Source organism: Mustela putorius, unplaced genomic scaffold, assembly GCF_011764305.1.
Source record: "Mustela putorius furo isolate JIRA1106 unplaced genomic scaffold, ASM1176430v1.1 tig00000831_pilon_pilon_pilon, whole genome shotgun sequence".
In the NCBI taxonomy this organism is placed as follows: Eukaryota; Metazoa; Chordata; class Mammalia; order Carnivora; family Mustelidae; genus Mustela; species Mustela putorius.
Window position 1 is genome coordinate 2,907,783 of NW_025421490.1, and position 144,179 is coordinate 3,051,961.

Genomic DNA, 144,179 nt, shown 5'->3' on the forward strand with positions numbered 1-144,179 from the left:
TATATTATATAATTATAATATTAACTATATATAATTAATAAATTATTATATTATATAATATTATATAATACTATCATGAGGATTAAATGATAATGCATGAAATGTGCTTTTCTTAGTAATTGGTAGAGAATAGAATCTCAATAAAAACTACTCTATTTTGATAATGCTTAAGAGGAAGTGTCCCTGGCTAACTCCACATTCCAAAACTACTGTATTGGATTCTGGATTAGAAAACTATTGGCAATTTTTGTCCATATTTTTCTACAGAATACTTCCTGGTTTGAATAAGGGCCATGGAAATTGTGAACTGAAATCAAAATGGATAAATGTGAAAGAAAAGTATCTATTGAGTAATCAAGTTATCATTAATTTTCTTCATTTTGTGACAATGATAGAATATAAACAGCATAATTTAAATTGCACTTCAAACTATAATAATTTTCAGTGTTTTAGAGAACAAATTTGCTACCCAAAGATGTTTGAGCACTTTGCTGAAATAACTCCCAGGGCTGAGTTCAAATTATGAACCTCCCATTTTCCACCTCTTGGCTGTGGACTCCTGGCAAGTCCTTAGGCTCCCCATGCCCCTTCTGCTTTGTCAAACAAAACAATATTAGGCTCAAATGAATGAAGAACATAAAGCATGTAGCACAGTTCGCCTTCAGTAACAACCTCCTCTTCCCCATCAGCTCAAAAATAATACAAAACTCATGAACAAAAAATTTTCTTTATTCTTTCCACAAAGCAAAAGAATGTCCTAGAAGCTTCAGTATCTGGGTGCTTTACTGATCATATTGGTCTTGAAAACAAAACCCTCAAACTACAGCCCAAATCCTTTTTAAGAGACTGATGTTTCCAACACATGGGTTAGGAATTTTGCTTGCAGGTTTTGTGAAATTTTTTTAAAATATTTTATTTTTTATAAACATATATATATATATTTTAAAGATTTTATTTATTTATTTATTTGACAGAGAGAAATCACAAGCAGATGGAGAGGAGGGCAGAGAGAGACAGAGGGAAGCAGGCTCCCCGCCGATCAGAGAGCCCGACGCGGGACTCCATCCCAGCACCCCGAGACCACGACCCGAGCCGAACGCAGCGGCTCAACCCACTGAGCCACCCAGGCGCCCCATATATTTTTATCCCCAGGGGTACAGGTCTGTGAATCGCCAGGTTTACACACTTCATAGCACTCATCAAAGCACATACCCTCCCCAATGTCCATAACCCCACCCTCCTTGAAATTTTTTTTCTAAAGAAACATTTCACAGGTGAGACATGTGTCTTGTGGTTGCTCTGCTGTGCTGGGTGATGTGGAAAGGCAGTGCTCTCTAGCCCAAAGCAAGCTTCTAGGGCCATCTTGGTGAGTCAGAGAGCCAATAGGCCGCCAGGAAAGCTGGGGCTGGAGGGGCTACCTTTAGCTTCTTCCAGGCCTGGAAAACTGGTCGACCCAGCCCAAGCATATTGTTGGTGTTTATTAAAAAGGTTGATTTGGGGAATGTGGTGTTTGCCATGCAGTGTCATGCCTCAAAGCCTTGGTTTCCAGCCTTTATTTATAAGCCTAATTGTTGCTATGGAAATTCAATATTTAAAGAGGTAATTATTGCTGATCTTGTTGCATGTGTCCATTTCTGATGTCCAGCTGTGAGCTCTTTAGCTCCAGTCTAGCAGATTAATTACTGCTATTGATTACTTTGAGCTTCTCTCTTCACACCTGCAGTCTGTGTAATTAGCTGGTGGCCTCCTCTGAAAATTAGGAGCAGTTTCATTCTGGCACTTTGCCATTTCCCAGCCATGTGCACTGCACTGATGAACAAAAGCAAATCTATTTTAAATAGAGATATCTGGGTAATGAACTCTTTGTGTTTTTGAACTATCCGTGGATAATTCAAATTACCCTCTGTTAGCAAATATTGTACCTCATTTGATGACTATCTGCAAAGAAAAAATTCCAAAACACTGGTTTTTATTCCCATTTCCACCTTGCAGAAATTTGCTCCTGTGTGTATATGTGTTTTTTTGTTGTTGTTATTTTTTTTAAATCAAAACAACTTTCTAATTCTGCCGAGGGTATTGGGGCACTGGAGTAGGTTCCCTAATGGAACCCAGTGGAAGCAGTTGAGTTTGCACGGAGTCTTCCGGGCACGCATTGTACCAGTGTTCATCCTTTTGTTAGATTCACACTCCTAGTCTGAGAGGCACATCACCATTCGTGGGAACCACTGACATACATGGGGAATAAAAAAAAAGGTTCCCATTTAAAAAATGATTTAGGAAGAGCTACGAGAGAGGAATTATGGGAATCTTCACCATTTTCTTCTCTACTTTATTTCTGCTACTAAGATTTTTTTTTTCTTGTCTCTGCTTATTGGGAATCCAATCTGGCACTGCCAACCATCAAAGTCTAGAGCTCTGCCTCTAGTGTCCTGTTATGACACTTTCTCATCTGTCGTGTGTTACTGCCTGAACACTCAGGAAAAACCAGTTGGTAGTGGCACTGGGAGTGGACTTCCCAAGTAATGACATGCGATGATTACTAACGGGGCCAGCTGTTCCCTTCTCTGCCGACAGGGTCCCACTAATGCTCCCTTTTGCTATTTAACTTGTGTTGAGTTATTATACTAAGGGTTATTGCTTATTGTAGGAAAAAATGAAGCGCTTTCCTCCTGCCCGTGGCATACATCTGCCAGCTTTCATTTCAAGCTTAGAGTGGATAAGTATGTCCCAAAGCCCACCCCACACATGGAAGGAAAAAAGTTCAGAAAGTTCCCACTTGTCAGAACAATGGAAGCACCATTCCATTGATGTCAAGCACAGATGTGTTCGGTTGGATCCCAGCGACGTGGGAATGCTTCATCAGCTCTAAGATCGCCTCTGTGGAAGCAAAGCCACGCCACCTCCTGCCATCCAGGGAATCAGGTGGGAGACGGGCACGGAGTGAGAACGAGTGAAAAGAGTAGGGCATTCACTCATCAACTCAACGAAGCTTTGGGGCATCTAATGGGGAGGCTGAATGCCGGCCCTCCGACCAGAAGGTCCCCAGCTGGAATCTCATCATTTCCACTGTTTCCAGATTAAAATTTAAATTGTGCACTGCCATTTGGAGGCCTTCTGGGCAGGGTCTTGCAGTGTCACCAGTTATTAGGAATGCCTCCCATTATCACAACCCTAAAAGCTATTTGAACAGCAGCCTAATGCGATTGTGATTTCCAAGGATCATTTACTGTTACTGCAGCTCTGCTCAGATGTGAGTGGGAGCAGCTAACCGAAGTTTCTTTCTCATAGTACCAGAGAGGAGCGTCGGAGGCACCAGAGACATATTTTGATGGCCATAAAGATAAATTCTCCCCAAGTAAACAATCTTTTGTTTCCCCCACTTGGGCAAGGTCATCTCTAATTCTGGCAAACGGCAACACTTTCTCCATTATAGGAGAATAAACTTTAGAAACTCGCACTGATGATAATCTCCACTCAACTGGAAATACAAAAACACGGTTGTAAGAGGGTACAGCAACAGTGAGACACAAAGTGTAGTTGTGTATAACTTTCTGTACCGAGGGGTTACATTGCGCTGTTCAAGTGAAAGGAATTTATGCATATGCGCACATATATACACAAATACTTTACTTTTTGGCATTGCAGAATTCAACATGCTTTACCTTGTAAATATCCGTGGCTGTGCACAGCGTGTGTGTCGTGAAGTGACACGTCACAGATCTTTCTGGTGGATGAAGGTGCTTTAACTACTGGTTTTTCAGCACTGCCTGAGAAATGAAAATCTGCCTTGTTCAGTTTTTAAACCTGATTTATAAAACCATTAAATTTTTTAAACCACAGTAAAGGCTAGATTTGTTGTTGTTGTTGTTAAATGCTCCTGGTACCTTTGAAGACAGCATCTACACTAGTCGCTCTTAGGGTATACTGATAAGCTAAATGAAACGAGAGATGAGAATTTGTCTAGTGAATAACAAAAATAACGTAGCTGACATGTGTCAAGTGCTGATTAGGTGCTAAGTATCACGCTAAGGGCTTCGAATACATCCTCTGTTTTAATCCTCACAGCAAATCTATGTCATGGACCTAGGTTTTACAGATGAGGGTGTTGAAGCTGAGAAGTCGCATAGCTTGATGGTGGTCAAGTCTAGTAAATGACTTTGTCTTCCAAACCAGACTTTTAACTATTTCTGGTTATTTTATCCTAGCTATGCAGTCTTGATGACATTTTGCTTCATTTATATGGATTCTTTAATGTTTGGATTAACTAAGTGAAATATCTACCCATAAGCCTTGTGTTTTGGGGCCCACCTAATATTAGTCCAACATTTTGTTTTTGTTTTTCTTTTTTTTTTAAGATTTTATTTATTTATTTGACAGAGAGATCACAAGTAGGCAGAGAGGCAGGCAGAGAGAGGAAGAAGCAGGCTCCCTGCTGAGCAGAGAGCCTGATGCGGGACTCGATCCCAGGACCCTGAGATCATGACCTGAGCCGAAGGCAGCTGCTTAACCCACTGAGCCACCCAGGTGCCCTGTTTTTCTTAAATTGTTGTCACAATTACAAAAAGTTGTACTAAGAGTTCCAAGATCTCGTTATCTTGTCCATAAAGAAAGAAACTCACCTTAATGAAATGTAGGACTAGAACAGAACTGGGCATCAGGACGCTCCGTGACTGTTGAAAGTTCCCCTGTGGGGAAGCCTTTTTACTGGAAGAATCACAGATTATTATTGATCCAGTTACTGGAAATGCTGGGAAAAGCTTTCTCCCCCACAACTTTGCTGTTTCCTTCTTGCTGTGTACAATTATTCTTTTTTCATTTAGAAGCCCAAAAAACTTATTTTCCAAGGAAACAATGAGAATAATGTCTCTCTATATTTATGTGTAACACACATGTGTAGAATATATTTTGCTTTTTCATAAATATATTTTGTTATATGTGTGTGTGCGCTTGTTTCTGTTACACACACACACACACACACACACATTGCTGTTCCATGCTGTGTTTCTAAAATGTTTTCTGGCAAGAGAGTGAAGGGCAGAGCCTTCTCAGTGTCAGTGTGTGTAAATATCTTCAGTTTCTATGAAATCATATTTATTTTTCAATCATAGATTATTGTTTGAAGGGGAGTTGTTTATGCTCTGTCTCATACATCAGATAACCTTCAAGAAGTTCTCTTGCAAAAGCAGAGTCAGGTTTTCTTGATCTTATATTTTCCCTTTTTTTTTATTTTTTAATCTAGTAATGTCCCATCCTAGCATCAGTTCTTGCCCTAATGAGCTGAAACTACATTAGTGAAATCTTAGATAAATTGACTCAAACCTTGGTTTGATGATCCTACTTAAGACATTCAATTAATTCTGTTTTGCTACAAGCTAATTTATGACTTTGTCTTGATTCAAAAAAAAATGTTGAAGATACAAAACAGTGGGAGAGAAAATAATGAATTATTCTGCCGTCTTTCGTGTGCTCATCATGTGCTGACTACAGTAAGGGAGGAGGGAAAGAGGAAAGAAATGCTTTTGATGTTAGGGATGTGGGTATTTTCTTGTCATATCAGATAGTCTTTAATTGATATAAGCACATTTGTATCCCTCTAGGAGATACTAATTAGTGTAGTAAATGTTGGTTTCTCAATTGTTGTTAAAATTTTCTTTATTTACCCAGTGAATAGTTTTTAATTTTCTCTTTTCCCGCTTTTTGTTTCCCTCCTCCTACCACCCCCTTCCTCTCTTCTTTCCTTCCAAGATAACACTTGGTTTAGTGTGGCCATAAAACTTGCTTTCTTTGCGGTGGAGAATGGCTGGCTGCTTGCTAAAGCCGTGGTATGGTAACAGATATTATGATCCCCTTTTCTGTGGCAAAGCTTAATAACTGATCTGTGCGATTTAAGAGAAAAGAGAAAAATCCGAGACTTTTAAAGTAATTTACAGCCCATGCCACACTCGGTGTGTTTTTAATGAGCTTCTCTGGATCTACAGGTAGTGAAAGTTTTCTCTGCTGAGGTTCAGGGCAACTTGTCAAGACGTCCTGCAGGGAAGTGTGTTGAGGGAAGGTCAGCCAGAGAATGGAATTGTGTTCGGTGATGCTGGGTGCATAATTGACTTCCTCGGGCTCTGGAAAGTGATAGAAGCCAAGGCCGAGGAGAAGATGCCCCTTCTCAATTCTCTCTCCCTCCTTCTCGCTTGATTAAAATTGCTTTTCTTACGGCTCCTTCTATTATTTCTCTTCCCTTTTTGCATTCTTGCAAGCTGAAACTCTAATTGCCACCCATATTGCTTTTGTGGCTGAATTAAAAAATATGAAATATTTCTTATAATAATCAGACTCAAATTTCCAGATTGCTCTGTTTTATAAGCCTTATATTTTTTTCATGTATTTTTCTAAAGGCAAGCAACAATGGCGTTCCTCTCCCCAGCATGACAGCCAGTGTTATTATGTGAGACAAGTTAATCATGTTATGCTACAAAAGAGAGTCGTATGCCTTAGGATTCTTTGTTGTGATTTTTTTATTTTTGCTGTCTGGACTTCTGTACTTTGGGGGACTAAATACAGCCGCCAATCTCAATAGACATTCCACTCTCCTGGTCATCAGTAGCTGTAACGAAAATACGCATTTGCCAAAGTCACAGATTTTCTAATATTTCTTCTTATTTATTTATTTATTTATTTATTATTTTTACAAGATTTTATTTATTTATTTCACAGACAGAGATCACAAGCAAGCAGAGGGGCAGGCAGAGAGAGAGGAGGAAGCAGGCTCCCTGCTGAGCAGGACCCTGGGATCATGACCTGAGCTGAAGGCAGAGGCTTTAATCCACTGAACCACCCAGGCTCCCCTCTTCATTTTTTTTTTTTTATATATATAGTTCTACGTACCTACTATATTAGACAGTATTTCATGAAACACCTGGTTCATTCCATGCAGAGAGGTTCAGAAAGAAAGTAAACTTGCATAGAGCCAGTCATGAAATCAGTAGCCAATAGGTAACGTAAGTCCTTTGACAATGTTGGGAAGAAGTAGAAGCTAGTGAAGATAGTAAATACAGAAAGATACACAAGAAGTTGACTCTGTGTGTGTGTGTGTGTGTGCGCATATGCGCGCGCACAGCTGAGAAGTCTTCCAAGGCTGTTTTGTGGGTCTGAATTTATAGACCGTCTGTGCAGTGTTCTTGCTGGGCTAGATTTATCTTGCATTTTCTTAGTAGGACTCTTCTGGAAAGAGCGCTGCTCTCTGTTGTTCGGAGGAGGACGGAGCCTGAACACTCTCTGAGTTGTCTGTTCTGTCTGCAGTGAAAGGGGATACGGGAGAATAAGAGCCCAAGGGCTCCATGTGACTTTGTCCTGTGTCGTAATGGAGCTTGCCATGGAAACATCTCCTATTCTATCCTGGTTTTAGAGTCTGAAGAAATAGGGAATGAAAGAGCAGTGCCTCCGATGAGCACTTGGAAGTCAACCATATGTCTGAGGTTATAGCAAAACTCCCCTGATTATCTGAATGCTTAAATGGTTTGATTTTTGAAAGATCACTTTATGGAGAAAATGGTGACAGAGGAAAACAAGATAATATGTTTTTCCCAGAGGTCTCCCAAGAAATGTGCACGTTCCTCTATTTCCCCAGGCTGAATTGTTCTCTGGCTGGTGGGGATGGCGGGAGACAGATTGGCAGACACGGGGGGTCCACGCACCACATCCCTGTGGACCCGGGACGTGGTGATCATTTCTCTCTGCAGTGACTCTTCCAAATTTTACTCCTCCATAATCACGCTGAATTAGGTACTAACATTTAAGTGTCTTCTTGGGGCTTGGCAAAATTAAAAAATAAATTAGCCACCAAGGAACCAAGAAATTAAATATCTATTACTAGACATGGCACACGTTCATGAACTTCTGAATGGGATAAGTCCTCATGTCTTTGGCTAGCACGATTCAGCACAGTTACACCGAATGTGGCCCAGGCTGTGATACCCTTGTGCTGATTGCCCAGGGCCTTAAAACTGCTCCCTTTGGGGTGGCTTCCTCCGCCCCCTCCAGGGTAGGCCTCCTCCTAACCTGTGCCTTCCAGACGATGTTTTGCCTGTTGAGTTAATGACCAAGACTGACTGTTTGGACTTTCCAGATTCAGCCTACGTGTTGTTTAATTCTCCTTATCACTTGCAGAGGAAACTGTTACTCATCTTGACATTTAAAATATAGACCTAGAGATATATCATTTAAATCCTGATGTCATTTAAATTTCTCTTAAAAGTAACATCTTTTGGCCTTGGCAACTCCTGCAAATTTTCATGGGTACATTTTAATGCACAATTAGAAAGGAAGATTTTGAGCTAATGGTCATTCCAATGATTTTTTCATAAGGAAATAATGAATGCAGTTATCCAAGTTACAAGTTTAAGAAAAAGGTTAGTTTAAAGTAAAACTTTATGTCAATTACCAGAGTTCCGAAGTGACATATTTAAAGACTGAGTCTTCAAAATAACGTGTCTCCAAATTTAGTAATAAGTTAACCTATTATTTTAAGGCATGGTCAGAGTATGGAGTTTTTGGGAACACACTTGGCTCTGGAAAGAATCATGTAGCATGGATGGTACCATTTGATGTCGGAGGAAATGATACAAATTTCCAAATCAATTGGAAGAGAACTTTATCTTTTATTTAGAAAGCTTTTTGGAATGTTGCAATGCTTTCGAGTTATTATTAGGCATAATATTTATTCTGTTGACTTTTATGCAATGCATACTGAATGTATATGGAGTATATATTGAAAAGCTCAGGCATTGTTCTATTGAATAGTTGGGTATTTGCAAAAGACTGTGATTCTCTTGTGGATGAGGATATAGTCAGGGAAGTTCTCCTACCAACTGCCACTCTCCACCGCTCCTGTCTCTTCCCTTCACAAGGATCAGCTGAGTGCCTTTTCTTAGCCAGACAAGGGACTAGGGAGATACAGGACTGAGTAAGACCTATACTATCCACCACTCTCTGCGTAGTCTCTTAAACCTAGAACCTAAAAAGTCATTCTTGATTCCTTTTCTTCCTTACCCCTCCAGCCATCAGAAAACTGGATATGTTATATCAAATCAACGGCCATACCCATCTGCTCTAACCTAAGTCATAGTCGGCCATACCCATCTGCTCTAACCTAAGTCATAGTCGTTGTTCCCCTCAGCTATTACAACTGCCGCCCTACTGGTCTTTCAGTATCACCTGTTGCCTTCCTTGTCACTCATCCTCTACTAGCTCACGTGATCTTAAAGAATATAAATCAGATCATATCATTTTCCCCATTTCTTTCACCCTCCATTGCTTCTGTACTGGGCTGTGAATTCCTAGTTCCTTCCTTTGGCCTTACATAATGGTGGCCCTGCACACTCTCTTGCACACCATTCCTCAGGGACGTTTCCATTTCCTAGAGACATTCGTGCTCTTTCCAGTCCTCAGGCAAATCACATTTGTGCCCCCCTCAGAATCTTGGCCCTTGATTTTCCTTCTACCCAGAATGATCTTTCCTCTCACCTTTATGGCTGGCTTCATCACTTCTTTGTTTGTCTTAGCTCAGATGCCACCTTTCTGGAAATGTTGTTCCCTCCCCCGTCCTTCTCTCCCTCCCTTTGATCTCGGTCTTACATGGTATTGGTTTATTTTTCTCATGGCACCATTAGTCAAAATTATTTTATTAACTTCTTTGCTTATGCATTTAGTATCTGTCTCTGTCACCAGAATGCAGTCTCTTTGATAGCTCTGTTCTGTTCATTGTTATATCATTAATGCTGGGAACAGTGTATGGCATATTCTAAGCACTTGGTAAATTTTAATTTTTTTTGTATTAATAAGGTTTGTGCCCCTATAGACCTTTCGCTTTGGCAGCCAGTTTCCCTGTTCCTTTTGTAAAGCTTTTTAAGGTGGGTGGCTTCAATTTAAGGAACTTGTTTTAGTAATTTTACAAATTTCAAGTCTAATAGAATAAGAATATATTAGTTTGCTTGGGCTACCGTGAAAAATACCACAGACTGGCTGGCCTACATAGTAGAAATTTTTTTCCTAACAGATCTGGAGCCTGGAAGACCAGGTTCAGGATGCTGTCAGGATTGGCCTCGGCAATGATTTCTTGAGTATGACACCAAAAGAAAAAATCGACAAGTGGGACACCATCGAACTAAAAAGCTCCTACACAGCAAAGGAAACAATCAACAAGATGAAAAGGCAATTTATGGGATGGGAGAAAATACCTCCAAACCATATATCTGATAATGGGTTAATATCCAAAATATATAAGGAACTCTATAATAAAACAAGACAAAACATAGCAAAACAAGACAAAAAACAATAACAAAAGCCAAATAACCCAATTAGAAAATGGGCAAAAGAACCGAATAGGCATTTTTCAGAGAAAACATGCAAAAAACTAACAGATATTTCATACCTATATGAAAAACTGTTTGACATCACTAATTATCAGGGAAATGCAAATCAGACCTACAATAATCACCTCACACCTGTCAGGATGGCTTTTATAAAAAAGTGTCAAAAGATGATAAATGTTGGTGAGGACGTGGAAAAGAGGGAATCTTTACATAATGGTGGCAGGAGTGTTAATTGTTAAAGCCGCAGTGAAAAACAGTATGGAGGTGCCCCCCCCAAATTAAGAATAGAATGACTATATGGCCCAGCAGTTTCACTTCTGGGTGTATATTAAAAGAAATTGAGATAAAGATCTCAGAGATCTGCATTCCCATATTCCTTGCGACATTATTCTCAATAGCCAAGATATGGACACAACCTAAGTGTCCATCCGTGGATGACTGGAGGAAGATGTAGTGTGTATAAACAATGGAGTATTACGCAGCCACGAGAAGGAAAGAACTCCTGCTGTCTGTGACCATTTGCGTGAATCTTAAGGGCATTATACGAAGTGAAATATGCCAGATGCAGAAGGACAAATGCTACATGAAACCACTTATATGACGAGTTTAAAATAACCAGGTTCACAAAAGTAGCAGAATGATGGTTACCAGGGGCTGGGGGTGGTGGGGGAGAGGAAATGAGAGGGTGTTAGTTAAAGGGTACAAACTTTCAGTTGTGGAAGATAAATGAGCCCTACAGATCTGTGTGGCATAATACTTAGCGTTTACATTAGGTTGTGTTGCCTACTTAAGTGGTTGCTAAGAAGGTAGATTTTATGTTAAATGTTCTTACACATACCAAATAAGAGGGTAGGAGGAAACTTTTGGAGTCAGTGGAGGGGTTTACAGCATAGATCATGGTGATGGTTTCACGGGTGTTTACTTATTTCTCAACTTAGCAAGTTGTATACGTTAATTATGTACAGCTTTCTGTATGTTAAAAAAAAAAGGGCCATCAGGATTGGTTTCTAGTTTCTGGTGATACCTCTTTTCCTGGCTTGTGGATGGCTACTTCTTATGCTGTCCTCCTGTGGCCCCTTCTCAGTGTACATAGAGGTCTCTGATCGTTTCCTCTTACCAGGACACCAGTCCTAGTGGATTAATTACCTCCTTAAAGGCCATAGTCACATTGAGGATTAGGGCTGCAACATAATTTAGGGAGGCACAATTCTGTCTGTAGCAGAGTGTGAAGAGAAAAGCACTTTTATTTGCTTAGACTATTAGGGACTTGGGTCATACTACACAGGAACAACACGACAGGAGCAGTCTGACGTTTTGGCGTGTCTTATTTGGCCAAGGTATTGCTTGACTTGCAGTGTATTTTCAATACATGTCATGACCCAAATTACGTATTTTAACAGGATATTTTGTGAAATTCCTCTTGCTGATTTGCACAATGGGGCCCAAACATGGTGATAATTTAAATTGGGATGAGGCTTTTTGTTTTTAGAAGAGTGACTTGGCTGGGTAACATGTAATGCTAATTACATGTAGCTCTTTTCCTCTGGGGTCTGCTTTTTAACATTTCCAGAAGCTTTGTGCTTTCCGTGAGCTTGACACTGTGACGCTCACAATCTGACCACGAGACAAGGTTAATTCCAAGATGCCCAAGTAAAAAACTTAAAAAAAAAAGTAGGAAAAATTTCCTTTTTCTTTCCTCTCACTGTGTTTTTCTTTTTCTCTACTCTCTCTTCACCCTTTCTTAGGAGAGAATCTTTGGTGAGAGATGGTCTCCTTAATTCATATTGTGGCCTATTTCCATAGCATGAATATTTAGGAGACACTTAAGGATGGTTTCTAGGGAGTGACAGGAATGGAAATTATTTACCCCAGGAACCCGGCATGTATTCTTGTTAACTAATTTGCATGCTGTTAAATAAATAACATATTGGTGGGACCAGAAGACTTGGATCCTGTCCACCACCCACACTCCACTTTTATACTCTATTTTTAGGGTGGAGATTGTGTTTGTTTACCTAAGTTACGAGGCTTCCTTTATGTTATACAAATAGGAAAATTAGTTGGGCAGAATCATGTATAAATTAAGTTATTGCCTTGTTTTGTGTCTTTTCAGGAATCTGGAGAAATAAATGGGCCTATGTGGATCATGAGTTTTCAGTGACTGAACAATCTGATGAAAAAAAATTATATAAATGTGGCCACGACTCTGTGTGTGCTGGATGAAGCCCAGTAAATATTTAGGAGAAGCTACACTGATCTAAAGTGAGAGGGATTGCTTAAACATTGAGAAGCTTCTAGAGCACGTGATGGTAGATGGGAATTTTTGAAAACCTTCACATGGGCTCTGGCCGCTTGACTGTAAATAGGACGACGGGAGACAAACACAAAAACATGGTGACATGTTGATCGTCAAGTCTTACTTAAGGACTGCACTGGAATGGGAGTGTTGTTCACTAGGTTTGAGATTTTTTAGAAACTCTAAGGAAGTAAAACTGTATGCCTTAAGAGATTAAATCCTTCTATCCATCTGAATAAATGAGCATTTATTTTTTAATCCCCCCCCCCCCCTTTAACCTGGGCAGTACAGTGTTTTCCAGTGGCAGACTAAATGAATGCTTCATTTCAAGCCTCCCGACTGCCATGGAACCATCTGGCATGTGCTTGTGTGTAGGAGTAGGGGAGACCCCAGCTAAGGTCTCTGGCTGGTCGAGGTTGTCTCTTATTTCCCACCTCTTCTTATACCTGGGAACAGAGGCAGAATTAAAACCAAAGTCTGACTCTCTTCCATCTGTCTTTAAACTTATTCTTTTTTACTTTTTGGCTTACAGAAAGTTGTAGATTTTTAGAGAAATTGTTAGAATGGAAAAAAAAAAAGGCAGTGATAGCTGAGAAAATATAAATCCTAAAGTTGGAAAGGTTTTACTTCCTTTACACGTAGAGATTTTTTTTCCCCCCAATTATTGCTTTGGGTGAAGGGGAAAAAGGTTTGTCTATGTTTTTCCCACATGTGCTGCTTTGAGCAATGTTCATATGTTATGTGAAATGCTCATGTTTAATGTCTATGAGGGCTGGAGTCTGGGTGTGGGGATATAGTGAGTCTAGGGGACCCAAAAGAGGAAAACAGGAGGAGGATAAGGAAAGGCAAGGTTTTTTTTTTGTTTGTTTTTATTTTTTTTAAAACTGAAGAGCTAGTGTGAGATGTGCAAGTAGGGGATTAAATGAGGAATTGGGTGGTTTGAACAGATTGTGTGTATTTCCCTCTCTGAGACCCCTAAGATTTCTTCTTACACATTGCATGGGGAAAATAATCTTTTTACCTTCTTAACTAGGTACGTTCATCTTTGCTGTACATTCTTTGAAGTTTGGCTCAAAAGGGAAGGGGTCATATAATACAGAAGCTCAATGTGGTGACCGAAAAAACTGGTTTTGGATGTGGTACTGGCCAAGAGAGACCCAAATTAGATCATTATTAATTCATGCTATTAGTCCTAAATGACACATATTACTACAGCTAAAAAGATTAGTATAATGCATAGCACATCATCTTTCCTCTTTTTTATAAATCACGCTACAAACAGAAACAGCATCTTTTAGAACTGAAGGATGTCTGGGCATGTGCCTGTGGTATAAAATACAGACTAGCATGAACTAGAGGCTTCCTAGGTCTGGTTGGTCTTCATTGGCGTCCTGGTAGTGTCTGATTCAATTAGTAATCAGAGATGCAGTCATTGCTATTTTGTGACTTTGAGAGCCTTGATTGTGAATTATATTTACAGATGGCAGTTTCTCTCTAAATAGGGTCCTTTGTATTCAAAGACCTGAAGAGTCTTGCAGTCTGTGATGAAATTGAGTTTTCTCCACATAATAATACATCAGACATCATTGTATTTGTCAAGATTTTGGTCAATAGAGCCAGGCAAATCCATGTGTATGAGTAATGAATTTAGCCACATTTTGTTTGTGAGAATAATTTTGTTAGGCACCCTCTCCCTGCCCTGCCCCAACTGAGATATCTAACAGCTAACATAAATAATTTCAAAATGGACAAAACCTGGGTTTTAAAGTCTGAAGCTGTTAGTCCCTAAACATTGAGTCTCTCTTACTGATTTTTACTATGTTCTATCTGATAGGGCATGATCTCAGCCCTAAAGGAATCTACAGTCTTTGGGAAGTCGAGCTCTATATGAATTTGAGAAATAACAAATTTTTAAGATATTTTGGGGTAAAATGCCAAGTGTATGCTATCTGATAAGTAGCTCTGCTGTGAAGGCATGTCTTGACCATAGAGTTGAGAATGAACTTGATCTAAGGAAGAATGAAGTCAGGGCTTTTTTTTTTTTTTTTTTTTTTCTTTCAGGTTTGAGAGCCATTCTGCCTACAAATGTGTATGCAGTGTTCTGTTTATGAGCTAGACAAGTATGAAAGGTTGTTAAAAGCAAAAGGAAAATGTACTCAAAGTTCAAGAATTAATAAAGGTGCCATGAGAAGGGTGGGCACGAGAGGCTTCCTCTTGAGGACGAAGTAACAAGTACTTCAGTAACTCCACACTCGTGGAGTCATGGGTATGTGGTCTCATTGGGTGACTCATCAACAGGTCAGATGCTGAAGAAAAGCCGAGAAGTTAACTCTTTGTGGCGTTCACTGATTTTACTCTACCCTGTAAGAGAATTCTGCCCATCAGAAAACCAGTGAAGGCAGGTTTTGCCTACAGCTCTGCCCCCTGAAAATACAGTATATAATTCCCATGCAAAAAGATGCATCAGAAAGAGAAACACCAGCTTGCTGACACCCTCATAATGGAGTTCAGCCAAGGCAATTGTTGATCTCTTACAGCTTTTTGAAGAGTTAGCTCAGCAGTGAAGCTCTGAATAGGTCCACCCTTCTGTTATTTAGCCAGCAATCTGCTCCCTTCCAATGAATGGGATAAAAGCTGAGAGGCAGCATTTCGTCTCTGTTCAAATTAGAAACCTGTCTCCCATAAGCTGGGTCCCTTCTCCATTATAATCTTCTACTCCCAAGGAGAGAAAAAAGATCTTGGGTATATAGCCTAACAATCATTCCATCAGCAGTAAGCCTCACTTGGTGATTTTTTTTTCCTTTGAGTACTAAGAAAACCTAAATGTGAATGCTAGATGCAAATCCATTATTCTTAGTACAGCTACCTATAATTAACACTGCCCAATGGGATCTTAAAAATATTTATAAAAGAGGCAACCTAGTTAACAATTACCATTATCCCCAGCTAAACTCCTCCTCCGTGTTTTCATGAAGAGAGCGCTGTTGTTACTTCAACAGGCACAGTGTTGTGGTGACTTTTGTGATACAAATGAAGCAAGACTAAAATTCTAATTGTGAAATTTAAAAGGAAAGTAATTGCTTGGTGTTGGTTAATTCCATCTTTGTGTGATGACAGCAGCTGCGTTTCCCTGCCTTGTGTGTTTTAACAGATGGCATTATTTCTTATGGAGTGTTACAGTAGCGACCGAGGTGACACTCAAGGAAAATTCTGTGACAGTATGTTAAGTAAGATATTACTGACAGCCCTGCTGAGCGGCGGTGCAGAGCTGCGCCTCTGAGATCTCTTCTCACCCCGAGAGCCCCCACCAAATGGTTTCCATTTGTGGCATGTGGAACTAGAACGGAAAGATGAATGGAAAATTATGTTCTTTTTCAAATTCACTTGTTTGCATACCATTAATAGGCCTGGGATGAAGACTCAAAACTTGTAAAAAGGTGCACTTAACAGTCTAGTATGACACTGTTCTACCTTTCTACGGAAGGAAAGAGAATGAAGGGGCCACTGGTAGACCTGAATCCTAGACCAGGATTTGTCCCGAGTCACTTGTCTTTGGATTGGTTACCTTTGTGGAAAAGGCTGGAGTTGGGCTATGACAAAACAGTCCCTTGGGCCCTTTCTACTCCAGCTCTCTTTCTGAAAGTCCCGAGCTTTCTGCTTTCACGACACAGAAGACAAAGTGAATAATAAGGAGATGGCTCTGTAGGCTACTGATACTGACGCACAGCCTAGAGAGAAGGCCAGTGGGACGCAAGTCAGGATGAGCAAGTCACAGAGTTCATCTGTCTGCTTCTTCACCTCCTTCCCAAAACTGTAGTCAAGCTCTCATGGAGTCATGCCACAGAGAGTTGGTTAATCTGGCCAACATTGCATAACTGCCCTGTGCTAGACACTGTGCCAAGTGCTGGGGTTTTAATGGTGGGCACCACGGTCTCTCTTTCAGAGGAAGACATCTGCTGGGGGAGACTATATATATATATATATATATATATATATATATATATGTGTGTGTGTGTGTGTGTATATATATATATGACCTATATAAGAGACATATGTAAGACCTATAAAGGGAGACATATATAAGACATATATATGTATAGATACACACACACACACACATATATATAAGACATATATAAGCATTGTAGTAGAGCGTATCAGGGACTTTGAAAGACACAAGTGCAGAGTGATGTACTCACCCCCTGAAAGCCGACAGCAATCTCCGCTCTGCTACATGGAGAAGAACAACCACCTAGCTGAGCCTAGTTTAAAATATTAATGATTGAACAGTGGTGGGGGGAAGGAGTTGCTGTTTAAGCCCCTAAGTTGTAGGGTACTTTTTAATGCAACAATAGATAGCTGAAATGATGACATTTGGGGACAGCAGGGCCAGACCATGTGGTTCTAGAAGAATGGTAATAGTTCTGTGAAGATTTCACTATCGAAGGTATGTGAAAGTGGAAATAATAATAAAGGTTAATGTCATTTTTATGGTTTATTTAGCACAAGTATGACAGTTCTCTGAGGTAGGCTTTCTCTCAGTTTCACAGATGGGGAAACTGAGTCTCAAATGCCATATTGAAGTAAGTTGTATTCAAATCCAGGTATTTTAGTTCTGTATAATTCCTTTCCTGGAATCAAAGCAAGATTTCAAATAGCTTCCCATTAGTAATTTTTCTGAAAAGATTTTATTTATTTATTTGAGAGAGACTGTGAGCTGGGGCAGGGGTAGCAGAAGCAGACTCCCCACTGAGCAGGGAACCTGATGTGGAGCTTGATCCCGGGATCCTGGGGTCATGACCCAAGCTGAAGGCAGATGCTTAACCCACTGAGCCACCCAGGCACCCCTTCCCATTGGTAATTTAACAGTTGTTGGACATGCAGTGACCGAGGAACTAGGATGGTTTCTCCCAGTACTTCACTAAAGCATATCCCTTGGTTTGTGCTACTCTTATAATTGGACCACTCGTTTGAACATGAAGTGGCAAGGGTAAAATTGAATCCTTGAACCAAGCTAAGTTAGATGCAAAACTCCTTCCAGAATCTAGATTGCCTGGAAATTTATTTTCCAAATAATTGGCTCAATAGTCTTCAGCAGAGGTTCATGATGGAATGAATTCTTTAAAAAGAAGTCAGTCATAATCAACAGGATCATCCTCTGACTTTGGAAAGTAATTATAAATTCCTAACGAAGGCTTCTTAGTTACTTTTCATGATGGTGAAAAATATATCTTTTTTGGATCTTGACCAATAATGTGGCATGTGCAATTCTACTTTTTTTTTTAATTATGATCAATTTCAGATCAAAATATCTTCTATATCCAAAACCTCGGTGGGAACAATTTCTAAGTACGTGACTTGTCGTGTGACCTAGATAATGTGATGACAGTCCTTTGGAACAGCATCAAGACCACTCCACACATGTACCCTTCATAAGCAGGCATCTCCGTGTGACAGCTTGACTTACAGCTTGAATTTTCTGTATTAATACATATATCCAAACATTTCCCAACCCACTTTAAAGCATGGACCATCTAAGATCCTTTTATGGTTAGTTACACAATTTGACCAACCTGGAAAGGTGGGCCAAGGAAGGAATCTTAGATCAAAACTCAACATGAAGGAGGTACACGGCAATAGGACTTGTGAGCTAGAGACGGCTTGAGGTCTCACATACCTCACGTGATGAGAAGTAGGTTGAGGGTTGCACTGATGGTTGTTATAAATATCAGCCACACAGTTGAGCCTTCCCAGTGTGCAACAGAGAACAGTGTCAGCTTGTGGTGATCAGACATTTGAAAGGCATAGCCATAATGGCAGTTGTGTAAATTCTTTACCTTAGTAATGACAACTATTGCTATATAGATTGGTTTTGGTAATTGACATTTTATTTTTTTATTATTATTTTTTAAATATTTTATTTATTTACCTGACAGACAGAGATCACAAGTAGGCAGAGAGGCAGGGAGAGAGAGAGGAGGGAGCAGACTCCCCGTCAAGCAGAGAGCCTGACGCAGGGCTCCATCCCAGGACCCTGGAATCATGACCCAAGCCGAAGGCAGAGGCTTTAAACCACTGAGCCACCCAGGCGCCCCAGTAATTGACATTTTAAAGAAGGATAACTCAAATGGATTTTAATGACTGCTTGGAATGTCTGTACCCCAGTTTCTTTATCTGGCTTCTTGTTATTTGGACATGTAATGTTCTTTCATATCTTTTATTTTTCCCTGTCAGAACAATCTTGTACTAGAATTTGTAAATAGGTCTTTGTACACCTACATAAGGATTTCTTTAGTGGAAATGTCTAGAACTAGGGTACAGGTGTTAAGCATGTAGAATATCTGTTTTTGAAGTGTGTAATAATCTTGGAGAGTTAACTATCTGCTTCACTGGTTAAATTGACCTTAAAGTGAAAGCATTCTAGATTAACCTCAGTATTTGAAAGAGTGTGGGATAGCCAGGATCTCAAATGAGAGCCAGCATTCTAAAACAGACATTAGAAATGAAAATAAAATCTTCTGGATGGCATTTTCAAATTTTTTTTTTATTTTAGGGAGATCCGAATTAAGCCTCATACAGCACTTCCTAATGGAAACAAACCTGGGTCATAGTTGGAACAAGACTCTGATAGTATTAAGGTGCCAATAAATATTTAGTTTTAATGTTCATTTCAGTGCCAAATATTGCACCCACAGTAGTATCTGATTGGATCTGAATCAAAAGGATGAATGAATGAACAATGGCTATGAACACTGATTCATAAATGTTTTAGTTTTTTTAAACTGTTCTTTTGGACTTCTCCAAATCTATTCTATACTATAGTTCTTGATTTTGAATGTTCAGTGGTTTTCTTTGTTTGTTTGTTTGTTTATTTAACATCTACTCCTAGAGTCTCTCATGGTCTTACATTCCATCTACTCATGAAAAATGTCAACTTTTTGCTTCTTTCTTTTCTTAGCCTGCCATAACTAATGTTTTGCTTGGACCTGGTATACACTTGAGACAAGTTGATGACGTACTAATATTGTCTTCTGTTTGCCTCTTTCTAAATATCAGAAATGAACCTAATATGAAATTCAGTTGCTAAAACCATTCAATAGAAAATTTAATAAAGGTTTCCTAATTGGGAGTATTATCAAATGCTTCCTGAGTATGTTTCTTCTCTGTTGTCTCTGAAGTGAAGAGGGGGAGGATTGTAGAAAATATAACAGAAGGCTTGTTCAAAGCAGATGTGTTTTTAAATACCTCTGTATATGTGATCTTAAGCTGAACCAATTACTATGTTACTGTTAAGCAATTTTCTCATTTTATTGGACAGGTCACATCTAAAAAATAGCTTTATTGCTTTAAAACTGAAACGTGCTTATTTTAAAAACTCAAGCTATTAGAAAATATAAATCCAATATAAACAAACACATGGGATTCCTTCACCAAGGTATAACTACTTTTAATATAAATAACATTATTTAAGAGAAAAAGAAAATTATTATTTTTCTTTCTTTTCTCCCATCACTCATCCCTCACTTCCTTCTGTCTTTTCTTCCTGTGTTGGTGTCTGCTAAAATGATCTCTAGAAAGGGCGTATGAGTGGAAATTCTCATCAACAAATCCTAAGTGCCTGATTTTCCTTTTCAATAGAGAGTTTGGTATTTTTCAGCATTGCCAGTCTAGTAGCATGATTTATGTTTGGTTTAATTTGTATCTCTTTGATTATAAATAGGAACATCTTTTTGTATCAGCCATTTCTAAGTTTTTCCTTTCAATAATTGCCTATTCTTGTTGTATTACATTTTGTAATCCTAAAAAATTTCTTTGAAGTCTTTGCATATTAAGGATAATGATCTCTTGTCACATGCTTTGTGAATGTTACTTCCCAGTTTAGTTTTAAAAAATAGGTTCTATATACTTAGTTTTATTTTTATAATGAAGCTTTTAGTTTTATATGGTCAGTTTATCAGTGTTTTGTTTTATGCTTCTGACTTTTTATTATACACTAAAAGATTTTCCCAACTATATGATTATTTAAAACAAAGAAAAAACCACCCTCCTTCTAAATTTCAGTTAGTGGTTTATTTCACAGTTTCCTGATGTTCTAATCACCTTTTTGGGGTCTTTTTCTTCTTTTGTTTTATCTTGGGTAGTTTCTATTGCTCTGTCTTCAAGTTCCCTCATGTTTTCTTCTGTGGTGTCAAATTTGCTTGTATATTCCATCCAATGTAGTTTTCATCTCAGACATTGTACTTTTTTCATCTAAGTTTTTTTCACATTTTTTTTATTTTTCACATTTTCCACATTTTTCCTTAAAGCACTAATACTTTTGTCTATCTTCTTGAACATATGGAATGTACCTATAGTTGCAGTTTTACTACTTTTTCTACTCATTCTCTTATCTGTGCCATTTCTTTGTCTTTTTCTGTTGATTTTTTTTTTCTTCATGTGTTGCATTTTCCTGCTTCTTTGTGTACCATATATGGCTACCTGTGCTTCTCCATTTGACTTTAAATTGGGGGATTCCCAAGTTCAACCTCTCATTTGATAATTCCCTAGAACAACTCTTAGCACCTAGAAAAGTGGTATAGTTGCTATTATAAAGGCTATAACTCAAACTGCTAAATGGAAGAGACACATAGAACGAGATGGGGAGGCTGGGGGGATGCAGAGCTTCCATGCCCTCTCCTCACGGAATTGGGGTAAGTCACCCTCCCAGCATATCAGTGTGTCAAAAGAAAGTTCCCTTGTGCCTTAATGTCCAAGGATTTTTATGGCAGTTTCATTCTTTAGGAATGATTAAGTTGTTAGTGATGTGACTGAACTCAATCTCCAGTTTCCCTGCCCTTTTGAGAGGTTAGACAACTTGAAATTTCTACCCTCTCTTTATGTTTTTTTTTTTTTTTCCTGGTGACCAGTCCCCATCTGGTAGCCATCTAGGGCCCACCCAACTCATGACTTACCTCATTAGCATGAGACCATCACTCAAGCAATTCCAAGGGTTCTCGAAGCTCTGTGCCAAGAATCCAGGGCCAAGACCAGATATGTACTTTTTATTGTACCGCAACACCAAAACAAACAGTAGTTAAGGGAAAATTTAGACCTTCTGCTAAGGCAGTACAGTTTGAGCACTCAACTTCATGTTCTATGCATTACAGAGTTTGTCTATATTGTCGTGGGAAACAAATATCTGTGACCTTGCAGAAATATTGAGAATGGCTTCCTCTGATTTTTTTTTTCTTGTTGGTTCTCTCCCAGGCTCAGATAATTTCCTCTCTTATACCTTGTTTAATACTCATGTGAAAATTCACCCTTTATATATCTGCAGGGCTTGCCTTCTGTGTCTTCTCTTCTCTGGTACCTTGTCTTGCAAATTCTAACTTTTTCAATGTCCCTGTATTGTCAGCTCCATCTCCTGACCTTAGATTGCCAAATCTTTTTGGGTCCTTCCTCCCTGTGTTGTCCCCTGGGAACTCTTTCTGACAGTAAGTTGGAACAATGATTGGTCAAACTGTGTGTGTTTCCCTGTCTTAGGAATCATTGTCCTTCAGTACCTGTTCTCCAATGTCTGAAGACTGTTTCATGTATGTTGGTTTTTAGTTGTTTAAGATAAGAGGGTAAATGTGGTTCCTTTTAACTCCATCAAGGCTGGAAGCAGAAGTCTGTGGGCCTTTTCAATTTCAATCTGAATTCTTTCCAGAAAATTTATCTTTCTTATTACTGCTGTAAGGTGTCCTCTCCATTTCATCTCCATCTGTTTCTGGCACTCTGATGATCTCAGTATTACCGTTTCTGCCTTAATCCTCCATAGATTTTACTTTCTTCATATTTTTCTATCTTCTTTCCTTTAGGAATTTGTCTGAAATCACTAATTTCTGCCTCAGTTATTTCCATTTTGCTATTTATCTTATCAATTGTGTTTATTTTAGCCATTATATTTTATATGACTAGGGTCTATCTGTAGTTCTTTTTTATATTTTCCTGTTCTTGTATCTTATTGCTAATATTTTCTCTTATCTAATTTAATTAATCGGCTAATTTTAGGTTCTTGGTCTCTGTTGTAATATTTTTTGCTTCTGATGAAATTTATTATCCAGTATACCTTGTTTTTTTTGGCATAATTAAGATCATCAAATGCCTTGTTACTTTTTTTAAAAGATTTTATTTATTTATTTGACAGACAGAGATCATAAGTAGGCAGAGAGAGAGGAGGAAGCAGGCTCCCTGCTGAGCAGAGAGCCCGACTCGGGGCTCGATCCCAGGACCCGGAGATCAGGACCCGAGCAGAAGGCAGAGGCTTAACCCACTGAGCCACCCAGGTGCCCCTGCCTTGTTACTTTTGCCTGTGCACTCATGTTTCTCTTAGGGTATTTACTCTGTCAAAGGAAGACACAATCTGTGTCATTCCTAGTGAACACAAGGGTAGGATGTAGATGAGCCAAATAATAGAGAACCTCAAGTACTTGGAAACTATGGGTAATAACTCTTCACACCATGAAGTAAAACCTCAGAATTTTACCTTTTGTACTCCCCCCTTATCTCACCCCTGACTCCCCACCCCCAAAAAGTAATACTAGGAGGACAATGGTTCTCAAACTTTAGTATTCATGAGAAACATGGGGAATACATTTTGGAAAGCGTAGATTACTGGGCCTCACTCCCAGAACTTCTTTTCTGGGGGGGGGGGGGGATGTAATAAAAAGTATTATTTTTCTTTTCCCGCTCTCCATTCAGAATAGGTACTAGAAGGCAAATATTTCTCCAGCTGCTGGATGAAAAACCTGGGGATCTCATGACTTTGTAGTCATTTTTAGGTAATGATAAGTTCTATACTCCTTTAACTCACTGAACAGTCTCAATTTGGGATTAGAACAGCTTATTCCAAACATGATTGAGAATTAAATCTTTTCCATTCTCTCAATTGAGGATTTTAGATAGGATATTAACACCTGGTAAGGGGGTACAGTCAATATCTTCTCTCATTTTCTACTTCTCCTCCTTCAGTTTGCAAAGTGGTTTCTGACTCTTCCAAAGACAATGTGCAGACAGGGAGAAAACGAAAGAAGGTACAGAAAGTATACTCAAATTATTAAGATTGCATCACATTCTAAGTCTTGATACTACTATCTATTTACATTTGAGTATTTTATGTATTTTTTTAAATTTAAATTTTAAGTAATTAACATACAGTGCAATATTGGTTTTGGGGTAGAATTTGTTGACTCATCACTTACAACACCCAATGCTCATCATCACAAGTGCCCTTCTTCACACCCGTCACCCATCTGTTCCATCCCTGCCCCCACCTCCTTCCATCAATCCCCAGTTCTCTATTGTTAAGAGTTTTTATGGCTTGTTTCCCTCTCTCCTTTTCTTCTTTCCCATATGTTCATCTTTTTTCTTTCTTAAGTTCTATGTAGTTCACTCCCAGAATTTTTAAGTTAACAGTGCAGGGTTGGGGCGCAAGTATGTTTATGTATATAGATATGTATGTATGTATGTATATGTATTATTTAGGATTTTTTCTTTAATTTGTCAGAGAGAGAGAGAGAGAGAGCACAAGCAGGGGGGAGTGTACAAGTAAGAGGGAGAAGCAGGCTCCCCACTGAGCAAGGACCCAGATATGGGACTCCATCCCAGCACCTTGGGATCATGACCTGAGCTGAAGGTAGATGCTTAACCAACTGAACCACCCAGGCATCCCCACAAGTATTTATTTTCATCAAGTACCAAGTGATGCTGATGGTCCTGGGATAGCCCTTTCAGAACCACTGGCATGGGAGAATGAAGGGCAGGATACCCAGTTCTCCTTTCTATTCTACTTCCTGCAGCCAGGATGAGTAGCTTCCTACCTCAAGTCCAATCTACTTGCTTCCTCCCCATCCCACCCTGGCCAACGCAACACCATTTCAAAATTACACTCCTTCTGCCTGGATATTCATTTCTCTCCTTCCTCCTCCTTTCTCTTTATACTTAAGGGTTGTTTGGGGGAGAGGGGAAGGGAGCCTGTAGCCAATGTAGTTAAGTTTCTTGGAAGAAATAGGACAACATACTAGATTTCTTTCTGACCATTTCACTGAATTCCTAATTTTCTATTTTTTTTTTTTTCAGTTCGATCTTTTGATTCTTTTAGGTACAAATAATGTCACTTTATTTAATTTTATTTTTTAGATTTTATTTATTTGAGAGAGAGGACAAGTGAGCTTGAGTGAGAGGAGGGGCACAGTGGGAGGGAGAGGGAGAGAAAGAGAACCCCAAGCCAGTGAGAGTGAAGCCAGAAGCCCGACTTGATGTCAGCACCCTGAAATCATGACCTGAGCCAAAACCAAAAGATGGAATTTGGACGCTTAGCCCAGTGAGACAACAGGTGCCCCTACAAATATATCATTTTAAAACAGTGGTAATTTTGTCCTCCTTCTTTCCCATGATTGTGTTTTCAAAAATGTTTAGTTATATCTGTATATGAGAATGCTAAATAATGGAATTAATAGCAGAAATTACTCTTATTGCTCTTGACTTTTATATGAATGATTCCAGAGATTCATCCTTAATCCTGAAGTTGGTATTTACTTCAGTGTAAGTTTTATTATTATGGGAGTATCTTTCTATCAAATACCTTCTGAGATAATGACAATGCATTTTTCTATTGACTTTTAATATGGTGAGTTTCCTTGATACGTTTTCTAACAATGAACCATTGTATTCCTGACATGATCACCACTTAGTAATGATTTATTAGTTATTCCTTTAGTGTATTGCTAGAGTCAACTTGCTAATATTTTAGATTTCTTTCACTTTACAAATGAGATTAAGCTTTGTCCAATGCTTGATATATACCAACATATAATTTGAATACCCAATACTTTGTTGCTGGCTAATATTAACACTCTTTCTTCCAATTTTTTGTCTCCCCCGCCACCGCCACTTTGTATTAGGCAGTGTGTTGAGCAAGAGAAATTCAAAGACAAATACGTTCTGGTTTCTGTCTTGGAGGAACACACTGTCTAGTAGGGGAGACACACAAGGAAACAGATATTTACAGAATGGTGTGAAAGTGTGGTAGCAGAAGTATATCCCAGATAGTCTGGGAGTACAAAGGAGAATGTTTTTGGCTTTCATATGGCCAAAACATTTGGTTGGTCAAAAAATATTTGTTGAATTGAACTCACCTTGTTTAGAAGAGGATTTTTAGTAGAAGCCTCACAGGGCCATAGACTTTTTCTATTATTGGTAAATAAAAGGGGAGAAGCCAAGTTCTTTTTTTCTGAGAACGAATTACTTAGAGAACCTGAAGATAGAATGGATTTTACTGTATCTTTTTTTTCCATCATCAATATCTGCAATTTCAAATACAATCCTTTTGCCTTCATGAATTTGTTGAGTCATAGTTTCTGAACTGTTTCCAAACACTTTATCCAAATCAACTAAACATGGTAATGCAATAAGTTCAGCAAAATATCTCAGAAAACCATTTAATCTGTAGGTAGTTTGAATCCCAGAAAAAGTTAGCATTGATTCTTATTACCCTTTAATTACTAGAAGTTATTTAGATTTAAAGGAAATGATTAACAAGTTCTTAATATCCTATGTTTATTTTTTTTCTCATTTTGTCAGCCATACTTTATATGTTATGTGCTTCTATTGTTCTTTTTTCCACTGGTCATGTCACAAAGAAGAGGAGGGAGGGAAGAAAGGACCAGGCATGTATCGGTCATCTGTGTGGTGCTCTGTGCTGTCGGAGAGTTCATAGCAACTCTTGAGGGACATACCCTTATTCTCAGCTGCACAAAGGCTTTAGGTCACTTACTCATGGGTGCTTATCTTATTGAGGGGAAGCTAGAATTCTAATGCAGATGTGTTGGAGTCTAAAGACTACTGCCTTTCTTCCACACCACAGAAAGGATTTGGGTTCAGAATGACGTGTTTCTATGTGTTTATGACATACTCATGAATTTATGGGGGTCTAATAATTATTAACAAGCCAAACATGTAAGAATCCCTTGGGCAGTTTGATAATGTGTAGCAAGGCTTTACCTCTGGAGACTCTGGATTCAGTTCCAGAGTCTTCACTAAGAGGTTTGCTTCTCTAAGAAGTTTCTCAGGTGACTCTGATGCCCAGCCAGCTCTGGAAGAGAGAAATTTGTGCCGTTGTCTTCCAATGGTAGAAATTATATGGAGGATCTGAACTCATTTGTGCCCCAGCATTCTTGTGGTCTTGGGTGTGACCTGTGGAGTTCATGTCGTAAGCACTGAAATAAAGGAGGTGAATGTCCCTTATGAAAGAAGGTGCTGACTTCCCACAGCATCTGAAGGTCTTTATGGATGAAATCTAATGCAAATATGTTCTTTCTTAATTGACACTCCCCATCTTTTTCTAGAACAGCTCTTCATAACCCTGACTAGACATAAGAATGGCAGTGCCTCAGCCCCAAACCAGACCAATTAAACTAGAATCTCTGGGCTGGGGTTTGAGCAGCAATATTTCTAAAGGATTACAAATGATCTTAATGTAGAGTCAGGGCTGAGAACACTCTTTTCAAGTAGGGGAAAGTGAGTTCAAGTACAAATCTTTTTTTCTTCTAGAAATTGGGAAAAATCCCAATTTAAAATGTTGAATATTTGCTTTTTAAAAAATTGCTCATAATTAGGGTGTATAACATGAGAACTAATGAGCATGTTCATATAATGATTGCTATTATCATGTTAACATATCTTCTCACATAGTTACCATCCTTTTTTTTTTTAATGAGGACACCTGAAATGCACTGTCTTAGAAAATTTCCAGTATTCGATACAGCATTATTAATTGCAGTCATCACACTGTATGTTAGTTCTCTAGACCTACTTATCCTACATAACTGCCATTTTGTATTCTTTGACCAACATCTGCCCATTTCCCCCACCTCCCCATTCCTTGTAATCAGTGTTCTAGTCTCAGTTTCTGTCAGTGTTCTAGTCTGCGTCTGTGTATTTGACTTTTTTTTTTTAGATTCCACATAGAAAAGAGAATGTAATTTTTTTTTCTGTGTCTGGTTTATTTCATTAAATAGAATATTCTCCAGGTTCAGCCATGTTGTTGCAAATTCAGGATCTCCTTTTTTAAGGTTGACTCTATATTAAATATTAATATTAAAATATATAAAATATAAACATAAATATATTTTCTTTATCCATTCATCTGTCAGGGGATACTTAGCTTTTTTCCAGATCATGGCTATTGTGAATAATGCTACAATGAACATGGAAGCACATATTTATTTGTTTATTTGTTTGCATTACTGACATTTTAAATATTAAAAGGAGTCAAGGGTAAAAAGTAGCCAGTAATGTCTCTGACATGGGCATGTATTCTTCCCATCAACTTTATTCATCTGAACTCTACCATGAAAACAACCTCATACTTTTATACGTTCTACGGTGTGTCTTAGGATTTTCGGTAACATGAAGGTAATTGTGAATGGCTCTATAAGGAAAATAAAGTTTATCACTGCTGACTGAAGCTTAAATTAATCAACTCAGTTTTCTCCCACCTGTGTATTCTACAAGTTGTTCATGCCAACTATGGGTCAGACACTGTACTGGGTTCTTAGGGTACAACTGAAAACACAACACAATTCTTGTCCTCATGGCTTTGTAGTGGGGCATAGAGAGAAGGAGCCAAATAAGATAAATGGTATGTAAGGTAAGTAGAGGATGTTATAAGAACACTTAGGAGGACAACCTACCAGAAAGACATTTCAGAAATTTCCAGAAGTATATTATCTTGTATCACCTGGATAAAGGCAAGAGAAAGAAGATACGGGATAAATGAGTGTTTATCTGTGGCAAAGGATAGATAAACACAACTAGAACTCTCAATGTGTGTGTGTGTCTGTGTTTCTGTGTGTATGTGTGTAAATTTTTGAATGAGGTCTTGGAAATTTTTCTTTGTGGTAGGAAACTTGTAGTGATTTTTATATACTATTTTTAATTTACCTATAATATGGTTTTGTGTTATTATTTTTTGTATTATGATAAGGCAAACAAATTGGTAAAATTTGTACTTCCCACCTCTACCCCTTGGTTACCCATGATCATTCTGGGGTGTTGGAAGGTTGGAAGGGTGCGACTAGAATTTTTATTTTTTGAGTTTCAGATTTGGGACAAAGATCATTGCATTAAATTGACTCTTCAAATGAAATGTTTGAAGCCACTTTGTTATGAGAATAAAATTTATTATTTTTAGGATATATTTTATTTCACACCTGTTGACTACACATCAAAGAGAAATTGGTCAGCTTATGTTTTCAATGATATTTGAAGATAGCTATGCTAATTGTGGTATTTTCCAAGCAATGCAAATATTCTTCCTTTCATTTCTAAGTATTGCAAATACCCTTTTGTAACACAAAACTCCCATTAATAACCATTGAAATGTCATTTTTTTCTAACCTTTTTTTCTTGAAAGTTTGAGTTCTTCTATTGACTTAATTTTTTTTTAATGCCCTGAGGATTTTCCTTCATTAAAAATAAAAAGGCCACTGAACAAGAATGGTATTGTTTCTATGAATAGATGTGGCAAAAGAATAAAGTCAATGTTAAGATTATCATTCTTGTCAATATCCTTTCAGTTATATTTTGTAGACCAAATTGAGGGTGAAGGACAAGGAAAGGCTGGAAGGCATAATAAATAGAGACATTCTTTTTTGGCTCAAGATAATTCAAGCCCAACTAGGGCAGGATTTTCACCTAAAAAAGACATTTTTCTGGGAATAATCTCCTTAGGCAGAGATAAACCAACAAATGATACTGAAAAGCTTTTTATGTTACATGGAGGTGGAAGTGTAGCTGAAGAAAAATGGAAGGAAGTCTTTTCCCTGAAATGGTCCTGGTATTTTTACTCCTCAGAAGCCATTTGAGCACCCAGATCGGTGTTAGTTTTGTTTTTTTTTTTATCTTTTTATTGATAACAATATCATTAAAAATTAAACTCAGAACTTCTATAGAGGATGTTTCTGTTGAGTTATGAAAGGTAAAACCTCTCCTAGTCTTCTGACCGCTCCTAGATAGATGCTTCGAAAATAAAATATATATTTTTTGAAGATTTTATTTGTTTATTTGACAGAGGGAGAGAGAGATCATAAGTAGGCTCCCTGCTGAGCAGAGAGCCCGATGCGGGGCTCGATCCCAGGACCCTGAGATCATGACCTGAGCCGAAGGCAGAGACTTAACCCTCTGAGCCATCCAGGCACCCCTAAAATAAATTATTTTGAATACATACAAAATGTTTAATTGGTTTTGTGTTAGTGTTGACTTCTATAATGGAAGAATACTATTTCTTGACTCTTGTTCAAAGAGGAAGCAACTAGTTGAAGTTTTTGCCCTCCTTCTATTGAAAATGAATTTCAAAAATTACTCAACATCTCTTCCCGTTTGTTGAGACTGATCAAACTAGCTTGTCTCTGGCTCAATCTTCCATATATCTTTTACTTCCACAGTGTAGCTTTTAAAAACACTGAAGCATATTTTCACTGTGAACTGTTTTGCAGGAAGGAATTATCAATTGCAGCAAGTCCTACAGGGAGCACTACGGTATGACTCCTCCAGAATTCTCAGACTTCCTTTTATCCATCTTCATTTAATACCGTGACACTTTCTCAGCATGGACCTTGCAGACAGAGGTGGCTACATTTTCAACCTCTCTTCCAGATTCACACCCTGAAGGGAAAAGAAATTCTGTACAAATAGGTTGAACCTCGGGGTTTGCTCTGGGAGAGTGAAAGTTTACATTCGTCAGAGCAAAATGAAGAAGCATGATAGAAGGCGAACGCTGGGTGCTGGGAGTTAAGCGCCACCGCCCCCAGTCTAATGCGTAATAGAGTCATTAATTCTGCTGATTAACTTGGCCTTGGGGTTCATGGAAATGACATCCACCACCTTTTTTTTTTTTTTTTTTAAACTCAAACTGTGGAACGAGGGAACATAAAAAAACAAGCCAATTAGAGAGAAATCGGGAGAAAAGCAGCAGAGAGAAAAGAAAGACAGTTTGAGCATTAATGAGACTTGTTTGGGGAGAGAATGTGACAAGCTCTTCAAAAGCATTATTGTCAAATGTGTCACCATTTCATAGATGGCGAGAGCTACATTTGAGCTTCATGCTGATCGTTAATGATTTGAAACTATAAAAAGATTGAAAAGGTAAAAGGGAAAATGTCAGACTCAACTGGATTTTAATGAGCTTTTTTCCCCCCCTCTTTTTTCTTTTCCCGAGGAAAACAGCCTGGAAAGTAGAGAAAGTTTGTGTGTTCTTTCTATCCCTCACTCTCTGGATTCCCATTTCTTTCTTGGATAGAGCTGGCTAAGGGACAGTGGGAGAGGGATTATCCAAGGTCTTCGTCCAAAGATCGGGGGTGTTTTACTTTTCAGAGAAGATGGCTGGCGGGGAGGGCAGTGCAGGGGTTTGAATGACAGCGATAAGGAGAGATTGATGGAGGAGATGGCAATGGTGCTTGTTTGTTTTGGGGGGACTTGCTGAGCAGAAGCGATCTTCACACTGTGAAATGTGACAAAGAAATCCAAAGTGATTATGCAGGTTCATTTGTCAGTAACATGGCTCCAGCTATTGCTGTGCGCAACAATGAGATGACAAGGCACTTATTGCTGCTGGTTGGTTATTAGTGGCATTATAGGAAACATTAGAGCAGAGTAGGATACATAGACCAGCGAGACAATAGCTTTCTGGGCTCTGAACTCAGCAGGGTAGCCTTGTCATTAAATTTCGTAGTGCCAATTAAATTTTTTTTTTTTAAATAAACTGGAAAGAAACTTTGAAAATGAATTCTGTAACCCCATTTTTACCTTAATAGTAACTGTCAGGATTTCACTCCCTTGGCTCTCAGTTATGTGTTAGTAGGCTGAGCACATAGAGAAGGCTCACATATTTTCAAAAGACTTGAATGCTAGCGGGAAAATCAGAACCAAATTTCAGTTCTTTTTGGGTGATTTTCTTGTGGTCCTTGAAACATTAAATTTTGATTATGGTACAGTACTCAGGAACAAATTACTAAGCAGGTATCAGGGTCAAACCAATTGCCTTCCTAATGAGTTTCTGATGAATTCCTTTCTGAAATGAGACACCTAAGTTGCTGATTTGAAAGTGGTAGGCCAGCTCATTGCAGAGCAAAGAGACTGCATGTAGAAGAAAGACCTGTTCATCATCCAACACACCCTGATAAAAATAGCTGTAAACTCACTGTGTGTGTGTATCTGTACTTGCTATGTCCACATCTGTATTTTTTTGGTCCACTTACCTGTAGAAAGATTATAAACAGATAAAAAAAAAAACAGATAAAAACAACTAACTTCTGATCTTAAGGGCCCAGGGGATTAAAAAGATTAAAAAGCTCTGCACAATAAGGGAAAACCATCAATAGAAGTAAGGGACAACCTACTGAATGGGATAATTTGTTGGGATAACCCAACAAAGGGTTAGTATGCAAAAAATATAAAGAGCTTACGAAGCTCAACACCAAATACCCAAATAATCCAATTAAAAAATGGGCAGAAGACATGAACAGGCATTTCTCCAAAGAAGACAGCCAGATGGCCAATAGACATGAAAAGATGCTCAACATCACTCATCATCAGGGAAATACACATAAAAACCACAATGAGCTATCACCTCACACCTGTTAGAATGGCCAGAATAAACAACAACAAAAAAAAAACCCCAGTGTTGGTGAGGATGTGGAGAAAAAGGAAGCCTTTTGTACTCTTGGTGGGAATGCAAACTTTCTAGCTGCTCTGGAAAACAGAATGGAGATATCTCATAAAATTTAGAAATAGAAGTACACTATAATCCTATAATCCCATTACTGGGTATTTACCCAAAGAATGCAAACACACTAATTCAAAATATATAGGCACCCCTCTGTTTATCACAACATTATTTACAATAGGCAAATTATGGAAGCGGCCCAAGTAGCATCTATAGATGAATGGATAAAGACAACGTGGTGTATATACACAATGGAACATTACTCAGTCCTAAAGAAGAATGAAATCTTGTCATTTGCAGTAACATGGATGGATCTAGAGGGTTATAATGCTAAGCGAAATAAGAGAAAGACAAACACCATATGATCTTGCTCTAATGTGGAATTTAAGAGGCAAAACAGAGGCACAAAGCAAAAGAGACAAACCAAGAAAGAGACTCTTAACTATAGAGAAGAAGCTGCTGGTTATCAGAGGGGATGGGTGAAACAGGTAATGGGGATTAAGAATGCACTTACGATGAGCCCTGAGTAATGTAGAGAATTGTGGACTCACTCTATTGTACACCTGAATCTAATATAACACTCTAGGTTCACTATACTGGAATTAAAATAAAAAAATAATTCTGAGACCAATCCAAATAGTAAAAACTACTAAAAGAATTCTGGCCTCAGGTAATTGGAGGCCAAGAGGTTTAAATAAACCTGACCACAGTTGCAGTCATTATCTGACTTAAGACTTGAAAACTAGATCTACATTTCAGAACCTCTCTGATTTCTGCTGAAGGCAACTAAGTATATACTCGTTAGTTTACGTGGTTTTCCTCCACGCTATTGTGGATCGTTTAAATAAATATTCTGCCACGGCCAGCTCAATGGAGGCCCCTCAGGCCTCTCCTTTGGTGCTGGACATAAAGTTCTTCATGAGGCATGGATGATATCGTTACAAAGTTTATTGGAGAAGATATGGGTTGGTTCCAGCTGGAAACGGTGTTGTTTCTTCAGGATTGCCATTTCTCTGAGGGCTCAGTTAGGAATTTCCTTTTAAAGAAGCCTTTCCCGATCCCTAAGAGCCACGTTAAGTATCTCTCCTTTGTGCTTTTCTGTCATTGCGCTGAGCACATTTTATTAAAATGAGTCATTCGCATGGCTGCTCTTTTCTATTTGAGGATAAAATATTAAAAGATCTAAGTGCAAAACTTAAATGATTGATTTTTTTCAGGGAAATTTGATTTAGAGAAATCCAAATAAAATAGAAAATAGAAATCCATCTTTCTATTATATATATACATATATATAATTTTGCTTAGCTTTTTTTAAAAAAAAGGTTTATTTAGAGAGAGAAAGCATGATCCGGGCAAGGGGTAGAGGAAAGGCAAGAGAGAGAACCATGAAGCAAACTCCCTGCTGAGCACAGAGCCTGATGGGGGGCTCCATCCCAGGCCCCTGAAATCATCATCTGAGCTGAAATCGAGAGTCGGACGCTTAGCCAACTGAGCCACACAGGTGCTCCTGTTCTTGATATTTTTAAGCTTCCTCCTCTCTTCTCTGGTCTTACTCAGAGAGTCTTAGAGACTGTATCCATATTCCCTGCACCCACTCCCCTGCCAGTCATTCACTTTTTTTCCCCTGTTAAATTAACTTTTTAAAAAAAAAATTATTTTTTCAGCGTAACAGTATTCATTGTTTTTGCACCACACTCAGTGCTCCATGCAATCCGTGCCCTCTCTAATACCCACCCCCTGTACCCCAACCTCCCACCCCCCGCCCCTTCAAAACCCTCAGATTATTTTTCAGAATCCACAGTCTCTCATGGTTCACCTCCCCTTCCAATTTACCCCAACTCCCTTCTCCTCTCCATCTCCCCATGTCCTCCATGCTATTTGTTATGCTCCACAAATAAGTGAAACCATAAGATAATTGACTCTCTCCGCTTGACTTATTTCACTCAGCATAATCTCTTCCAGTCCCATCCATGTTGCTACAAAAGTTGGGTATTCATCCTTTCTGATGGAGGCATCATACTCAGTCATTCACTTTTAAGAGAGCTCTAAGTTACCAAACAATGTGTTTGTAAGGACAAAATTCAGTCCTTCATCAGTATCTTGTCCTTCATCACCATGTTATCATATATTTTGAGAATATGTGTTGGGAAGAGAAAATTCTTGATTTTAGAAGCAATCAAGATTGGTTCCTCCAGGGAAGGAAAGATGGAGGCCAACCGATGGCTTCTGTTTTGAATTCTTTCATGGGGTTTTAAATACATTCTTGTTTGTTTACAGCAGACAATCCTGGTGAACTAGGCAGGACAAGGTCCTTAGTTCTTTTCCTACAGATGAGCAAACTGAGGTCCACAGAGTATCTTGTCCAAGGACAGGTGAGCAGGCAGGTAGCTGCTGAGCTGTGGGGCTGGTACTCAACACCTAGTCTTCCGTATCTAGGACTAGTTCCTATTGTAATCCAGACATCAAAATGAGCCCTCTAATTTGCCACAACTTTAATAAACGTGGTGGTAATATTATTGTACCAGGAACTCCTCAGATAACCATACTGCATAAAAGAACGTCACGCCATTTTTTAATGGCTCTTCCTAAAGGTAGACAGGCTCCTTCCTCCAGAGCTATACAGATGTTAAAGGCACATGCATAATAGAAATGACACTTGATGTGGGGGCGAGCGCCGAATGGCTGGATGTAAAGCTGTGTAGGATTTCAGTTCAAAGAATCACAGAGAAACACTTTTTCTGACAGTAGTTAGAAAAGAGTACCATCTTGACCATCCTAAACGGAGTGTCTTAACGACACAAGGGCTAAGCACATTACCAGTGTACGTGTGAGTATGAGTGTGTACGTGTGTTTTTGTGGGCAGATAGGGTTTGCCAGATTTTTGCCAGTGGTGTTAAATATGAGAGTTATTGAGCAATCGCAGTGAGAGTTCCAGGGTTCTACAGCTGGAATCGGTGCAGGTGCAGCTTTCTGGTCGCTGGCCCACATTATTTTGCAATACTGCTGGCAGTAACCACTTTTAAATAGAAACATGATTGCACTTTATTTTAATATTTCTCCTTTCTATTTTTTACCCGTACTGTAAATCAATCCTACTCTGAGCACGAATTCCTTGCCAAGGTTTTGGGTAACAGATTAAGCCCACCGGGCTGAGCCTGTTTTCAGTGCTTGGAAACACACTGAGATGTTCCCTGCCATTGTTGGTAGAGCACACATGATTGAGTGAGAACATATTAGGCATAGGAAACAAACTTTTCTTAGGCTTTTGTGTCACTTGGAGATGAACTGTTTCACTATTCCCAAAACTGTGAGAGGGAGCAGGCATATGTCTACTATGACCAAATTAAGAACAGCCCCTTCTTCTGGTTTACTTTCTTACCCTGTAGGTTCTGGGAGGATTGTATGCTACATGAAATCCTTGGGAATCAAATAGGTCAGTCTTCAGAATAATAATAGAAGTAGCTTACACTTAGGTAAATCTTACTCTGTGACAGACCATTCTTCTAAAGGATTTATGTATCTCGATTCATTTATTCTTCAACTGTATAGGGAAGGTACTATTCTTGTGTGTGTGTGTGTACACAGTTTTATTGTAACAAAGCAAACTTGTATACTTTTTAACATTTAAAACTGAGCATCATCTTTCCAGGGAAATAAAAAAGAAAATTTAAAAATGGGAATAAAATTACAGTAGAGGATGTCCATTCCCAGTAAAATCACACAGGTTCTACAGATTGTCCTACAGAGTAGCAGGGCTCAAGTCATCATTCAGAGAGAGTTTTATTTTAAAAGTGTCATCTTAAACTCTAAGGATGTCTGTTCACAACTTCACAAATATGCCAAAGGAGAAGCCATGTTGTCAAAACGCCCATGTAACCCACCCAAATGTCCCAAACCCACCCTGTGCTGACCTTCTATAACCCCGTTTTTTAAAGTCTTTTTTTTTTTTTTTAATTAAACAAGAGAAAATAGGCAGGTACATATTGGTAAGTGCTAACTGTCCATATTCACATAGAGACACAGTGTAATCGCTGGACCCAGCATATAGAGAAAGGAAAACTAGAATTCTATGTGCTACGACACAGGGACTTCATGCCCTACGCTTCTAGTGGAGCTAAGGGAACAGAAGGTTTTCCTTTTTTCCCACAGAGATGCTGGTGTTGATGCCATCAAGTTTTTGTCGAGACAGGAAGGGATAGAAATGATTGGAAAAGAAAGGGCAGAACTCTTCTCCTGCCGTATTCTGCTCAAGGTATTTCCTCTGAAATAAGCTGAGAACCACGGATAAAGGGAGAGAAAAGACACTTCAAAAAACAGGGCGGGCATCTGGGTGGCTCAGTGGGTTAAAGCCTTTGGCTTCAGCTTGGGTCATGATCTCAGGGTTCTGGGATCGAGCCCCGCGTCCGGCTCTCTGTTCAGCAGGGAGCCTGCTTCCTCCTCTCTCTCTGCCTGCTTGTGATCTCGGTCTGCCAAATAACGAAATAAAATCTTAAAAACAAAACAAAACAAACAAACAAACAAACAAACAAAAAAAAAACAGGGCAAGTGAGCATAAGAGGAAGGAAAAAAAAACCGCCAACTAGAACTTGCTCCGAGATTGGAGAAAATTAAGAAAGGAAGGTTGGAATCCATCAGCGTTCCATGACTCCTCTCCTGCTTTCTTGTCCCTCTCCTTGTTCCCCTCATCATTAGCAGCGTCTCCTTCCTTTCTCATCTCCCCTTTCAGCAGTATCTGCCCATCCTTCCTCTTTTTTTTTTTTTTTTTAAGATTTTATTTATTTATTTGACAGAGAGAAATTACAAGTACACTGAGAGGCAGGCAGAGAGAGACAGGAGGAAGCAGGCTCCCTGCTGAGCGGAGAGCCCGATGCGGGACTCGATCCCAGGACCCTGAGATCATGACCTGAGCCGAAGGCAGCGGCTTAACCCACGGAGCCCCCCAGGCGCCGCCCCCCCCCATCCTTCTTCTTAACAGGATTTTACAGATGGGAAAACTGAGGTGTAAAGAAATGACATAATTTGTCCAAGGACACATAGGAAGTGGAACAGCGGGGATTCGAACCCAGAGAGTCTGTCAGGTCTGTGTTCTCACCACTCGGCTATACACATTCCATTTTGAAAGCTGGAGGCTACCTCTTACCAAGCCAAGATCAGCTGCCTGCCCCCTCCCCTCACTTTGGGTGCACATCTGTCTCCCCACCTGGACCTTGAGCTGCTTAAGGGTAAGGAAGAGGTTCTTTAAAAATCTTTCCATCTCTCCTTGCTCTTTAAAGCTGGATTTTTCTATAGCGACTATTTCACAAGATACACAAAGTAGACATTTCGAGGGTTTGAGAAGATCACGCACCAGAATGTTTGATAATACTGCGGAAGACCAAAACAATTAAGAGATTTCTTTGAAAGCCTTAAAATGCAGAAAATTTAGCATAAAGAGAATTATCCAGTGTGTCAATTTGTAACATTTTCCCATAGGACCAGGGCTCGTGTCAATTTTCTTGCCAGGTCTGAGACCGGATTGAAGTCTCTATTCTTTTTAAGACAAATATAAGAACCTTGTTTCTATGCAGGAGGAAGTACCCTTAGCAGTTTTCCCTGGTGTTGGACAACACAGTCCTTGTATTTGTTTTTTTAACTTTAACTTTTTAATTTAAATTCAGCTGATTAACATATATTACTACTTTCAGAGGTAGAGGACAGTGATTCATTAGTTGCATATAATACCCAGCGCTCATTGTATCACATGCCCTCCTTTTTTTTTAAAATTTAAAATTTTTTCAGTGTTCCAAAATTCATTGTTTACGCACCACACCCAGTGCTCCATGCAATACATGCCCTCCTTAATACCCACCACCAGGACCTCCCAATTTCCCACCTCCCTCCCCTCCAAAACCCTCCATTTGTTTCTGAGAGTCCACAGTCTCTCATGGTTTGTCTCCCCTCCGATTTCCCCCAACTCACTTCTCCTCTCCTCCCAATGTCCTCCGTGTTATCCCTTATGCTCCGCAACATCACGTAACTTTCTTAATGTTCATCACCCAGTTACCCCCTCCCCTCCCCCTCCCCACCAACAACCCTCATTTTGTTTCCTATACTTAAGAGTCTCTTACAGTTCATCTTCCTCTCTGATTTCGTCTTTATTTTTTCTTTTCTTCCCCTATGATCCTCTGTGTTGTTTCTTAAATTCCACACTTGGGTGAGATCATAGGATCATTGTCTTTCTCTGATTGACTTATTTTTCTTAGCATAATGCCCTTTAGTTCCATCCACATTGTTGGAAATGGCAAAATTTCATTTTTTGATGGCTGAGTAATATTCCCTTGTATATATAGATCACATTTTCTTTATCCATTCATCTGTCAATCAGTCTTTGTTTTTGAAATAATCCCTCTTCTCAGCTAGTTCTTTAGATGGTTGGCTTTGCCCTATAACTACATCTTTACTCAGTTCTCCAGAACACTTAAGTAGTAGCCCACATCCCATCACTGACAGTATATTTTACATAGCATGTCTTGCTCCCAGCTCTGTTACTTTAAACATAAAGTGACACATTTTTCCTATTGATTGTAGCTCAGTGGTCCTATCAGGAAGTCATCAGGCTTGCCTTTTGGTTGTAAGCCATTTGAGATGTCCAACTTTTGCTAAAACCCGTTTCTCTCATCTGTGCATAAAGTTTTATAATAGTAAAGTACTCCTCTAAAAAGCAAAGTTTTCCTTAAGAATGTAGAAGCAAAGTAATGAATCAAGAGTTAAGTATTAGTGATTTTAGTCCCTTGTTTTCTGGTGATTAGCTATGTGACTAGCTGGGTGACTCCAAAGAGATCAAAATGATAACGTTTCCTCAATAAAAGAAGAGAGTAGAATTAGAGCGTATCGTCTCAATTTTCTTTTAATCTAGTCTCCAGATGACAAGGAGATCTCTTCCTGCACCTGCATCACCACAACTTTCCACCTAAGATCTTGAATGAAACTAGATCAGAACATGTAAACTCTGATCTCCTTTTGTATGCGAAGAATGGGATTCTTGCCTCTGAATACTCTGTTGAAACTTTCGTACTTTCCTTTCAAAATCTCAGGGTTCTGTTTAATGTGGCACTACCTGAAGCAAAATGTATCGGCATCCGGTTGACCCTTGAACAACAGTGGACATAACATATACTACCCACCCCTACACACAGTCAGAAATCCGTATGTAACTTCTGAGTCTCCCGAATGGCGGACAGCCTATATTTGACCAGAAGCCACAGAATAACATAAACGGTTGATTATCACATATTCTGCACGTTATATGTATTAAATACTATATTCTTACAGTGAAGTAAGCTAGAGAAAAATGCTATGAAGATCATAAGGAAAATACACCTACAGTATTGTACTGTATTGAAAATAAGTCTGCATGTAAGTGGACCAGCAGAGTTCTAACCTGCATTACTCAAGGACCAAATGTACTAGAAACTCAGATCCTGGGGTTAATTTCACCGTTTAAACAGAATATGCGTGATAGGGGAGAGAGGGTGTAGCATTATTTTCAACACATATTAGGGTGCCGATTTCTCAAGTCAGCACGGGCTCTGACCCATTAGGAATTAATTGACTCAAGTGGCATGTAGAGGCCCCCAAGAAGGCGGAACTACGGAGGCCAGCTGCATGCATGAGGCCAGTAATACAATCCGGTGCTTTGCAGAGGAGGTTAGAGCTGAAGAACCATTTAAAATTTATGTGGCAATTAAGAGCCATTATCACCCCTCCCCCCCCATGTCGTAAAACATTTGATTGTTTATCAACTAACCTTGTAGGACATTATTACATTCCCTCTCTGGTGAACCAGAGGGTGTGTTTTGCTGCTCTGCTAAATGAGGGAAGAGCAATAGAAAGCTGTCTTTAGCAGACGGGGTCTTTTCTTTGGTGTCCTCCTGCTTCCAGTTCTAGATTTATCTTTCTTTTCCTTTCCTGTCTTCACTGTGTCACATGTACAGTCTCTCTCAGTGCTCCGGAGCCCCGAAGCTAGCTGTCCAGTGCCTGGTGTGTATTTTTTTTTCTCCTGCCCCTTATCTCCCTCCGCTCCTAAGACGTGTCCTCTGTGTTCTCTCAAATTGTGTCATGATAAATGATTCACAAGGCTTGAGGACCTCTTTACTCTGGAATGACTAAATTTTTAGCAATAGGAGCAACAAAATCCTGTCTTTCTCCAAGTAACCTTCTTTGCTGAGGTCCTTCAGACACCAGTGTGGGTGAATGGAAGAGATAACACCATGTTGTTTCAAATGCTTCTGATTCCCTTTGCCTGGATGTTACCCCCTTGTACTCAGCCTGTGGGTCTGATCTAGCCACACGGAGGATGGGAAGCTCGCTTCATAAGAGGTACACTGGAAGGCTTTGGAAGTAAAAGAAACATTATGTTTACATTGAAGGTAGTCACTAGAGGACAATGGACTTGGGTCTTTGGACCACACTTAGAACACTAAGGGCATTAGGCAGAGTCAGCAGATAGACCTCAGTGGGGAAGTTGGCCTACCAGAAAGCTGGTGAATGAGGCTGAGAAGCAGAATCTGTTCATAGGAACAGACTCTGCTGCTCTTCTGATCACTGCTGAGCTTGGCTGGAGGAGCAGGAATGAGGTGAATGTTTATTGTCTCCATTAATGATCTAGAGATGGTTGGGATTTGCTTTTTTCTGTTTTTCTCTTTTAGCCACAGCTTGAAAGGGGCTCTTGGATCTGGCCAAACTCTTGCTTGATAGGTCTCACACCCTTATAGGGACTTGGGGGGTCCTGGAGACAGGAGGCACCTGCCTCTACTCCTTGTGGCCACATTGCTTCCAGTAAGTTTGGAACCTTGGGTAGATTGATTGGGATTTTAATCTAATCCTACAGTGGAGCTGTGTTTGTTGCTTCTGCCTGCCATCCTGTGGTCCATCTGATGGGCTGAAACCCTCAGTCTTGGAAGAAGACAACTCTTTAGCCATGTGTGTGACAAATTTCCCAGATGCCCATGGAGTTAAAAGATAGCTGATGTTTATGGAACATTTCTACTATGTTGAATAATGTCTGAATTACTTGACCATAGGCACCGTATGGTACGTGCCACCTTCCCCATTTGACAATTCAAGAAGCAGATAGACAACCTTGCCTGGAACCAATGGGCATGGTCAGGTTGCTTTCCTCAGCTAGCTGGTTTCTCCCCTCAGTCCATGCCCTAAACCTCTATGTCATTTGAATAAGTGCATGATTTAATATACCTTCTCTCCGTTGGTATAGAATGTTTCCTTCCAATTTTGCTGGTTACATTAACATATGACAATAAAAATTCTCAGTCCATGTATTTCAACTCTCTTCAGAAGCTGTCCTCCTTTGGGTCCTCACCGGCCCATCTCTGGACACTTGTACAAGTCTGAAAGGGGTTGAGAAAGTGGCCTTGTGTTATCATAAACCCTCTCCTTGCTCATTTTTATAAGCAGTTATACCCTTCATTCAAGGCTAATAAAGCAAATATAGTTTCTTTTAAATGGTTCATTTATTTAATGGTTCATTTATTTATTTAAATGGTTCATGGGCTTGAGGACTACTCGAATATTTTTACTGGATAGATTTCTTAGTTAACAAATTTGGAGAAAATAAAGACTGCATTCCCCAGTCAACAAATATTTGAGTTTCTACTTAATTTTTTTTTTTTTTTTGTAAGACCCCGTGTTGGAAGCTGTGAGGCATGTGATACCTGGTCCAAAGTTCTGTGACCAGGTGCAATGGTTAATTTTATGTGTCAACTTGACTGGGCCACAGGTGTGTTTGAGGGTGTTTCTGCATGAAATTAACATTTGAATTGGTAGGCTGAATGAAGTCAGTTGCACGTTCCCTAATGTGGTTGGGCATCACCCAATCAGTTGAAGATCTGCCTGCTTTGAGCTGGGACATCAGTCTTTTCCTGTCTTTGGGTTTGAATTGAAAACTGAAACACTGGCTCTTCATCGGTCTCAAGCCTGATGGCTTTTGGACTGGAACTCTGCTCTCAGCTTTTGGGGTCTCTAGCTTGCCAACTGCAGATCTTGGGACTTCTCAGCCTCCATAATCATGAGCCAATAAATTGGCTGTGCAATAAATTTCTTTATATAGCTCTCTGGAGAACCCTTGCTAATATACCAGATGATTCCAAACACACCTTTCCCATTCCCAGTTTTATTGGAAAATAATCAAACATCAGTATATAAATTAAGGTGTGCAGCATGGTGGTTAGATTTACATATATTGTGCAGTGACTACTGCCCTGGGTTTAGTTCACATCAGTTGTCTTTTATAGATACAACAAAAAGAAAAGAAAAATTTTTCTTGTGATGAGAACTCTTAGGATTTCCTCCCTTAACAACTTTGCTATATACCATGTGACAGTGTTGAGATGGTATGATATCCGTAGTGCTTATTTATCTTATAACTGGAAGTTTGTACCTCTTTTTTTCTTAAATATTTATTTGAGAGTGAGAGAGAGCATGCACGTGAACAGGAGAAGGAGCACAGAGAGAGGGACAAGCAAACTCTGCACTGAGCCCTAACATGGGGCTTGATCCCCGGACCCTGAGGTCATGACCTGAGCTGAAATCATGAGTCAGATGCTTAACCAGCTGAGCTACCCAAATGCCCCTGGAAATTTAGACCTTTTGACCACCTTCCTCCAACCCCCCCTTCCCCACCTACCACTTCCGGTAACCACAAGTCTGATCTCTTCGTTGTTTTTTTTTTGTTTTGTTTTTTAAACACATCCCTTTCTGTGGGAAATACCTATGCTTCAATGCTATTCTCCAAGAGGGATAAGTTCCAAATAGGTTTTGTTTAAGGAATCCTACAGAGATGAGTCATTAAATAAGTCAGTTTGAGGAAAAGTACAATATCAATAATAATTGGACATCAACCAGTACATTGGACAAGAACCTCTTCATGGCAGTCTTTTTGTGAGAGTTGTAACATGTCTGAAAAGGGAAGACAGTATTCCCATTGTTTCCTGAGCCCAAAGGGAAGGAAGATATTAAATGCCGTGTGCCAGGCTCCAGAGGAACAATGGCTTTTGACTAACTCATCGTAGGGCCAAAATGTCTCTGGGTTGAGAAAAATGATTTCATGTGCTTCTGCGTGTGACCATGGCAGAGTTTCTCCGTAAGAAATAGAGAAGGAAATGGCGTGTTTTCTTACAGGTCGGAAGGTTGATTTTTCCAATCAACACAAGCCCCTTCACTCTCTGAATCTTCAGTCCCATTCTAATATCTTTTTTAGTTGAGTGACATTCACATAACATAATACTCACCATTTTAAAGTGGACAACTGAGTGGCATTTAGTGCATTCATAGTATTGTGCAAACACTTCTATCTAGTTCCAAACATTTTCATCGCTCCAAAAGGAAAGCCAAAGCCCCTTAAGCAAATCCTTCTGGTGCCTCCCTCCCTCCCAACACCTTAGAAACTCTTTGGATTTACCTATTCTAATATGGTTTTAAATAAAACTCTTTTACAAGGAAAACTAAGAGGATGGAACTCAAGTAACATAATTGAAGGAGTAAATTCACTTCATGGGTGGTTTGGATATTTGTTGTGCTTGCTTGCAGAATTCTTGGGTAAAGGGCAACCTGTTTCCAGCTCTGGATGTGAGCTTGTGAGAATGTCTCAACACTGGCGAGCCAGGAAGGCTTTTAGGGGAAGCAATTTGGGCAGGTCCTCCTAAGGTGCTCCACGGGGAGCAGTGCCCTTTGGGCGCCTTCCGGGCCACACCAGGTGTCGGTCAGGTCAGCACTCTGCACACAAGGTTCAATGTGGAATCCCAGCACTTCCCAGCTGCTTGGCTTTTGGTTAGTACAGACCAAGATAGCTGGTAATGGGTTCTATATGAGGACTGTTTTCTATCTCTGACAGTCTTCTCATTGGTCTTTTTTCTCCTTAGCCATCAGATATCATAGCTGAGTTTTTGGTCAGCTGTTGGTCTCTCTTTTCTCAGTTTTAAATATTCTATTCAAAATAATCAGGGGGACGCCTGGGTGGCTCAGTGGGTTAAGCCTCTGCCTTCGGCTCGGGTCATGATCTCAGGGTCCTGGGATTGAGCCCCGCATCGGGCTCTCTGCTCGGCGGGGAGCCTGCTTCTCCCTCTCTCTCTGTCTGCCTTTCTGCCTACTTGTGATCTCTCTCTCTGTCAAATAGATAAATAAAATCTTTAAAAAAATCAGGAATTTTCAGGAAGTCATAGATCTTTGAATATATAGGGATGCTTGAATGTTTTGTGCAAATACTTCTCTCTAGTTCCAGACATTTTCATCGCTCCAAAATGAAAGCCCGAGCCCAACGTGAATAAAGTTGTTGCTTTGTTTTCCAAGCTGAGGCAGTTGGGAATAGATGGGGTGCCTTCTACCTGCCCTATTTCACACCCCAAACGTTAGGGGAATTTATGGTGAGGGGCGATTTTCGAAGAACAAAAAAGAAGAGGTTTCTTGGGAAACGGGAAGTGCTCACTCTAGACAACTGTTCCTTGAAGATGAGGGAAGAAAGGTAGACTTCTTCAGGGGCCTGTGGGACGGGCATTGAAGGGCTGTGCTTTGCAACTCTTGACTCTTTTCACAGATTTTCTATTTTTTTCAAAGTTTTATTTATTTTAGAGAGAGCATTGGGGGGGGGGTGTTGCGGGGAGAGGGAGAAACAGACTCCCCACTGAGCAGGGAGCTCAACACCGGGCTTAATCCCAGGACCCTGGGATCATGACCTGAGCCAAAAGCAGACACTTAACTGACTGAGCCACCCAGGTGCCCCTTCTTCACAGATTTATACATGTGAAAACACATTCACCTCTCGGTGGGGAGAAGGGATTCCTGCCTGTTGGGCTGGACACATGATATCCTCTGCGTCTCAAGAATATGCTTTTCACACAGATTTGTCAGGGGGAGTCTTCTCTGAATTACCAACTCCTATATTTTCTCATACCTAAAACTGTAAGAATTGGATTTGAAAATGATAATAGGTATTTATAGTCAATTTCTGGGGTTTTTTTTTTTTAAGATTTTATTTATTCATTTGACAGAGATCACAAATAGGCAGAGAGGCAGGCAGAGAGAGAGGGGGAAGCAGGCTCCCCGCTGAGCAGAGAGCCCGACTCGGGGCTCAATCCCAGGACCCTGAGATCATGACCTGAGACGAAGGCAGAGGCTTTAACCCACTGAGCCACCCAGGCACCCCTATAGTCAATTTCTTCTAACCAAATGAAATCTCCTTGTAATTTCTGCTGGGCTCTTTTGGTTCTGTTTTCAACAAAGAGTGAGGCAGGTGGTCCTTCTTTCTTACCAGCCATTTAGACATAGGAAGACGGAAAACCTTTCCTCTCGGGTCTTTTAGCAACGTAGCCTAACCAGTGAGGATGAAAACAGGATCACTTCACCTGCGCCTCTTCTGTTAAAGCCAATCAGGCATTGGCTCACTCTTAGTGGATTGTCAACTGTGACTTAAAAAAAATCTTCTTTCATGAATATTGATAATAATAGCCCTGGTTTTTCCATGGTATTTTACAGTTTACAGCGTATTGTCATAGATTTCACTGGATACGCACGGTAACCCTGAGGCAGGATGTGTGCATGTTACTAAATGCCTCTTACCAACAAGGAAACGAAGATTCAGACTCCGTTGGCATCACCAGCACATCCAGGGCTAAAAGGACCCAAGCTTTCAGAGCCTGTATATAAGTCTGTTTTGGGAAACTATAGTTCAAGTTAGATTCCCCCCAACTTGCGCATTTAGTTTTCTGGAACTAAATGACATCTTACTAGGTTTTAATGACAATCGTTTTATAAGCAGTTAACATCAAGTTAAAACCAGGTCCCTGTTCTCCAGAATCCATCGTAAAATTTACCGGAGGAAGAACAGTGTTTGTCTGTCTCTACTCTTCTTTCTCATGCTATTTCCCAAGATTCTAAGATTGCAGCAAAGATCGTTCTAGGAGGCCTTTCCTCCCCACCCCACCCCCCCTTTTTAAAAAAAAAAATCTGGGCGCCTGAATTTATTCAAATTCCTGTTTGGACTCATTTTCATTTTCTTCCTTCTTTCATGCTTTGACTTCTGACCATCCAGATTTGTTCCTGATTTTATTTTTGATTTTTATTTTTTGTTCCCGAGTTTGAAGGTATAATCTGTGCTCGAAGGAACCAGCTGCGATGCACGTCTTTCCAAATGCTTGTGTACCTGCAGAGTTTCACTTTTCTCTCTCCCTCCCCTTCATTTCCGTCCTGGACATGCTTCCATCATCACACTCGTGGCTTTTCTTCCCCTTCAGCATCCAGTTATAATAACTACCTGCATTTGAATGCGACAACATACAAAGTGTGTTAAAGACACAGCTTTAAGGATTTCAGGGTCATTAGAGGACCGCACATTTCTGTTATTAGATGAAACACAAGAGGGAGCATTTTAAGGCTTATTTTAAAAAATTACTGAAGTCCTCTAACATGTTTGGAAGGTCATTTGTGGGAGAAATGTTCACTGGATTTGGACGCTGAAGTTAGTTCTAAGAGAACAAAAAGATAGAGTTTCAGGCATTTGGATTTAAACTTTGGATTCTAAATTTGGGGTAAAACTGAAGGCTTTCAGGTTTGTTTTGGCTCTAGAAAGGCTCAGTTTTGCCGAGTCTGTGCTTTTATTATTAGCGGCCCCTCACTTCTACATCCCTTACAAGGAGAGGAGAGGAGAATTTTGGTAAGTTCTTACGTGGGCTGCCAAATATTGTGCACGTGTCCCTACCAGAAATTGAGCACACTAAACTTTGCATAGATAAATGTCTATGTACCAGGAGTTGAGACTTCTGGTTCTAGGAAGCACCTCGACTAGGTTCAGACATGGAGTATTGTATTCCTTTTGGATTAGCCTGTGTAGTCTCTTATTGTTTTGCTTAATGTGGCTGGCAAAGGGTAGAGGGATACTAAAATCAAACTATATACCATTTGAAAATTATTCTCTATCATAAATCTGCTTTCTGACACACATTCTTTACTAGGTAGGTGGGGTTTTTTTGCCCAGCTTCAACGCTTCGGAAGTTCCCTAGAGTAATCAGAGCAAATGCTGAGACAGGACTCCCATCTGTGTCTTTTTTCAGAGGCAAGGAAGGGACTGCATGCTAACAGGGGAACGGATCTACTTCTCTGAAGTTCTTGTCCCAGCCTCTCTACCCGGAGCTTGCAGCGGACTTGACCTCTCTGTTAGGGAAAGGAAGTCAAAATGCAACAAACTGAAAACCAATGATAATGATAGAGAATGCTACTGGTGAAGAAAACGAAGCTCTATTTTGATTTCTTGTGAAAAACTGTTCTCCTGGAACAAATTTGGAGAACACGGGTGAGCAGTCCTTGACGGTTTGGTGGCCCTGCATCCCTTGCCCCAGGTGAGGAGCTCAGGCTCTGGGAAGACGGGGAGGAAAAGAGGATGGTGCAGACAGCCCGGCGGCCACCAGACAGCCTTGATATTAGGGGATCTAGCGTGTTCTCCGACTTTTGCTTAATATGTATTTTTTGTCTCCAGCCTCTTCCCGCCCACCCCCGCCAGGAGAAAAGCCAAAATGCCACAACCATGTAAAGATAGGAAAAAAGCACAGACTATATAAAACCCTTCATTCTGGGGAAGTCCGTTTCCATTTACTTAGTTTCCGCCGTCTTGACCCGCTCCCAGGCTGCTGCTTCTCCATAATTCTGTGCATGGTTCAAGTGTTGTGCAGCCTTCTCTGTCCGTGCCTCCCCCTCTGCCGGCACCCCACGCCCTGCTCCATAACGCGGCCTGGCAGGGTCCCGCAGGCATGTTTCGTGTCCTCCTCTCTCTGCTCCCCCTGTCCCACTCTCGCCCCAGGTTTGTGCTCACGGGAGCTCACGGGCGGTTTGTTCTGCGAGCTGTCTGCTCCCTCGCCTTTTGTCACAGAGACGGCGGCACGGGTCCTTCCAAACGAGGCCTGGAAGCCAGTTCGCTGGAGTGTGCAGCAAGTTGAATCGCCGCAGTTTCCTGCTGTTCGTGTGATAGATAGCACCGTCAAATGGATGTGATGTGGTTATTAGACTGGGATTCGGTTCATGCCGAGCTGTATTGATTGGTGTTGGTTCAGTGCTTGCTACACATTTTATCAATTGACCTTCCAGATTATATCCTGCCTTTGCTTCTTTTACCTCTAATTCTACTTTATCTCCAGTTTTGCGGCTCCTAATTTTCTTTGGCTTGATTTCTCCTAGTATTTCTTTAGTTTTCTATTACCCAGAAAGGCGTTTTCTAATGAAACCATATTCTCCCTCCTCGCCGTGCCTATTTACTTATTTATTTATTAAGCCTTTCTTGTTCGGACGTACTGCTTTTGTCCTTTGAGTGTCCAACTTCGAGAGTACCTCTGACCGCGCACAGAAGCACTTTTCCAGAACTTTCCAGGCTGACCGTCGGAGCGGTGGCTGAAGAGGAATTGCTTGCTTCGATCTGTAACTGAGAACAACAGGGCACAAGAGGAAGGAAGGGTTGTGGGTTCCAGTTTTCGTTATTCTCCATAATAAGCATTTGGAGTTCTTCTCGAAGTAATGCTGTCTTTCCACTTTTGAAGTTCATTCTCCACCCCTCCCCCCCCCCTTTTTTTTTTTGGCCTAGTGAATGTTCTGGCATGTTCTTTTCCTTCAATGTTTACATAAAAACACGAGATAATTGAACAAAGATGAATGTGGAAAGTAGGAACTTTGGCCACAGAGGAGGGGACTGGGGGTGAACAGGGGGGTGGGGAAGAATAAGAGGATGGAATGAGGAAACATGTAAAAAAGAGGAAAAAGGCAAAGCTATTTGTGAAGGTGGGGAGCAGAGACGCCCATACTTCCTCTGTAGGACGTTGACGGGTTTGTCTGAGGAATGGTGACATAGAGACAGAGAGAAGGTAACAGGCCAGAGTGCAGGGGATTGAGGGAGAGGATAGCAACGTTGGAAAAGTTCGATGAACCTATTTGTATAGATTGCAAACCTGTCAGGAAACATGAATGTTTAATATACCGACGAGCACCTTGTCAACTACCCTATTATTAGTTATTATAGGTATTATTGTTAAAAAACCCAAACAAACCAGAAGAATCTGTATACGTTGAGCAGCACTGTTGTGACATTGAAATACCTTTGACCAGCAATTTCCCAGGGGTTTGGTTCTTATAGGCAGAACCACAGAAGCAGGAGTGAAATAAAATTTATAAGTGTTTTTTTCCTTAAGGTGAAGTAGACTATTGTTTGGCCATTTCATTTGAAAAGACCTGATATCTTTTTATTTAATATAATTTTTTATTTTTTAATTAACATATAATGTATTATTAGCCCCAGGGGTACAGGTCTGTGAATCACCAGGTTTACGCACTTCACAGCACTCACAATGGCACAAACCTTCCCCAATGTCCATAACCCCACCACCTGCTTCTTCCCCCTCCCCTCAGCAACCCTTACTTTGTTTTGTGAGATTAAGAGTCTCTTATGGTTTGTTTCCCTCCCGATCCCATCTTGTTTCATTTATTCTTTTCCTACCCCTCAAGCCCCCCACTTCTTATATCAGGGAGATCATGTGATCACATGATCATGTGATCATGTGTCTTTCTCTGATTGACTTATTTCACTCAGCTTAATACCCTCTAGTTCCATCCATGTCGTTGCAAATGGCAAGATTTCATTCCTTTTGATGGCTGCATAGTATTCCATTGTATATATGTACCACATCGTCTTTATCCATTCATCTGTTGATGGACATCTAGGTTCTTTCCATAGTTTGGCTATTGTGGTCACTGCTGCTATAAACATTTGGGTGTATGTGCCCCTTCAGATCACTACATTTGTATCTTTAGGGTAAATACCCAGTAGTGCGATTGCTGGGTCATAGGGTAGCTCTATTTTCAACTTTTTGAGAAACCTCCATGCTGTTTTCCAGAGTAGGACCTGATATCTTTAATGGCTGTTTTTGTGTCCTGAGAATCACTTTGGTTGTGCAAAGTAATAACCATCTGAATGCTTTTTATTGGTGCAACTGTATCTTTGGAAGCCCCATATCTGCTTATCTGAAGTTAATTTCTGAGTCAAAATTGCTGAGTACCAACCTCAACAGAATGCGTGAGGAGTCCATGTCATGCAGGTAAAGAGTGTTTTCTTCCTAAGGAAGCACCTCTTTTTTAAGACAGAAAGTCATTTAGAAACAAGGCTGTGTGTCCTGTGTCTCTAGCACAATCCCATACATGCACAAAGCTTCATTATTTTTTCCAATGACCATTCCAACTCCATGTATAAAAACACATATAACTTTATATTCTTTCGTAGTTTCCTGTGAAGTGCTTACAAGAGTGTCCCTATCTTATTGAGAGACCTTTAACTTCCTGGTTTGCTGAGGATTTCATGTCAAGGCATGCAGATGGGGAGCTGGGACACCATTGGATGGAGCTAATTTCTAGGGTTTTTTTTGGAGGGGGGCGGCTAGAGGAATCATTGGGCTCTGAAGGTCCACAACACCTTCTCAGTGTTCTCCTGTTGGGGATAGCTGTGGTTCGACGTCTGCAGCAAGAGACTTTCTTAACCTGGGCCCTTGACCAGCCACTTATTTGGTACTTTACTTTCATTCCATGGGCATGGAGGTCATGATTCATTCTCTCTACCTCTTTCTTCCAGTTAACAGCTCATGAAAGGGATGGGGTGGGACCAACTTTCTTCCTGTTGGCTTACAACTGCATTCAGTTATTGTGTACTTTAGTCGATCTGAAGAACTTTTCATGCCTTTTAAATCATTGCCCTTTAGTATTGGCCTTAATGACAATAATAACCTCTCGCCCTTGGAATTGCAAGTAAACAATCTTTGCTAATATGTGGGGACAGACACCAGATTGTTTTTTTTTTTCCCAGTTCACTGAGATAGAAATGAATGTAACATGAGTCCAATGTGTACAATATAATCATTTACTTATGTATTTATTGCAAATTTCATATTGTTAAACTTGACAGCTTGTCATTAGATCTGGTTTGTGGAGAGCTGAGACTTAGTAAAAAAAAGTCTGGAGGCATGCAGGCTGTGCCCCCTCATGCACAATTCCCCTGAGAGGACCAGATCATAGAACAGCTGCAACTTGAGAAGGTGCCTATGGATTTACCAAAACACTCAACGAGGAGCTTCAGACTTAGAGAAAGGATTATTTTCACTCAATCCGGGAGGAGGGGTTTGGGGAGTAGGCCATTGGGTTAGAGAATATTCATTAATGAGGACCTCCAGGTTTTCTCTTTCTTAGACTATTACTCCACATTCAACAATGAGACCCAGCTCTGCTCAGTTGCACACGGGCAGTAACTCAATAGTTACCTCCTTCCTTCATACTTCTCTGAGGACGTGCAGGCAAACTGAACGTCAGAATCCTTCCAACAGCCACACTCCACTCAGTTTAATCCCAAGAAAGTTGATCTTGCTGGGAATTCTGGAACCAGACCACCACATGGGTTCTTTCTTGCCTTTATAACCAAAGTCCTCAGGTGAATATGTAAACAGAAGACTTAAGAAATGTTGTAAAGACCAGGGAGGGCTATGTTCTCAAACTGTGGCTTCTTTCACTTACATTTTCTTGTTGGGTACTGAGGTGATTAGAATTAAATTTGCTCATAGTTATTTTGCAATAATGAGAGAATACTAGCGGAAGCCTGACTGTTGCTTGCTTTAGAGTTGGTCCCACATCTTAAGATACTAGAATCCTTGGAAGAGTAATAGTCAAGAAGTAAATAAAAGAGATTTATATTTTCTTTTGGTAGTATTGGTACAACATTGCTGTTTTTCTTTTCCTTCAAAACTGTGTATTTTTAAATAAGTGATAACATGATTGCTAGTTAATATATTTTTATTGCTGAGATAAATATTCCTTATAATGTGATGGGAGGACTGTTACATTATTCCAAATACAGTATCACAACACCAAAATGATGAGCCAGAATCCACACTAAGAAAACTGGTGCATAGAATTCTAGAAAGAAAAGACGTGGATAATAGGCCTCTGAATTCTGTTCAAACCTACATTCTGAGACTTCTGGCCAGAACCATCTTTAGTAGCTATGAGGTGGATTCATTGGTAGGATTCAGTATCCTTTCTTGAAGTCACTGTATTTTGGCATTGCATGTGAAGTCCTTCCCATTGGTAGCTGAAAATGCTGTTTGCAAGCTAATTTCACTGCATGCCATGGATCCAACACATTGATAAAGAGTATCATAGTTATTCAAGAACTACAGTGTTTTCCAAGGCCTTGTGGTAGAGTTTCTTAGGGTTCTCTGTAAGAAAAATCTGACCATGTTTCTCTTACTACATTTGACGTTTAAACTTTTAAAGTGATTATAACATGAAGTATTACGATAGTCAATTTTATATGTAACTTGGATGAGCCATAGTTTTGGCAAACATTATTTTCGATGTTTCTCTGAAGATGTTTTTGCAGGAGATCAACATTTATTTTTTTCCTTTTATTTCTTTTTCATTTTTTAAAATTATTATTAACATATGATGTATTATTTGTTTCAGAAAGTACAGGTCTGTGATTCATCAGTCTTACACAATACACAACACTCACCATAGCACACACCCTCCCCAGTGTCCATCCCGTAGCCACCCCATCCCTCCCATCCCTCTCCACTGCAGCAATCCTCAGTTTCCTAAGATTGAGTCTCTTATGGTTTGTCTTCCTCTCTAGTTTCATCTTGTTTCGTTTTTTCCTCTCTTCTCCTATGATCCTCTGCCTTGTTTCTCAAATTCCACATATCACTGAGATCATTTGATAATTGTCTTTCTCTGATTGATTTATTTTGCTTAGAATGATATCCTCTAGATTCATCCACATGGTTGCAAATGGCAAGATTTCATTTTTTTGATGGCTGCATAATATTCCATCGTATATATATATACCTCACATCTTTTTAGCCATTCATCTGTTAATGGACATGAGATCAACATATATATATTTATTTATTTAAATATTTTATTTATTTCTTTGACAGAGATCACAGGTAGGCAGAGAGGCAGGCAGAGAGAGAGGAGGAAGCAGACTCCCCGCTGAGCAGAGAGCCCGAAGCGAGGCTCAATCCCAGGATCCTGGGATCATGACCTGAGCCGAAGGCAGAGGCTTAACCCACTGAGCCACCCAGATGCCCCAAGATCAACATTTAAATTGGACTTTGAGTGAGGTAGATTACCCTCTGTAATGTGGGTGGGCCTCATACAATCAGTTGAAGACATTAATACAAGCAAGACTGAGGGTTGCCTGGATGTTTCAGTTGGTAGATCATGTACCTCTTGATCACAGGGTTATGAGTTTAAGCTCCATGTTGGGCATGGAGTCTATTTAAAAAAAAGAAAAAAATATAACCCAAGTAAGATTGAACTTCTCCCACCAAGGAGAGATCCTGCCAGCAGATGCCTTTGGATTCAGACTACAACTCTTCCTTGAGTCTCCAGCTTGCCTACTGACCACAGATTTTAGAATTCACTTCCATGATCAAATGAGCCAATTTCTTAAAATCAATCAAAATCTCACTTCTTCTTTCTCATTCTTTCTTCCTGCCCATACCCTATCCTATTAGTTCTGTTTCTGTAGAGAACCCTAATACAAATATTCCTTGAGCTGAAAAGGAACTTGAAGTCATGTAGTCCAATGCTCTTCTTTCTAATGATAAGGAAAAGTGACACCCACTGAAACAAATTGACTTCCCTAAATTACCCAGCTTAGTAATTGGGCTTGCCATGCATCATATTTATTATGTAAATAAGGCAGAGGCAGGTTGTAATGGAATATATGCTTAAAGGTGACTGAACATCTCAATATAAAGACTTTAGCCTTTATTATTATGTTATTATTATAAATTATATTATTTTATAAGTTATATTTTAGTGGGTAGATTTGTGGGGCAGTTAAACAGAGCTTACCATCCAGTACTATTTTCTTGTTCCCTATTAAATTTAGCCCTAGTATTCAGTGGCTAACCTTGAAGGAAAGTGAAATATTAGAAAATATTAACCCACACAAAACTCTGACTTGGTTCAGAAATGCCTTCAATAAAGTTTAAAAAACAATTACTCCAAATATGTATCTGGAGGAACTGGCTCCATTTCAATTTATTCAGGGTTTTGAAGCACCTAAAAAAAAAAGCATGCCTTAAAATTCCATTTCAATTATCTTTAATAAGATCAACTTGTCTGATACAGATGCAATACGAGAAGCAGGGCAAAAAATATTTTCCTTTCCAAATAATTCTTTCTAAAAACAATTATGGTGCATTTTCTTGAAACCACTTCAGAGTGGTGAGTCTTATTTGTCATTTTAACTTCCTTCTGTCTTGAGAAGAGCACAAACACAACATCTCTTGGCTCCTAAATGATTTCTGTAATGAGTATCTGATGGTGGGAACTTCCTAATAACACAATGACAAAAAGAGTATTTTTGTGTCCCTCTCAAGGATATATTACTGAGAGTAACGTAAGAGTCTGTTTGTACATGGTTAAATTTTTTTCTACTTCTTGTTTTGAAATGACTTTAGATGTACAAAAACATAGCAAAAATAGTACAAAGAATTCTCTTAAATTCATCCAGATTCTCTCAGATGCTACATTTGCTTTATTTTTCTTTCTGTATTGATTTGTGTGTGAACACACACACACACACACACACACACATCTGAATTGATTGAACATTGCAGACATAAAGCTCTTTTTACTCCAAAATATTTCTTAAATCAAGAACATCTCTCAGAGGACGATGGTATAATGATCAAAATCAGGAAATTAACCTTCATGTTGCACTTGAATCTACTCAGTTTATTCAAATTTCACCAGTTGTTCCACTAATGTCCTTTACAGTGAAAGAAAAAAAAAAAACCACTTATCTAGTTTAGGATCCGAATGATTGAATTTTTAATTTTCACATTTGTAACAAGTTAAAGTTTTGCATGGGAATTAATGATCTCTCCTCCCCCACTGCCAACTCTACTGCTCCGCTAATAAATCAGATTCAATGTGTATATATATATTTTCAGTATTGTTTATGCTCTTTCGTTTGCACACATATAAAGTGTGTTTCTTTCTGATTCTGTGAAATTAAGAAATTTACCACATACATTCAGATACATCTTGGCTTTTTCATTTAATTGTGGATTAGGAACATCCTTTGAGAGAAACAGATTTGTGTAATTCTTTTGTTTTTAAAGCTCTTTTAAATTAAGGTAATATATGTATATTGTTAAAGACAAATGGAAGGACTTACATTGAAGTGTACTTTTTCCACCTCTTTCATATCTCCTAGAAAACCATTTCGGTTATTGTGTACCCTGTGGACTATGCCATTCCATTCTGTAAATAACATTCCTCTACCACCATTTCTTGGTTCATCATTTTTAGTGGTATAATATTCGGTTCTTTTTATGGTATGTGAGGATTTCTCTTACACCTCTGCTCCTCACTGTATCGCCTATCCTTTCTACTATAATTACATTTCACATGTTTGATTTAAATTTTCAGAGTATACATCGTGTGGTTATGAAACAGCATATTTCATGAAATAGTCACTTGCTGAATCTCATCATATTCTACAGTTAAGGTGTTTTCTTCTAAAACTTTTTGCTGCCATGTGGTTAAAAATTGTCTCAAACTTTCAATTTGCTTAACAAGTACTTGAAACTGATGCTAATCCTCCTCATACATCTGACAAGCTTTTCTCCTATATCCAATGCCCTTAGGTGAATGTTTAGATGGTAGTTTTTCTCTTTTGGGGCTTAGTCCACTTGTTTTAGTGTAGGCAGCATCTTTTCCGGACTTGCTGTACAAGTCTTATCTTGGCACTACTTTTTGCCTTCCTTCTAGAGATTAACTTAACCTTTTCCCCATATTCAGTTTCTTCATACCTAGATCATTTTCTTTCTATTGATTTATTACCCCATGTGTACCATGAAAAAAAAAGTTTTTCTCATCAAGTATAGTTGGTACACAATATTGCATTCATTTTAGGTGTACAACATAGTGATTCAACAGCTCTGGGTTATGCTGTGCGCACCATGGGTGTAGCTTCCATTTGTCCCCATGCTGTGCTGTTTACTCCCATGACCTCTTCATTCCATAACTGGAAGACCGCGTCTCTCACTACCCTTCATCCACTTTACCCAACTCCCACCCTGCTCCCCTCTGGTAACCACCAGTTCTCTGTATTTATGGGTCTGTTTCTGTTTTTTGTTTGTTTTGTTTGCCACTCGGTAACTTCCTGCATAAAGATACTTTGTATAAAACTTTTTTAGAACTTGCACTTCAGTTTCTTTTGTTTTCCTAGTCAAAGCTAGGTATTGACTTTTTGTTTAAAAATTAGTTTTCCCCCAGGGGCATCTGGGTGGTTCAGTCCGTTAAGCATCTGCATCTTGATTTTTTGGCTCAGGTCATGATCTCAGGGTTGTGAGAGGCAGTCTTACAGTGGGGAGTCCGCTTGAGATTCTCTCTCTCTTCCCTCACCCCTATCCCCTCTGCTTCCTCCCACCCCCCCCCCGCTCCAAAGTAAATTAAAAAAAAATCATTACAAAAATTAGTTTCCCCCAAACTTTTGAAGTCCTTATTCTCTTGCCTTTGGTTTCTGAAACCAAAGGTTTTGGTTTTTGAAAATTCCAGTACTGTTCATATTCCAGATTGTTTGCAAATGATCTATATCTACTCTCCCAGGAAACTGTTAGGCTCTTGTTTTTTCTCTGATGATCTGAAATTTCATGATTATATATCTTACTGTGGTTAATTATTATTTTTTATGAGATTTCTGTGGGTCTCTTTCTATCTAGAGAAATGTATTTCTAGTCTGGGAAAGTTTAATTTAGCATTTTTAAAATTAATCCCTCCTTTTGTATTTCTTTTTGGTACTCCTGTTAGTCAGATACTAAACTTCCTGAATGGATTGTTGTTGTTTTTTTAACCTTCTGTATCACATCAACCTTAGAATCTGAGATGTGTCCTCAATTATATTTTCAGTCCTATTGAATTTTCCATTTCAGCAATTATTTTTATTTCCCAAGAACCAGTTTTAAAAAAGATTTTATATATATTTTTGGACAGAGACACAGCAAGAGAGAGAACACAAGCAGGAAGTGGGAGAGGGAGAAGCAGGCTTCCTGGAGAGCAGGGAACCCGATCCTGGAGTTGATCCCAGGACCCTGGGATCATGACCTGACCTGAAGGCAGACACCTAACGACTGAGCCACCCAGACACCCCTCTAAGAACCATTTTAATGTATTTTCTTCCTCTCCCTTCCCACCTCGCTGTCTTCCTCTTTCTCCTCCTGCTCTTCCCCCTCCTCCCCTTCAACCTTCTCCTTGTTTTCTTCTTCTAGAATTCTGCTTCATAGATGTGCTATCTTTATCTTTCTGAGGTTAGTAATTTTAATTTGTAGCTTAACTTGCTGTGTGTGTGTGTGTTGGGGGGGCAGTGTTGGTGAATTGCTTCCATTTCCTTAAAGTTTCTTTTGTAAGTTTGTTTTAGCCTGCCTTCCATGTTGGAACTTTCAGTCAACTTCTGGTGACCCTTGGTTGCCGGTTCATATTAAAGAACCATTTGGTAGATCTGGATTGCTCTGTAGAATGTCTTGGCTTGTGGACTTTGCTATAGGGTGGTCAGGCTTCTATTGTTTAGATTACACAAGACATCAATTTCTGTAGGTCTTTCATCTTGATCACTCAGGTTTTGATAGAGGGATGTTTCAAATGCCTTTATCAGCTATCTATTTCTGCATAAAAAACTATCCCAAAATGTAGTGGCTTGAAACAGCATTTATCTTACAGTTTCTTCATGTCAGGATCTGAGCGTGGTTTGTTGCCTCCTCTGTCTCAGGAGAGGCTGCAGCCAAGGGAGGCAGCGAGGGCTCCAGTCATCTCAAGACTCGACTGGGGAAGGATCTGCTTCCGAGCTCACTTATGAGGTTATTGGCAAGATTCGGTCCCTTGTGGGCTGTTGGACTGAGCACCTCAGTTCCCTTCTGTATGTTAGCTGCCTTGTTTTTTTGCCACTTGAGTCTCTCCAACATGATGAGTTGTTTCATTAAAGTAAGCAGTCCAAGAAGCCAAGAGAGAGTGTCAGCGAGCTGAGACAGTCTTAAGTTACCTAATCTTTCCATCACTTTTTCCACATTTTATTTGTTAGAACTGAGTCATTGGGTCCAGCCCACATACAAGGGAAGGCTATTACCTATGCCAACAGAAAGGTATTATGTGGAACCATTTGGAAAGCCGTCAACCACAATGCCCAGGAAGTTAGGATCCAGTCCGTAGGCATTTTGGCAGCTGGGTGAGGAGGAGATGGTAAGGCTTGTGGCACATTTCAGTAAACAGATTTAATCTTTCTCTCCCCCCCTGCCTCTCTCTCTCTCTTTTCCATCTAGTCCTTATCCATGTGTTCAGCTGGGCCTGATGTCTTGAATGTGGAGCATTTCTGTTTCAGTTTCTTTAGGAAAGAGACCCTTATTGTCCTACGAGAATGGGAAATATGTAGTTACCTTGATGTAGAAGGCAGGAGAGAAACTGATAATTTAACTGCATCTTATGCATATTTTAAGTTGATTTCTTTCCTTATGCATATTTAAGTCAATTTCTTTCCCTTTCTTACCTCCAAACTTGACCTCCAGGTTGTGTAATACCTTATTTTGCAACTCCTGAACCTTTTAAATGTTCTTCAGGGTTGAACCAATTTGCTTCTCATTGATATTACCCTCTGGGGGCCCATAGGTTTGTGCTTCCTTTGCTCTGGTTTAAGTCAACATCAATCCTTTATTCTCTTTCCTTCTACAAAATTAGTTGACATTTCTTTTTTTTTTTTTTTTAAAGATTTTATTTATTTATTTGACAGAGAGAAATCACAAGTAGATGGAGAGGCAGGCAGAGAGAGAGAGAGAGAGGGAAGCAGGCTCCCCGCTGAGCAGAGAGCCCGATGCGGGACTCGATCTCAGGACCCTGAGATCATGACCTGAGCTGAAGGCAGCGGCTTAACCCACTGAGCCACCCAGGCGCCCTAGTTGACATTTCTTGTTTGCTGTTGTCTTCTTCCCATTCTTTGTCCAGGAGGGTTTCAAAGATTTTTAAAAAGTCTTACTTTTGTCATTTTAGTGAGGTGTGGGAGAAGGTGGTAACAAATGCACATATCCCTCCACAATTCAGTGTTAAAGGAGGTTCTTGCTTCCTTCCTTTCTTTTTTTTCATTTTCTCTCTCTTCCTCCTTCCTTCCCTCCCCTTTTCTCCCCTCCCCTCCCCTCCCGTCTCCTCCCCTCCCGTCTCCTCCCCTCCAACTCTCCTCCCCTCCCCTCTCCTCTCTCCTCTCCTCACCTCTCTCTGTTTTTCCTTTCTTCCTCCATCATAAACTGATAGATAAATATTAAGGGAAAATCTCAGGCAGTAATCAATGACCAAAGATGCTGCTACCGTACCAATATTGGTTTTTGTCTAAATCGGGGGTGGTTTCCCCCTGTCTCTGTACTACCAGTATGATTTTATTACTCTTATTCCCAGAAATTCATGGACTTCTACCCACGACCTCTGATATTCTCTTTATTTGGTCTACTCTCTTACAAAGCTCCCATTCTTTACTTTTTTCCCTATCTCAAATCAAATATCCAGTTATTTCAGTAGCTTTTAGAAAGAGAAAAATCTGTTGGCTTATTAGCATAATTCACTTTAAGATCTCAATGTGAGCAGTGAAGAACTTTAAATTGTAGCCCAGCCATCTGCTAGTAATATGACAGTTTAAAAACCCTTCCACCTCTTTATAATCTTTACTTTCCTCATCTTTGAAATAGGAAAAAGAAAAATATCATCTTCCTGGGCAAGATTGATAGACTTCTTGGCATAGTATCTGGAAGATAGCATATAAACACTAGTAGTAGTTGTTGTAGTTACTATTGTGATCATTACGTTTATTAACAAGGGGTGAGGAACCGTTCCAGGGTTATCTAGTGTGTGTGTGTGTGTGTGTGTGTGTGTGCACGCGTGTGTAAATTTGCTGGACAGAAAAGCTCCTACATTGGATATTCTGTATTTCCTAACAGTAAATGAGGTGTTAGAAAGTGTCTGGTCTGCAGTATTTTGAAGTTATTGTGTTAGGTGCATTCCTACCATGCTTGGATTGTTAGGTCCTCCTGACTTTGACTTTTGATAATATTTCATGTTCTTGAAGTCTCCTTGGCCTGATAATAATATAGCCATACTTTCTGATTATTGATTGCATGGTTATAGCGTTTTCTGTTCTTTTACTGTCAACCTATGGGTTTCATATCTGTGATACATATTTAATAATGTGTCTCTTGTAAAGAGAATGTAGTTGAGTCCTTTTTTATAATTCAGCCTGATAATCTCTGTCTTTACTTGGGCTGTTTAGTTCATTTATATTTAATACAAATATTGTTGAGTAATTTAAGTCAATCATTTTGTTATTTCTTCCATCTGTTTTTTAGTACTTTGTTTCTTCTTCTTGCCTTCTCTCTAGTTTTGATGGCAGGGGAAATTTTTTGTGCTGATTTTCTATGTGATCATAACTAGATTCTTGGTGCTCTTTGTATTTTAATTCTTTAAAACTTAAATTTTTTATCATGATATTATACTTGCCTTTAACATTATTCAATGAAGCCCTTGTTTCAGGCACTATTTATATTTTAAGAAGAAAGTTATTATTGATTTTCTATTGACCAGATTTTTCACAGTTGTGGACTAGAGAGAAATTTTCTTATTCTTCCTGGCATCTGCTTAAAGACAATTGTTTTACTTTGAGATCCCAACTTCAAACTATTCACTAAGGTTTATGCTGAAGCTATATTTTCCTTGTCTTGCCCTGCCTTGCTCTGCCCGCCCCTTCCCTTCTTTCTGCCTACCTGCCTTTCCTACCCCCTTCCTCAATCCTTACTTTCTCTCTCTCCCCTTCCTTTCTTGCTTCTTTTCTTTCTTCTCCCCTTCCTTCCTTCTTTCTTCCCTTCCGTCCTTTTCCTTCCTCCTCTCCTTTCCTTTGTTCCTTCCCTTCTCCTCTCTCACTCCTTCTTTCCTTCTTTTCTCCATAAGAAAGTCCCGTGAAGAGGCCGTGTCTTAGTTAATGAGCATCCATCAAATTCTACCAAATTAAAAAAAAAAAAAAAGCAAAAAAAACACAATGTAAGCAAAATATTTTAGAATATTCTTGTGGACCAGAGGGAGAAATGTGCAATGGAGAGTTATAAAGAAAGACAGTTTCTTATACAACTCAGCAACTGAATAATAATTTTGTTATAGATATTGATGTCTGGAGGAGAGGTTTCTCTTGCTGAATGCCACTGAGCTTATATCCAGACATACTCTTTTTAAAGCCAAGAGATTAAATAAATACTTCAAAAATGTTTTTCTAACTTATGGGAAACCTATTTGCATTGTAGAGACAATCTCTAACGCTCGTTTAAAGATTTTTTTTTTAAGTATCTTGGGTAGTCTTAGGTCTTATACTCAAAAAAAAAAAAATGGAAATACTTTTCCACCTAACCACCCTTATCTCTATCCCCATCTGCACCCCTGGTTTTTAGATTCAAGATTTAAAATGATCTCAATAGTTAGACAAAGGAATTAAAATTGACAAAGTAAAATGTAAGTGAACAAATATGAAATCGAATATTGTAACTAATTAAAAATTGTGTATTTTTAGGTATGTATGTAATATCTATATAAAATATGTAGATACACTGATTTATGTACACATTTACACACAGAACAATACATCTCAGAAATACCTGGGAGTTCCAAATGCCATAAGATCCAAACATGGAATTCAAGAGTTAAAAAAACAGTCCTAATTAAATGTCAGACTGCACATATAAAAGAATACATGGGGCACCTGGGTGGCTCAGTGGGTTAAACCTCTGCCTTTGGCTCAGGTCATGATCTCAGGGTCCTGGGATCGAGTCCCACATTGGGCTCTCTGCTCGACCCCTGTCGAGCCTGCTTCCCCTTCTCTCTCTATCTGCCTCTCTGCCCACTCTCTCTCTGTCAAGGAAATAAATAAAATCTTAAAAAAAAAAGAATACATAAAGTTTAGATCATGTAATTATCTGGTGATACCTAGAGTGTTGTAACTGCTCTAGGAATTTTATTTTACTGCCAATAGAAAGTAAATACAAAAATAAGACCGGGGTAGTTGAGCTTGTGAAAACCGTTTCACATGGAGAACAATATGCAAAAAATAAGAATGCTGATTATAACAGAAAATTTACATGACATGAGAGCCCTGCAGGCTATATGTACACTCTCTCTATACAAGACACATGATTTTCTTCTGTTACTCTAGATGAGAAGTGCTTCTCAGATTTTCTACTAAAGTATCCTTAATGATACTTACTAAATTTCTTTGAGAATCCATATTTCATTTAAAAATATTATTCAAATATTGCATTCTACTTAATAAGTTTGTGTTGGTATAATGCAAAATAAGGGTTTTTCTTCCTTCCCTTCCTATATTTGGGGAAGAGCATTTATTCTGTTACCCCATGTTCTCTGGGGTACACATGTATGCTTGGGTATTCACACCACAGTTTGAGAAGAGACCAATAGGCAGAAATTCCTAGGACTATATTTTTCACTCAAAAAACCCTCTAAAACAAAAATCAAAATATGTATAACTTTCTAAATTTTGCATATGTTGTTTTGAAAATTTGAAAAGAAGACACCAGAGCCTGAAGAGCCATCTCCCTCCTGTCCTTTTTTGGATCAGTTTTTGATTGGAGCAGATAATTCATGGGTTTCTTTGACCTATGATAGCTTTAAGATTGAACATTACATTATGTACCCAGGGAAAGGAGAAAGATAGGAGAAACAAGAAACTTTAAAGACATCCAGATCAATTAAATGTTAAATATTAAAATTTTGGGTCAAAGGAATGAAATGTTTAGGTTGAAAGCAATGGTGGAGACCTCCAGGTAGCCTAGGAAAATGGCTGTTAATAGATTTGAATCTCTCAGAGCACCTGGGTGGCTCAGTGGGTTAAGCCTCTGCCTTCGGCCCAGGTCATGATCTCAGGGTCCTGGGATGGAGCCCCACATCGGGCTCTCTGTTCTGCTTCTACCTCTCTCATGCCTACTTCTGATCTCTTTCTCTTGTGTCAAATAAATAAAATCTTTTTAAAAAAAAGATTTGAATCTCTCTAAAAAAATCTATACAGATCAATAAGAGACACAAACATAGTCCACATAACGCACAGTGTCAGCCTAACCAGAAGAAAAATAACACTGCCAACTTTAAATTACTTTTGAGGAGAAAAATATACAGTAGTTGCCCTTGTCTGTGGTTTTGCTTTCTCAGGTTTCGGTTGTCGGTGGTCAGCGGCAGTTGCGAGGCAGATGCTCTTCCTTTTGCCATGTGGTGAGAGGGTCAGTCCCGGCGGTCAGCTGTGTCATGGCATCTCTGTCATTCACTGTGTTCTGTCTCCTCACAAAGGCATCTTACTGTCTTGTATCATCACCAGAAGGGTGAGTACAGTCCAATAAGACATTCTGAGAGCCAGACACATTTGCATAACTTTGATTACAGTATACAGTCATAATTGTTCTAATTTATTATTAACTACTCTTCGTCTCTTGCTGTGCCTACTTTATATATTAAACTTTATCATAGGGACGTATATGTAGGAAAAAAAAAAACATAGAGTTTGGTACTCTCATGGTTTCAGGCACCCACTGGGGTCTTGGTTCACATCACCCATGGATAAGGGGGGGACCACAATACCCCAACTCTCAACAATATGATCAACTTAAGACCCTGCCATAAGCCTTTTGGAGAGTGAACAGTAACGCAATATTTGCCTCCTCCCCCTACCCCCCAAGCCAAGTACATAGAAGAGACTGAAGCCCCAAGGTTAAACCTGAAAAGTACAAAACCTTCTATTACAGTCTTGGGTGAAATGAAAAAATACAAATAAGAATTGTGGAATGCATAAGAAGTATTACTCATTAGAATGTTATATATTAAAATTTATGGAGGGGTGCCTGGGTGCCTCAGTTGCTTAAGTGATGGACTCTTGGTTCCACCTCAGGTTATGATTTCCTGGTCATGGGATCGAGCCCTGTGTTGGTCTGTGCACTGAGCATGGAACCTGCCTGAGATTCTCTTTCTGCCTCTCCCTCTTCCTCTGCTTATGCTCTCTCTCTCTCTCTCTCGAATAGAATAGAATAAAATAAAATAAAATAAAATAAAATAAAATAAAATTTATGGGATACATTTGAAGCAGGTAGAGAAAACTTCATAGAGGTAAATACTTTTGTCAGTAAAAGTGAATTAGTGAAAATAAATGAAATTCATAGCTGATAAACTTATGAAAACAAAATTTTTAAAGTCAAAACAATAACAAGGATAAAAGCAAAAATTAATGAGGCATTGAAAAACAGAAGGTCTAAGTTCTAATTAGTTTACCAAATTTTTCTTTAAAATTAATAAAAAATAAGCTAACTTAATTAAGGGAAAATATGAGAAAGACTATATACACAGATAAAGAGATAATAAGGGGAAAATACTGAATCAGAAGAAATAAAAAAAAGATTTTATTTATGTATTTGATGAAGAGAGATAGTGAGAGAGAGGGAACACAAGTAAGGGGAAAGGGAGAGGGAGAAGCAGGCTTCCTGCTGAACAGGGAGCCAGATGTGGGGCTTTATCCCAGAACCCAGGGATCATGACTTGAGGTGAAGGCAGATGCTTGATGGCTGAGCAACCCAGGTACCCCAAAATAGAAGAAATTTTAAAAAAATACTAAAGGACTGCTTTTCATACTTTTTTGTTTTTTATACTTTTATGATAACCTAGGTGCTTAAGTTTCAAGGAAACTTAACATAATTTATCAAAATTGGACTCAGAAACCAACTTAGAAATACAAGTTTTTTTTATAATAAAGTTATCAAGATACTAAGTTAGTTTCACAATAGAATTTTACCAAACTCAGTCTCAATGCTGTTTTTGTTCAAATTCATAGAAACTGATGGGAAACTTCCAAATTCTTCTTATAAAACATTGATATCTAAATCTAAGATAGTACATACACACATATAAAGAAATTTATTGATCAAGATCACTAATGAATAGTGCAAAACATTAAATATTAGCAAGCATAATCTAATACATTAAGAAGATAAAACTAAGAAAATAATGATATACTTAATTCATTCAGTATTAGGAAATCCATTAACATCGTATACTATATTAATAGATCATTAATAGAAAAAAATCCCTTATCCTGCTCCATTATGTAATAACTATTTGAAATTTGCTATTTATTTTTCCTTGATCCAAAATAGATTTACTGTTTGCATGTATATGTGGTTCATTTTTGCTTTTTAAAAATTTTTGAGTGTGCCATACTCTACTTTTTCTGCAGCTTGCTTTTTATTATTTACTTTAAAAAGATTTATTTATTTTAGAGATAGAGAGTGCAGGAGGGAAGGGCAGAGGAGGAAGGAGTAGGAGAGAGAATCTCAAGCAGACTCCACACTGAGCACAGAGCCCGATGCAGGGCTTGATCTCACAACCTTGAGATCATGACCTGAGCCAAAATCAAGAGTCCAATACTTAGCTGACTCTGCCTCTTAGGCCCCCCTGCAACTTGCTTTTTAATTCAATGTTTTATTTATGATAATCATCTCTATTCTTTTGTATAGGTCTCATTCATTCATTTTCATTGTTGAATAATGGTGTTCTATTAATATCTCACAATTTATGTGTTTTCTCTTGATTTGTATTTAAATGGTTTCTATTTTCTTATTAATATATTTCTACTTGTTTTAATGTATATAAGAGGAGTTTTTATAAGGTATTTACAAGGAGTGAGTTATTGGAATTTAGGGAAAATGCCTTAATTTTTACTAGATGTTGTCCAAATCCTCTCTAAAGTGAGAATAACAATTTTCTCTTCCCCTACAAGTGTTTCAAGGCTCAAGTTGCTAGTATCTTTTTTAACACTTGACTGTTATCAAACTTGCAATATTTCCAATGCAATCTGTGTAAAATGGCAACCTGCTGTGGTTTAAATTTGCATTATTTGCCGTTGAAGTTTACCACAGTTTCAAATGTTTACTGTTCATTCCTGCTTGTTGTTGTTCATTGCTTGCTCCTTTATTTTGGCAATATTTTTCTTGAGTTGTCTTTTTTTTTTTAAATTTGAAAAATTCTTTATATATACTAGATACTAATCCTTTGTTAGTTATATACAGATCACTTTCTTAGTTGATAGCATGTCCTTTTTTTAATGACTTTGATGAGGGGGCATTGCTAATTTTGTTATAGTTTAATTTTCATTATTTGTGATTATTATTTTGAATAAATTTAATAAATTACTCTCTACTCCAAGGTAAAAAAAAAAATGTTCTCCCATATTTCCTTCTAAATGATTTCAGTTTCAACAAGTATCTGTGTCTTTAATGTAATTAAAATTGATTGCAACATATACTTGAAGTAAAGATTCAGTGTTATTTATTTTTTGACATAGATAATCAAATTTCTCTGCACTGTTTATACCTCATTAGTTTAAGAACCCTCTTATGTCATACATGCATGTTCTTCCAGTTTCTGTGTTCTGTTCCATAGGTCTCCGTGTCTTAATAAAAAGTCTTGATATTGAAAGGGCAAGGCTCTCTACCTTATTACTATTTCTCAAAATTTTCCTGGCTGTTCGTGGTTTTTTGCATGAAATGACTTTCTGATTTTTTGCAGTTATTCTGAATTTCCTTTAACTTTGCCTCTACTGGGGCACCTGAGTGGCTCAGTGGGTTAAAGCCTCGGACTTCGGCTCAGGTCATGATCTCAGGGTCCTGGGATCCGGCCCCACATTGGGCTCTCTGATCGTCATGGAGCTTGCTTCCCTTCCTCTCTCTTTCTGCCTGCCTCTCTGCCTACTTGTGATCTCTATCAAATAAATAAATAAAATCTTTAAAAAAAAAAAAAAACAACCCAAAACTCTTCACCTCTACTTTGTGTCACTTTTTTTCCATGGTTCAGAGTCTTAAACTTAGGCTCCTGCTTGACTAACTTAGGTCATACACTTGCACTTTGGTCACCAAGAATGTGAAAAAGTATTTTCTACTTGGACTTTTCTGGGTTGGTAAGTGGAGCCCTGCTTTTCATCTGTAGTTGGACTTTCTTCATAGGGTGACAAGTATTTCAGTGATTTCCCGTTGCATGACCACTTATCTCAGTGATCACTGGTTTAAAATAACAATTGTTCTATTGCTAGATGATGATTTTGGAGACAGGGTTTGGCTAGGAGATTTTTATATTCCATGTGGTGTCACCTGAGGTCAGTCGGTGGTAGTGGGCTGGTGCCTTGTCTGGTCTGAAGAATCATGTGTTTGGCCTGTGGTGGAAATGGCTTGAAAACTGGGTTCAGCTGGGACTGTGGGTCAGCGTGTCTATATGTGGCCTCTCCAGCTTGGTGGTTTCATGGTATTCATACTTAATGCCTAGAAAGAGGGGTCCAAAAGACCAGAAGTGGAAGCTACCAGTTTAAGGTTTTGACAGGGCCATTTCTGCCATTTCTGTTGGTCAAAGCACAGAGACTACCCAGATTCAAAGAGAAGAGGCTTGGGCCCCCCATTTTGGTGGGAGGAGAATTTAAGAACTTGCCGCCATCTTTAATCTGCCATAGTGTTTGGTTCCTGGGCGGCCAGTATTCTAATGTCCTCTAAAAAAAAAATAAGGTCAGTTTTCTCTTTCAAAAAGGAAAAGACTGTGTTGTATTTTCTTTCAGTGCTCTATCTTATGTGCCTTGTAAGCCTTATCTTGTAGGGCCAACATATCAAGAATCAAACCCATCTATAAGGAATCTGATCTAGGAATGGGTTGACTGAATGGTTGCAACCAAGTTTGGAGTGAGAGGAATTTATTTATGTTATTTGAAATCATTAGAAATTAAGTAAATATCCTGAGTCTTATCGTACTTAATTAAATGACTCATTTCTGTCCTTGCTTTGCCACTGCTTGACAGAATTCTTACATAAGTTATCTCTGGATCATAGGCTTCTCATCTGAAAATGTGCTTTTTATTATGTATCCTATCTACCAAATGATGTTGTAATGCTGTTGTGAAAATCAAATGTGATAAAAGATGGAAAAGCCCTTTGAAAATTAAAAGAACACTAATTTAATTCATTATATCCTATCAGTAATTTTTCCGTCGTGTAGAAAGAGTTTAACTTTGTAGACGTGAACTACAGTTGACCCCTTGAACAACACAGTTTTGAACTGTGTGGTCCACTTATATGTGGGTTCTTACAGTACAGCACTGTAAATATATTTTTTCTTCCTTATGATTTTCTTAATATTTTTTCTCCAGCTTTATTGTAAGAATATAGTGTATAAAAGATGTAACATACAAAATAGGTGTTAATTGAATATGTTATTGGTTAAGTTTGCTGGTCACCAGTGGGCTATTAGCAGTTAAATTTGAGGTGGGGTAATCAAAATTATATATAGAATTTAACTATGCAGGGATGAGGAGAATTGGTGTGCCCCATTGTTCAAGGACAGCTGTACAGTTTCTTAAACATTTTGGCAAATCATATTGTCACATTTTGCTATGAGATTGTGATCTCCTCAAGGGAGGCCGTTTGGAGATTGAATGAATTGTTTTCTTATAGTTGCACATGTTCCTAATGAAGTTTCCCATACACAAAAGATAAAATGATCGGTAGACTCAAAAAAATGTTATTTTGGTGAGGTCGAACTCTAAATCAAATTCCTGTCTTCAGTTTTCAATAGAATTGACCAAAAAAGTATAAAAGCAGGTAAAAATTCCTACCTCCGCATGGAAACTAGAAAGAGTTTAATGCACATTCCAATCATTTTAAGAATTCTCATTCTTCCTGCCTGGGCCCTGGGCTTCTACAAGCATGTTGAATGAGATGACGGTTTAATCAAAGTCCACCACCACACTGTGGAGGTGTGAGGACAGAGCACTGGCCATGAGTACACAGGAAGGCAACTTGCTAACACTTGTTCAAACATGGGTGCCCAGATGGGGGCAGATACCAGAAAGCTTCTGCAGTGGGCATCATACCAGGTCACGAGCTGTTTTTTTCTCAATTGAATAAAGGCAGAAGACCACAAAAGAGAAACTGCAGTTAAAAAAAAAAAGAAAAAAAGAAAAAAAGAAAAAAAAATCATAGGAGAGCCTCTTGCTGAAATAGTTTTACCACAAGAAATTGGAGACTGTAGATAGAACATTTTATGTTTTCACATGGGAGTGATATCCACTTGAATTTAGAAGACAGACATAAAGGAGGGAAAATGTGAGATTAGGATATCTTACTGAAACCCATAAAGCATGATTGATATTTCGAAAACAGAAGTGCAAGTGGCAAATGCATTATACACTGCATAAAATTGAATTAAGGAAGTAGGATAAAAGTCTGAGATATTCACCCGATATTTAAGGGAAAAGGATAAATATATGAAAGTGCATTGGGCCAACACCATATCAAGATTTCCCATCTGGGTATAACAGCATCCCCAAGAACTGAACAGGAAAATAATAGAAGATCACTTTTTTGAACTGAAGAAAGCTTTGTATTTGCCAATTCAAGGGCCCATCGGTGGATAAGATTTATAATACAAGGCGAAGACCTCATCCTTCTAAGATTTTTTAAACATAAATGAAAAAATCTTACAAGTTTTCAGATGATGGCAGTGAAATTGCCCACACCTGCATCTCTCTGGGGCCGGGAACAAGAGTATGAATGAAGGCTCTCACACCCCATGTCCAAATAGTAGTAACATAATTAGAATTAGGTTATTAGTGATAAATTAGAATCAAATGTCAGAAATAATTCTTGAAAGAGAAGATACTTAATATAAAAAAGTAATACATCGTGAGCAAAAATCAACCATCTGTGCTTATGGAAATCATTGTTGGCTGGGGAGTAAATGTATGCGGAACTCATCTTGTCTGGTAGGATGGCAATACACGGTTTCCTTCTTGATCACTCAAGAGCAGAGTTTTAGATATGATTTTAACATCCTGGTTTAGCCAGTAGGAAAATTAAGATAGATTGGATGGTCAGGGCATAAAAGAACAAAAAAAATGTAAGAAATATTATAACAAGACAGCTGACATCAAAAGAAAACAAACTTTAAAAATGAAAAATAACTATAAACCAGGATGTCCACCAATAATACTAAATGCCCCAGGAATGGCAATATGTGTTTGTTATATGAAGATGCTTAGATTAGATTTTAAACTGAGCCCATTTATAAGAAGTACCTAAAACCAAATAATCATGTTTTAAGTAGAAAAAAATGGGAAAAGATATATCAGGCATACAAAAACACACCAAAAATAGGCATAATACTATCATCTCTACTAAAATTGGGATTAGCTGTGTTTAAAGAATGCAAGAATCACTTAGTGTTTTTAAACTCTTAATACATCAAGTTGATCAAAAAGGGGAAACAAAAACCTTAATGAGGTTCTAAAAAGGCTAAGACCAATATATGTTCCTTATTTTTAAAAAGTCCTTGCAAACTAGTTAAAAAATATCCATTTTAAACTAGAAGTCAATGTGACACATAGTAATGATAATCTTCCACAGAATCCAGTAACTAAGGCAAAAATACCTGCCATTATCAGTATTATTTTACAGTATTTGTGGAATTTCTTATTAATGCACCAAGGCAGAAAGCCATAATGATCAAAATATTCAAGGGAAAGGAAAATACAGAATTCTTAACAATTAGCTGTGGTAGAACCAGGAACTTCAAGAAAGCAAAACTGTTGATCAAGTTAAAAGATAACTCAGAGATGTGACCAGATTAAAAACACACATGGGTTAGTAACCTTCCCATAAACTTGAACTACCCATTTAGAAAATCTAATGAAAAAATCATATTCCTAAGAATAGCAAATGTATACATAAAAAGAGCTACAAAAGGTAACTAACACCAAAAGACAAAGAATTTTAATAAATGGAGGAAAATATTGTGGTGATGGTTAATAAAGAAGTGAATTCAAATTCATTTATCAAGTGAATACTATTCCAATAAAAAATTAGCAAGAATGTTTTACAAACTTCTGGGCAAAGGGATAGTAATTTTCCCCTTCAGATATTAACGTTTTAATATATATTGAAAAGATGAGCTTCTATACTATTGTAATGTAATAAGCTTCAAATTTACTGAAAATCAAAAGAATTTTGGGTTATTTTCTTAGACTTTGGAAGGAGAAAAATGCTTTTTCAGTTGTTATTGTGGCTATAAATTTGCTTTGAAAGTCACCTTTAGGAATGAGTCTGTGTATAGTAAGCAACAGCAAAACCCAGGGAGCTGACCACTAGGAGGGTCTCCTACATTTTGCATATGAAAGCATCAAGAGTAAGGTGAAAATCCAACTGAGAAAAAGGGAAGAGTATTCGCAACATATGGCAAATGGTTAACATCATTTAATTTAATTTATTTATTTTTACTTGGAAAATATAATTTAATCTTTCTTTGATATCAGAAGATTTTTAAAACCTTATACATGTTCAGGGTCACCATAATAAACATCAATTAATTCAGCTTAACTTGTTATATCATTTTATATATTGTCATATTAATATACAGTGATCATATACAAATCCATAAAACTAACTTCCTTTTGAAAAGGAAATATTCATTTTATCACTGCATCTTCATTACTGATAATAAATGGTTAAAGAGTTCAGTTTTATCAGTAATCAGCTCGAATCAAAACAAATCACATGTTTACAGTTTCTTTTTAGAATTTGAAAATGTTAATGTCCAGAGTTGGCATTATAAAGAAATACACCTTTTAGGACACCTGGGTGGCTCTCTGCCTCTCTGCCTTCAGCTCAGGTCATGATCCCAGGGTCCTGGGATGGAGCCCCACATCGGGCTCTCCGCTCAGCAGGGAGCCTGCTTCCCTTCCTCTCTCTCAGCCTGCTTCTCTGCCTACTTGTGATCTCTGTCTGCCAAATAAATAAATAAAATCTTTTTTTAAAAAAGAGAGAAATACACCTTTCTTTTACATTGCTGATAGTAGCACGTATGACAACATTCTCTCTCTCTCTCCATGTGTATATAATATGTATCTGTATGTATCTCCTTAATATATTTATACTTCTTTTTTTTTTTACTTTATAAATACTTTCTAGGACTTTATAGAAAGGAAAAATAAGAAATGAACACAAAATCGTTTTCTTTTAAAAATGTCTTTATTGGATATTTTGAAATTATAATAATATCTTCTTGTTGTAACGTAAAATGATGTAATACAAAAGTATAGAAGCAAAGTTAATTGTTTTCCCTTGCCTGCCTTCTGCCTAAATCGGTCATTCCTCTCTGGAAACCAGTTTTAGTGGTCTGGTATATATCTTTGGTATATCATCTCTTGTTCAAATGAATATATATAGAATATTACACAAAGAGATTTTGGTTGATCTGCTGAAATGGGGATTTTATTACATGCATTATTCTGCAATGTCCTTTCACTAGTCAGTATGTTGTAGACATTTCTATGTCAGTAAAAACAGACCTAACTTGCTTTTCCAATTTCCTTATATGGACAACAGCATACAAATTTTATAATGACAACATAATGATATCACATGAATAGTTGTATTATACACATATATTATATAATGTATAATTAAGATATATATTTACATATTTTTTTTCCTTCTCTGTTCATTGTGGAATTGTTTCAAATACCAAATAACTATAGGTAACTATCTAGTAATAGAGAATTATGATATAAATTGCAGGATATTTCTGTGGTGGATTGCTAGGCAGTCATGAAGAAACTATTCCTTTTGTTCTGTCTTTTCATAAATTCTGTATTTGTCTCTTTGGCATCCATCCGTCACTGGACCACTTATATTAACTGTATTTTCTTATTTTCTGTATTCTTTGACGCTTTGGCATTTGTGGCCTTGCTGCTGGGGTAGAGATGCCATCCCAGAGCCATCTAAGAGCCAATGCTTAGCGATAAAATAAAGGGCTCGGCCAGGAGTGTGCTTTTTGTGTACAATCCAACCAATCCCAAGCTCGTGTCCCCCAACTACAGCCTTTTTTTTTTTTCTAATTTTTAAAAATTTTATTCTCCAAACTACATCCTTATCAAACTCTCAAAAGAATAGTCAATATTTCCCCCTTCTTAATCAACCCAGGGCTGGGTGCCAGGTGACTACAGATCATTTTTGTGCCCAGAGACCACCAGAATTACTCAAATGACTCAATCCTAAATGGTTTGCCCTGTGCTTTTCCTGCAGAAACCCCAATGGAGGTTCTGGCCTAGCTCTCCCTCCACGCCTGTCTCCTGTCACCTGACCACCTTATCACGTCCCCTGAGGCTCTGCATAGCGCATAGTGATCACCTCTTTAGAAATGATACAAAACTCTATAGAAATCGACACTCCAGTTTCCAATACGTATTTATGTGCTTGCATTCTTAGAAAAAAAAAATTAAAAGGAATTTCACCAAAATGTTAAGTGGAGATTATCATGGATGTTATGGTACTGAATAATATCAGGGTTTTTCTTTACATTTTTTTTGTATTTCCCAAAGGTTCAGCAAGTTTTATAACGAACATGAGTGTGGTCATGTTTATCTCTATCTCTATCTACCTATTATTTTATATTCACAAAACTGAATTAAAACTCGTTTCCTAAGTTCCAGGATCTAATTCATATAATGAATTTTCAAACCTAAACTTTTTAGACTGGCTTGTATATTGTGCCATTTGCTATTCTTAGCCCTTTTAAATTTGATTTTTTTTTTTTTTTTTGTGGGAGTATCATGATTCCCGATTTTCAAAACAAATGAAAAGGCAAAGGATGAACCATATCTCCTTACCTCCATGATCTAGAAAAGATACCATTATGGAATATGATTGGTGTCTGATGGGGTCAGTTGGTTTCCAAAAGAAAAACTGAGTAACAGGATGAAATGAAAAGCTCTAATCTAAGAGATTATGACTCAGTCCTTGCTCTCCCTGGAAAATGAACTCATTGTAAACTCTGACCCTTGCAGTTCATGCATGCAGGAGGTATTTTCATTTGACTTCTGATTTAGCTTTAAAACAGGCTTAGTGATTTTCAGTTTTTTCAGTGGTGAGTGGATACCTGCTGTGGAAAGGGGTTTATCATTTTAATTTGGACCAACTGCAGTAGAAACTAATTGGCTCTCAAACTGGCTGATATCCCATACCCAAACTGAACATAATCAAAGATTTAATGTTACATTGATAACTGAAATGAAAAAGTTTAAAAACGTAATGAGCTAACAAATTTTGTCATACTAAAGAATCTGGGGCATGGTAGATAAAGGATGTCCTTGTGGTCTCATGAATTCTAGAAACTGACTCATTTAAAATCAGAGGCCAGGACATTTCCTGTAGCATTTAAAACCTTAATGTGATGCTAGATAATGAGAAATAATTATATGCAAGAAATATTAAAGGCATGTCAATATCAGTCTAGATGTGAGATTACATTTTAATGAATTTCCAAAAGACATCTGTGCTTCTTAATAAATTTGCTTTTCTATACAGGAATCTAGGGGTCAGTGCCCACATGCACACATTGCGTGTGTGAGTGTGGGTGTGTTTACTTCAATATTCAGTAGAAGAACCAATGAATAAAAGTCGGGGGAAAAGTTTGGTACTGAATCAGACTTTTACAAGAATTTCTTTCATTTTCTTTGGGAAAAAAAAAGTTTTGACCTATGGAAAAATAAGGTCTACCTTAAGTAATCTATAAATTCTTCTCAAAGTGGAATGGTTTTTGATATGCATAAAGTTTCATATTTCCTTAAAAGTGTGATCTGTGATAACAAGTGTTCTGCATTTGTGAGAAAAACTGGAAATAATTTGAATTGCAATATTTATAGGATTATAAGCCAAATATATGTAGGGATTAAAGAAAAATCTGTTTAAATATTTTTATACATATACAGATATATATATATATGCACATATATATATATATAAAATATGATCTGTATTAATAGTACCAAAGGAGAGAAAAATGAACACACATTGAAAAAATTCATGTGAGAGGCATAGGTTTTTTCCTCCTTAGTGACCAAAATCAGACCATCTAAATCACTCAAATTGTCTATCAATCTAGATATTTTTAAGTACATCTTTCCAGATATTTATCCTGTAAAGGGAGAGATATGTACGTATAATTCTTTACAAATAAATAGAATCAGCTTTTTTCTTTGAGTACAGATTTTCTCTTCACTGTCCATTCCTTATATTCTGTCTTTCAAAGCATTGAATATTGTCAAGAACTATGAAAAGTCTAAGATTTTACTCTCCTTCCAAGCTAATATGTTAGCTTGCCATGATTTTATGACTGTTGGCAAAAGACACAAGACTTCTGGGTCAGAGACAAATGACTGCTTATTACTCATAGCAGTCAGTCGCCAGTTTGGTCAGTTTCCTTTTGCCTCCATGTTCCAATGGGGATGAAGCAGATGGACCCAGATGGATGTCTCTTATACAGTGACCTGTGTCCCAGGGGAGGAATCCTGACGTGGGAAATTTGAATCTTTTATAGTGGGTGGTAGGCATATCTGTCCTTTGCTTTGGAAGGAGATATTATCATACAAGCTTTTAAGCAAACATGGCCTTTGCTCTAGAGGGAGACACAGTCTCTAAATTCCAAGGTTGTTTGTGCTATAAATATTCTTTAAAAGATAGTCTAGGACAAAGGGCAGTATGGACCTCTGTTTGCAAGATGTGCAGAAAAGCAGGGACATGGAGGATTGTCTCATAACAGATATGTGAAGGTTTCCCTTAGGAATGGAACGGTTTCCAAAGGAAAGAAGCCATTTGTTCTAGGATCCTGTGCAGGTTGGCGCTAAGGATTGTATGTTATATACCCTAGATGCCTCCCATACTCTGTCTCCACGAATTACTGCAATTAGAGACCTTGACTGTGCTCAGTATGTACAAATTGTAAAGGGATGTGCTAGGCAGAATTCCGAGATGATTGCCAATGACCTTCACCTTTGTGTAGTCTTCTGGGTGGAGCCTCTGAGTATGCTGTGATGTTCCGTTGCAAAGGAGAGTTTATCGGGGGTGAGCATGAGATACTTGGGTGACTCTTTTAAGAGCATAGAGTTTTCTCTGCTCACAGAGGAAGAAGTCAGGGAGAAGTGTTTTCACTGGCCTGAAAGAAAGTAAGCATCCATGCTGTGAATTGCCTTTAGGGGCTACGTGGCATGGAACAGTGGCTGCGGAGTTGAGAGCAGCTCCTGACCCACAGCCAGCAAGCAACAGGGATCTCCATCTGATAGCAGGAAGACACTGAATTCTGTAATAACCACAGAAGATTGGAGGAAGACCCTGAGCTCCACATGGGCGTGTAACTTGAGCAACACTGTGGTTCAGTTTGGTGAGAAACCGATCAGAGGACCCAGCTGAACCCAGCCTGGACTTCTGACCTCCAAAACTATGAGCCAACACATGGGAACCGCTTGAAGTCACTAAGATTGTGGTAATTTATTCAGCAATAAAAAAACTAAAACAAGAGAAAAACAAAGTAGAAATCCCTTGTTTATGGCATGCAAACTCTAATTTCCTGCGGCCTCACTGAATATTACGTAAACTGAGGTAACCACTGTAATCTATTATATTAGTGTCCTTTTTGTAAATCTGCTCTTCACTTCTCCTAAGTTGCAGATTTTGCCCAATGCAAAATAAATCCACCATTTATTGGGCTTCTAGGTCCTAAGCACTTACATTGTACATGATCTCCTTTAAACCCTTTATTATTTTTTTTTTTAGATTTTATTTATTTATTTGACAGAGAGAAATCACAAGTAGTCGGAGAGGCAGGCAGAGAGAAAGAGGGAAGCAGGCTCCCTGCTGAGCAGAGAGCCCTATGCGGGACTTGATCCCAGGACCCTGAGATCATGACCTGGGCCGAAGGCAGTGGCTTAACCCACTGAGCCACCCAGGCGCCCTCTTTTAAACCCTTAAAACCCTGCAACAATCTTTCCTATAATTAGGAAAAAGAAAATGTGATTTTGAGGGTTAAGTACCTTAAGCGGAGTAAAACAAACTGATGAGTTGGGATGTTGGGATTCCAACCTGGTTATGTCTGCCTTCACATTCTGCTGGTACGTGCTACATGCTATTACCTCTCAATACTGAGAAAACCAAAAATACGGAATGTATTACTCATAATTACCAATATCCACTACTGGTCAACTTCAAAGTACAAGGGAAATTGAACTTCCTGCACTCTCGAAGTTAAGTATGGTCATGGAACTCGTGTTCAACAATGACATGTGAACGGAAGTGACAGACATCCCTTCTGGGCCAAAGCATTTAATTGCCTGGGCTGGACCTTACAGTCTTCTCTTTTCCTACCAGAACAATCGTGGAGGTCTAGAGTTAAGGTGGAGCCCACATTAGCCTTGTTGTGGCTAGACATGTCATGTGAGCAAGACACAAACATCTGTTTTATGCCACTGAGATATGGAGCTGTATTGTCACCCCAGTACAACCTAGTTTTTTCTGACTAGTATGGTGATCTGAATCAAGGTTATAACCCAGAGTGCCTACAATTCTCAAGGATAAACTTAGATTGATTTTAGGCACTAATACTGATCTTGGGCACTGTGCTTTAACTTTACTGATCTGCTTGCTGGTCTCCAATGTTTGGTGCTTTCCCAGACCTCAGGATCTTTGAGCCTGCTTTTCCCTCTGCTAGAAACTGGAAAAAGTTCATGGTGGGTGGTTAAGAATGGGCTGTGGATTCAGGCTAGTTTAGATTGGTATCTGGAAACCTCTGCTTTCTCTCTATACTGACTTGGGCAAGTAAATGAACCTCTTTTTCCCCCCATCTCCTTATCTGTAATCTGGGATGATAATAATGCATCTGTCACGGTCCAGGTGTGAACAGTAAATGAAAAGTAAAGGTGAAACATTTAGAATAGCACTGATGTTATTACTATTATTATTATTTTTTTAGGATTTTATTTATTTGACAGAGGTCTAAAGATTTTATTTATTTAGTTGACAGAGAGAGTATTGTTATTAAAAATACCATTCATATATCATCTGTTCTAGGAAGCCTTCCTGATTCTTCCAGATTTCATTAGGTAGCCCTTCACTGTACTACTGTAACAGATGGCCAAGACATCTATGAATCTATGTCAGTTACTTGTCTGTCTCCTTTTCTCTAGTGTTAGCACCGGAAGAATATCAATTCAAAATAAAACAATGTATTCCTAACACCTAGTAGTAAATGAATGTTTTCTGAATGACAAAGGAGCTTTAGAGTCAATAGCTGTGGGCCCAAGTTAGCAATTACTAGGAAAATAATTATAAGTCCCACGTAAAATTAATCTGGTAAAGATAATCACATGAATTAATCCAGTTACAGAAATGTTCTTTTAACTAATGTGATTGAAACTTCATTTTCCTAGAATTATGTTAAATGGGATATAGTTTTCAAAAATTGAGCACATTTTTGATTTTCTCAAATTGCCGAAAGCACAAAGTTTATTTTATAAATAGTTAGAAATATAGCTGGTCATTCAGGTATTAGCAACCTGCCTTATGTTCAGGGATGTAACCTCCCCATCCCACTTAATAACAAATGTCAACAGTTGGTGTAAATATTTGTGAACACCCCCAAATTCCTGCAAAGCAGAAATAAGGCTTAAATCCATCATCTGTATTATCTAAAGTGATTCTTATTTTTCCTTATATCAAATTTGTTATCATTGATCAATGTAGACATTAGCAAAACTGACCCCTTTAGCTTAATGAGCAAGAAAACTCCCTCATCTTTGGTTTTGATAAGTTTGTAATTTCGCAAAAGAAATCATCTGAAATTTGTACTTTTCTGACTGCTTCTAAAGCCTGTGACTTACCTTCTGGTGTAAACATATTTGTAATCAACTCTGCCTCCCTCAGCAAAGCTAACTTTTCCAACAATAATCTTCCAAGCTCAAACTTTTTTAGAATGGGAAGTGAATTACACCTAGGATAGTAAACCTTAATCATGTTAAATTTGGGAGACTTTTTTCATTAATGGTATTCAGAATTTCTGTTCCACCATCATGGAACTGTCTTGCCTATTGTCTGATCCCTGCATGTAATGTATCCTGCTCTCCGAGAGGGAGAGATCTTTTTTAAAAATTTTTGATCAGGAACGGCTGCTAGCAGAATGTGAAGCTCATTTTTTTCATGCTTGAGCAAAATGAAGGGACTTAGTGAAGATAATTAGGTTTTACTTTTCAGTATGGAAAGACATGGTAGAAGTGAATAAATCAAGAGAGAGAAGGAAAGACATTCATATCGTGAGGTTCCTTGTGCAGGCCAAGAGACGATGATAGCACTCCCTGGAAATCTCAGCATTGAGGAAGTAAAATGCATGTTTGTGATCAGTACCTTTAGGCAAGTGCCTGATGGGAATATGGTAAACTAGGCAGGGTGCTTTGTGTTTCAAAGTAACCTAATGTCTGAGCATTAAAGCCAAAGGTAGACCAAAGGTCAATCTGCAGGACTGTCCACTAGAATCTGAATGCCCTTGGATTTCCCCTCAGTCCCAGGAACAAGAGCTTGGCCAAGAAGGAGCCCAAGAGATGCAGCCCTGCCCCAGTGCAGTTGTGCGGAGGCCCGTGAGGTCCCATCCCCAAAGAGATGCCCAGTGCATCCTCTTTGGCTGCCCTTTCTGGAGTAGAAAGAAGAAATCTGTTGGTGAAAAATACCTCTGATGGTTGCTTTTTCTTTTCCTTCTGTTACCTCTTTGCCTGTGATTTCTGACACCAGAATCAGATGCAATGGGCTGTGCTTTGGCTTGGTTCTATGCCTCAAGATGTCTATGTCTTAAAGGCTAATGAACGTAATTAATTTTGCCCCTTTTCCAAATGTCCCCTTGGTTAACTAGCTAAGGGGGGTTCCGGTCTTGCAGCAGAAAGTGATCCTTTGGTAATTCAAGATGGAGGCCACTGTGTGTGTTTCAGTAGCAAGAAGTGGGTGGCAATCAGTGCCTGAACGGGACTGAGCTCTACACTGGTACAGCTGATGGTGATAAGTTAGGGGCTGGGCACTTGAGTTGCTCTCCTGGACCCCTGAATCCCTTGTACAGGGGAGGACAGTGAAGGTCTCATGCCTACCCTAGGTCAGAGTTACCATGGCTTTGGGTGGCGATATTTTGGGGAAATGTAGGGTCAAAAGCACAAGAATGGTGGTTCTAGATTTCTCTGAATTTCTCTTTTGTCATCCCTGACATTAGTGATACACAAGCCAAAATTTGATGTTGGCAGTTGTCAGTAAGACTTCAGGTCCTAATATAGTTTTTATGTAATAAACACATTTTAAATTGCCAATTCATCTTAAATTTTATAATATTTTAGCCTGCATTGTTTTCCCTCCAAAACATTTAAACAGCTAGAAAATCTGTGAGCAAATCATTCAATCTGTCAACCATACAAAACCATAGTCACTTTCCCCTCCTGTTTGTAATGTGCAGTGGACCCAGCAATGTATATTTATGATTTGTATGTTCCTATCAGGATTTCTGTTCCACTTACAAAAGTGCAAGGAAAAGCAATTTTCCATTTGTAACTTTTTTTTAAAATTAGGAAAGTTCCACAATACGTTATTATAATTTTTATGTCTTAGCGCTGCTATGAGACAGTTTAAATGAACAAAACAGATCTATTGAAAAAAATATTAATGTGCCATATTTATTTAGAATTTTTAATTTTTTCTGTAAACAGTTCTGGGCTTAATCAAATGGTGAGGGAGACTAGTTATTGTTTGATCTTTGTTTTTGCTTATAATCCTGTTCATTTTCTTAACCCAAGTATTCTTCTAGATGTCCCTGATTTCTGCTCCCCAGTATTTTTAGTTTGCTTTTTTCTTTGGACTTTCTTGACTGTATTCTTTCCTTTCTCTCCCCCTTTCCCTTCTCTTTCATGCTCTAATTTCTCCTTTCTCTGTTTTTGTTCCTTGCTGCCTTTCTTTCTTTGTTAGATCTTCAAAGAAGAAAGAAAGAAATACATTGTGTCCACCAGAGGGCAGTCTGATCTCACACACACACACACACACACACACACACACACACACACACTCTCTCTCTCTCTCTCTCTCTCTCTCTCTCTCTCTCCCCCCCTTTTTCTCTTTTTTCTTCCTTCACAGTTCCCTTCCTCGATTCCTGGAGGAATGTGATGCTTCATACAGTCGGTAGTTCCAAAAATCAACACCCTTTCATTTATAAACTCTTTTCATTCTTGCTTGTGTGTGGGCGTGTGGTCTCCGTGATTTGATCCATGAAGACTGGAACTGTCTCTCTTAGGTCTGTATAAAAACATATAGGCCTTACTCAGTCTGACGGAAACAATAAACTTGGGTTTGTCTCAGAAGCTACCAAAATACTGGGTGAAAATGAAAACTTGGGCTGTGAGGTCTTGGGTATACGAGGCATGAAAAGTAAGTAGACTCCTTTGCAGAATCAAATATGGGTCACTCTAGCATATTTTTATATGCTAGAATTCTTTTACACTCTTAAAATTTACATCTTTATGGGGCGCCTGGGTGGCTCAGTGGGTTAAGCCTCTGCCTTCGGCTCAGGTCAGGATCTCAAGGTCCTGGGATCGGGAGCCTGCCTTCTTCCTCTCTGCTTGCCTCTCTGCCTACTTGTGATCCCTGTCTGTCACATAAATAAATAAATAAATCTTTAAAAAAAATTACATCTTTATTTTTCTGTATCTAAGTTGAAAATATATAGGACTTTTTTTTTTTTTTTTTTAAGATCAGGATTTCTTTTTATTCCTTGTTGGTTTAAAATGGCTAATCAGAATAAAAAATAAAAGGGCCTCTGTCTAGAGGCTGGGGTCTCCCCTATTTAGAGGTTAGAACCCAGGTACCCCCACTACCCAGCACCATACTGAGGTGGGCTGAGGGGTAACCCCCAAGGGACAATTGGAGGGGCCTAGGCCTGCCACTCCTTCCCTCTATCCCGTTTTTGGCATGTGATGAAGAATATTGCTTTTTGGATTCATCTCTCCCAGCCTTGGATTTAAAAATAACGTTAACCATGGGAATTGGGGGAAGGCTCTGAGGGGACTAAAGAAGCCCCACACTAATCCCTCTCCCCCAAGAAGGGGTGGGGGGATTATCCAATATTGTTCCAGGAACAATTATCCAATATTGGATAATTGTTCCTGGAACAATATTGGATAATATTGGATAATTGTTCCTGGAACAATATTGGATAATATTGGTTGTTCCTGAGCAACCAATCTGTGATCATCTTTACACAGAAAGCGTAGAGGGAGTTGGATTCTGCTTCATAGAGCTCCTTCTGAAGGACGGATCCTCAAGCAGCTGCAGAAGCCCAATAGTGATTTACCACATTGTGCTGGGCTGGCTCTGCACTCACATTAGTTCCGGCAATCCTCAGGGCCTCAGTTTACTCCTCTACAAAGGAAAATACTTGTGACGATCGTCCTGCAAGCTTTCTGTGTGTTCACTCTGTAGGTGGAAAGTCAGTATCTGAAAAGATAGGGCTGGACTTTTTCTTCTTCCCCGTCTCCCCTTCTCGATCTACATGCACGTCTGAAAGTGCCACTTTGGCCCCCTCAGGGGCTGGGGTGAAGAAAAGGAATTTTCTACGGAGAAGCTTGGTGATTTTTGATCTGAGGTGTGCCAGGGTGTGGGAGAAAGTCTGTTTTAACTCTGTTATCTAAGGTGATGAGAGATAAAATGAGGGGCTCCATGAATGCTCCAAAAAAAGAGAGGCAATCCACTCAAATTCTGAGATGCTGGGAATAGCAAGAAGAAAGACTCATGGTCAGACTTCTAGTTTCTGAAGTCTCGAGCTCTTCCTTATGCATACGAGGACGCAGACAAAGGTGTCTAGGTCAGCAGGTTTCAATATTTATTGGCTCTGTGGTGTTAGAAGAAGCCTGAAACTCTGATGAAAACTTTGAATGAAACTTCAATTTTTTTCTCACATTTCTACTCCCCATTGTCTGGTTTCTTAAAGGCTAGTTGAGTCCAAAGGGGAAGAAATGAGGTTGGAGAAAACCTTATTATCTCCAAACAAGCATTTCTAAAAATTATGTTAGACCTAACCAAGTAGGTAGAACCGTATTCTTTTTTTTTTTTTTTTAAGATTTTATTTATTTGTCAGAGAGAGGGAGAGAGAGCGAGCACAGCAGACAGCATGGCAGGCAGAGGCAGAGGGAGAAGCAGGCTCCCCGCGGAGCAAGGAGCCTGATATGGGACCCGATCCCAGGATGCTGGGATCATGATCTGAGCCGAAGGCAGCTGCTTAACCAACTGAGCCACCCAGGCGTCCCGGTAGAACCGTATTCTTAGACACACTGGTTTGCCTCTCCTGTTTCAAGATATCCCCTGTATGTGCTGTGCCCCCCATGGACTCAGGCTTTGACCAACAGTCTGCTGCAGAATCCGTCTGAGGCTCCCAACAAATGTGGTATTACAGGAGGGATTCAGAGCTCACTTGTTTCAGAAACCAGGCTACTGAGTCATTAGCATTGAACCTTCCAATTTAGGTCATATAAAGTGGATGGAGAAAGTGTGAATTTCAAGGGATTTTTCAGTTGAATTCAAATGTAATGATCTCTCCATGCTCTTTCTGAGGATTTCAATTTCTGCCATAGAAAGAATTTCTCAAAAGGCTTGATCTTTCTGTGGTTCAGAATGTGACCTTTTTAATGCAGTACTCATCCTGGAAGTATCGGGGTGGTGTTTTAGAATGAGCTGCGTGCCTGAACTTCTGTCCGCACGAGCATGGAGGAGAGGCAAAGGAACAGGTCATTTCGATTTGGTGCCAATCCAGAAGAAAAAGAAAAACTTGCCAAAGTTATTTAAAAAGTTCATGTGTAATCTGGATGTCATACCAGGCAATAAACATGCTGACTCAAGCAGAAAATAGAAAATTAGAAAATAGAAATAGAACAGAAAATTAGAATAGAAAGAATAGAAAAATAGGAAGTTCCATGTCATGATTTTTTTTTAAAAAGATTTTATTTATTTATTTGACAGAGAGAGGGATCACAAGTAGGCAGAGAGGCAGGCAGAGAGAGAGGGGGAAGCAGACTCGCTGCTGAGCAGAGAGCCCGATGTGGGACCCTGAGACCTGAGCCGAAGGCAGCGGCTTAACCCACTGAGCCACCCAGGCGCCCCATAAATAAATCTTTTAAAAAATTCTTGCACTAAAGGATTTCACTAAAAAGTATTTCACTTGGGCTCCTGGGTGGCTCAGTGGGTTAAGCCGCTGCCTTCGGCTCAGGTCATGATCTCAGGGTCCTGGGATCGAGTCCCGCATTGGGCTCTCTGCTCAGCAGGGAGCCTGCTTCCTCCTCTCTCTCTCTGCCTGCCTCTCTGCCTACTTGTGATCCCTCTCTTTGTCAAATAAATAAGTAAAATCTTTTAAAAAAAGGTATTTCACTTTATGCAATTAAGATAGTGATATCAATGCATATAAAATTTCATGGTAACATTTTAAGAACTAAGATCATTTAAGATCATGTGTAAAACTGTCTTTGTTTTACAGGGCGGGGATTGACTTTTAGATGTTACCGCTGCTTTGTGTAGTTGTTTTCTGGAAAGTGGTTCTGAAAATACGGTGCCCTTCCCTGACTAGCAGTAACAGCATCACCTGGGAACTTCTGAGAACTACAAATTCCCTAGCCCACCCCGGCCTCCTGGGTCAGAAACCTGAAGGAAGGGAGGCAGGAGCCCGTGTGCTTTCCCTGCGCTCCAGGTCGTTGAGATGTCCACTCAAGTCTGTTGGTTGATGAGAACAAGCCTCAGCTGCCTTTAGTGTTTTAAACTCTTCTCCTAAATACGTCTGCATAGAATGGTTTTGCAAAGGATCAGGCCATTTTCTCTTTAGAAGAGAGAAGTCTGAACGGTATGAAGACATTTTCCTCTTCAGATTTTTTTTCAGTTCCTTCCTTTTATTCCTCTCTTTGCTCACACGGCTTGTTCATGGCTTTTTGTCTTTGTAAGAGTACAAGCAGGCTCCGCCGTGGACACGCCAGTCTCAGTGGCAACCGTGCCACGTTTATTTTTGTCTCTTTCCTAGCCGCCTTCCCACGGCTTCTCTACCAGAAAACCGTTCGTCTCTCCCCGTGGTTCTCTGACTGGTCCTGCTCCGCGCAGCGCTGAGCAAGTCACGACTGGATTGTTCTGAGAAGCCCCGCAAAGCCTTTGCCCAGAGTCCAGTGTCCTCCAACTCCATTACTGGAGTGTTCCATGCTTCTTCCAATTAGTGATGTGAAATGTACAAAGCCTTCCTTGAGTTTCTTGAGGACGGCAATAATGAAGCACTGAAGAAATAGTCAGGGGACCGGGGCTAATTAAAATGCAGCAGGTTACAGAAGTAAAGGTAACTGCGGCTCACTATGCCACGTCTGCGGTAATCAGCAGTCCCCAGTTTCCCCGCGCTAATTGACAGGAGATGCAGTGCTCCTGAGTGTGCACACGGCGCACGTTAATGGAGTCGGGCGCACGCTGCTCTTCCTGCCTGACTCGTCTCATTATCGACCTTGAACCAGCAAAGGTCAGAGGACGGTGCTGCTTTCATCAACATGACAGGTGTCTGAGGAGCTTCTCTCTGTAGTCTAATAATTTGGCAGTTGTCTTATCCTGTACATGAATTAGTGTTCTGATGCTCGAGGTAGGACGGATAAAAAGAATGTCAGCTCTGGGTAGGGGGTGTAGCTCTGGGCATCTGTATTAGCCCCGTCACTAACCAGGTCTGGGAGGTGTGTGTCGTAGGGGTGCTTTTCCTTCCCCAGAGAACCAATGAGTCGTTACATCAAAAGAGCGTTTTCCTAGAAAATTGTGAACTATAGAAAAATATTTCACCGAGGTATTAACATTCACGAGTCAATGTCTGTCTACCAAGTAGACATTGACATCTGACACTTTTCCAGTGTGGGCATAATGATAATGATAATGAATGTTCTTTGAGAAAACTTCAAATCAATTAGTAATATCTCCTGAGCATCCCTCACGGGCGGAAGATGATTAGAGATGGTATGTGGGGGTGCGAAAGAGACAGGAAGTGGTACACCACAGCACAGAGATGATATGTACCAAGATATGCCAAGCCTGGGAACACACTACAAAAAAAAAATCTTCAAAGACGCATAGTTTTCCATAAGCATCTGTTTATGTGAAGGGAACAGTGGAAGAAGCATTCGCACTTTGCAGAGTTCTGACAACATTTATGAGTACCACGGAAATGGGACACTTTCTTGTGGGTGAGCTGTAGACCAGAATGAATGAGAAAGGGTGTCTTCCTTAGAGAAAGAATTGTGCACTGCTGAGGGTTTTTTGGACCCCCAAACCATTGCTTTTATTTATTTTTTATGTTTTAATTTAAAAATTTTTATTAAAGTATAGTGGACTTACAATGTTACACTAGTTCAGTGTATACAGCCTAGGGATTCAACAGTTAGATACGTTATACAGGGCTCGGTGTGTCACCACGCAGAGCTATGACAACATTATTGACTGTGTTCCCCATGCTTTACTTCGCGTCCCTGGGACTGACTTATTGCATCACTGGACGCTTGAGCTTCATAATCCCCTTCCCCTCTTTTGCCCATGTCCCAGTCTCCCGGCCACCATCAGTGTATTCTCTGTATTTGAATCCATTTCTGGTTTTTTTTTTTTTTTGATTCCAAATATAAGTAAAGTCCTATAGCATTTGTCATTCTCTCTCTGACTTGTTTCACTTCGTGTAATACCTTCTAGGTCCATCCTTGCCGTTCCAAATGGCAATATCTTCTTCTCTCTTCTGTCTGTAATGTTCCATTGTATTTATACATCACCCCTTCTTTATTCATTTATCGACGGACACTTGGGCTGTTCCCATATCTTGGCCGTTGTAAATAATGCTCCTATGAGCAGAGGGGCACATAGATCTTTTCGAATCAGTGTTTTCACTGCACTGCTGAGTTTTGATCCAGTTTTTCAAGGAGAGGAAAGAGACAGATAGGAAGAGGAATAAGGAGGATTATGTCTACCAGAGGCAAAATCCTGATACTGAGGATAAAAGAAAATATTTTTAGTTTCCCATCGCCAGTGAATATTCTTTCTTCCCTCGTCACTTAGAAAATTCCTGCCTAATCTCAAATTCCACGTCGTGGTAGCAGTTTTTAGCCTAACCCAAGGAGCTAAGTGCTTTTAGTATCATCTGTGTTGTAGTGAGCTGTAATTATTTATTCCTATGTCTCTACTGTGTGATCCAGCTTGGCATCATGTAACAGATCATGCTAAAGCTGGAGAGAGAGTATGGATTTTGGAATCGGATGGAATCAGATGGATTCTGATCCATCTGGTAGATTGGCACAGAAATTAGACCTATCTGTCACTGATAGCTACCCTGGAGTCATTTATGTAATGTATCTCAGCCTCAATTTGCTCATCTGAAAAATGGGAACAATAATATTTTAAGTCATTGGGAGGTGGCGAGGATTACGTAAGATAATACATTCAGAGTTTCCGTAGTTACCAGTTCTGCTCTTACCTTCTGTCTTCTCTCACCTAGAATCTTTAAAATCCAAGGGGGTAGAAATTAGGTCGTGCTTATCTCTACAGCTTCATTACTCAATTCTGTATTTGACATAAGTAACATCCAGTGAAAGCTGGCTGAATTAATCAGGTTGCCTAAAACCTTCAGGTGGATTGATTGCTTCATTCCGATGGACTCCAATATAGAATTTATTCTCAGCACTCTCTGTTGTTTCTCTTGACATTTCTTTTATTATACATATGCTTGAGGGAATTTTAGGACATTTTAGCTGTGTTTAGCTGAAAGTATCCTGAAAATACCTGTTTTTTTTTTTAAATGGATAAATTGAATTCATATTAACTTATCCAAGACCTAAACAGAATACTTGCTCCAAGATTTTCTCTTCCTAAGTTTACAGATGGCTAACCGCTAGGAGTACTATAAATCATATGTGTTTCTGTGTGGTAATAGGGAAACAGGGGGCTCTATCAGCATAGACCTTGTGCAGTAACTGTATGCTGCATACTGTTTGCATGCCTGGGGCAATTCAAAAACATCTTATCTGAAAGGATATTCAAAGCTTGTGTAATTAAAATTTTTTTTTATTGTGGTAAGATATGCATGACAAAGTCTGAATATCTGGGGCTCCTGTCATCCCTCAAATTCATATGTTCAAGCCTAATCCTCGGTGTGATGGTATTTGGGGGTGGGCCCTTTGGGGGGTGATAGGTCATGCAGTGGAGTTCTCACGAATGGGGATTAGTGCACTTTGAGACCCCGGTGTGCTCCCTCACCCCTCCCTGAGAACACGGAAGGCCCTATCTACCTTGATTTTGGACTTCCCAGTTTCCAGAATTGTGAAAGTAAATTTATGTTGTTTATAAGCCACTTAGTCCATGGCCTTCTAGAGGAACCACAACTGACACAAAAAAATGACATAAAATTTGCCATCTTCACCATTTTTAAGCATACGGTTCAGTGCCATTAAGTCCATTTACATCGTCTTGCAACCATCGTGACTCATCGACCCCCAAAACTTTTTCCATCTTGCAAAACTGAAGCTCTATACCATTCAACAATAACTTCCCACCCTCTGTCCCCTCAACATCCGTTAACCTTTAATTTGTTTTTAGTCTCTATGCATTTTGTTACTCTAGGTATTTCGTAGAAATAGAATCATATAGTATTTGTCTTTTTGTGATTGGTTTGTTTCACTTAGCATAATGTCCTTGAGTTTCACTCATGTTAGAATATATGTCAGAATTCCCTTCCTTTTTCAACCAGAATAATATTCCATTGTACGTATACATCCCATTTTGTTTATCCATTTCTCCAGCAGTGGACACTTGGGTTACATGTACCTTTTGGTTAATGCTGCTAGGAACATGAGTTTACAAATAGCTGTAAGTCTCTGCTGTCACTCTTTTTGGGTATATGTCTAGGAGTGGAATTGCTGGATCATTTGGTAATTGTATTTTTAATTTGTTGAGGAACGTGCATGTTGTTTTCTGTAATGGCTAGCCATTTTACATTCCTACCAGCAATATACAAGTGTTCTGAGTTGTCCATATCCTTGCCAACTCTTGTTACTGTCTGGTTTTTCTATAGTAGTCATCCTAATAAGTGTGGCAGAGATGATACACTAATCTTTAGATTATCTTTAGTGATCTTTATCCTTTGAAGGTAAATCTGATGATTGTAGCAAGTGGTTGATAATTTGTAGCTGATTTTCTAAAGACGATCATGGCAGCATATGATTATGAAGGAATGAGACCCTTAAAAAATACAACTCATATATTCTTTAGCAAGAGTCCAAATTACTTCAAATCAAACTACTTCCGGCCTATCCTAGCTCCATTCCTGTTCTTCTTCCTGATTAATTCCTGATAAAAGCCATTAGGTAGGACTGAACAAGGCAGACATCCATGTCTGGGGACACTGGGGTGTGACACCCTGGTCTGAGTGTCAGCCTAAGTGTGGTGAGGAGTGTGCCATGTAAGGAGGGTGACATAGGTGGCAGCCCAGGTCAGGACATTGTCATCCAAGCAGGGTGGCAGCCGAGAGCAAGTAAGGCAGGTGGTTGTGTGAGCTGGCAGTGGTGGTGGTGATGGGAGATTGGCCACATTTAAAGGGGGTTGATCCAGTAAGTGAATATATTGAAGATAATGGGAGTATGGTGCTCATTGTCAGCGCAAGGAGTTACAAATTTGGAAAGGGAGAAAATGAAAACCCAGAAGGTTGGATATTCATGAGTGGTGTTATTATGGACTTACAGTTTTCAATGTATACAATTAGTGATGGAAAAAATACAGATGTGTGTGTGTGTGTGTGTGTGTGTGTGTGTCTTTGTATACTGAGAGGGCCTAGGGATAGCAACACCCTAGCCATGAACACACCATGTTGTGTGTTCATGACTTGTAAATTCCTTTTTTTCACTTGGAGGGACCAGAACTTTCTGGAGAAATGGCTGATTTCAGGTTTAGGCAAGGAATGTATAAGATGATTCTGGAATATTTTGTTGTGCCATATGGTAGTGTTTAAAGAATCATAGAGATACATCAATAAGTAATGGAAACCAGCTTAAAAAGGCACAGCCAATTATCAAAACTGGGACAAATTGAGCAAAAAAATAAAAAAAAAAGATTGTGATGGATATTAAGGAGGGATTAAGGATGGTTATTAAGGAGGATTCCACAGAGCACTGGGTGATATATGCAAACAACGAATCATGGAACACTACATCAAAAACTAACGATGTATTGTATGATGACTAACATAACATAATAAAAAGATTATAAAAAAATAAAACCCTATTTTTAGGAAAAAAATTATTGTGTTGGATTATAACCAATTGGATAAATTAAAAATCTCAAAGCCCATACCTACTGAATAAGTAAATTAGAGAATAATAAATGGGAAGAAGAAAAAGCCTTTAACAGTAGAATGTCAATTAATAAGTGGAGAAAAATATGATGGCATTAGAAAATCACCACTTGGCAGCTATCATAGTGATAATTGAATCAACCAAGAATGTCAATGAATGCTAAAACTAATGGCTAGAAGTCTGTTGAACAACTAGATATTCACAGACTCAAAGTGCCTCTCCACCATACTTTATACTTACAGGGAGTAAAATAGAATTTTACTAGCAGATAAAATCTGAATCAAGCGATCTGAATTAACGGTCACCAGTAATAAACGGTCACCAGCAGCATCATGGACCACATGTTAAAATGCAACCAGGAAAACCCAGCATCACTTCCATGTTCATCTTACTCCAAATCTAATCAAAAGGAAACTTTTTAAAAATTTTTATTTATTTGAAAGGAAGAGAGCAGGAGCAGATGGGAAGGGAGAGAGGGAGAAGCAGACTCCCTGCTGAGCAGAGAGCCTGAAGCGGGGCTCGATTCCAGGGCCCTGAGATCATGACCTGAGCCGATGGCAGATGCTTAACTGACTGAGCCACCCAGATGCCCCTAATCATAAGGAAACTTCTGGTAACTTAAAGACTTTCCACAAATGAACAGGCCTATAATTTTCCAATGTCAAGGATTTAAAAGTCAAAAAAGTTAGAAGAGAAGAGTGAGAGATTATTTTGAACTGAAGTCTCTTAGGGAGATATGGCAGCTAAATGAACTTTCAGTATCTGGATGGATTCTTCTTTTTAAAGGGCTTTATTGGGACAGTGGGCTACCTGATTGGAGACTGTGGGTCAGCAGGTATAACGTAGCAAGGTTGACTTCTATTTGATGGTCGTATTATAGTGATGTAGGAAAATATCCTTATTTGGAATCAAAGGTAGGGAAGCATTATGTCATCAACTTACTTTTACATAGTTCTGTGGAAAAAAAGTGTTTTGTACTATTCTTGCAAAAATTATTTTAAAAATTAATAAATACACAAAGTGGAAAAGTAGCTTCATTGGAAAATGAAGTCTCTCATGGTGACAAGTTAGAAGGAAATATTTAGAATGTAACTGTCCTTAAAAATCATTATTTACATTGAAATGTCGCTCTTCTTTCTTTTATGATTTTGGAGAAAATTGGAGAAAAACATGGATAAAATAAACTAAAGACAGAATAATGAAAATACAACCAAGGCCATCCGTGGTAGGTTGTGTAGGTCATATCCCTGATATGATGCATTCAGAATGGCGTTCACTCTATCTTATTCTTCCCCCAAAACCCATAACCCTCATGTAATTAGGAGAAAACATCAGAAAACACAAATTGAAGGAAATTCTGCCAAGTGCCTGACTAGAATGCTCTTTGGAAGTGTTGAGGCGATGAAAGGTGAGAAAAAACAAATGTTATGGACTGCAGAAGACCCAGGAGACCTGATCATTGCATGTGATGTGGAATCCTGCAACACAGAATGGGCACTAGGGGAAGAACAGGTGAAATCCAATAGTTCCAGTTATGGTATTGTGTTGATGTTAAATCTGTAGTTTGCATGACTTTACCATGGTTATGTGAAATGTGAGCATCAGGGAAGCTGGGTCAAGTGTATATGGGAATCCCTTGCCTTCCTTTTGCAACTGTTCTTTAAGTTTTAAATTATTCCCAAAGAAAAAGGAAAAAAGAATGTGTAGACACAAGCCAGAAACAAAGTTATGGAAAATATTTAGCCTTTGGTCTCTTAGAAATGCAAATAAAACACCAGTGGAATATATTTCTATTATTTAACTAGCTGAAAATGCTAGTGGTCCTACTGTTTTGACCCACAATGACAAGAAAGGTTTACAGACCCAGTCTATCACCAGAAATAACACAAACTTGGGCTTCTCTTATTTCTTAAAACCTAGACGATGTTATAAATATTTCTTTTGCTTGACCTCAGCTGGCCTTTCTTTTAGGGCTGAATCTCCACTTACTTTGAACGTAGGGATTTTTTCCTCCTCATGTATTTTCTCTCCTTCCTTTGGATGCTGGCTTCTTAACTGTTGTTACCTTTTGTATTCTGATGGACAGACCCAATTACCCTGGGTTCTCATATTGTTTACACTCCTAAAACAAATACGCCATTTAAATAGATCTCTTGCCAAATAATTTTTAGCCTAACTTTGAGTCATACTCGCATTCCAGAAGATCTTCTTCCAGGAGTGGGAACAGGAGAAAGAATGGAGATGATCAAAAAATCCCACCCTGCTCAGAGTCTGCATTTCCTTGCTGGGTAGAGGTTGGCCCAATAAGTAAGGAGAAATTCTGTGAGCGGCAGTGTGGAATTTGAACTGGAATTATTTTCTAACATAAAAACAACAACACTAAAACCAATGTACATCCTACATCAAGGAAAGCGAGCAAAACCAAAGAAACCAGATTAACAAACACAAACAGAATAACAACAACAACAAAAACAAAAAGACAGCTCTGGAAAGGGAATGCTCAAGAAGGATGTGGAATTGCAAGACCAGCATCAGGGTGGGCTGAGGGAAACTGGCTTGTACACATTGCTAGAGGCAGGGTGAAATCACTCAGTGTTTTGGAAGGCAACTTGAAAATATGCACCAGAAGCCATTACCATGTTTGAACCTTTTACCTCAATCATTCCACATCTGTGAGAGCAGTCTAATTAAATACTAATTCGAAATATGGAAAAATAAATCCAGGGCTGTCTGATTTATAACTGCAGATAAAAATGGAGCTAACTTAAAGGTTCAAAAAAACCAACAATGATCACATAAACCCAATGGCATGTCATGAAGACTTGAAAGATGATAATTCTGAAGATAAAAACGTAGAAACCTGGAAAAGTGACCTTTTGAGCCACAACTGCCCTGTCCAGCTTGGTGGTTATGAGCCTTGCATGGTCTTTGAACACTGGAAATGGGGTTGATCCAAATTGAAATGTGCGGCAAGAGGGAAAGAGACACCAGATTTTGAAGGTTTGTTATGGAAAAAAAAGTAGAATATTTCATTAACAATTTTGTACCTTTTTTTTTTGTTTATTTAAGTAATCTCTGTACCCCATGTGGGACTTGAACCTTTGAGCCCAAGATCAAGCATCCCCTTCTCTTCCAACTGAGCTAGCCAGGCACTCCAACAGTGGGTACATAAGTGGGTACATAAGTGCCCTTAGAGATCCAACAATTTTATACTGATTACAGTTGAAATGATAATATTTTAGATACATTGGGTTCAATAAAATATGTCAGTAATGTTCATTTTACCCATTTTTTTGAAAATTTGGACTTACATATGTGGTTTGTGTTCTGTTGCTGTCGGGTAGTGCTGGTCTACCGCCCCCTTGAGGACAGGGTTTAATCCTTGATTATATAAGCCACATGTCTAGAACACATGGTTCACAGTTGGTGCTAATTAATTTTTGTTAACTACTTGATAATGATTATAATACTTGTTTTCAAAAAGACATGCAACTGAATGTACATTAAGCCTACAATTTATTGGAGAAGGTCAAATGAAATCTTGTCTCCCACCCCTGCCTTTGGAATGTATGTTCTGCCTACCCTTCCCACATAGAAGGTTTTCAAAGATACAGCATGGGGATAGTAAAGTGCTGTGGAGATTGTCTGGAAGGTATATGTGGCTGAACCCAGTTAAGGCCTCTGAAATAATTTTCAAGATTCTGGTGGGCAGGTATGGGGATTTCTGGTCTGCGACTGCCCAAGACAAGCCTCATAAATAAGTTCCCTTGCTTATTAAAACCACCACCTACCAATCTGGAGCAGTCCACCTCTTTCTTCAGCTTCTCCTGTGAGGGACTGGTTTGTGAAACAACACAACTGTAAAATATTCATAGAGAAAAAGACAGGTGATACACAAAATTGAAGAAGTTGGTTGTCTTAGGATGTTGTGATTATGGATGACTTGTTCTATTTTTGAAACTTTACATAGAATATTCTTCCCATAATTTAAAGGACTTTTTGACCTTTAAAAAAAGAAAAAGGTAAGAACTGTATTTTCATTTGCTTGTTGCTTATTATTTTTTATATGTTGGTAGGGTATAAGCACACACACATAAATAAAATCTTCAGAGATGCCTGGATATAGTGGGTTCCATGGTCTTCCTAATGGGAGAAAGTGTGTATCTTTCATGGGCCTTGGGGGTGATTCTTGAGACTTGTTGCAGAGCTCCACGACTAACAGAAGCCCATTCTTGGTGCTGGGCAGAAATCCCCTTGGCCCCCAGAGCAAGTAAAGATTTTATTATCTCCAGCTTCTGCAAGGAGCTGCCGTTATTTTTCAAGGTCAGGTCAGGGAGCATCCTGAGGATGAGTAATAACTGTCCTCTGAGGGGTTTCCATCCTGGCAGCGGTGTATAACTGTGTAAAGCTGATAATAAAATAATTCCAAAATAAATAAACAGTGGGTACATCAGTGCCCTTAGAGATCAGTAAATTTGAGTGTGTGAGCTGCCAGCATGAGGAAGAGATAAAACTTCTTCTTTCTAATGTCCTGTTGGGTTAAGGTGGATGGCAGCACCATTTCAGGGTTTTGGGTGGGAGGGAAGTTAAGAGGCTCTTACAAGAAGGCTGAATGAAGTTCCCAAGCATTTAAAAAAGTCATAGTCTGTGATAAATTTCATGGACCCAACAGATAATCTTTTTTCCAGCCCTTACTATGTGCTAGGTAAGGCATTGGAGGCTGAAGGTACAGCAAACAACACTTACAAAATTCCACACCTTTAAGGCCTTCACATCCTTGTAGGACACATCAAGGCAGTTGACAAATGTAGAATTGAATATAGAGCATGTGAGGTGGTTGTCAGGACTGAGGAGAAGAAGAAGTAGGGAAGGAGGAGAGAGGGGTTGCGGGGAGGTGGGGGTAAGGGCTCTGGGGGTGGTGACTGAGGAAAGAGGTGAGGGAATAAAGCATGCAGATTTTGGTAGGAATGCGTTTCAAGAAAGGGGACAAGAAAAGAAACATTTGCAGGGGCCCTGAAGTGGGGGCTGCCTGGCATATTTGAGGAGCAACATAAAAGTCAGGGCAACCTCTTGGGCAGAGAGGGGAGCAGAAGGGAAGTGGCAGAATGTGGAGTCACACCTGGATTGTGGGTCAGTCTTCCAGGTCACTGCGAGGACTTCGGCTTTTACTCTGGAATGGGAAGGCATGTGGGATTTTGAGCTCATCAACAGGATTTCTACTTCTCCTTTACCAGGGCCTGACTTCAGAAGAATTGAGCAGGGAGAACAGCTTGGAGGCTTTTGCAGAAAGAGGGAAATGATGGTGGCTTAAATCAGGTGGTTATCCTGGCCAATGTAAGTGGTCATCTTCTGCATGGATCTTGAAGGCAGATCTGATGGGTTTTCTTGACTTCCTGGATATGGAGTATGAATGAAGTAGAGGAATTGAGAATGATTCAAACAGGTTTGGCCCAAGCAGCTATGAGGATGGATTTTTCCAGTTGTTGAGATGGGGAAAATTACTGGAAGAACAGTGTTATGGGGGGAGATCAGGTGTTCAGTTTGGGATACGTTCCTTTTAAAATGGCTTTGAGACATCCCAAGTAATGGAAATACTGAGTGGGAAGTTACACAGGTAAGTCTGGAGTTGAGAAGTGTAGAATTATAAGCATGGAGATGTAAATCTGGGGTCATCAGTTTGTGGATGATATCTAAAGCCTTGAGACTGATGAGGTCAAAGGAGCGAATGCAGGTAGAGGAAAGAAGCCCTGGGATTCATTCCATTAGAACCTTTGCGGATGGAAGTAAGGAAGCTCCTTCACAAGGAAAACTGTGTAGGGGTAGCCATTGAGGGAGGGCATGAGCCCAGGGAGTGTGACACCTTGGAGGCAAGTAAGAAACTATCTCAAGGGGATGGGAGAGGTGGCCTGTGTCTAGAATTGTTGACATGTCAAGTACAATGAGGGCTGAATACCAGCTCTGGGATTTGCCATACGTAGATCATTGACCATCTTGCAGTTTACGCATGTTCATATGTGGTAGGGTCCAAAACATAGAAAGGGGAGAGAGAACTTGTGAAGACAATGAGAACAGACAATTCCTTTGTGGGGTTTTGCTGTAAAAAGGAGAGAAATTCAGTGATAACTAAAAGGGAAGTGAGAACTTTTCTGGCTTCCATTTAGGATGGAGAAAGCTAGAAAGGGGCTATTCCCACCCTTGCCACAATAAGCTCAAAAAGTCAGGTAAAAGGCAAATTCACAACTTTTCTGGAACCATCAGAAAGCTGAGGTCTCAGGACAAATAACATAAAATATAAGAAAAGACTCGTGCCTTCAAAGAGAGATGGGGCATGGGCACTTGATCTCATGGTGGGGGCTGGTGTTGGACTTCATACAGTTGTAGAAAAGGGCTTCACTAAAATGTTTGCTGCATCCTAAAGGTGAGTGTTGGCTACATGAGAGTAGAGAAACTCTGAGAGCCGCAGACATAAGGTTGTTCAGAAACACTTGCAACCTCTTTCCCCAGGGAGCCTACTTGGTACTCCTGAGGAAGACTTGGTTGGGGGGCAGGGAGGAATGGCAGTATCACTGGAAGGTATAATGTCCTTCCTTGGTCATTCTTTCCTATCTCCTCTATGGATCAAAAGCCTCAAGCTTCTAGGAGAACAGTACCAAACCCTGTGGCCTGAACACCACAGATCAAACACAAAACAAAACAAAACACCATTGTAATGGGGAAAAGGAAACAATACAAAATATTTCATCCTTTGGGAGGTAGGAAAATGCCTTGGGTCTCAACCTTTAGAAATGTCCTACTGGAGGAGGGGCAGGAACTCTAAGAAGTCCCCACCTCCAAGAGCCTGTGACACAGTGTCCCCAAAGACCGAAGCTGAACCGCAGCAATGACGATGGTTCCCTCTGTCCCCACCACCTGGCTAGCAAGAGTGAGTAACAAGTCATAGTGATCTACTGAAGGAAAGAAATGTGTGCATGTGGGGTGACCCTCTGTGAGGGGCAAATGCAAAGAAAGCCCTAAAGCTGCAGATAGAACAAACACTGAGAAAACTCCGATGAACCAGCCCGGACCCTGAGCACAAGATAACATTAACTGAGTTGGAAGTCTGTCACATACTAAGCGGATTCACTGCAGCAACAACAAGTCCTCAAATCAGCTCAATTCTTGGCAAAATTGACTCACAAACTATGTGAAAGTCTTAGCAAAGGAAAGCACGTGCCCATTACCAGGCATAAGTATTATTTTAGTTTATATGTTTGGCTTAGTCTACACACAGTGTTGGACTTCAAACAAAACAACACAATGCACAAAAGCAAAGTATACACATACACAATCAAGAGTTGAAGAAGTCAACAAAGCCAGAGTCAATTTATGCGCAGCTGTTGAAACTATCCAACTGAGAATTTAAAGTATTTCTGATGACTATTATGAAGGCAGTAGTAGGAAAGGTGAACAACATGTATGAACAGATGGAGAATTACAGCAGAGGGACAGAAGCCATAAGAAAAATCAAATGGAAATATTGGGAAATTTTCCAACCACAGGATAACAGAGATGAACAATGATTCTGATGGTAGATTTGATAAAACTAAGAATCAGCAAACCTGAAAACGGGTTAATAGAAATCACCCAATCAAAGCACAAAAGAAAAGCAGTAAAACAAAAAAGTGGCTTTCCGAGCTGTGGGACAATGTCAAAAACTCTCATATGCCCTGAGTTAGAGCCCAGGAAAGAGAATGTACACAGGGAAGAAGAAACATTTAAAGATATAATGGCCAACAGTTTTCCAAGATTAATGAAGGATATAAAAATTACAGATCCAGGGGGCTCAGAAAACATCAAGCTAGATAAATACTCTCTCCTCAGAGCATTCCTAAATAAATTTCATCCAAACTGCTGAAAAATCTAAGTTAATGAGAAAGCACTCCGAAAGGAAAATGTTTTCTATACAGAGGAGGGAAGGGAGGAATTACTGTAATTCTTTAAAAAACTATGGAATCTAGATGGCAATTGGGTCACATCTTTAACATGCTAAAAGAAAAACAAACAGACAAGCAAGTAGTCAACCCAGAATTTGAAACCCTGGGAAAATGTATTTCAAAAAATAAAGAAAAATAAACATTGTATTTCTTCCATTGTGCAAAAAAATGAGACCATTCGTTACAGTGGTCTGTCAGAAGTGTTCAAGGAAAGGCTTCAGGGAGAGGAATAGATCATGGAGAAACTGGGCTTTATGCAGTGAAATGACTAGCACAAGAAATGGCATATATGAAGGCAAATGTAAGTGTATTTTTTCTTATTTTTAATTGCTGTCTGAACAAAAAGAGGAGTATCAGTGTGTTGTGTGTTTATGTGCCAACAGTAGCACAAAAGATGAGTGGAAGAATTTGGGAGTTTCACGTTGTAAGTTCCTTACACTGCCTGTAAAACAGTGCAATATTCAAAGATAAAGTTTTAAATTAAAGAAGTGTATGGTAGACCCCAGGACAACCAACACAAAAAGTATAAATCATAAGCCAATGGTGGACATAAATAGAATAATAAAAATGCCTAATCTAAAAGAGGATGGAAAATCCATTTTCCTATTATTCCTTCATGCCCTTTTTTGTGATCTATTCCAAATAGCAGAGAGAGTATATTTTAATAAGCATGCAAGTTTTGCATGTTCTCTACTTGTTAACTGGGCTTACTGCATTCCCAGCTCACCCTTTGTGACTGTCCAGCCACATCTCAAGCTACTGTCTTCTCTGCCCATGCTTCAGCTGGGTTGACCACCTTTGTTTCCACCTAGTGCCCAGGCTCCTGCATGAATCAGAACCTTCACAGCTGACCTTCCCTCTAGAGTACTAGTAGAGTACTCTCTACTCACCTTTTTTTTTCAATGTAGTTTTTAAAATTTTTTATTTTCAGCATAACTGTATTCATTGCTTTTGCACCACACCCAGTGCTCCATGCAATCTGTGCCCTCTCTAATATCCACCACCTGGTTCCCCCAATCTCCCACTCTCTGCCCCTTCAAACCCCTCAGATTGTTTTTCAGAGTCCATAGTCTCTCGTGGTTCACCTCAATGTAGTTTTGATTTGTATGTCCCTGATGATGACTGATGAAGGTCTTTTCATGTGCCTGTGAGCCATCTTTATGTCTTCTTTGGAAAATATCTGTTCATGTCTCATGCCCATTTCTTAACAGGATTACTCATTTTTTTGGTTTTTTGAGTTTGATAAATTCTTTATAGATTTTGGTTTTAATAGGCCATGTTCTCCTCACCCTTCAAGTTTAAATTTACATGTTAATTTCCTCAGGAAAGTTTGCCTTGACCCCAGAGACTTAAGTTAAACTGTGAAATAGTTTATCAGGACTCTGTAATCATCCTTCAAAATAGTCATTAAAATTGTAATTGTTTATTAGTTTAGGGTCTCTTGACAGTGGCAGCTGCCTTTATGTTTCTGTCCATTTTAATTATTCTTTTTTTGTTCTGTAATCTTAAAAAAATGTAAGGACCTTGTCTCTTTATCACTTAGATCTCTGTGCCTTACATAGTGCCTGACACAGAGGAGATCAGCTAATTGAATAAATGAGTGAAGTGTAAAGACAAAGAGAAGAAGCATTTGAGTTAAGATGTGGGAGGAAACACTACACTGGTTGAAAGAATTAATAGAATTATATAGTAGGCTCTGAATGTTTGCTGATAGGAAAGTAGAAGTCACGAGTCAGGATTGCTTGTGACTTAATTCTGCTCTGAAGCGGAGTCAGGGAAGGTTGTCCTGAAATGAACCCTTGTCAATTCAGCCAGGTTTTCTAGAAGCTCCAGCAGTTAATGAAGTCGGTTTCAAAGGTGACTGCTACATGAATCTTCTTCCATTAATGGCTGTCTTACTCAGAAATTTGTACCTCAGTTTTGTATCACTTTATGATTTGCTATCTGTCTGCTCTTTGGATCAATGGATTATTTAAATAGGTGTCATCTACTTAGTGAATATGTGCTTCCTTCAATTATTTCCAACTCACACAGCTCAGGGAATAAAAGTCTAGAGTAATGGTCTAGGTTTAGAGAGTGTGGAATGAGCACAGGTCTTGGATCTTGAGTTTGAATGCTGACTCTACTCTCTAAACTTCATTCTCCTATTTCTGAGATGGAGGGGCATTAATCCTGACCTCCTAACATAATTGCTGTAAGGTAAATTGAATTAATATCTGTATAGGGCCTGATACATAGGGAAGTTATCAATTAATATTTGTTTCATTCCCAGCCTGGTCTTTGTAGATTTTGGGAACTAACATTTTTTCATTAATGTGTCTCTTACGAGTCTAGATTTTGATCATGAGTCTTTTCCACTCAGTATTTTTTTTCATTTTATTTTATTTCTTTTCAGTGTTCCAGAATTCATTGTTTATGCACCACACCCAGTGCTCCATGCAATCAGTGCCCTCCATAATAACCACCACCAGGCTCACCCAATCCTTCAACCCCTCCCCTCCAAAGCCCTCAGTTTGTTTCTCAGAGTCCACAGTCTCTCTCTCTGAGTTGTCTTGTCAACTCAGTATTTTCAAATGGCAAATGGAAGAGTCCCACCCAGTCTCCAGTCTTATCTTCATAATGGCATCTGCCTTTGTATTTCTGACCATTATAATTGTTCCTTTTCAGATCTTGTCTACTTGTGGTATACCCTTAGAGTATTTTACTCAGTATTGCAGGTATGAGCCACCAGAATTTAATAGAAGGTAGGTTGGAACTTTTCAGAGTCTCTGTTAATGACTGATCGTTATAGATTCTAAGAAGGAAAATTTCATAAAGTTGATACACTAGGGATTCACACACATTTCCTCGGTATTTACTGATCACCTATTTTATATATAAATTAGGGTTGTCTTATTTAGTAAATAAAAATACAGGGTGTCCAGGTAACTGGGTGTCTTTTATTTGGCAATCCTAACATAGATAAGGAAAGATCTATGTATAAGAAAAAACAAAACAAAACAAAAAAACTAAGATGTGGTTTCTCCCCTAAGGGAAGTAATTTATTTATTTATAAATACATACATACAAGTTAAGGAGATATAGCCATGGGGTTGGAGATAGATAGCCAGTGTATTGAAAGGAAGGGTAATGAATGAATGGTGTATACATTTCTACAGCTGCCATAATAAGGTATCAGAAAGTGGGTGGCTTGACATGACAGGATTTTGTTCTCTCCTAGACCTGGAGGCTGGAAACCCGAGATCAGGCTGTTAGCAGTGTCACCAGGGAGGAACAGTGTGTTCCATGACTCTCCTACTTTCTGGCAATGGCCAGGAATTCCTCGGCATTCTTTGGCTTATAAATGCACCACCCTAATTTCTGCCCTTGTCTTCTCATGGCATATTCTTTTAAGTCTTTTTTCCCCTTATACAGATACCAATCCTACTGAATTATAACCCACTCTGATGACCTACAGCTGCAAAACCCCTATTTTGAAATAAAGTCACATTCAAAGGTATGAGGATTAGGATCTCAGGGAACTTTTTGGAGGACGGTATGAGGATTGCACGCCACAGAGTTCAGAGACGGGGCGGTTTGTTGTGGGATGGAATGATGAAAAGGTCCCTGTCAGTGTCAGGAATTAATGGAGCTTGACTCTGAAGGGTGGGTAGACCTTGTTGGAGGGGAAGAAAAGGACTGACAAGAGGAGGATGAACAAATAGGGAAGGAACTGGTCTTCCAGGGATGTAAGCTTGCTGGAATTTACGAAGGATGACTGCCGATCAGGCTGTGAACTCTGAGAAAAGAAACACGAGTTAAATTTGCTCAGCTCAGGAAAGCAACAGTATCATTAGGAGGCAGGTTTTATTGGTGTCCAAGTTTCCTTTCAACTCTAATGTTCAAATTGTTCAGTGTTAATTTAGACTTGGCACCAACCCTAGGGATACTAGAGGGAAAAGCGGGGGAAGCTACTACAGGCAAACTCTCCATCCTTCAAGAAGGTACTAAGCCAGTTATATTGCAACCTGACTTGGACGTGATGTTTAAAATCTAACTTTTATGTAAAACAAGTTGTCCACGATTAGCAGTGGGTACAGCTAGAATGTTTACTTACTCAATAGAGGTGATTACTTTCCACCTTTTTAGGAAGCATCCCTGCGACAAAGTTGTAGGGCCAGGAGAAAAAAAAAAAAAAAAAAAAGGATCAGCTTTGTTTATTTTATGAGATGCTCATGTAGAAGGTGTGTTAAATTGGGTCTGTAATTTTGTGAGTGTGTACCGTACTGCGATATGCCATAGAATGTATTCTATTTGCATATGGACTGAAGGTTTTAGACCTGGTTTCCAAATTCTTCAAGGAAATGAATGAGATTTCATACGAAGAGCAATTGTAGATTACAGGAACAAGCCACAGGAAACGCAGGCGGGGTGCTATTCGGTTTCTTTTAGTTTCTTTGATGGGGCCTCCTCCGGATACATGTATATTTCCTCACGTTTCTCTCCCTGTAATTAGCCAATTAAATCTAAGTGTATGTGAAGCTTACTTAATGTCTGTTCACCTTAGAATTTAGTAAACTATCAAAGCGCTGCAAGACTTGGGTTTTCTTTTGGTTGATGTTCCAAAAAAAATCATTTGAAAAGAAAAGGAAAATCTAACACTTGGAAGGAGCTCTTGCTTATTTGCTTTCAAGTTCCCCTTGCCCCCGTTGCTGCTTCTTCTTGTTGCCAAAGAAGGGAGTGCAGACCCAGGGCATGATGGTGGAGAGAACCTCCTATTTCCTTTCTGCCAGTTCTGTGACATCTGTTGCCCCCAGGGATTTGGATTTATAAAGCTAATATCCACAGACCTATTTATTTCCTCCTGGTTGTCTTGTTATTGTTCAGATAAACTACCACAAGGTTGGGGTCTTCAAGACTGAAAAGGTCAGATGTAGTCAGTGAGAAAATAAGGACTTGCCCACTTCCCATTCAGTGTCTCATTCATTAGAAAATGATTTTTTAATCATTTAATAATCAGTAATCAATAAAGCAGTGAACATGTATATTTTAATTAGTTATCAAATTGCTGAGATCTCTATATATGAAATCTATATATGCATATGTTGTATATCTATAGGTATGTCAAAATCTATGTGTGTATTCTTGCTTAGTGTAAGAATTAATCAATCAAACATGATTGGCAAGAAACCTAGTTCCAGCTGCATTTCTCATCTATAATCTGCAACTAAAACCAGAATAGCTTCTGCCACCTTGGTTCTTTCTGGGCATTGAAAGGTCCAACTCCATGGAACCTTAGGGAACTCTGTGATTCTCACTGTACTTTGACCATGACCATTGACAAGGCTCATGTTAGACCTTCCTTCTGTCAGAAGCCTTTAGTTAAACCATCCTCATTGTGCAAAGAATGTTTTCCCTGCTGCCACTTACCAAGTGAAAGTTGGCATTTGTTTTTCTAACTTTCCAGGACCTCTCCAGATTCCTTTCTTAATTCCAACTTTACACATTTCTGTTAAAATTCTACACCCTCAGGTTATTTGTGAAAGATATGCATGTAGCTGGGCTCCTTATCTGCACAGAAAGGAATAGTGGGTCTGGATTAAAAAAAAAAAAAATCCTCCTTTCCCCTAAAGGGACTAAAAAGCCTATTTTTTATTCTAGAACATCTTTACAACATATAAAGGAGAAGAGAAACAATCCAGAGTATCACTTAAAGGCAACTGTTACCAGTATTTTAGTTTATATCCTTCTGATCTTGCTGTTTCTTGAATATTTTTTTTGTAAACTAGTTGCATTTATATTCTCTTTAAAATAGTGTGTGTGTGTGTGTGTGTGTGTGTGTGTGTGTGTGCATGTTGACTTTATTTAATGTTATCATCAGAAGGTTGCATAAGCAACATGGTTATGAATGCAGAAATGTAAAGGCAGACTGTGTTGGTTCAAATCCTGATTTCCCTATGTTTTTGCAAACTTGGGGAAGTGATTCTGCTTCTTTAAATCTTAGTTCCTTTTAGCATAAAATGAATACAATAATTGTATGTCCTTTAGGGAGCTAGTGGGAGAATCAAATAGCATAATACATATTAAGCATTCCCATACTATATGTACCGGTGTCCAGCAAGGGCTCGAAAAATGTCAGCTACTATTCCTATCATTATAACATATTCAGGAACATAATTTTATTTGACTGCATAAAAATATATCCTTGGTATATACTATAGTTTGGTTATTTGTTCTCCTATGTTTAGAAATTTAGGAGGCTTCTAGTTTTTTACCTTTGTAAATAATCTTATGATAAGTGTCTTCGTGTGAAAAGATTTTTCTGTTGTTCAGCCTATTTTCTGAGTGATCTCAATTCCAAAATTGGAATGACTGGGTCAAGCAAGATGAACCTATTATCAATCTCTTTTGAAAGGGGCTTGGCAAGTTCTGTTTCCATCAGCATGCTACGACTCTGTTTCACTGTACTTTGGCCAGCAGATACCTTGTGTGTGTGTGCGTGTGTGCGTGTACATATGCGTGCACACATAATGCATGTGTTTTAAGTACTATTTGATGGACAAATTGGTGTCTCTTTCTTTGTCACTAAAAAATTTAAATAGTTGGCATGACTATTTTTAAGGATCTTGAACTCCTCTGGAATTTGAGTACTGTGGAGTAAGAGTCTCCATGGATTTTCTCCAAGACTAGAGTCTCTTGCAAAGTAAAAGCTGTTCAGACGAAATAACAATTTTTATAACTCTCCTGGCAACTTCCGGGATGTTTTCACTATCTAACGCCCTGCTTTATTGTATTCTCTATATTGTATATCCTGTGCTGTCATATATGTGATGAGTGAGGCAACATACTCGGTAAGTGTGCATCATCCGTTTATCGAATATAATTCCCCAAGGAGCCACATCTCCCAGTACTTGTACTATTTTGTAGTCTCTACCTGTGGAACTTAGAGACTAGGACAGGAGTGGTGCTGTATTGATGCCTTCCGAGGATTGGTCTTAAGACACTGGCAGCTTACACTGTGGTCTCTTGCACTCTGGCAAGAAGCCACCTATCACTCTGAACCTGCCATGCTGGGAGGAACCCAAACTAGTGATGTAGGGAAGTCATGTGCACAGAGACATCCAGTTCCTCCTTTTTCCAGCTCCTTCTGCTGAAGCTCTAGAAATGTGAGTATGCAAGCCAGGCTGAAAATTTAAGTCTAGTCAGATTTTCAGATAATTTTGGCTCTGGCCACTGACCATGAAGACTTAGACCATGACCACATGAATGGTTAGAGGAGCTCACAACCCAGGTGGGCCCAGTCAATGCACAGGGCCATGACAGATAGTCATAAATCATTGTTTTCAACCACTAAGCTTTAGAAGGTTCTGTTGTGTAGTGATAGAAAACCAGTTCAATGAAGAAGAGACACAGGCTCTTTGGTTTGAAATGGTCCTTCTCTGTGAATGAGCAGCAAGTAAACATTGGAATTGTCACTGATAGCTTTTGTCAAAACAGAAATAGAGTCATAGAAAATAGTATTCCGAATTCATTGATGATGAGAACGAGGAAGTGAGAAGTGATTAAGAAATGAGCTGAACGGAAGGTTTCCCATGGGGTTGGTGGCAGGGAGAGCTGAAAGATGCAAAATTGTCACTGAGAACCAGTGGAAGTTAGTGTGTAAGAGCTGAGGTGACTGGAGATTTGTGGAGTCTAGGAGATAAGATGTTTTGAAAGGACAATTAATGACTTTTTTTTTTTTTTTTTTGCCTTGAACGTCTGTCCTGCTGTAGACTGATCTCTGTTTCTGTCTCATACAGTGTCAGAAGGGCCAGTCTCAAAGGGTAGTGTTCATATATTTCACATATATTGATTTTCTCTCAGGTAATTTAGGACCCTAATGTCCATGTATTTGAGTGTCAATGGTGCTTGAAAGTATTATTTGGGTGAGGTTTGGGGTGATTACTAACTCCAAATTTTATTTTATTATTTGATTTGCATTACTTCTCCTTTGAAAATGCATATATGTAACTGGCAGTTTAGGTCATATGCTAGGGCTATGTAGAATGTGACAATTTATTTTTAGTTGAGTTGTAGTTGAAATATATTATCTTAGTTTCAGGTGTACAATGTAGCACTATAACATTCATGTACATTGCAGAGTGATCACCATGGTGAATCTAGCTTCTGCTGTCATCACACAAAGCTGTTACAAATCATGAGCTGTATTTCCTATGTTGTAGTTTGCACCCCCAACTCTTATTTTATAACTGGAAATTTGTATCTTTTTTTTTTAAAATTTGTACCTTTTAATGCCCTTCTTCTACTTCACTCACTACCCCACTTCCCCTCCCCTCTGGCAGCCACCAGATTATTATCTGTGAGTCTATTTTTGGTTTATTTTGTCTTTTCGATTCCACATAACAGGGAAATCGTATTTCTCTGTCTTACTTATTTCACATAGCTTAATCCTTTGAGGTCCATTCATGTTGTTGGAAATGGGCAGATTTTATTCTTTCATGGCTAAGCAATATGTCATTGTGTGTGTGTGTATTTATATATACATATGCCACACATCTCTATCCATTTATCTGTCGATAGACAATTAACTGGCTTCTGTGTCTTGGCTATTGTAAATAATGCTGTAATGGACATAATTTTTTTGAATTACTGTTTTTGTTTTCTTTGGATAAATACCCAGAAGTGGAATTGCTGAGTTGTATGGTAGTTCTATTTCTAATTTTTTGAGGAACCTCAATACAGCTTTCCACAGTTTTTACCAGTTTGTATTTCCACCACCAGTGCAAGAGTGTTCCATTTTCTCCACATCCTCACCAACACATGTGTCTGTTGGCCATCTGTGTCTTCTTTGGAGAAATATATATTTAGGTCCTCTGCATATTTTTTAAATTGCATTTTTTATACAAGCTGTATAAAATGTGACTTCATTTTTTTATTCAAGTTGTATAAAATGTGACTTCATTATGTATTTTGGATATTAACCCCTTTTAGATACATCTTTGTAAATATCTTCTCCCATTTAATAGATTGCCTTCTTAACTTGTTGATAGTTTCTTTTGCTATGCAAAAGTTTTTTAGTATAATATTGTTCCATTTGTTCATTTTTGCTTTTGTTGTCTTTGAGGAGACAGACCCTCCAAAATAATGCTAAGACCCGTGTCCAGTATTTTACTACCTATGTTTTCTTCTAGGAGTTTCATGGTTTCCGGTCTTACATTTAAGCTTTTAATACATTTTGAGTTTATTTTTGTATGTGATGTAAGAAAGTGGTCCAGTTTCATTCTTTCACATCTACCTGTACAGTTTTCCCAGCACCATTTCTGAAAGTGATTTTTTTCCCATTAGATATATTCTCACCTCCTTTGTCAAAGACTGGCTGACCATATAAGTGTGAATTTATTTCTGGACTCTCTATTCTGTTCCATTGATCTAGGTTTCTGTTTTTGTGCCAGTGCCATACTGTTTTTGATTATTACAGTATTGTAGTATAGCCTGAAATCTGGGAGACCTCCTGCCTTATTCCTTTTCAAGGTTGCTTTGAATTTAGTGGGCTTAAAAATATATAAAATGAAAATATGAAGAACTTTTATTTAATATAGTATTTTAGTCACTCTTTATCTTTCTTGGTAACCCCCAAACTACACTGAGCTTATGATTGTCTCTGAGGAAGATTGATTGGCATGTTATGGAGAGAAGATTCTTTTGAAATGCCATGAATGATACCAGAATGATTGAGAGGCAAGATCTAACTCTCTTGAGCTTTCCTTTGAGGGATGAGATCCCAATATAAAAGCAAGGATTGAGAAATCTTATTGGATACATTACCACTATCTTTTCACTTCCAGTTTGCAATCAAAGTCATCTGTTGCCCCGATGCAGCCTGTTTATTTCTTTAAAGAGTTTTGTTAAGATTTTTACTACATGGACTTAATTATGTAATTATATAACAGATCTGGTAACTGCTTCAAAGGAACCATTCTAATCTATGAGGTACCTAAGATAGTCTTTAAAGAACATCTAATTACATAATTACAATGCCTAATAGACCAGAATAACAGGTAGCAGAAATATCTTTGGAGCCATAAGAAAAACCTTTTATTGCCTTTAGGGCATATATTATTAGTTATGAAAATAACCCCACTATTATGTCATTATGTAACAGCATATAATGGCAAAGGAGATATTAATGCCAGTTATAATAAACTTTCTATGCATTTTGCTTTTTTCCCCCCCAGAAATGACTTTCTTTAGTTTTTAAAAAATATGTAGAAGCAGTTGGAAGTACCTTTATCCTGTGAGGCAGAAAACTATGATATTTTAGATACAGAATGCTGGGGACATTTGAAAGAAAAATTTAAAAGAGAGGTTCTAACCATATCAAATTAATCATAAAAGTATGCAAATTAATTTTAAAACTACAAAGATACTTTTAAGATTTCAAAGATAAAAAAGATTTCAAAGATAGACAATTCAAAATATTATATTCATATATTCAAATCTGGCATTCTGTATTTCCCAAGGAGTAATAAAAAAAATCAGGAATAGAACTAAAAGATGCCAAAGCTTTGAAATACTAGGATTGCTTTCACTATGCATTGGGGTGATGATGGTGAAGGTTCTGCTGAAATCTGGGCAGTGAATAAGAAGAAAGAGTGAATTTTAATCAAGGTCCATGTTTCAACGTTTTGGTGCTGGCAACATCATTCTTTAATATCTATTGAGGAACATGTAAGCAAACACTACCATTTCTAACTGTATTTCATAGAGCTCATAAAAATCTGTCTTGGCTGTTTTATGAGTAAAAGGCTCTTTTGTGTGTATTTTAAAGGATATGTTTTACGAAAGAAGCCCAGAATCTATAAAAGTATTGCATGGTTTAATAGTCACTACCCATTAAAAAGTTTCATACCCAAGTTTGTATCTGGTAACAAAACAAACAAACAAAAACAGGGTATGTTTGGCAATGGGCCCTGATAACATTTTAGATCTACTTTCCCTGTGCTTTTTATTGCTTTTATTTGGTTTCCATGAAAACATATATAGGCAAAATCCTAAAAGTGTCTGCCATAGGCATAAGCTTCTCCTATTCTCCTGAGACTTCTGGTGTGGAGAGAAATAGTTGGCATCACTAAATGAATCTTTCAAATGCTTCAGAGTCAACAATTCTGCAAAAGTTTTTTCAAGGCAATTTTATGATAAAATTATGCAAGTTTTAGTCATGACAGATATTTAAACAATGCACTTTTAAATTCACTTGGGGCAGTTATGAAAGTAATGGTCAAAGTGTTTACATGCCTTTGTATTATATTTTATTTTGAAAAGTCAAGTTTTGCTTGATATGTATAAACTCCCTGTCCTTACATATCTTCATTTACCCAGCAAAGTTTGAGTGGCATTCAAAACCCACAATGTTGGATTGAGTTCTGCTCAGAGGAATGTTCATATTAACATCTCAAGCAAATACGGTTTCTTATTATTTGAGGCCTGAAAATACTTCCTCAATTAATAATATCACTCCATTATTCAAGATAATATGTATGAACTATATTTCATATATGCTAGCCACACACTATGGGGGAACACTTAAACCCCTCTTGGTCATCACTGTCCGTACATAAAACATAACCAACACCAAAAAGCCAATAACATGTATACTGTTCAAAATTACTCTTTTACCAAATGAAAGGTGAGAGAATTCTGGATAGAACTATAATGGAGTAACAGGGGCCTGATTTACTCTCTGAGCTTAACTAACTAGGAAATCAGACAAAATACATGAAATAACTATTCTCAGACATTATATAACAGTAGATGATTACAATCCCCAGTTATAAGGTGAACTATGTGATTGCCCCAGTTCACCACATAGAAGCTGTGTCCTCTCTGCTGTGTGTGAACAGAAGAGATCAGTTAAAGCTGAGGAAACCCACTGAGATTTAGAGACATTGATTAGAGTCAAAGAGACCAAAATGTTGGAGAAAGGGAAGTCCAGAAAGAGTTGTCTCCTTGAGTCTTTGGCAGAGTAGTAATCTCCTCATGAATGAGAATAAACTCTCTAAAGCTAGAGAAAGGACAACTGGAAACAAGAACAATTCCTGAACCTAACCATGGGCTATCATATCTGTTTGTGTTAGGCAGAGTGAAGATAATTCATAATAATTAGGTGCTGGGTAAAATATTTAAAAGGAAATTATTTTAGTGGTGGGGTTAAATTATCCCTAGAATAAAGACTGCTTTGCTTTAACCTAAGAAAGCTTAAAAACAATCCTATACCGGAACAAAGAAAAACCAAGTAATTTAAGTGTAATCCAGATGAAGAGGTTGACACTATTTAAGGAATACAACATAATTCTCTATCCAAGAACATAAAATTGACAATGTCCTACATCCAAAAGAAAATTGGATGACATACAGAGAATTAGGAAAATATGATCCATAACCCAGTGACCAATAGGCTCAGACCCAGAAATAACAGAAATGATCACATTAGCAGATAAGCATGTTAAAAATAGCTATTACAAATATGTTCCATATTGAAGAGGTTGGGGAAGGCATCACCATAATAAGATATATAAAAGAAAGGACTCAAATAAAATTTCTAAAAGTTAATAATAAAATACTTGAAAAGTACACTGGTTTGGATTAAGAACAGATTACATCTTGTAGGAAAAAAGAGTCAGAGACCTGGAAAACAGCAATAAAAAATTTCGAAAAAATAGAAAGTGGAGTGGGAGAAAAAAGTGACCAAAAAAAAAAAAGCACCAATAACTTTTGGTAAACTCTTAGGAAGTCTCACATATATGTAATTGGTATCCTAGAGATCACAAAAAAAGAGAAGGTACAGAAAAATATTTGAAGAAATAATGGCCATAGTTTTTGCAAATTTGATAAAAATTAGAAACCCACAGATTAAAGAAATCCATCGCATTCAAAATAGAGGAAACAAAAACACAGTAAGGAGCATTCTAATCAAATTGCTGAAAGTGAATGAGATGAAAAGAAAATCTTAAAAGTAACCAGAAAACAAAAAAAGCAAAACAGAGGAACAAAAATAAGAAAGACAGATGACTTATTACTGGAGGTTACAAAAGACCAAAGGCAATGGAATATTTTTAAAGTACTAAGAAGGAAAAAATAAAAGGATCTGACAATTTAACAATGCTGAACTCAATATACTCAACTCAGGTGATTGGGTAGATACACTGTGGTAGATTTTATGACAAATGATCCTTCCTTTGACCTTGTTGAAATTAGGGGTGGCCATGTGAATGAATGTCTTGTCCAAAGAAATGTGGTAAAAGTGACAGGTGTCACTTAAGAACAGAAACTATAAGAATAACATATCTTTTCTTTTTTTTCTTGAGCTAGGAAGTATTCTAGATAGAAGCAGATCCATTGGCCTGGGATCTGGAATAATGATAACATGAAACAGAGCCACACCTGACCCACAAATAACAAAAAACCTGTAACAAATAACAAATAACATGAGGTCTAATAGTTGTCATAAGCCATTGGGATTCTGGAATTGTTAACACAGCCTAAGTCCATACTTCCTAACTGATACGGGCAGCATGATTAACTTGGGGAAACAAGGAAATTCACAGCCCAAGACTCTAAAACAGAATACTCACCTATCTTGCAAAGCCTTGAAATAACACAGTACCAACTATGCAAATATTTCTAATGTAGAAGACAGATGATTGATACCTAAAGAAACTGAAGCAGAGAGTAAAGAGTGCTCTTTTAAATTAAAAAAAAAAAAAATGAATGAATGAATGAGTGAATGAATAAATGAATGCAAAAAAGAAAGAAAGACATCAAGACAGGTATAAGAGGATGGAACCTCTATGTGAAGCTTGAAATAAATTAAAACACCTTATGAAACTTGAAATTAGTGGAGGTCAAACAGAAGTTTGGTTGGCAAGAAAAAAAGCAAGGGAATGATAGTTTTTGTGCTTGGAGTTAATGCTCTAATAGTTAAGGCATGCATAGGAGATAGCAACTCTTAAAAGAACAGATCGAAAAGGCCATCAAAGATTTACCTGCAGGAGGAAGGAGGCTGGGGATAGGTAAAGATAGGTAAAGAGTACACACATAAGCTGTGCAAAATGAACACAGGTCTGTGGCTCAGAAAATGCTATCCCAGGCCTCTCAAAGATTACATTATAGGGATTGCTGAATGGGTGCTGGTGATCTTTGATTACATTTTCTGTTCTTTGCTGGTGTATAGAAATGTGGCCAATTTTTTGGTGTGTTGATCCCATGACGTTGCTAAACCCTTTATCTTCTTAAAAATTAATTAAAATTAAAAATTAGTTAATTTTGAGGAGAGAGAGAGAGAGAGAGAGAGAGAGAGCAAGCCTGGGGAGGGAGAGAGAAAAGACCCTGCCCTGAGCAGGAGGCTTGATCACAGGACCTTAAGATCATGACCAGGGCTGAAATCAAGAATTGGAGAGGGGGTTGGGGGATTGGTTGAGCCTGATGGTGGTTATTAAGGAGGGTACATATTGCATGGAGTACTGGGTGTGGTGCATGAACAGTGAATTTTGGAACACTGAAAAAAAATTAAATAAAAAAAAGAATTGAATGCTTAACTGACTGAGCTATTCAGACACCCCTCAACTGCTATTAATTCAAGTATGTTAAAATGCTTTTGAGTTTTGGATCTAAGCAACATGTCAGAAAAACATGACATTTTTTGTTGCTTCTTTGCAATTCATATATATATATAAAATGTATGCATTAAATGTATATATTTGCATATATATATATTTATTAACATTTTGAACTGAGTAGGACATCTATTTCTTGTTTTTATTTCTAAATTTTAACCTCTAAGCACATTGTCTGTTGTACTTTTTATTTTGGTAAATACAATTTATGGGATTCTGGATGTTTCTCCTGTTTTCTATTTACTAAGACTTTGTTTTTAATCACAAGTGGGCCTCAGAATATTAGATTTGCTGGTAAAAATCAACTGGTATCAACTGGTAAAAATTAATAGATATTAAGCTTTTAATATTTTAACTTTCTTTGTATAAAATCAATTGGGCCATGATGTGGTTTTTAATAGATATTAGGTTTGATTTATTTAGGATTTTTCATCTATATTCAAAATTGAAATTAGCTTATAATTTTCTTTACCCTGTGATTCTTTCTTCTTCTTTTTTTTTTTTTGGCATCATTAACTTCATAAAATGAATTAATATGGATTTATTTTTAAATTTTCTTCTTCCTTGGAACAGTTTATATAAAATTAGAATTTTAGCTTTTCTTGATTGATTGAAGCAACATAATTATCCAGACCTTCAATATTGAAGGTTTTTATTTTTTAAATCAGCATATTTAGTGATTAGGGTTTTACTCCTTTTTAATAAAAAAAAAAGACTTTATTAATTAGAGCAGTTTCAGGTTCCCAGAAAAACTAAGCAGAAGGTACAGAGATTTCCTATAATCTCCCACCCCCACATATGCACAGCCTCCCTCATTATCAAAATTCCAGACCAAAGCAGTACTTTTGTTGCAATCAATGAACCTACACTGAACCTACACTGACACATCAGTTATTACCCAAAGTTCATAGCTTATATTTTGTTCTTGGTGTTGTACAATCTATGGCTTTCTATGTACATTCTATAGAATGTTGTACATTCTATTATACAAATGTATAATGATATGTATCTGCCATTATAGTATCATACAAACTAGTTTATTTGCTGAATGTTTTTTCAAATCATACTGTATACTTTGGCCCAAGACTTGCATGGTTCAAATTATCAGAGGCTATTTTATCTTACCTAGATTCCATGATGAAACAGAAGAGTTTCTTTTCCTCTCTTTTGGTTAACAGGAGAATTTTTCTCCAGTTAAACTTTGGAGTAAAGGTATAGCCTCCTGAAGATGTAACTTTGTTCAAGCCAGGGTCAAGGAATAGTTTCAGGTCACCAATATCTGTGTGAGCCCAAATTTATCACCACTGTATGAATCCAAATTTACTGTATTAGTAAGATCCAAGTCTCCTGACTGCTGAGATTAACAGAGACCCTCTCGAAGAAGTCAAAGTTTTTCAGTCTGCTAAACATTCTCATTTTTAGCATCCCAACTCCTACAAGTACAGCTTCCCATGTATAAGGATGTTTATGTTTATTCTCCCAGAAATTCTAGGGTTTTTTTTTTTTTGTCTCTTTGTCATGCGGAATTATCTAGTCTATTATCATCCTGCAAATAGAATGCTTCTGGAGCCTTAAAAACTTTAAAGATTAAAAAAATATAATATTGGGGATGTTTGATTTATAAAAACAATAAAGAAAAAACTGCAGGTATGTAATAGAATAGCCTAGCCTGTGTCTGGTCTACAGAGTATTGTAAACTATTAAGAGATTGCTAGGAAATACATAAGCAAAAATCACTAGGGTTTAGAATTGGATTGTAAGTACTCGCTATAAAATGAAGATCATTCTTGGACAAGGTCACTCATGGAATAGGCCACCAGGCAATAAGCATCATGTCTACAATATTAGGCAATGGTGAGTATTCAGTAAATTTAGGAGAATGAAGGAGTAGGATGATAAAACATGTCTTGATTTGAGGGAGACCTCTGCAATCTCATGCAGTCATACGGGAAGAGCTCGAGCACCACAGATGTTGGTCCTCTGTGTCCCCTCCTCAGTCAGCATTCTCCTAGCTCACGACAACAAGCACCTGCCAGGTTCTGCCTGAGGTCTTCCCTGTCCCCAGCAGTGTGCTTGGCCTGAGGACAGACCAGGGAGTTTGCATTCCATTGTCACTAGAAGGCCGGAGTTGGTGGCTCTTCGCCTTTGTTTCTTCAACCCTCCACCGAATGCCTTCTACTGGCTTCCTTCCTTCCTTCTCTGTCTCACTCATGGCTCTCCTCCACCAGCACTTTCTGTGGAAAACTTCCCAGAATAAACCTTCTTTCCTCAAACCCTAATCTTAGGGTCTGCTTCTTGAAGGAACCCAAGCTACACCATGAAGGATTAATGGACCAGATTCCAAGAGGACCAGTTTCATAACCAATTAGCAATAAGGGAGGTTTCTCATGATACTCTCGTGAAGGGATTTTTGCCTTCCTCAATTTCTATCAACTTGAATCAAGATGTAGAAAGATTCTTAATGAATTTGGAGATGTCATCATGTTAGTGTAGGGTGATCTGTAGTGGATATGTTAGATGACAGAATCAGGATCCACGCATTTTTTAACAGGCTGGAAAATGGATAAAATCTAATAAAATTTTATGTTAATGGATTAAGGCCCTGTAATTGAGTCTCCTCAAATGTGTGATATTGTTACATGATAAGGCTTTGGAAGTTTTAGTTAATAGTGAAATTAAAGTTAATCTTGTATGTAGCTGCTGAAAAAGCAGATGTAATTTAGGGTTAGATAAATGAAGTAATACCTAGACTGAAGGAGGTGAAATGATGTTGAACTTTGTAATCAGCAGACAATACTGTTCTGAACACCCTGGTTTCAGTAGGATAGAAATAATTTCTTCACTACTAGAGACTTGGAAATATCTTATGGAAAAAGATAAAGTGAATATGGCTAACATTAAGAAAAGAAGAATGAGGGAACATGATAACATCTGCTGTTAAAGATCTGGCCTGTGAGAGAGGAATTAGGCACGCCTAAATAACTTTTTAGAGTCATTCATGTCTGCATACCCAGTGTCTAATGTTATGCCTTGCATATAGAAGGAGCTCAATAAATGTTGAATCAATGAGAAATTAATGGTGTTCACCTCATTTAACTGCAGTGAAGTGAGGGCACATACTTTTTCCTGTGTTCGTCTTTTTGTGTCTCATACTTGAAGCCACTTTTGGACAGTGAAGTTGGGATGGATGAGCAATTTTTTTGTGTGTGCTATGAGTATCTCTCATGTAATTGTGATTTTCTATAGAAGAAGAGGTTGATGCCTCTTGGTAAAGACAGTCTCCATTTTCCTAACTGCTTTCATACCAACAGTCCTTGAGTTCATTACCTGTTTCAGTGGTATAGGTTTGTGGTAATGTTTGCTTCTGTCTTTTGTCCCGGCCCTCGTATCCTGCCTGGGTTATATCATGCTTCACTACATTGAAATCTTCTTGATATGTTGATGGGATTTATGATGTATGGGGAATAAGCCCACTGACTTCTGTTCTTCCCCACCCCAAGATTTCTCCTACTTTCCCAACCACCTTCTTCATTTTTAATGATGGATTTCGGGTTGTGAATCGGATTGAATTGGACAATTAAAATTATAACATGCATTGCTTTGGTTGTGCATTTTGGAGCCCTTCTCTTATCTAGTCCAGTGGGACAAATGGTCCCTTTGATTTTCTTTTTATAGAGGTGACCGCCTAAAATACATAGGCTCTCCCTGGCATCACGCTGAGCAACCTTCAGGTCCTGCTGTGATGCCCTTGGTCTCAGATGCTCCTGGACATGCCCCACGTCCACCTTCGTGGCACGGCTGCTGGACTTTGCAGCCGTGTGTCTGGCTGTGCCAGACCCTATGCCCACCGGCCTGTGAGGTCTGCATAATCGCCGGCCCATCGTGCTAGCCGGTTTCGTCCTCGGCACTGAACGCCGTGTCTAGTATGTAATAGGCACTCGCGGATCATGCGGATGATTTGTTCGGATGGTACTTTTTCGAGAAGAGTGCTCATGGAGAAGAATGCGTTTCCGAAACGTGCTTTTGGCAGTGGGAAGATGCGATTGTTTGGCTTCTCGATCTGCTTTCCCGTTTTGTTTTCTCTCTCGGCATGGTTGAACCTAAGGAGTTGTAGCCGTTGATAATCAGGCCCCCTTTGCACAGGAGTTTGCATTCTTTGTGTACGCGAGGGGTGGGTCCACTCACTGTAATACACAAGCAGATTTGGGGAGACACCGGCTTAGAAGGTGCCCTCGTTTTGTTTTGTTTTGTTGTGTTTTGAGAGGTGTAACCTTGCATGAGTCAGCCGGCTTCTGCGGACCTCAGCCTCCTCACCTCCCCCCCCCCCCCCCCAAAAAAAAGCAAGCAAGCAAGCAAGCAAGCAAGGGAGAGTCCTGGGTAATCCCTAAGGCCCGTTCACGAGAAAACAGTCTTTAATGCTCCGATCGGGAAAGTTTTCAGTCAAAGCTTTGTGTTTCCTTGGCCTCCTCCCCCCAGCCCCATGCAAAGGCACCCTGATCATTTTTCCTTTTCTTTGGGCCTGATTGTCTCTTCTTGTTTATAGCTGCCACTAATTTGCTCGTTTGCTTGCTGGAAAATAGCTAATTAAAACCCACTTCAGCTAACAAGCTGACTGGGACCATGCAAATGTCACTCTCTGCTGTCTGCTGTTTCCGTTTATACTTTACATTATTAGTGCGGTTTTTTCCTCCCTCCGTTATAATGAATGTGCGGGTAGATTTAGCGCCCTCTTCACAGGTGTGCGCGGGCACCCGCGCCGCCAGCCCGGGGAAAGCTGGTTTTCGGCACTTAAGCATTTTGAGTGTTATTACCCCTGACAGTTAATGGTTGCAGACTGCACTGCTTGTTAGTGCTAGATTTTTTGAACAGCTTCATCTATCTTTTTGTTTTTACAGTGACTGGCCACATTAAGTATATGTGTCTGAGCTATTAGTCCCGTCTGTGCATTGCATGCGTTTCATTTGGTGTAGGGTTCTTTTTCTCTCTCTAAAATTAGTATGTATTGTCATCCGTATACTTCAACACATCGACTTTTGTTATAATTATGCTGTCATCATTGTGCTTCCACACATTTGCTAATTTATTGTAGCTAAATTAGACCTAATATTAGCAATTTTGCAGCTGTTCCTTTAGAATATACATGGTCATATATTTGTACATTATTTAGTAATTATATTCCACAGCAAAAAATGGACCGCGTTTTCAAAGGGAGTGAGAGAAGATGGGGGGAAAAAGGGGGAATTCAATAAAAACAAACTCACCTGAGAGTGGAAAACAGAACAAGATGAACAAAATGAACAGAAAAATGTATTGTAGGAAGGATTTAAGGGGCAGATTCAGAGTAAACACACAACAGTGAATGCCTGTGGAGGGTCATCCAATTCCAAGATCCTGTGTTAGCTCTGAGACTTGCACAGAAGCTAGTGTTCTCTAGGAAGGGGAGTTTTCTTTGCTACGTCCTCCTGTTACTGTGAATGTGCTCCCTTCTGGAACAGCCGGGTGAAGAGTACCAGGAGGGAATGGTGGTAGGGTTTCCAGGTGAGTTGTGGAGAGAAGGAGAGTCGACAGACGATGTGATGGTGTGGGTACTTCCATGAGAACACGGTGTCCGGTGTACTTAGGTGCAAGGCTTATGGGATTGGTTGAGAAACATGCCTACAGAGTGGGTGACGATGAGGATGTGGACACAAGTGAGACCCAAACCCACGGTCTGGGTCTTTACTTTGCTTAGAATTATAAACAGCTTTATTTTTTTTTTAAGATTTTATTTATTTATTTGTCAGAGAGAGTGAGCACAGGCAGACACAGGCAGAGGCAGAGGGAGAAGCAGACTCCCTGCTGAGCAAGGAGCCCGATGTGGGACTCGATCCCAGGACGCCGGGATCATGACCTGAGCCGAAGGCAGCGCGTAACCAACTGAGCCACCCAGGCATCCCTATAAACAGCTTTAAATGTATGTTCCTGCTTTATCGCTGGAGATAATGTTTGAAGGAATATGAAAAAAAGTACTTGCAGGAATATGAAAAAAAGTGTGTGTATGTTGTGTGTGTGTGTGTGTGTGTGTGTGTGTGGTTTGCAATTTAATTAGGCTTTGAGAATTTAACTTGATACAGGCATCTAAAATTATACAGCACCAGTTTGGGTATAATATATGACACAAAATAAATGATCAACAAGACAGATTCTCGTAGGACACAAACTGCCTGATGTGAATAGTTGGGCATTTTGTAAAGCCACTTGGGTACTGTTAAATATATTGAGTTAGTAATCCATTTAATGGGACCCCTGTGGTCTAGAAGAATTCCTGAGTTGTCCCAGGGTACACAGATCTATTTTTAGGAACTAACTTACCAGCAGAATCTGCCTCAGTAAGTATTGGTTGTTATGAACACTACTCTGTGTTTTACATTATTGAGCAATGATTTACAACAAAATAGAACAAAACTTATAAAGGCATTGATGGGGGCGCCTGGGTGGCTCAGTGGGTTAAAGCCTCAGCCTTCGGCTCAGGTCATGATCCCAGTGTCCTGGGATCAAGTCCTGTATCCCACTCCCTGCTCAGTGGGAAGCCTGCTTCCTCCTCCTCTCTCTCTCTCTTCCTCTCTCTCTGCCTGCCTTTCTGCTTGTGATGTCTGTCTGTGGAATGAATGGATAAAATCTCCAAAAACAAACAAACAAACAAACAAATGGCTTTGATGTCTTATCTTGGGAATCAGACCCAAACAGACCCATCTAGGAAGGTCTGTTCCCCTGGGGGGTGATATGCTAACTCGTATTTCAGATATTTGGGCAGAATATTGCTCTTAGATATCCATATTTTCATTCCAATCAGGTCATACAGAACAGATTTTCCTTGTTGGCCATGACCCACTCTGATTGCCCTCTTCTGTTTCTTCCTTGGTAGAGCTGAAGATCTCATTTCTCTTCTCCTTTACAATTGTCAAAGCCTGCTCTTCAGCGCTTAGAAAGCAAAGCAAATAGAAATGGCTAAAGCGTTTGGCTGTGTTACTCCTCACTAGGGTTTTATATTTTTGTAAGGAGCACTCCATTAAACTTAAAAGCATGATGTTCCAGGACTGGAATTTGAGGGAGAGTCAATAGGTGGGGAAACAAAAAAAAATTGAAGGTTTTGGAACTCATGAAACCAAAGTGTGTAGAGTTATGCATGCATGCACCTGGCTTTTTTTCCGTTGAAAGGATAATGATCTTACTGAAACTTGGAAGGCTATTGATTATCCTAACCCCAGCCTCACTGACAGTGGGAGGGTCTCAGTTGGGACTTAAGACAATGTTGATTTAATAAGTAAGGGTTGATATTCAAAGAGAAAGCAAACATCCCAAAGCACCAATAGTAAATAAAATAACAACAAAAAACAACCCATGACATTCTCTCTATCCCTTGGTGTTGTCCCTCTCAGCTCAGATCTAATTGAAGCACCACTCTGATATGTCCTTTGCATGTGTCATTTTTTAGTACCAGCCTAAGTGGAATGGAAATGACAAGAAGAAATGGCCAGGCCTTCTTCTGATAATCCTTTATGGACTCCAGGCCCTTATCCACAGGAATGTACTCCCTTAACCTGGCTTTGCCTGTTGGGACAGCTGATGTCAAGGACTGACTCTAGCACCTGTATCAAGAATGTGAAGTGGATTAAACTGTAGTCTCTCCATTCCCCCAAGATAATCCAGCTCCCTCCGTTCACAGAAATGGAGAGTGCTTCCACTTGACTTTCTCTGTCCCAATCTTTATGGCTCTAGGACAAGCTACTCACTCAGATCCCAGGACAAGAGGAAGTGGTTGATCAAACGTCTTGATCAGTCAGATGTAGAGACAATAGGGAAAACAGTCATCCATCCGAATTCCATTTAAACCTATTTCTGTTTAACTTCTTGACTGTTCTTCCTTGTCCCAAGTTGTGTGGCATGTTGTGTTGTGGACATTTTTAATCATTTCTCTCAAAAGGTAAGGCTTTAGTTTTTGGCTTAGGTTCTTATGACATCAACTTTGCCAATTTTATACAGTGGGCATTACCGTTTTTGCCTTTATATTTATGGGTAGTAATTATTGGGTTTAAATTCTATGTAACTATATAGGTAGGATTAATTTGTCTACTATTTATTAAACATAAACAAAGCCTTGCTTTTGTATCTTATAAGCAATCATGAGATATCTAAAGGCTCCTTTGATGGAAAATCAGTTTTTGAAATACTCAGTATTTTATGAGCTTCATTCATAACCTTTATTTTTCTGCCTTCACATCATCCCACCCATCAGGAGGTTTAATCATTGCAACCTCTGTTTCTGAATAGGGAGTGAAGGTGGAGAATGGGTCAGTATATTCCACCGTACAGGGATTCAAAATCTCTTTGCCCCAAGAGAATGCAGGGATAGCTTAAAATTTCTGTCCTCACTCCTAACCTCTACCTTTTCAACATCATGCCAGAGATTTTGATTGGTCTCTCTGTGCTATATAGCAGGTATGTCCTTTTCTTCTATTTTGAATCTTCAGGCACTCTAAAATGGCCACAAATTAATATGCAATATGTGTTAATACAGTAAGGATTAGCAACATTTTACTGTGCATATTTGCTAGGATGAGAAAGCAGTGAGTGTCCTTGCTTGGGCCATCCAATGGATGTATTTTAAACCAGGTGTAGAGAGTAAGAAATAAAACCTATTGGCGTTCTGGTGAGCTGCTACATTAGGGACTCTGAAGCCATGGCTGCTTAGCAGCTGGGAAGAAGCATTGAAATGTTAGGAAAACGTTTTTGGAAAATTCTAGGGTCTAGTGGTACTGGCCTCACATTTTTGCTGTAAGTCGCCACTGTCTTTAGCAGGGTATTTGGCGGGGGGAGGGATCTAGCTCTTGAATTTCAACAGCTACTCTTTTGGGCCTATTGCCTCAAGAATTCTCACTGTGTGTGTGTGTGTGTGTGTGTGCGCGCGCTTTGCATTTCCAAAATGGTGCATATACACATGTAAAGTAGCTAAAAATTAATTAAGCATTTCCTCTCAGAAGTCAATGTGGAGAAGTTAAAAACGCAAGCTCATGTAACCCTTAGAAACTTAGAACTGGACAAAGGCTGAAAGATAAACCACTGAGGAAACTCAGATTTCTGGATGGTTTCACTTACTTGTGGAGCATAAGGAATAATAATATGGATGTTTTCCAAATGTCTGAGGCTGTAAGATAAAAATTACCATGCCCTCATTTACTTTAAGATGTTACTATAAACAGTGCTTCTCAAACTTCTCCCAAAGTAATCAATGGCAGAGAAAACAGAGCACAGAATGGGGGTCGTGGTGTTGGTGGTGTTGGTGGTGATGATGATGGTGATGTTGGTGGTGATGGGGGTGTCGTTGGTGGGGTGGTGGTGATAGTCAGATACCAGCTGCTATAGAAAAGAAAAAATGTTTTGGGAGTCTAATATTTTATCTTAATTAATGTGAATTTTCCATTCTATTTAACAATGTCTTTGTGGTTGTTTAAATTTTAAATCTTTTCACCAAAATATTTGGAGATAGGAAGAAGCCTCATATTTGATGTTTTAATGATTAAGGATGACCTATGTGAAAAAAGAGCATGTAGCCATACTGGTATCCTATTTCAGGGAGAACCACCTTAATTTATCATTGACTTCTGAAAGAAAGTCATGCAGAAAAAGAAAGAAAGAAGAAAGGAATTTTATTTAAGATCACTGTTGTGATTATCTTGGGAAGAGAGAAAATGAGAGCTTTTAACCTAAGCTTCAGAATGTACTCCAAGAGAGACAGTTTTTGACTGGTCTCCAAGATTTGATTAAAAGCGTGTATTCTTTTCTATTTCAAAACTTGAGATTGCCCGGCAAGATACATCAGTTGGCCTCCCTCTTCTCTTAGCAAGCTCCTAGAAGTAAAGAGACTATGCAGAACGTAAGTCCACTCTTTTGGCATAGCAGGATTGAGAAGGTGAACCAGTGAGGGGTAGACCCTATGTTTTTGATAGAAAAGAAGCAAGGAGGAAACCTGTAGAATGTGAGCCACAGCTCTGAGGTCTGCCTAATGCTCCAGCACCACCTTTATTCTCCAATGGTGCCCTTACAATGAACTCACACCCATCAGCAACTTCTGGACCGGAGCTTTGGTAGGGACTCATCTGCAGAGGCCACCTGGACTGTGAATTCCTGTTGTCTTGGAGCCTTGGCATGGGGTTGGAAGGACAAGGATGGTTGGTGTCACACTCTTCTCTGTCCATGCACTCAACAGTTCTGTCTCTCTGTCCTTTATAGAAATGTCTACTGCTAAGAAGGCTCAGTTTCATTGGTTCATATGCAAAGGTTGAGAGGGTTAACTATTTTGAGATGGTTAACTCTTGTATTCTAAATAATCTGAGACCAGCTGAAACAAATGAACAAAATCTAACATTGGGTCTCCTGTGTCTATGGCTTTTTGCCATCCAATTTCAGAGGCTCACAAAAGTAATACTGAGTGGGTATTTTTTGAGGTAGGACCTTCTATGGAACATATGATGAATGATGAACTGAAGCCAAATTACTAATTGTGCTGATCATGTTCTTTTACCCAAGAGTATCAGGAACTTGGCCATTTTTGATAAATACATTCTTCAGGAGCTAAATTCAATGCTAAGGTTGAGTCCCAGTTGACTGTCTACTTTCAGTATCATTTTGCAGGTTGAAAACCATTGTAAATGCATTTTCTTAACCTGAATTTTGGAGATAATGTACCTTTCCTTAGAGCAGTAGTTATAAAGACTAATTCTATAGAATAAGTACTCTGGAAGCAAAGGTGATATCACAGTCAAAATAACTCTTTGAAAAGGAAAAGGAGTGAAAGTACTTTTTCACTACTGATAGCAGGTGATGACCTTCCGTACACATGAGTTCACCTGCAGCTGCAGGGGAAGAGGTTTTAGCTTTCTGTGAGCTTCCCACTTCAAGACATTTTTTTTTTCTTTGCCTATGGTCTTTATCCAGAACCCAGAAAGCCTGTTTGAAGCCTATCGGGGTAAGAATTGTTGGACAAAGACTCCAGATTCTCCACCTTTACCTGGGATGATCCTAAATTATGTTTCACATGGTCCTCGGAGGATGAGTAATTCACTCATGCAGCTCACTTTATTGGCTTTCCTTTACTCTCTTAGTCTACTTCCTCACTTGTGATAATTCCCACCACTTATAAAACAAATACCTGCATCAAAGTATTTGTCTCTGCGTCTGTGCTTTCACATAAACCCCGGACAGTATTCTTCTTCTTTTTCAGGATTAAAAAAATAAAAATACCTGTATAAGTAAGTCTCTTTTTATTATGGTTTATAATTTTTTTCTCATGCTGACTACATCAGATTTTGTTATCAGGATAAGACTGGTTTCATAGAGTATTTTGGTTGGCTGGTACAGAGTGACCTCTTCCATCAGTTGTTATAAAATGGGCCTATCACATTGTTTGCCCCTACTGTCACTTTGGTGGGGAAGAAATAGGGTGCAGATTTTGACAACTGATTCACTTTATTTAAAGGCTATGTTTTGGGGAACTTGGGTGGGGGCTCTGTTTAAGTGTCTGCCTTCGGCTCAGGTCATGATCCCAGGGTCCTGGGATCCAGCCCTGCATTGGGGGTCCCTGCTCAGTGGGGGGTTGCTTCTTCCCCTCCCTCTGCTCCCCACCCCAAGCTCACTCATGCTCTCTCTCTCTCAAAGAAATTAAAAAAAAAATAGGCTATGTTTTGTTTAGATTTTCCATTTCTTCTTGAATTGCATTTTATAACCCATATTTTTACTAGGAAATTATCTACTTCATCTAAACTTTCACACTTAGTTGTATGAAGTAATTTATAATATTTTCTAAAATATCTATGGTTTGAGTAATTGCATTCTTAATATCCTCACTTGTGCCTTATTATTTCTCCTCTCTTTTCCTGGTCAGTCTAGACAAAACTTTTTTTTTTTTTAAGATTTTATTTATTTATTTGACAGACACAAGTAGGCAGAGAGGCAGACAGAGAGAGAGGAGGAAGCAGGCTCCTTGCTGAGCAGAGAACCCAATGCGGGGCTCGATCCCAGCACTCTGGGATCGTGACCTGAGCCGAAGGCAGAGGCTTTAACCCACTGAGCCACCCAGGCGCCCCAACAGCAGTGATTCTGTATTGCTGGTGGGAATTACCCAGTAGCAAACAAAAAATAATGTAGGATGAAGATGGAGAATTGCTGGAGTTTTGGCATTTGAGAGTAGGTCTGAGTGCACCAGTGGTTGTATTGGTGTTAGAGAGGAAGTCAGTAAGAAGCAGGAGGCTTGGGTGTGTGCTGTAGATTTAATAGGTTGGTAGATGTATAAGGCAGTTCAAGTTCTTGTAATTGATTTAATTATCTGAGATAAGTTTGGTCATCTGAGAGTAAAGATAAGGGAAGTTGTGTTGGAGGTATGAGAAAGAGAAGGACGGGAAGAGTTGGTTTGGAAAACAGGAGATGGTGGTCTAGGGAAATGTGTGAATTTTGGCTGTGTTAAGCACCCACTCAAGGTATATGAGACCTTACATCATGGCTGTGGGGTTCACTTCTGTCAAGTGAGGTACATAATAAGAGAATGATTGGATTTAATCAGCATTGTAGTTTGCCAAGCTAATAGCTTAAAACAAGAGCATGAAACTAATGATATGCTATATGTTAATTAACTGATTTTAAATGAAAAATGAAAACAAAAATAAAATGAGAGAGCAGTTAAGGTATTGAGGATGTATGCAAAAACATTACTTTGCAATGGTCAATCATCCCATGACTGTGGAATTTAACCTAGGTAGGGAGGGAAGAGAGGACACTGGTAGAATCAATGGATGGAATGTCCCAATGTGGTTTAAAGATTGTTGGAACTGGGTATGTTATAGAAAAGTTAGGAGCCTGTAGTTAGATAGTGGTATGCTACAATAAACACTTAAGGAGTATTTGCAATTACTGCTAAGGCCAAGATGAAGGTACAGTGGTAATATGTGGCTGAGATAGGGTGGAGGAAGGGATTACTGGTGTGGAATAAGATAAAGAATGTAGAGATCAGACTAACAAAAAGATCACGAGTGGGAGAGGATTTACAGAGGAATGAACTGGGAGACACAGGAATGATGGGAATGATCTGGGAGTCAACAAGGAGAAAGAGTGGATGGTCTAGTCCTGATGATGTGAGATTCAAAACAGGAGTTTGGGAAACAGAGTAGACCTGGAAGTGGTGATGAGAAAAGGCCAAGTCAAATGGTTCAGCAGGTGTAAGAGACAACATGGCACCCTTGAGAGGCTCACCAGTGATGAAGCATCTCCAGGAAGCCTCCTTCTGATCTGATGTGATTAGACTATAAGACAGACTCTCTATTTCCTTCTGTGCAAGGAGATATATACATTATTTATTAATTCAAGATAAGTTTCAGATAAGATAATATGCTTTGCTGTTTGAATTTCAGGTTTAGTGACTAAAAACATGAATTCTGCAGTGTGTTTGCCACTCAGCTGTACTGCTTATGAGCTGTGGAAACTTGGGCAATTTACTGAAATTCACTGTGCCTCAGTTTCTTTGTCTGAAAAGTGGATTCTATCATGGGATGTGTCCTTTATGGGCTTGTCATAGGGAATAAAATGGGTTTATACATGCAAAGCTGTCAGATTAGTACCTGGTGCATAGCAACCACTGTATTAACAGGCACAGCAAAATGCAAGGTGAGCCTGGACTATCTTGGGGACCCAGAGAGTGTGGGAGCATATAGAAGATTTGGGGAACATGCTGAAAAGGCAAAGGGGCCAACTTATGGCAGTTCCCAATGGGAAAATCCAGGACCAGTTTGACCAATAAAATAAATAAGATAATAATGGATTAAAATCCAGGGAACTAACTATCCACTCATCCATACTAATATAAATAACTGAATAATTAGACAAATGGCAGATGGGGGGTATATTTTTCTTACAGTACAATTTTAATTAATAAGTGTAGAAAAGGGGTGCATGTGTAGCTGGGTCAGTTGAGTGTCTGACTCTTGGTTTCAGGATGGGTCATGTTCTCAGGATCATAAAAAGGTGCCCTGCTTCCAGGCTCTGCTCGGTGGGGAGTCTGCTTGAGAGTCTTCCTCTCCTCCTGCTTGTGTGCATGTGCTCACTCGCTCTCAAATACACCTTGAAAAATGTACAATAAATGACAGAAATAGAAAGTTAATGTTGCATAAATACTGATGTGGAAATGTTGGGATCCAGGAGCAAACTGTCAAGAAAGTTGAGGTGTCTGGTGCAAAAGGTGGTTTTATTAAAGAATGGACCAGGAGCCGTGGACAGGAAGAGTTGCTTTATTTATTATATATATTTTCATGTTGGAAGGGGGTTAAGGATAGCATAAGTCTCTAAGGAATTTGCAAGCAGGGTTTCCAGGACCTAGAGAGGTCATTTACTACTGTCTAGTGAAACCATAGTCATAGACCCTTCAGATGGATATCAGGGGTCATATGCTTGGAGGATGATTGCTAACATGTATCTTGGGGAGTAGAGTTAGAGGAAGTTTCTAAAGGAATTTGATATGTTAAAGGAGACTTAATCCTGGAGGTTAGGATAATGTTAAGCTGATTGCCTTTGGCCCTTAATAAAGTATTAACATTGAGGCAGTTGAGTTCCTAGAGGAAGTTCACTCCACCTTTCTCAAGGACTTATCAATGAGCTGTAAGTTGTAAGGAAATTTAATTTTTTCCTTTGTCACTGTTCCCCACATCAAATACCATGATTTAAAAAAAAAAAAGTATTACAGGCAGGAATCACTGATGGATACTAAAACTAGTGGAAAAAGTATAGTGAGAAGAAAGAGATTTGAACAATTTCTTGGTATGTACTGACAACTCTTAACTACAAAGGGAAAAGTGGTCATCTTACAATTAGCAAAGACCACCAAATGACAAAAGTTAACATCACCAGTAATGATGTGCTGACATGTACCTTCTGATATAGTGCACTCAAAAGTGCACAGTATCCCCACCTGTGATATTTTGGAAAAAAACATAGTCTTGACCTAATCATGGGGCAACATAATCAAACACTGATTGAGGGCTCTACAAAATACTTGGTCAATATTCTTCAAAAGAATCAGGTCATAAAAAAGCAAAAACAAAGTCTTCAGGGGCACCTGGGTGGCTTAGTGGGTTAAGCATCTGTCTTCAGCTCAGGTCATGATTTCAGGGTCCTGGGATGGAGCCCAGCATTGGGCTCCCAGCTCAGGGGGAGTCTGCTTCTGCTTCTGCCTCTTCTCATGCTCTCTCTCTCACCCCTCCACCTTGCAAAAATAAATAAATAAAATAAACAAAAACAAACAAACAAAACACACCGAAGTCTTCAAAAGTTGAAAGCTGTCATAGACTAGAGAAGAAGGCATCTGATTGAAGGCAACATGGTACCCTGGACTGGATTTTGGACTGGAAAAGCATCTTTTTGCGAAAAGTGGAGAAGAATTCTAATGAGGTCTATGGATTACTTAATAATATTGTGTCAATATTAATCTCCTAGTTTTAATAATTATGCCATGATTATGTCAGATGTTAATATAGGGGGAACTGAATGAAAGATGCACAGAAACTCTGCTATTTTTGGCACCTTTAAAAAATCTAATATTTTTTCAATGTTAAAAGTTAAAAGCATAAAAAAAGAAATCTATCTCTGCCATTGAAAGGTCTGGAAATAATGAACAACTTTGGCACCAGGAGCCCATCAATGTAAATACTGTGACTTTTCAATACTATTTACTGTGAAAAGTTACCAATGCTCCTTGATGAAATTGCTGATTACAGGGCTCTGTCAGAGAATACATAAGATGAGCCTGGGACATCTCACAGCAGAAAGCAAGGATATCAAAGACTAGCTGGGTGGGATCAGAAAGACTTCAGAGTCAACTTGAAAAGTCTCCCACCAGCCCAAAATGGGACAATCTGAACTTGAATAAGAATAATAACTGCAAAGGGTTGAAACATGAATTACATTTAAATCCGCAAGTTTTTAATGATGCCAGGAGGGGAACCTAATTGGCTTCAGAGGAGCGAGGGAACTTATTCAAATTTTGAAAACCAAAAGAAGTATATTCCTGCCTTTCCTGTACAACTGAATCTCAGAGTAATCAAAAGCTAATAAGGAAAAGTTTCTTTTTATAGAAGTATTTCAGCTAATAATGGAAGAGAAGTGTTAGGATTAGAAGATTAGAAGATCTAGTAAGAAATATGTATTTGGTTTTCCAGCTATTTCTGGCACAGAGCTCCTAAAACCCTTGGAATTTCCTAAGGGTTAGGGAGAGAGACACTACTGTCTTTTGTTATGTTCATGAGAGGACTTTTAGAACGCTCCAAGGGCTGGGGCTGGTTGCCTAGCAACTTTCAGTCCCACCTCCCTGACCACCTAGGAGAGGAGGGGAGAGGGTTTGGAAGTTGGATCAATTGCCAATAGCCCATGATTTAATCAGTCGTGCCTGTGTAATGAAGCTTCCATGAAAACCCAAAAGGATAGGTTTCAGAGAGCTTCCAGGTTTGTGAACACATGAAGTGTGGGGAGAGTGGGTGGCCAGGACAAGAGCGTGGAAGCTCCTTGCCCCTTCCAGGGGCCCTGCCCTATGCATCTCTTCTGTCTGGATATTCATCTGTATCCTGTAGCATATCCTTTTGTACCAAACTGGTAAATATAAGTGGACTGTTTCCCTGAGGGTCTGTGAGCCACTCTAACAAAGTAAGCAAACACAAAGAGGGCCTTGTGGGAACCTCTAATTTATAGCTAAATAGTCAGAAATACAGGTGACAACCTGGGCTTTGAGATTGACCTCCTGAGCTGGGGTATACCTACTGGGGTAGCCAGTAGGTATAAGCACAGCTAAAAACTCGGCATTACAGCAACTTCTTTCAATATATGTCTCCAAAGGTAAAGGAAACAAAAGCAAAGATGAACTTTTAGGACTTCATCCAGATCAAAAGCTTCTGCACAGCAAAGGAAACAGTCAGCAAAACAAAGAGACAACCCACGGAATGGGAGAAGATAGTTGCAAGTGACACTACAGATAAAAGGCTGATATCCAGAATCTATAAAGAACTCCTCAAGCTCAACACACACAAAACAGATAATCACATCAAAAAATGGGCAAAAGACATGAACAGACACTTCTCCAAAGAAGACATACAAATGGCTAACAGACACATGAAAAAATGTTCATCATCACTAGCCTTTAGGGCGATTCAGATCAAAACCACATTCAGATACCACCTTACACCAGTTAGAATAGCCAAAATTAACAAGACAGTAAACAACATATGTTGGAGAGGATGTGGAGAAAGGGGAACCCTCTTACACTGTTGGTGGGAATGCAAGTTGGTGCAGCTACTTTGGAAAACAGTGTGGAGATTCCTTAAGAAATTAAATAGAGCTTCCCTATGACTCTGCAATTGCACTACTGGGTATTTGCCCCAAAGATACAGATGTAGTGAAAAGAAGGGCTGTCTTTTTTTATAAACATATATTTTTATCCCCAGGGGTACAGGTCTGTGAATCACCAGGTTTACAAAAAATAAAAAATTTAAAAAAATTAAAAAAAAGGAAAAAGAAAAAAAGAAAAGAAGGGCTGTCTGTACCTCATGTTCATAGCAGCAATGACCACAGTTGCCATACTGTGGGAAGAGCCAAGATGCCCTTCAATGGATGAATGGATAAGGAAGATGTGGTCCATATACACTATGGAGTATTATGCTTCTATCAGAGGGGATGAATACCCAACTTTTCTATCAACATGGACAGGACTGGAAGAGATTATGCTGAGTGAAATAAGTCAAGCAGAGAGAGTCAATTATCATACGATTTCACTTACTTGTGGAGCATAAGGAATAACATGGAGGACATTAGGAGATGGAGAGGAGAATTGAGATGGGGGAAATTGGAGGAGGAGACGAGCCGTGAGAGACTGTGGATGCTGAGAAAGAAAGTGAGGGTTTTGGAGGGGAGGGCGTGGGGGGTTGGGTGAGCCTGGTGGTGGGTGTTAAGGAGGGCATATATTGCATGGAGCCCTGGGTGTGGTGCATAAACAATGAATTTTAGAACACTGAAAATAAAAATAAAAATAAAAATAAAACTTGGCCTTGTAACTGTTGGCTAAAGTGGGTCGGGGAGGGGCTGTTTTGTGGGGTTGAGCCCTTGACTGTGAAATCTGCTGCCGCTTTCAAGTAGATTGTGTGGGAATTGAGTTGAATTGTAGGACATGCAGCTGGCGTACTGAGAATTGCTTGTTGGTGGGGATCCTTGCTCCACACACACACTGGAATTGGTGATCAGCACTTAAATATCATAAGGGATTGTAATGCATCTAAGCAGTGATTACCAAAGGCTGCTAACATCACAAAAAGAGAGGCAGCCAGTCACTGTGTTTCCCTAAATAGCGGTCCATCACCACCTATGAAATCAGCTTGCTATAATTTTTGATACTGAATCTGATTTAAACACCTCAGATTTGTCATTTTAAAGGAAAGAAACATGTTTAAACAACACCAGTGGGATGCAAAATCAAAACTGTGAGATGTTACCACCACAAGCAACTGAGTTTCTTCCACAAAAAATTGGAAGGGAAAAAAGATTTTGGGGGAACCTCTGCATGAAAAAAGGCTTTAAGAGGGGCACCTGGGTGGCTCAGTGGGTTAAGCCTCTGCCTTCGGCTCAGGTCATGATCTCAGGGTCCTGGGATCGAGCCCCGCATCGGGCTCTCTGCTCGGCAGGGAGCCTGCTTCCCCTCTCTCTCTGCCTGCCTCTCTGCCTACTTGTGATTTCTGTCTGTCAAATAAATAAATAAAATCTTTAAAAAAAAAAAGAAAAAAGGCTTAAGAGGCATATCAACTTACTGTAATATAGGGGCCTCATTTGGATCCCAATTCCAACAAGAACAACAGCAAAGAAAAATAATGAAAAAAAAAAAAAAGAAAAATAATGAAAAAAAAAAAAAAGAAAATTTACATTTTCCCTCTCCTTTACTCTGAGGAGAGGGAAAATGTAAATACTGATTATTTGATGATATCAAGGAGATTTTTTTAGTTTTTAGACACGGTAATATGTGGCTAAGAAAAAAATCCTATTCCTAGCGTTTAGCAATGCACACTGAGATATTTCAAGGTGGTATAATATATCGTTGGAGGTTTACTTTAAAATAATTATATGGGCGCCTGGGTGGCTCAGTTGGTTGAACATCTGACTCTTGATTTCATCTTGGGTCAGAGTCTGAGGGTCGTGAAATTGGCCAGAGTTGGGCTCTGTGCTCGGTGTGGAGCCTGCTTTTCCCTCTCTCTCTAGTCCTCCCTCTACTTGTTCCCCCTCTTCCATGAATTTATAAAATCTTTAAAAAAATAAAGTAAAATAATTACAGAGGGGGTGGGTGGGCGTATAGACGAGAGAAGATGGGCCATCAGCTAAGAACTGCTAAAGCTGTTGATGTGTACAAGGAAGTCATCGTACTATTCTCTCTAGTTTTGTACATGTGTGAAACTTTCAAAATTAAAACATTTAAATAATATCAATCATTTTTATTGAGGGAGATCTGGTGAACTCGTGGCATGACAACAGCCTTATACTCCATATGCCAATAATTCCCATGTTCTTCCCCAAATTCTGGCACATAGCAAACAAGCCAGAAGCTGGAGGTGGAGAGTCTATTTGCTCTGCACATTCAACAAAGTCACAAATTCGTTTTCAAATATTTTGCAATCAGGGAAAGCAAGATGTGTTTTTCTAGCACTTTACCCCCGCAAACCACATTTTTTTTCAAACTACTTTGTTTTCCACTGCACTCATCTATTTGTTAAGATAAATTTCTTGGTTTTTCATTTTTAATTTGCCAGGACCTTCTCTTATTCTCCTTTATGAGTTAGAAGTGAAATTAGAAACTTCGTATATGAAGATTCTTGGACTTTGGATTTCTTTTTTTTTTTTTTTTTTAAAGATTTTATTTATTTATTTGACAGAGAGAGATCACAAGTAGACAGAGAGACAGGCAGAGAGAGAGGGAAACAGGCTTCCTGCTGAGCAGAGAGCACAATGCAGGGCTCGATCCCAGGACCCTGAGATCATGACCTGAGCCGAAGGCAGAGGCTTAACCCACTGAGCCACCCAGGCCCCCCTTTGACTTTGGATTTCTTAATCAGATTAGAGAAATAAGGTTATGAGTACAGCCTACCTTATTCTATTAGTTGAAAGATAAAATGGTAGTTTTTCAAACATCAGAAAATGTATATGCTCTTTTCTATATACTTTAGAGAAACTTCAGTGGAGTCAAAAGATCTGCTAATTTCTGAGACCATGAATTTTTAAGTACATATATATATATATATATATATATATATATATATTTTTTTTTTTATCACAATCATGTCTTCTTCTTCATGGCTAAAATCCAGAGAGCACAAGTGAGTTTTTTTTTTTTTTTAAAGATTTTTTCTTTATTTATCTGACAGAGATCACAAGTAGGCAGAGAGGCAGGCAGAGAGAGAGGAAGAAGCAGGCTCCCCGCAGAGCAGAGAGCCCGATGTGGGGCTTGATCCCAGGACCCTGGGATCATGACCCGAGCTGAAGGCAGAGGCTTTAACCCACTGAGCCACCCAGGTGCCCCCACAAGTGAGTTTTTGATCAAAAGCAACATCCACTTGTATTAACCATCACCTCCATTATTTCTGCTCCTTGGGGCAAACACTGGTTTTAGCTATCTTCTTAGACATGTGAGAGGGTCCTCTTAGGCATGGTCATATATTATTTATCCCCAAAATGCTGAGACATCTATATTTTCCTTAAATTAAGTTTTTGATATTATCTGTTCTACTAGATGGAGACATAACCACTTTATGTCCCCTAGCTTGTTTCCTCTTTCCTCCAAATTAATGACTCAGTATTTGTAGACTGATAACCACTAAAATTTCAAAGCACACTTGTTTCTGTTTATTCTTTCATTAACTATAGGCGGTGCCTCTAGACCCCTTGCTTTGCATTCTGAGAACTGTTGGTACATTTGGCGGTCTTTATCCTTCCTCCTACCTTCAAGATTTATCCAGCTCTCACTTTGTTGGGATATAATCAAGGTTTTTACCATTTTACTAAGTTTTGTATTGTGGGTTTAATAGAAAAATATCCACTCCATGTCATACTCTGATTTCTATTTCTCTATTCAGACTGATTGAATTTTGAGCTTTTTAGTATCTTTTTACCTCCATGTCCCCCTCATGGCCACAATTCCTTTCTTAGCTACTTTAGATTCAGGATCCGATCACTTTAACAACTCCCCCTCGTGATTTTCTCCTCCCTTCCCTTTATCTTACTCACATGGCAAAGCCTCATTCCTGGTTAGATCTACATCTTCACCTGCTCCGTGTTTGAAGAAAATGTGCAGCTAAGTTGACTGGTCTTGCTTTACTTTCATGACCATGAAAATCAAAGATCTTTCTGTTGCCTGGCATTCGTGTCATATTCCTCTGGTTTATTCAAACTCTTACCCCCTAGCCACTATTTTATTGCTTGTCCTCAATTCCTTCAACATCTCCTCTCCCTTCCCCACTCTCAGGAGATGACCTGGTTTTCAATCTCACTGAGAAATTATGAGCGGAGCTAATAGAACTTCTAAAGACTCTAATCCCGACATCTACCCTCTTACCTTTGTCTATCCTGGGGCTATGAAGGAACTACCTGTGCTCTTGTCTACACCCAGCCTCTCCACTGGGGCCCTAATTAAAACTAGCCTCACCCTACTGTCTAATGACAACAATTAATTGTCACCTCCTTGTCTTGTCTTCTGGATCATTTCACCAGTGTGCATACATTCTGTAATCTTTCACAGAGATCACAAACTCAAAAAGCTCCCTTTTAAAATTTGTCTTTCAAACTCCATTTTTCCAAGGACAGAACTTCTGGAAATAGTTGTTTATGTTGAGAAATTGGCTCTAATTCTGATCCTTGTTCCTCTACAGATAACGTCTTTTTTTTTTTTTCTTTTGACTGTCCTTCACAGTTTTCCCTTTTTCTTTGGTTTTCAGCATTTTCAGTATGATATGTCTAAGTGTGTTTTATTTTTGGTATTTATTCAGCTTGTTTCTCTCTGTGCTCGATCTGTAGTTTGGTGTTTGTCATTAAATTTGCAATATTCTCAGCCATTATTTCTTAAAATATTTCTTCAGCTGTTCTCTCTTTGGTCTCCTTCTGGGATTCCAACTATGCATATGCTAGATTATTTGATATTGTTCCACATCTCTTGGACGCTCTGTTCTGTTTTTTTTTTTGTTTTTGTTTATATTTTTATGTATTTTTTACTTTTGGGGAGCCTCCTCGTGTTTCTCTTTGCATTATTCAAGTTCAGGGGTTCTTTCCTAGTTGTGTTGCCTCTACTAATGAGACTTTGGAAGCCATTCTTCATCGTTGTTACTGTGTTTTTGATTTCTAGAATTTCCACTTGATTCATTCTTACAGTTTCCACCTCTTCAGTCAAGGATCTTGCATGTTGTCTCCCTTTTTTCATTAGACCCTTGACATATTACTTATGTGATATTTTAATTTTCCTGTGACATATTTTCAACATCTGTGTCATATCTGTCTCTGACACTGATAATTGTTTTTCTTGCTTTTTTGTGTCTTTTGTGATATTTTGTTGAAAGCTGGATATTTGTATTGAATTAAATATTTTTTTTTATTCGTAGTGATGAGTATGTGGATGGGCGTACATCTACTTTTGCTAGGCTTTTGGTTTGGGAGTTGGTGTTGATTTCCTAAGGAAGTGAGCTGGGGTTGAAGTCAGTTGTTGTTACGGTTACGCTCAGTGGGACAACAAACCTTAAAGTCCTCGGCAATTCCCTGTTTAGCACGTAGGCTAGTTTGCCAGATGGGTTTCCTTAGTGCTCATTCTTCACTTAGCTTTGTGTCTCCCCTTTGTTCTGCTCCCCAGAGAGAATTTGTCTTTTGTACCTTTGAAGATGTATTCCATGATTATTTTCACTCAAAGCCTATTAATGTGTTGATGGGGACTGGTAAAGAGTGAGTTCTCTAATATTCTGATGAAATCACAGTCTTGGGCAGGCACTAGGACTCTGGATATCACAGGTACTCTTGCCTTGTAGAGGTAATGCTGGACCTTACACACATTCCTGCCCTTTCCCCAGGGATAGGGTACAGTTTTCCCTATTTCTTTTTCTGTCTCATAGTTTTTGTGGGTGTCATAATTGCCCAGAGGCTGTGATTTTGGTACTCTTCTTTCTGTAGATTAAGGTTTACCTATTGACTACCAACCTGTTCTCTGTATTTATGAACTTAGATTTTTTATTTGCTTAGATTTCACATGAAAGCATTCCTATTTGTCTGCCTCTGATTTATTTCACATACCATAATGCCCTGGGGTTTGATCCATGCTGTCACAAATGGGAAGATTTCATTGCTTATGGCTGCATACTATTCCATATTTGGCCAATATGAATAATGCTGCAGCGAACATGAAAATATGTATATCTTTTTGAACTAGTGTTTTCATTTTCTTTGGATAAATACACAGGAGTAGAAACACTGGATCTTGCTGTAGTCCTATTTTTCTTGTTTTCTGAGGCAACTTTATACTCTTTTCCATAGTGCTTTCCTCAATTTGCATTCCCACCAACAGTGCACAAGAGTTCCTTTTTCTTTTTTTTTAAATTTTTTAAAAGATTTTAATTTATTCATTTGACAGACAACGATCACAAGTAGGCAGAGAGGCAGGCAGAGAGAGAGAGAGGAAGGGAAGTAGGCTCCCCGCTGAGCAGAGAGCCCGATGCGGGGCTCGATCCCAGGACCTGAGCAGAAGGCAGAGGCTTTAACCCACTAAGCCACCCAGGGGCCCCAAGAGTTCCTTTCTCTTTACATGCTTACCAGCACTTATACTTCTTGTCTTTTTGAGCACTGCCATTCTAACAGGTGAGCGGTGATGTCTCGTTCTGGTTTTATTTGCATTTCTCCAATGATGAGTGATGTTAAGCATCTTTTTGTGTACTTGTTGGTCTTCTCTATGTCTCCTTTGGAAAAATGTCTACTAAGGTCTTCTGTCCATTTTTTAATCTTTTTTTTTTTTTTTTTTGGCTATTGAGTTGTGTAAATTCTTTCTATATTTTGTTTATTAGTTTGTCAGTTATACAATTTATAATTGTTTTCTCCTATTTAGTAGGTTGGTTTTCATTTTGTTAATGGTTTCCTTCGCTGTGCAGAAGCTTTTTAGTTTAATGTAGTCCCACTTTTATTTTTGCTTTTTTTGTTTTTGCTTTTGGTGTCAAGACTCCAAAAATCATTGCCAGCTCCTATGTCAATTTTCTTCTGGGATTTTTATGATTTCAGGTCTTATATTTAAGTCGTCAGTTCATTCCAAGTTTCTTTATATGGTAGAAGATAGTCCAGTTTCCCCACCACTATCTATTGAAGAGACTGTCTTTTCCCCATTTTATATTCTTGACTCCTCTGTTATAAATTAATTGACCATATATATGTGGATTTATTTTTGGATCTTCTATTCTGCTCTGTTGATCTATGTGTCTTTTTCTCTGCCAATACAATGTTGTTTTAATTACTATAGTTCTGTAATATAGTTTGAAATTAGAAATTGCGATATCTCCAGCTTGTTCTTTCTCAAGGATGCTTTGGCAATTTGGGGTCTTTTGTGATTTTTTACAAAACTTTCAATTGTTTGTTTTATTTCCCCCCAAAAATACCTTTGGAATTTTGAGAGAGATTACACTGAATCTGTATAATGCTTTGAGTAGTATGGACATTTTAATACTATTAATTCTTGTATCCCATGAGCATAAACTATCTTTGCATTTATTTGTGTCTTCTATTTCTTTTATTAATGTTTTGTAGTTTTCAAAATGCTATTCTTTCACCTCCTTGATTAAATTTATTCATAGGTATTTTATTATTTTTACTGAACCATAGATGAGATTGTTTTCTTAATTTTTTTGATAATGTAAGGAAACACACCAGATTTCTGTATATTGATTTTGTATACTGCAACCTCACTAAACTTATTTATCATTCCCAACAATTTTTTGATGAAGTCTTTAAGGTTTTCTATATGTAATACTATGATTGGATTTAAAATTGCCACTTTGTGATTTACCTTCTCTTTATCTGATATGCTTTTACTTCCTCTTTTCCTTCCTTCTTTTGGATTAACTGAGAACTTTTAAATTTCACTTGTTTTTACCATTAGCTTAATAGTTATATTCATTTTGGGGGAGGGATCTCTCTATCGTTTCTGATGTATGTCTTTGACATACTGTAGTTTTCCTTGGAATAATATACTGCTTCAGAGTATAAGACTCTTATAATTGTATACTTCCAGTTTCTCCCTTCCACTGATGGTGTTGTTTTTGTCATACATTTCATTTCTCGATATATTATTAACTCCACAATACATTGTTACTCTTTGTACTTTTGGTGAGCCAGTATCTATTAAAAACATTGACAGTAAGAAAGAAGTCTCCTATTTACCCTCCAGTTTTACCATTTGTGTTTCTATTCAGTTATTTGTGTAGGTGTACATTTCCATCTTGTATCAAATTCCTGCTGCTCGAACAACTTTCCTGAATGTTTCATTATACATATCAACTAGAAATAAATTCTTCCCGATTTTAGTTTCTCAAAAAGTCTCTGTCTCTGTTTTAAAGGATCGAGAACACTCACAGTTGTTGTAGATCTTCATTTGCATCTGTGTCATCTCTCTGTATCTATTGTGCATGTATGAGCAGAGATTTTTGGATTTTTAAAAATTTTTCTTACATTAATTTTGGAAAATTCTTGGCCATAACCATGCCAGATATTCCTTTCACCTGCTCTCTGTTTTGTCTACTGAAAATCCAATTACATGTATATTAGCTGTTGGATATCCTGTTTCATTTCTTTCACACCTGTGGGTTTCAGTGTGGATAATTTCTATTGACTTTTCTCCAAGTTCACTTATTTTCTCCTTCAGTTATATCCAGCCTGTTGATTAGCTTATCAGAAAGATTCTTCTTTCTAATTATTTTTTTATGTCTAGTATTTCCATTTTACTCTTAAATTCCTCAGCTGTTTATGAACTTTGCCCTCTCCCTTCATATCCTTTAATGTATTAATCATAGTTATTTTAAAATCCCTGTCTAATAGTTATAACATTGTTAGAATGAATAATCCATTGCCTGTAACTCAATATCTGAGAAAAACATTCCATTGTTAGCTAGGTTTATACATGAGTCTCTGCTTTAGAACACCAGTGAATTGAGCTGGCGCATATGGCTTAAGCTAGACAAGGCCTAAGGGCCTCTTCTGGTGCTGTAACTAAGGGCTGAATAATACCACCAGTTATGATGTGCTTCCAGAAAGAGAGAGTGGAGAGTAGTTCAATTACGGGTCTGGCAACACAGATGGAAGGTGAAGATGAGTTGAGAAGCATAGTGTGGTGCCTGCTTTTTTAACCATAGTAGCACTATTCATGGAAAATACCCATCCCTTGGTATCCCTAGAGGAGGAAAGTAAGTAAGCTGTGTTGGAAGGGAGAACTCTCTAGAGAGGTTCCCCTCTTTAGGTCCCTATGGTTCAGATAAAAGTAATCCATTTTTGTATGTAATTTAAAAAATTGTTTTAAAAGATTTTATTTATTTATTTGATAGACAAAGATCACAGGTAGGCAGAGAGGCAGGCAGAGAGAGGAGGAAGCAGGTTCTCTGCTGAGCAGAAAGCCTGATGTGATGCGGGGCTCCATCCCAGGACCCTGGGATCATGACCTGAGCTGATGGCAGAAGCTTAACCCACTGAGCCACCCAGGCACCACTGTAATTTAAAAATTTTATGCTATGTTAGCTTTTCAAATATCTGGATAAGGCTTACTCCATTCAAACTGGGACTAATGGCTTTTAAGTTTTAGTATAGGGGTTCTTCACCTAAGAGAAGTGAAAAGTTACTTCTAAAAACATTTAGATAAAAGAACAATGTAATTGAGAAATGAAGACAAAATCATAAGAAAGAGGGAGATTTGAAATGTATCTGCATAGGTAAAAAATAATATTTGAAAAATTTCACACAGATCATTCCTTTCAAATAAAGGTCAATATTCAGAATTTGTCCTCATAGTGTGACAACACTCATCAAGGTTAAGCTTGGCCAGTGCTTTCCATCAGAGAGTTTAACCTCTGTTTTTTGTAAGTATGATACCAAGAAGTCCTCACTGACAAAAAGCCAAGCCTTGCACAATTTAGCAAAAATCATACACCATTATGGCTAGACTGCAACTCTGGGGAGGAAAGGAGCGAGCACTGAGACAGAGCCCGGTAGCCAAGAGCTCCAGTGGAATCTTAACAACAAACCACGGTGAATGCAAAGTACCCATAACGGAAGTGAGATTAACCGTTTTTTGACCCAGCTTTGAGTATCTCCTGTAACATGTCACATATCACGTATGTACACTGCAATTTAATTTTATCTTAAAGGAATAATATACGCATAAAACTAGCCATTAAGTATAAAACAGTAAGGTAATTTGCAAATTTTCCTACGGCATAATAAATTAAGCATGGAGAACACTAGGAATGCAATTTGCAGTCATTTATAATGCAGTGTTTTATGTTAATAATTCAAAATCACATACTATTTGGAGACACTTCTAATTAATGTATTTATGAAATTGTCAACTGTGACTGTTTTGGTTCCATTTAGCTAAACATTTCAACAGAATTTGCTTGTTGTTATTTAGTGTTTGCTTGATGGCATCGGCAACATCAAATGTAGGAGTAATGGAAGATGTTTGTGTAGGTTTTTTTCTTTTTTTCACCTTGTAAGTACTCTTTCCTGTTCACACCTCCAAAAAACTCAAGTCAATGGCTGCCTTCTCTAGTGCCAGATTCAAATGCTTGAGACACTTTGTTTAAAAGTTTTAAATGAAAAGGGAGATATGTGCCTGGATCAATAATTAATTGAAGAGGAAAGTTCATACCTTGTTAAAGAGTCTTTTAAATAATAAATACACTTCATATCTCAAATTCATAGACACTGACATTTCTTTAGAGTTGATAACCATGCCTGTTAGGGGCCATTTCTTTCTATTACCATCTTTATTTGGATGTTTTTGAACATGAGGAGAAGACTAAATATTCATAAGTTGGCTGGTTGAAGTTTTATGATAATTGGAATTCATCCAAGCAAAGTTTAATCCTCCTGAGGGTATTTCAGTAAAACTAAAGAACAAAACAATCTCAAGACCAAAAGTAGTTAAAGTAGGCATTCAAAATCGACTATAGTGGTATCTCATACATTAGTAATAAAGGAAACACTACTCGCCTTTTTTCTTGTTCTACATTCAGATGAGTCAAATAATTTCTCTAGTCTTATGGATTCTTGAGATGTTGTCCAAGTAGAGGTAGACGTACACTTTTTTCTCACCAGGAGATCTTCTGTCTTTCGCTTGGATCACTGATGTGGCCTGAATCAGGCAGAATAATTCATACCTTCTGTGAGTCACATTCACATTCTACATTATTGTCACTCACTTGGCAGCAATGGAGGTGTGTGTGGTTGGACAACACCAAGCTTAATCCCTATAACCTAAAATTTTCACATATCAGAAAGGGGATAGAGAGCTAACTGTAAAATGGCCTGGTATGCTTGGAAACACTGCCAGTTGGCCCTTGTGATATGTTCATTTTTGAAATCCTATCAAAGTTATCATTTTCATACCCCAAACCTACTTACTGATTATACAATGGAACTAGAACACTGAGTAATGTGACACTGGGGGGGGGGGGCGCGGAAATCTATGATATACTGATGGTTGTGAAAATATTCCAAATATTTGATAACCTTTAGAAGTATGTTGTGGTTTTCAAAGGGAAAACAAATTATGTTATAAATACACATGGGCAGAACTTTTAACCACAAAATGTCCTTTTAAAATTATGAAATTAAGAAGTTCATTTTGTTTTCAAGGAAGGAGATCATAAAATAAATATAAAAAATAACAGGAACAATGGAATAATTTTATTTCTGCAGAAATTTAACAATAAGGCGCTCATCTGGAAAAACATGGAAGTTAATTAAGTTATTGTGTGATGTTTTAACAGGTAAAACATATACAAATCTGAAAATCCCTGGCTTTTATGCTTTTATTTCTTTTTTCCTTTCGTAAAATAACAAAATAACTTGAACTTCAGAGTGTTTTATGTTTTCCTCAGGTTTTTAAAGGATTTTACTGGGCTTGAAACAAGAATGGGTTATTAGGAACAATACATTTGTTTAGTGACAGAAACTTATCTCCATTATCGGCAACTGGACCAGGCACACTAGGGCTTTTTTTTAATAAGTGAGTAGAACTCATTCCAGATTTGGATTCTCCTTTTATACAGGTAAGCCTGTCTGCCTGGATGCGGTCAAACTGTTCTTTCTCAAAACCCTTAAATTGCATCAAAGAAGCCAGGCACCAAATGGTATGTACTGTGTGGTTTCCAATTTATACAAAGTTCAGTATCAGGCAAGACTACTTATGGTGACGGAAGACAGAATAATAGCTACCTCAAGAGAGGGCTGCCTAGTGACAAGGACATTTGTGCTGACTGGCTTATTAAAGAACATGAATAATGTGTTATGTATTTCTTTCAAAATATGTAAATCCAAATATTGTTACAGAGAGTGGTTAAGAGAAGGAATTGAATGGGGATGGGCTAATTTTATGAATTTTTGAAGAAAGTTCTAGAAAAGCAAGGACTGCTGACTTAATAAGAAACTCAGGATAAAATTTGCTCCACTGTGGGGGTGCCTGGGTGGCTCAGTGGTTAAGCTGCTGCCTTCGGCTTGGGTCATGATCCCAGGGTCCTGGGATCAAGCCCCGTGTCGGGCTCTCTGCTCAGTGGGGAGCCTGCTCCCTCCTCTCTCTCTCTGCCTGCCTCTCTGCCTACTTGTGATCTCTGTCTGTCAAATAAATAAATAAAATTTTAAAGAAAAAAATTTGCTCAACTGTGAAAAGTTGAGAATCAAATATTCTGGGTGAAAAGCAAGATCAAAACAAGAGAATCACTTATATGTGGTGGCTTTTTTCTTATGTTTGTGTGAAAACTTTGCTGAATCTGATAGGCTTAGATTTGATGCTAGCAGACCCCTTGCATTCTTTTTTTTTTTTTTTGACTAAATCAAAGTATACTGAATATTCAGTAAAATATGCAAAACTTAAGTGTACAATTCTACCAATTTTCACATAGGCTTGTACCCAGATATCACCCAGAATTAAGGATAGAACATTTCTATCCTGCAAGAACTTCCTTATGCCCTTTCCTTATTAATGATTCTCCTCTCCCTGTTTTAACTGCTATTCCGGATTGATATTACCTGTTCTTGAAATTCATACAAATGAAATCATACCAAATTTACTTGTGTGAATCTGGCTTTGTTTTTAGACTCAAGTCTCCTTCACAGATTTTTCTGAGCTGATGTCACAGAAACCATTGTTCTCTGGTTCCTGTTCTCCAGAGATCATAGTTCTCTTGCGGTGTGGGATGGAGTTTCTTTGCCTTCATAAGAGAACAGCAACCTAATGTCTTGTTGTGTTGAGAATAGGAACCTAATGGTCTAGCTGTTTGTTACCCACTTTAATACAGCTCCCTGTATTAAAGTTTTCCATCTGCCATGGCAACAAATGGGTCAACAAATGGCAACTTCTTAGTCTTTCTGGAGCTCTGCTGATTGAATTGACCTGCTGCTTTTTTTCCCCTTTTAAATTAGTTAATTAATTT